The following is a 121,896-nucleotide window of genomic DNA, read 5'->3' as shown; positions in this document are numbered from 1 at the left end:
AGTAAAATCATCAACAATGAGGACATCACACATTATTTAAAGAATACAAATTCAGACACATGGATTTAAAAAAGGGAGTAGAAAGCAACCAGCATATTGAAGTAGTGGGAGGTATCACGTAGTGAGGTGCGGTGAAGTCTATGGCTGGGGAGGCACTGGTTAGCATCAGAGTCAGATTTACACACACATATATGGGGCGGGATGTACTATGTTACATCACCGCCCATCGCAGCCGATCGTTTCGATGCTAGTCGCATATGACAGGTGAGACCCTACCTAATCATTACCTGGGGTCATTTTACCCTCATTATATGAAGGATTCTTAGGGGAAAACTTACTAAACATCAATTTTGCTGTCTAATTGCAATGTAAAAAACTAGCATTTACTGTGCATCAGCTGACCAGTTTGGGGCTGATTGCCAATATGGTGAGGGGTACCCCACACTGTGTGTCAGCCCTCCCAGCTGGTTCAGCCTAGTGTTGGTTAATGGAAAATAGGGGAACCCCGATAAGGGCCTGCCCCCCCATTTTCCAATAACTGTCTACTCAGAGGCCCAGGTGTGGTTATGGATTTGGGAGGAAACTCTATGCATTTTCTTTCCAGTTTTTGACCATTTATTATATAATTTTAAGCTTCATCTAAACTCGCCACAGGCAGGTCTATTGTTTGGTCAGAAGCTTAGTAAATATGCGACTTGTATCACGGGTGGCTTTGACAAGCCGCCCATTAGTAAATATACTCCCATGAATTTGGACAGTGCCATCAAAATCCGGACTGTTGGGAAGTCATGTAATAACATGGACAACTATGGCCACATCAGCCCTGGATAACCCTCTAGAGTTGTCGCCGTATGACCATACTGGCTTTGTGAGTAATGGTGGTACACATAGGGGGAGATTCAAATGTTTGAAAAGTCAGTTGGGAGTCTGTTTTTGCCTGTCTATTGGATAGGAAAAAACAGACTCCCAACTGACTTTTCAAACATTTGAATCTCCCCCATTATTCCTTCACTTGTGCTACATAGGAGATAGAGAATATAAGGATCTATTTGCTAAGACTTGGATGGAGATAAAGTCGCTGGAGATGAAGTACCAGCCAACCGGTTCCTAACTGTCATTTTTCAAACAGAGCCTGTGACATGGCAGTTAGGAGCCGATTGGCTGGTACTATGAGGTACATTTACTAAGCAGTGATAAGAGCGGAGAAGTGAGCCAGTGGAGAAGTTGCCCATGGCAACCAATCAGCACTGAAGTAACATCTATAATTTGCATACTATAAAATGATACAGAGCAGCTGATTGGTTGATGGGGAAATTTCTCCACTGGCTCACTTCCCAGCTCTTATCACTGCTTGGTAAATGGCCCCCTTTATCTCGATCCAAGGCTTATTAAATAGACCCCATATAGTAGCTTAGTAACAATGGTCCTTCTGAGAGTCACAATGTCTTCGTATCAATTAAAGAGAACAACTAAGGGCAAACAAGTAAAATGTCCATGGGGGGTCATTCCGAGTTGATCGCTCGCTAGCAGTTTTTAGCAGCCGTGCAAACGCTAAGCCGCCGCCCACTGGGAGTGTATCTTAGCTTAGCAGAAGTGCGAACGATTGCATCGCAGAGCGGCTACAAAAAAAAAATGTGCAGTTTCTGAGTAGCTTCAGATCTACTCAGCGCTTGCGATCACTTCAGCCCATTCAGTTCCGGATTTGATGTGACAATCACGCCCTGCGTTCGGTCAGCCACGCCTGCGTTTTTCCTGGCACGTCTGCGTTTTTTCGAACACTCCCTGAAAACGGTCAGTTGACACCCAGAAACGCCCACTTCATGTCAATCACTCTGCGGGCAGCAGTGCGACTGAAAAGCTTAGTTAGACCTTGTGTAAAAATGCATCGGTCGTTGTGAAAGTTCGTTGCGCGTGCGCACTGCGCCGCATGCACAGAAGTACCATTTTTTTTATTAATCGCAACGCAGCAAACATTTTCAGCTAGCGATCAACTCGGAATGACCCCCCATATACAGTACTATAGGGTATTTCATGCAAAAATTAAAGTGCCTATTGCGTCCATTTTTCAATTACCACAGCTACGGAATGTGAGCTCCCTGTTCTCGCACTATCGGTTTGAAAGCAACTGGGTGCAAAAACCAGCAGGAATTATTTTTTAAATCAGCTTGTACCCTAAAAAACTCAAACAAGTATTGGGTGACAGTATACAGTAGATGTATATTACTGTCCTAAACAAAAATATTTCGAGCTTCTAAATGTTTAAAATGGTTGATTATTGTATTTAAAAAAAAGTGGAAAAGCTTTTTTTGTTTAAATAGATACCTTGGTTAAATTTGGGGTGCATTCAAATGTATAAGAGTTGCTTTGGGGGTAATTTGAAACCACTTAAAAAAACACCTGTATATCCCACCTGCAAAGTTGAAAACACCTGTCCCACCCATACAGCACCGCCATGTACCTGTCTCACATCTTTTAACCCATTCTGCACTGTGCAGAATTTTACCCCAAAATTTAAATTTCATTATTGTGAAAGGTGTAAGGGAAATTGTGGAGTAAAAAACATGGGCTGTCACCACTCTATGGCAGTGGTTTTCAAACTGTGTGCCGTGGCTCCCTGGGGTGCCGCAGCACACTTGCAGCGGTGCCTGAGGTTGGTGGTCCAGGACCAATTCAAACTATTTATTGTCAATGTAATAGGCAAAACCAGTGCTGGTGGCTGCCAATCATAAAATATGTGGACAAACAGAAGCAAATCTTGTCCCTCACCACACAATTGAACCTACTGATGACATATAAACACAATTTATTTAATTATAAAAAAAAATTCTAAATTTGTCCATAAGAACATTTTGGCCTAGGGGTGCCGTTAAAAAAATTCTTATACTCTAGGGCGCCGTGATTCACAAAAGTTTAGGAACCACTGCTCTATGGGAAAACATGCAGTTTACATCTCATAATGCATTGCTGCTACTTAGCTGACCCAATAATTGCACAATGTTCTGAATTTGCGTTAACACACCATTTCAGGCTTTTCCGGAATCAGTGTATCTGTATCTGACACATTGACATTGAATAACGGGGGTACCGCTAGACCAGCAGTGGCCAACCCGTGGCTCTTGAGCTTAATGCGGCTCTTTCTTTATTCAGATGTGGCTCCTGACACTCAAAGGCACATGACCACAACAGATGACTGCTGCACTACAGCCAGACACGCAGCAGCACTACGGGTACTAGGAACTGAGGGAGTCACTGGCAAACAAAGGACATATAAGGGACTGCTGCTGCAATGGCATGAGTTGGGGGGCAGCTGTAGTTACATATGAGGGTATGCTGGAGTGACACCAGGGAGAGCTGGAATCAAATTCCCATAGAAAGGGAAAAGGAAGGAGAAACCAGGTATATTTGAGGTACACTCAAAAGGGTGAGCTGGCTGGAGTTACACAGGAGGGTCCTGGCAGGAGAGACACAATGGGGAGCTGAATAGAGTGACACAGGAGGGTGCTGGCAGGAGTGACACATTGACACATGGGGGAGCTGGCTGGAGTGACACATGGAGGAGCTAAAGTGTTTTATGTGAATATGGCTTTTTCAATATACTTTATGTGGATCTGGCTTTTTGAATTATTTTATGTGGAAGTGGCTTTTTCAATGTATTTTATGTTGGATCTGGCTTTGAAATGTATTTCATGTGGCTATGGCTCTCTTTCAATGTATTTTATAGCATGGGCGTGGCCTAGTAGGCACATGGCCACACTCTCTTTTTGCACGTGCGCCTTCAGCTCGATTTCGGCTCTTTGACGTACCTAACAGGATTTTTTGGCTGTTTGTTTCTGACTGGTTGGACACCCCTGCACTAGACCCTTCCTTTCTTTGTTGATGAACAGAGGTCTTATAAAAAATAAGCACTGTCCAAACTGAGTGTTCACCTGCCAATAAGAGAAGAATGAATCCCGAACCACAGAGTATTTTTCATTGTTAGATGGGAAGACCCACATTTGGAGGACGTAGTGCCCCTTTTGAAGTCGCCAGTCCCTAGGAGGAGTATCTGAACTGTAGGCATGGTTAATGCGCTCCCATATTATCTTCAGAGGCCAACATGCTTCCTGGTACTCCGGCATCGTTATTATATCCATGTTCCTATGGAGAACTAAACACTGGATCTTCCTTCCACAGGGTCTCTGGAAGTGTAGGCTCAAATGCTGTACTGTCCCCAGCCAAATAAATCTGCAACATAAGATAATTAGGGATTAATAATATCTGTATTTGGATGATAGATTGACAATGTATTGGTCAACAGTCAATAGGTTGACATTATATGGTTGACATGCATTAGGTCAACAGATACAAACGGTTGAAAGATGAAAGTTGATTTACTATCCACGTGGACATCTACTGGGAATAGTAACATTTGTCTGAAGTGCCACGAGGGTACACATTTGTACTGATGGAGGTTAGATAACGCAAAATATCCCACATTTTTTGGGGGAAAAACTTGTGTTGACCATTTGTGTGTGGACCCTTTTCATGTCAACTTTTTGAATTTGTCAGTTGTTCACCAGGGAAGGAGTCTGTAGCGCCATTTGCATAAACTCGCAGATGGGCAACCGCCAATAGACGCAGCTGTGTGCCAATCAGAATCAGCCCCATGTGATCTGTTGGATAAATATGTAATTGGTCACATAGGGACGTGTCTGACTTTCCGTCCCACTCATGGTTATAGCCTCTGGTTGATGAGTTAGCTGAATGTATCCTCATCTGCATAATTGGGCAATGACTAAGCTCACAGAAGTAATACTGTTTAACAGTTGTCATGTGGATACTCTCCGATACACAAGATGTTACCTGCACCATATGTCAGCGTCTTGCACTGATGAGATCTAATTAATGGCTGGTGGCTGTAATACATACTTTAAAAACAATGTAAATTTTGATTGCTCAAACTTATGTGAAGCAGCTTTTAAGAAAAAAGAGACTCTTCACAACTCCCAAGATACACAAGATAAATACCAAAATATTCCTTAAAATAGCGCAAACACATACATGATGAATTATCCGTCCTTAATAAAGTGAGTGTTCAAATAGTGTCCTTTGCTCTTGGAATGAAGCTCCTCCTCCTCTAAATGTATTTTGGATCATTCACCAATACTGAGATGGATCGTCCCAGGGGTATGGGTCATTGGGTAGACACAACTTAGGTCGACAGTCATTAGGTCGACCATGGAAGGTCAACATGCATTAGGTTGACAGGGACAATAGGTCGACATGGTCATTAGGCCGACATGTACTAGGTCAAAAGGTCGCCATGCTTCGAGCAAGGTGCCCCGCTTCGCTCGGCACAGGTTACCGTTGCAATCATAGTCCACGTGGATCATTAAGTAGGAAAAAATCCAAAAAAATAAAAAAGTGAAAAACTCATGTCGATCTTTTGACCATGTCGACCTAATGACCATGTTGACCTATTGAACATGTCGACCTAGTGTGCTTGCTGCACACTAGCCGTCACAGCCTGCGGCTGTTTCAAACCACAGAGGTAAACTGCCATATTCCGATCCTCACAACCAGCGGCAGCCTCAGAGTGAAGTTAGTGACTATTAACTTCACATTCACCAGCAAGGTGATTATACTCACACTTAGTTGATTGATGGTTAAAATACCGGACTGGGAATATTAACGTTGCATCTAAATAATTAATAATACTGGATACGGTTAAATTGAGCCCAGCGCTGGTGGAAATTGCACCCGGGACATTGACACAGGAGCTCCCAGTGTGTGACCCGCCACAGGCGCCCCTCCACCGCCTCAGCCACCCAATTTTCACCTAACAGCGCTCTCATGCTGAGGCGTACCCTGGACCTCGCACGGCCATGCAAGGTCCACCAAACCGGCACTCAGGGGACAGATGGACAGACACAGATAATGCTCACCATTGCCAATCCTGTACTGTGATCTTCCTCTTCTTTACTTACAGGTCCCTGTAAGTAGATAAGAACCACGCTACCGTGCAGGGTTTAACTCTATCCTGATGTAACACCACTACACTAACTACAACAGCAGAGCCCTCAAACTAATTCTGTGTGTGTGTGGTGCAACAAAGCTAAACACAACAATTCTACAACTTGCTCTGCCCTGCACGTAACCAACACACATCTCAATATCACACTACAAGTAACAACAATGTCCTGTCCCTTTTAATCCCTATCTCCTAGTGCTATTGTGTCTATGAGTGTGGAGCTGGAACGCTCCTCCACACAGGGGAAAAACTACTTTAGAATTACTGGGGACTGGGTGCCGAACAGCCTGCCCACCTCCCCACACTCTTACTTGGGCCTACTGCCCCCTAAATGCACACAGGCCGGAGGCATGACTTTACCCACGAGCCATAGCGCCCACCTATCGTGGGGCCGGTGGAGTGACCTGGGCCCAATGCCCAGATCACTCTTATACACTGGAGCTCAGGCTTATAAGCCTGCCTACTGTGGGCTTATTCTTGGTGACCTGGGCCTAGTGCCCAGAGTCACCTTATACCTCCTACTGGGGCACACTTCAACTAGGGCCTAATGCCCTCTACTGTGCGACAGGCCTAATGCCTGGGATTGGCCACGGGCCTATTGCCCACCTACTGCGCCACAGGCCGGTGGCCTGACTATGCCCCTGGGCCTAATGCCCGATCCCTGATGGTCTAGGGAGGAGAGGGAGGGGAGTGACATGCGCCCTCACCGAGGGCCTACCGGTCCTGGTGGCAGAGGCACCAGGGGGGAGCTTCGTTAGCTCTTTTGCTTCCCACCCCTGGTGACCTCTCCGGCACTCCTCTTCACTCTTCTGCCACTGGACAGCGGTGCCGCCGCCTCTTCTGTGCATCCAGCCGCCGCTGGGCATCTTCTTCCTGGATGCAGGCATCTTCTGGCCTCTTCCATGGCCATCGGAGCTCTTCGCCGCTCTTCCATGTAGCCTCCTCCTTTCTCTCAGACGCCCGTGGCAGGGCAGAGGTACGACGCAGTGAGCTCCGTTTGGCTCACCGCGGCCGCTTCCCATTGGCCGCCGCTCCGCGAGCCTATTGGCTGCCAAATCGGCGCCAAATTTGAAACGCCACTGCCGCGCCGCTGTCCATCGCCGCTTCTGGTCTGGTGCAGGGAACCAATACACAGTCCCGGTACCGGACACCCGCTGCCGCTGCTCTGACATCTCTACATTAAGGTTAGGATGCAGGAAGGGTCAGTTAGGGTTAGGCTGCAGGTAGGGTGGTTATGTTTAGGCACCACCCAGGGAGAGGTTAGAGTTAGGCTGCAGGGAGGGAGGGTTAAGGGGCTAGGCGGTTAGAGTTAGCATACGTAGTAGGTGTCGGGCTCCTGCGCATCGGGATGCCACTGATAGTATTCTGTCCTCCGGCATCCCAAAAGCCGGGATCCCGATACCAACCCATCTGTACCTTTTTGAAGAAGGAATACAAACAGCAATAAGATGTGTGCGTGATCCTTTGCATGTGTGTGACCTTGTGCAGCAGAGTGTAACGTGCAATGTATCACTGCCAAATTTCCTCATCCACCGGCTAGCCGAGTGTAGCTGTCCCAATATTTATTTGTACAAATTTATTTTTTACTGTCTTTTTTTTTTGTTTTTACAGATTCTGCATGTCTTAATAATATATGTAATTATAATAAGTGCCTCTCTCTGCAGTTGTCAAGCTTGTAAACTGTCCTGTTATTTTGCAAGCACATAGAGTTAGGTTAAAGTCCCACTAACTCCAGCTACCCTCTCCCCTTATTTTTAAACAAGACTAAATGAATGATAAAGGAGACCTAAAACTAGAACAACTGGCATGTGACACATTTGCTCATACTAGTATAATAGTAGCTATACAACAAATGCAGCATAAGCTGGACAATACTGCAAGATAGGTCACTGGGGGTCATTCCGACCCGATCGCTCACTGCAGTTAATCGCAGCGATCGGGTGTAAACTGCGCATGTGCCGGCGCCGCAGTGCGCCGGTGCATGCCAGACGGCCGAAGGCCATCGTAGCCTAGCGAATGCCTCTGCCTGATTGACAGGCAGAGGCGGTCGCTGGGCGGGAGGGGGCTGGACGGCAGCGTTAAGCCGCCATTTAGGGGGCATGGACCGGCCAACGCAGGCGTAGCCGAACCGTTGGGGGGGGGGCGGACCGCGGTGGCTGAGTGACGTCACACACAGCCGCTGCAACCTGGGCAGCGAAGAGGTTCTCCCACTGTGCGATGCTTTTGCATTTCTGCGGAGGGGAAGGGGAGCGGCACTGACATGCGGTGCGGACTAGCCTTGTGCTGGGCGTCCCCCCGCATGTCTGAGTGCCTGATCGCAGCTGTGCTAAATTTAGCATAGCTATGATCAACTCTGAATGACCCCCACTGACATAATCATGGGTGTACATATCTCCCACCCAGAGACGAGTAAAATAGACCCGGCCAAAGCATTAATTGTGATCTACCGGTAGATCGCATCCAACTTAACAAACTGAAAAACTTTAGAAGCCCGGCTCTCAGTAGTGCAGCATGGGGGTAACATAATTTATTAATGATGAGTTTTCCCGGGTAGCAGTTGATTTACCAACGGACACAATGCCGACGGTCATAATCCCGACAGCCATTAACCGACAGTCAAAATACTGATGCGGTCAAACTACCGACATTCATTATGTCGACATGTTCAAAATGCAGACATAGTCAGAATGCAAACATTTGGAATGCCGACACGTCAAAATGCCGACATGCGTTTTTAAGGAATTTTTGACCAAAAACAGACTTGTTCATTCTTTACCATCCCAGTGGACCTGGAGGGGGAATATAATAGTGTGCCGAGCGCAGCGAGGCACCGTGCCAGAAGCATAGCGAATGCAGCGAGCCATGCAAGGCAATGACGTGCGGTGAGGTCATTGGCTGGGGAGGCACTGAGATTTTTTTAATATATATAACAAGCCTGGGTGCTAGGGCCGGACCACCCATGTGTCACTTCTGCCAGAAGGGCCAATAGACTGGTGGGCCAGTCCATAGAGAGCCGGGAAGGCCGCGTGCAGCGCAGCTCCCTGCTTTGTCCCCTGCTGCCGCCCATAGTGCCCCGTTGCTAAGCAATATGGGGGCTTGCAGCAAGTCCATGCACTCTGACTCGTGGCACGCCCCCATTTGCAGTGTCCGCGCACCCCTTTGTCATCGCGCGCACATGTATGCCAGGGTCGGAAAGAAGCCCCAGTCCGTCCCTGCTGGGTGCCCTCAGAAGTATGCAGATAGCGATGAGGGGGGGGGGCTACTCGCAGGACTTTTAAAACCAATTATCATAGTGATAGCGTGACAATCTAAAGCTGGTCAATAAAATAAAATTTCCTCAGGACATACAAGTGCACATATAAGAATCTTATCTTAAATAGCATTGAGACATAGAGACCCCCACTGAAGCCATCATGACGTGCTGCGCACACGCTGTCGGGGGTCCAGTTAGTCACATCGCGGCAATCGTGACATCACTTGACCCCGATGGCGTGTGCACAGCGTATGCTGATGGTTTTGGTGGGGGTCTCGATCTCTCCATGCTATTTAAGGTAAGATACACACACACACACACACACACACACACATAATATTGCACCCCCTGTCCCTGCAGCCCAAGTGATCTGGGGGTGAGCTGCCCAGTCACTCCCCCCCCCCCCCCTCCCATCTCTAACCTGGGTGGTCCTGGGCCCCAGGTTCGGAGGAGAGTAAGTTCCGGTGATGCTGCTGGTTAGGAGGGCAGATGAGGAGGAAGTCGCGGTAAGAGCACTGACCGCTGCTGCCATACGCTCTCCAGCTCTGTGGCTCCCACTGCCTCCGGAGCTGCCGCTGCTGTAGTGACAGCTCCACAGTAGCGCCGGGTCCCGCCGCCTCTTCCCCCCGCCACGTGTGGGTGATTGGACCAGCGGATCCAGCACTGGATGCGCTGTCCAATCACATCTGCCACGCTAACAGGGGCGTGGTGTCCCTGTCAATGTATAAGTGCCGTTTTCCACACTGTTTTTTAATGGGCTTTTACAGCCCAGTGGTTTGCCCCGCCCCCCGCTTTGTCCTATTTACACTGTAAATGGGAGGCACTGCTCTCGGTGCCTCCCAAACTCATTTTAAGTACTGAAATGGTTAGCATAATATAAATAAATAACTTATGACACAGAATATGTGTTATAAGTAATTTCTTTATATTATTTTAATCATTAATGACAGGGGAGGCACTGCCTCCCCTGACTGCACGTCCCTGATGCAAGAGGACGTGGAACACTTAGACCTATGTCGACATTTACACCAAAAAACAGAAAAACTCATGTTGGTATTTTCACATGTCGGCATTTCAAAGGTCAGTATTCGGACTATGTCAGCATTTTGAACATGGCATAATGAATGTCGGTATTTTGACCGTGTCTGTATTTTGACTGTTGGTCAATGGCTGTCGAGATTATAACTGTCGGTATTGTGTCTGTCGGTAAGTCATACTGAACCCGTTTTCCCACTTTGGCATGGACAGGTCCCCATTGATCTGTGGTCACGCCCCTGTCCCGATCCTCAGCTTCCGAATGCTGGGCTGTTTGCAGTAAGTATTAAACAGGCCCTTTACTCATACAAAAAGGACATTTGGTGGGAATAGCAATTGTTTCGCATCCCCCTTCTCTTTCTGATATCTCTATACCAGGCCTGGCCAACCTGTAGCTCTCCAGCTGTTGTGAAACTACACATCCCAGCATGCCCTGCCACAGCTTTATCACTCCATAGTAGCAAAACTGTGGCAGGGCATGCTGGGACATGTAGTTTCACAACAGCTGGAGAGCCACAGGTTGGCCAGGCCTGCTCTATACACTTTGCACAGACACATAAAACACACTAGGGGGTAAGTAGGTATAGACTGGTTTTCCACGTTCAGCTCCTTGAACCGGAACATGGCCCTCATTCCGAGTTGTTCGCTCGCAAGCTGCTTTTAGCAGCTTTGCACACGCTAAGCCGCCGCCTACTGGGAGTGTATCTTAGCTCAGCAAAATTGCGAACGAAAGATTCGCAATATTGCGAAAAGACTTCTCTGTGCAGTTTCTGAGTAGCTCGAGACTTACTCTTCCACTGCGATCAGTTCAGTCAGTTTCGTTCCTGGTTTGACGTCACAAACACACCCAGCGTTCGCCCAGACACTCCTCCGTTTCTCCAGCCACTCCCGCGTTTTTCCCAGAAACGGTAGCGTTTTTTCGCACACACCCATAAAACGGACAGTTTCCGCCCAGAAACACCCACTTCCTGTCAATCACATTACGATCACCAGAACGAAGAAAAAACCTTGTAATGCCGTGAGTAAAATACCTAACTGCATAGCAAATTTACTTGGCGCAGTCGCAGTGCGAACATTGCGCATGCGCAGTTAGCGGAAAATCGCTGCGATGCGAAGAAAATTACCGAGCGAACAACTCGGAATGACCACCCATGTACCTCTGAATGAGCTGGACTGGAGAACAGATTCATTTGCAGAAATATGCTCTGTACAGTCTCCCAAGGGGTTCAGTATGATTTACCAGCGGGCGGGATGCTGGCTGTGAGTGTCCTGACAGCGGAATCCCGCCCGCCAGAATGCCGGCAGTAAGCCGAGCGCAAAGAGTCCCCGTGCGGGCTCACTGCACTCACCACAGGATCTATTCCCACTCTATGAGTGCCATTGCCACCCATAAGTGGGAATAGTCCTCTTTTGCTGGGATTCTGGCTGACGACATTGTCGGCTGTCGGGATTCCAGCTTCGGTATCCTGGGCGCCGGGATCCCTACAGCTGGCAAAATAAGAGCATGCCATCCTCTGCCAGGGGTGGGCTATGCTGGGGGGCATCTCTTTGGTCTGGCATCCAGCCGGCCGTGTAGTACCTGATCCCAAGAGGGAGATTCGTTGTCGGTATACCGACGATCAGGATTCCGGCGCCGGTATGCTGAGCGCTGGGATCCCGACAGCTGGTACAGATGGGTCCATGTTTATCTTGACCTTTAATAGGCTTAAGTGAGACTGGCCAGTTGGATTTAATTCCCTGTTGTAATTACTTAATCCTCTGCTGTATTGTATTGCAGCTGAGAACAATAGATGAAGGGTTTATGTTAATAAGTCATGTTGTGCCTAGGCGCAGCAAACTAGCCAAGATAACCATGGAACCACCTGTATATGAAATGCCTCCCCATGCAATATATAACTTTCTTAAGTAGTAATTTATGTATACTTTCCCTTCCGGCAATGCAATCCAGTATCCAAAGTTTCCGGCGATCCCATCTTCAGCTGCATTCCCCTCTGCGAAGCGTGGAGTCAGCTGGCAGGTTACTTATATAGCGCACACATATTCCGCAGCGCTCTACAGAGAATATTTGGCCATTCAAATAAGTCCCTGCCCCGTGGAGCTTACAATCTATATTCCCTATCACATGTACACACACACACTAGGGTTCATTTTTGGTGGCAGCCAATTAACCTGCCAGTATATGTTTGGATTATGGGGGGAAACCGGAGCATTCAGAGAAAACTCACGCAAGTACGGGGAGAATATACAAACTCCACACAGTTAGGGCTGTAGTGGGAATTGAACCCATGACCTCAGTGCTGTGAGGCAGTAATGCTAACCATTACACTATCCATGCTGACCATTTTACGCATGCGTCGGCGGCTGAGGTCAGGAGAGGCTGCAGGGGCTGCTGGGAAATCATGGGTGCAGAGCAAGCGCCAGGTGCCGGGCAGAGAGTATTAAAGATGTTCAGATACGCCATCCTGAGATGGTGCATAGGTACTGCCTGGAGAAGCGGAAAGCTGAGCTTTCCATCCTTTCATATTTGTACTCACCATACAATAGTATGGGGATGCAATTCAGCCACGGAGTGGGAGTGCCGGTGGAGATGTCAGGAACTTCTCCACGGTAACCCGCTCTGTACATAACCCAAAGCAGAGAAAATACCTGTTTAACTCTAAACAAGGCTTTTCTGTGCTCTATGAATAGAACCCTCTAATTGGACCTTTGTTTACTACTGTGCTACTGCTGCCATCTAGTGGCCATGTCTCCATTGCATTCACCAGGTTGATCTTGCTGTGTAAATGATTGCCACCTGCAAAACCTTACCAAATCTCTCACTTTCTGAAACTCTCACTCTATTACATTTGGCCCCATAAGTTAACTCCTTTGTCTAAAAATAAATTTCGATATAGTGCTGAAAGACGACCCCTCAGTTCAGAAGGCACTCAACAGGCTACTGGGAAAGAGCTGGACTACTCATGGTAAAGCTGGTATTTATGATGTGGTTATACCATAGCATTCAGGACGTATAACTGCTGATGCCACCATGCATGAAATGAGAGTTAGAAGCTGCAAAGAAACTTTATACATCGGGACATGGAATATACGAAGCATGAACTGAGGACAGCTGGAGATGGTAAAGAATGAAATGGGATGAGAAAAACTTGATGTGTCGGGTGTGAGTGAACTGAAGTGGACTGGATTTGGACACTTTGAATCAGATAAACATATGGTATATTAGGGTTGGGGCTCTAATGCAAGCGGTTAGGATCCCGGAGGTGAGCATACCGACCCTGGGATCCCGACCGCTAGAATGCCGGTGGGGGGTTGCAGGTGCAACAGAGTCCCTTGTGGTCTCGCTGCACCCGCCTATTCTATTCCCACTCTATGGGGTCAGGTGACCGGGGTTTCGGATCCCGCCGGTCACCATACCGACGCTGGGATCCCAAGGTTTAGATTGGCGGTGGGGGAAGGGGGGGGGGGCTGTGCAATGAAGCTCCTTACGGGCTCGCTGTGCCTGCCACTCTGCAGCATCAATGGCTCGCTGCGCCCACCTATTCTATTCCCACTCTAAGGGGGTTAGGTGACCAGCGTTTTTGGGATCCCGCCGGTCACCACACTGACGCCGGAATCCCATGGTATAGATTGGCGGTGCGGTGGGGGGGAAGATGAGTGCAACAAAGCTCCATAAGGGCTCGCTATGCTTGCCACGCTGCAGGCTCGGTGGTTCTCTGTGCTCGCCACAGGTTCTATTCCCACTCTATGGGTGTTGTGGACACCCACGAATGGGAATTGTCTCTGTCAGTCGGCATGCCAACTGTCGGGCTTTCAGGTGCTCAGGATACTGGCGTCAGTTACGTGACCAGCGGTCTCCCGACTGCTGGTCACATTACTACATCCCGATTTTACCTATGGGTTGCAGGACTGCAGCCCTCCCAGGTAAAATCTGCTATCTCAGCACAGAGTCAGTGAAGCCAGATGCAGTCCACGAGACAGTACTGGCTTCACTGAGACCGGCAGTGACTTCGTATTGGAAGTCCTACCTACCAGTCATAGACACTGCAAGCTGTGTTTCCTCTCTCTGGGACTGCCAGACCGGGCTGAGAATAGTAGAGCTGGCTTCCTGAAGAAGCCAATCTCTGCCTTTCAGGCAGCCCTAGGTGGCTTCTATGGGCTGCAGACGATGCAGTCCATAGAAGCTGTGAGTTTGCGCATGCACAGTACCATTTCCGCTACTGTGTGCATGCGCCAGTCCTGTCATTTGTGAATGACATTGTATACTACAGATGCCAGGACCCAGCCGGCGGCAGCGGGTACAAGGCAGCAGGGACAATGGAACCGCCGCTGATAACCTCTGTTATGCTGATGATACCACATTGCTAGAGAAAAATGAAGAAGATCTGAAACAGCTGCTAATTAAGATCAAAGAATGTAGTCTGAAAATGGGTTTGCATCTTAATGTGAATGTGACTTTAACAACTGGAAACCTTAGTTCTTGTCACCTAAATGGTGAAAAAAATTAAATAGTCGATAGTTTTAACCTACTGGGAACACTAATCAACACAAAGGGGGACATTTACTAAGCAGTGATAAGAGCGGAGTAGTGAGCAAGTGGAGAAGTTGCCCCATCAACCAATCAGCAGCTCTGTATCATTTTATAGCATGCAAATTATAGATGTTACTTCAGTGCTGATTGGTTGCCATGGGCACTTCTCCACTGGCTCACTTCTCCGCTCTTATCACTGCTTAGTAAATGTCCCCCTAAAGGGGGGTACACACGGAGAGATCCGTGCTTAAAATCTAAGCAATCTTGCTAGATTGCTTAGATTTTAAGCACGGATCTGCCGTGTGTATGCCCCCCAGCGATAGCGATGCGCGGCCCCGCGCATCGCTATCGCCGATGCTAGATTGAGCTGCATGCAGGCTCAATCTAGCGGGTCGCTCACTTCACCGTTGTGTGAAGTGAGCGGCTCCCCGTCGGCTTTCCCCCTCGCTCAGCACATCGCGCTGTGCTGAGCGGGGAGAGAGATGTGTGCTGAGCGGTCTGTGTTAAGATCGCTCAGCACACATCTCTCCCGTGAGTACCCCCCTTTAAGCAGCAAGCAGTCCAGAAATCCGAAGATGAATAGCACTTGGTAAAACAGCCTTGAGGAATCTTGATAAGATATTCAAGTGTAAAGATATGTCTTTGTATACAAAGATACGACTCGGTCAAGCTATGGTTTTTCCAGTAATATTGTATGGGTGTGAAAGCTGGACAGTCAAGAAGCAAGATATGAAGATTATTGATGCTTTTGAATCATGGGGCTGGAGTCGAAAATGACGTATACCATGGACTGTCCGAAGAACATATCAATCAGTATCAGATGAGATAAAACCTAAACTCTCCCTAGAGCACAAATGATAAGACTGTGCCTTTCCTACTTTAGACACATTGGGGGTGATTCAGATCTGATAGCTGGACTACAAACTTTGCTGTCCTGGGATCAGATAGTCGTCGCCCCCCAAGGGAGTGTAAATTTGTTGCGCAAGTGTGCGATCCCATATGTACGCCGAGCTGCAAAAATCCAGTCTGTGCAGTCTGCGCGCAGCCCAGGTCTTACTCCTACAGTGCGATGAGAAGAGGCTGATCGGGGCCGGAGCTGACATCACACACCCTCCCTTAAAACGCTTGGGAATGGCTGCGTTTTCCCTGACACTCCCAGTAAACGCTCAGTTACCACCCACAAACAGCCTCCTCCTGTCAATCACCTTGCGAACACCCGTGCGCTCGGATTTTTTGCACCATCCCGTCGCTGACCGGCGATGCCCGTTGTTGTTGTTGTCCGACGCGCGTGTGCATTGTGATGCATACGCATGTGCAGTTGGTACCTGATTGCCCGCAAAACGCACAGCAGCAATCAGATCTGAATCACCCCCATTGTGCGAAGAAAAGGATCCTTAGAGACATTATGCTTGGAAAAGTTGAAGGCAAATGAAAAAGGGGAAGACCAACAGGAGATGGCTTGATACCATCACAACAACTATGGATACCACACTACCAACATTGAGCCGCTTGACAGAAGATCGAAATTTGTTCAGGACAGCTATCCATACGGTCACCATAAGTTGGCAGCGACTTGACGGCACTTAACAACAAGTTAATGATATCCTCTTAGTCAGAGGCGGAACTAGCGAGAGGTGGGCCCAGGTGTGACAAAATGCTTTGGGCCCCCCCCCCCTTTCCTCACATCCAAGTCCACCCCCTCACCCCTGGAGAGGATCTGGTGAGGTGGACCTGCTCAGTGCCAGAGAAATGGATACCTAGTAACAGTGCCATAACTAGACATTTTAGCGCTGTGTGCAAGAAACGGCATTGGAGCCCCCCCTCTATGTAAAAAAGGGTCAGTGCACCCAAAATATATAGGGGCGTGGCTTCGTGGGGACAGCCTCCCCTTTTTATACATTACGGCGGACAGCATCCCGTTTTTACGCATTACGGCAGACAGCGTACCCTTTTTACACATTGCGGCAAACAGAGTCCCCTTTTTACACATTACGCAGACAGTGTCCCCCTTTTTACACATTAAGGCAGACAGCGTCCCCTTTTTACACATTATGGCAGACAGTGTCCCCTTTTTTACACATTACGGCAGACAGCATCCCCTTTTTACACATTAAGGCAGACAGATAGATAGATAGATAGATAGATAGATAGAATAAATTATACTTACTGTCTCCGCTGGCAGTCAGGCTCCTCGGTGCAGCAGCTTCTGGCAGATCCTGGGCAGGGGAGAAGGAGGAGGGGATGAGCTGTCCTCTGCCGCGGTGAATGCTGGGATGCGCTTCCCAGCAGTCACAGCGGCAGAGGACAGCCTATGGTGAAGGAGAGGGACAGCTGCAGTAGCGCCTCCACCAATTACACAGCACTGCTACGGCTCCCTCCTCCCCCTCCCTCCTCCCCTTCCCCCCGTGCCCGCTGCGCTCCTCGCCGGGCGGCGGTGGCCCACAGCACACAGCGGCATGTAATGAGTCAGTTTGACTCAGTACATGGCGCTGGCTTTGGGCCCCTTGACTGTATCTGATTTCATTCTACTGTCATTGTATTTTGCGGATTGTGGGAGGTTGTTAGTGCTTTGGCATGACAGTAAATAAACCACAGGGACAGACACTTAATGTGGCTATAGATGACCTAAGTAGATGTTTATCTCATCAACTTTACGCGGACCTTTCCTGTGTCACGTCAAAACTAAATTTTTTCATGCTGATGTCAGGAGTAAAAACAACTGTCATCTACATGGAAATCTTATCAGACCTTGGTTATCAAAGCCTATTGCCGTAAATTCAAAATTGCTCCAATGCAAAACCGGCACATATTTTAGTTCACTTTCTTGAAAATATAACAACAGTAATAATAATAATAATAATAATAATAATAATAAAATCCCACTTATTTGGCCATTTTATTTATTTTTATTTAATGTTGTACATCGAGCAATAAGACTAATGGTATTGCATGAAAAATATAACGTCTTCTGAAAACAAAAAAGATATAATGTGTGTGTGTATTGTGTATCCAGAAAAAAAAAGTGATATTGAGGTTGGAATGTGACGAGCGCTAACATCGGAAAATGGCCTTAGCACAGGGGTGAGAAAAAACTCAGCAGCCAAAGGTTTAAAATAGTTAAGTCACTACAGTGGAGTAATACGGGCGGTGCGAGCAGGGTGCAAGCCCAGCAGAGGGCGGCAAAACTGCCCAAAGCATTGTACTAACACTGCCCGCAACCATGTCCATCACCAATCTACCCCCCAACGTCCGCTGTCGATCACCCCTTCCCCCTCATCACACAGCCCTGCCGTCATACAGCTGGCCACAGAGGGAAGAGGGGTGGTATGGGATTTGTAGTTTAATTTGTACTGCTTAGACCAGTGGTTCCCAAACTTTTTTGAATCATGGCACCCTAGAGTATTAGAATTGTTTTCACGGCACCCCTAGGCCAAAAGAAATATTAAATGAAGTCAATTGTGTTTCTATGTCATCCATAGGTTTAATTGTGTGGTGAAGGACAGGATTTGCTTCTGTTTGTCCACATATTTTATGACCGGCAGCCACCAGCACTGGTTTTGCCTATTACATTAACCATAAAAAATTTGAATTGGTCCTGGATCTCGAACCCAAGGCACCCCTGCAAGTGTCCTGAGCACCCCAGGGTGCCTCGGCACACAATTTGAGAACCACTGGCTTAGGCTGTAAGCAGTAAAAAATAAACTACAAGCCCCATGATGCATTGCGCACTTCAAAGATGACCAGCGCTCCAGAGCAGGACAGCATGGTAACTTAGGTAACACAGCACGTGAATTGTGGAAGGTGTGTGTATTGTGGAGAGAGAGAAGGGAGCTGATGGAGACACCGAGGAACAGTGGGGACTCAGACAAAGGGGTTAGGCAGAGGAGGAAACACTGAGGAGAAAAGAATATTGAGAAAAAGGACTGAGGTAAATATGGACACAAAACAAAAATTGACTCATACAGATGATACAGTGCAAAAAAAATTGGGAATGAGCAGCGACGGACTGGCACTTGCGAACACGCGCGCATCACGGGGGGCACTACATGACATATAGGGGCCGTGTCGCGAGTCATGGGGGTGTGGACTCGCGGCTTGCTTCCCATTTCCATGGAGACCATGGAACCAAAGAACCGGAGGCTGCGCTGCGCGCGGCCTTTCTGTCTCTCTGAGCGACCGATTCGGCCCACCTGCCCATCGGCCCTTCTGGCATATGGCAGATGGCCAGTCCGGCCATGGGAATGAGAGAACACAGCAAAGGGAGAGTTTCAGACACTGGGGAAAAAGAGGGATTCAGACACAGAAGCGGGGGGGGGGGGGGGGGGGGGACTGAGTGAGAGGTGAAGTCAGTATGAAAAAGTAGGACTCAGAAAGTGAGGTGGCTAAGGGAGAGGTGAAGACACTGACACAGAGAGAAGGGATGTAGGAGAGATGGAGACACTGAAGACAAATAGGGAATGAGAGAAAAAGGGCTGAAAGAGGAGGCGAGATGGAGGAAATAAATAGGGACTCAGGATCAAAGAAAGAGAGAGATTGCTGAGAATTTAGAGGCAAGGAGAGTGGGCTAAGGGAAAGATGAAGACACAGAGGAAATTATAGAGACTCCAATAGTGGGGGCTGAGGGACAGGTAGACACTAAGGAAAAATTAGGTAGGAGAAAGTTGGCTGAGAGACATGGTGGGAAAAAAAAGGGACTGAGAGTAAAGGAACTAAAGGAGATTTAGAGACACTGAGGAAAAATAGTGACTTTGGGGCCCATTTAGCAAATAATATTTTCGGCTATGACCCCGAAAACACACGTTATCGGGGGCTAGCTGCACATGTTATGTATCCCCCAAATGTATGAAGGAGGGATCGAAGCAGGTATCTCTGATGCCTGCTGTTACCCGTCCATTGCTGTCCGCAGCCAACTCCCCCACAGGTTTCTATGGGGGATGCAATGCTGCCCGATGCATCAATTTATCAATCAATCTAAAGATGGCCTTTGGTGGAGAAGGACATCATGGTAGGACAGCATGTGAGTTGGAGGCGAGTGTGTGTGTGTGTGTGTGTGTGTGTGTGTGTGATTATGAATGGTGTGCATTGTAGAGTCCCATTGTACTGGGTTGCATTGTGGAGTCAGTCAGTGACTAGAGGATTACAAGAATGCAACCCGCAGGTCCAAGAAGTCTATTTATATTCATGGCTGCAGTTGTTACACGATCACGTGACTCTGCCATTTGTGTCATGTTCCTGTAATGTGTCAGGACACGTGATCCGGAATTGCTCAGAAGTGTGTGTGTGTGTTGCTATATGTGGTAAGTGGTGTCTGTGTGTGTGCATGCACCAGTGTGCTGCTGCTATATGTGGTAAGAGGTGTGTGTGTGCGCCAGTGGTGCAGAGTGAGGGGGGGTACAAATTACCCGGCCCAGGTCTGATGGAGGGGCCCAGTGGGGGCCCCGGGCTCCCTCCCCCTTAACTGGCAGCAGCAGCTACAGCTCTTCTCCTAAGCTCAGCACACGCTGCTGACTGCTGGGCTGGAGTGTGGCCATGGTGGTGCTTAAAATAAATTTTTTGTGGTATTTTTTCAAAAGGTGCATGACTACGCGTCCTGTTAATAGGCCACGGCCCCTGAAAAGTACCTGGGCCCAGACATATTATCTATCTATGGGGGTAATTCCAAGTTGATCGCAGCAGGAATTTTTTTAGCAATTGGGCAAAACCTTGTGCACTGCAGGGGGGGCAGATAATAAGAATTTACTCACCGGTAATTCTATTTCTCGTAGTCCGTAGTGGATGCTGGGGACTCCGTAAGGACCATGGGGAATAGACGGGCTCCGCAGGAGACTGGGCACTTTATAGAAAGATTAGGTACTACCTGGTGTGCACTGGCTCCTCCCTCTATGCCCCTCCTCCAGACCTCAGTTAGGGAAACTGTGCCCGGAAGAGCTGACATTACTAGGAAAGGATTTGGGAATCCAGGGTAAGACTCATACCAGCCACACCAATCACACCGTATAACTTGTGATCAACTTATCCAGTTAACAGTGTGAACCACAACTAGGCATCACTCAAAAGTATGCCACAGAACAATAACCCTTTATAAAGCAATAACTATATACACGTATTGCAGAAAGTCCGCACTTGGGACGGGCACCCAGCATCCACTACGGACTACGAGAAATAGAATTACCGGTGAGTAAATTCTTATTTTCTCTAACGTCCTAGTGGATGCTGGGGACTCCGTAAGGACCATGGGGATTATACCAAAGCTCCCAAACGGGCGGGAGAGTGCGGATGACTCTGCAGCACCGAGTGAGCAAACTCAAGGTCCTCCTTAGCCAGGGTATCAAACTTGTAGAACTTTGCAAAAGTGTTTGACCCTGACCAAGTAGCTGCTCGGCAAAGCTGTAATGCCGAGACCCCTCGGGCAGCCGCCCAAGAAGAGCCCACTTTCCTTGTGGAATGGGCCTTTACTGATTTTGGCTGCGGCAATCCTGCCGCAGAATGAGCCTGCTGAATCGTGTTACAGATCCAGCGAGCAATAGTTTGTTTTGAAGCAGGAGCACCCAGCTTGTTGGGTGCATACAGTATAAACAGCGAGTCAGTTTTCCTAACTCCAGCCGTTCTACTCACATAGATCTTCAAAACCCGGACTACGTCCAGCAACTTGGAGTCCTCCAAGTCACGAGTAGCCGCAGGTTGGTTTAGGTGGAAAGAGGACGAGTCCGCAACTCTGCCCTGTCCATATGGAAAATCAGATAGGGGCTTTTACATGACAAAGCCGCCAATTCTGACACACGCCTAGCTGAAGCTAAGGCCAACTGCATGACCACTTTCCAAGTGAGATATTTCAGCTCCACTGTTTTAAGTGGTTCGAACTAGTGAGATTTTAGGAAATTCGACACCACGTTGAGATCCCAAGGTGCCACTGGTGGCACAAAAGGGGGCTGAATATGCAGCACTCCCTTGACAAACGTCTTAACCTCCGGTAAGGACGCCAGTTCTTTTTGAAAGAAAATGGATAGGGCCGAAATTTGGACCTTTATGGACCCCAATTTTAGGTCCATAGTCACACCTGACTGTAAAAAGTGTAGGAATCTTCCCAGCTGGAATTCCTCTGTAGGGGCCTTTCTGGCCTCACACCAGGCCACATATTTTCGCCATATCCGGTGATAATGTTTTGCCGTCACGTCTTTCCTAGCCTTTATCCGCGTAGGAATCACTTCATCCGGAATGCCTTTTTCTGCTAGGATCCGGCGTTCAACCGCCATGCCATCAAACACAGCCGCGGTAAGTCTTGGAACAGACAAGGCCCCTGCTGCAACAGGTCTTGTCTTAGAGGCAGAGGCCATGGTTCCTCTGTTATCATATCTTGCAGTTCCGGGTACCAAGACCTTCTTGGCCAATCCGGAGCTATGAATATTGTTCTCACTCCTCTTCTTCTTATGATTCTCAATACCTTTGGTATGAGAGGAAGAGGAGGAAACACATAGACTGACTGGAACACCCAAGGTGTTACTAGTGCGTCCACAGCTATCGCCTGAGGGTCCCTTGACCTGGCGCAATATCTTTTCAACTTTTTGTTGAGTCGGGACGCCATCATGTCCACCTGTGGCAGTTCCCAACGATCCACTATCTGCGAGAAGACTTCTTGATGAAGTCCTCACTCTCCCGGGTGTAAGTCGTGTCTGCTGAGGAAGTCCGCTTCCCAGTTGTCCACCCCCGGAATGAATACTGCCGCTAGTGCTTGTACGTGATTCTCCGCCCACCAAAGAATCCTGGCGGCCTCCGCCATTGCAACCCTGCTTCTTGTGCCGCCCTGGCTGTTTACATGGGCGACTGCCATGATGTTGTCTGATTGGATCAGCACCGGCCGGTCTTGAAGCAGAGTAGCCGCTTGACTCAGGGCATTGTATATGGCCCTTAGCTCCAGGATATTGATGTGCAGACAAGCCTCCTGACTTGACCACAGCCCCTGGAAGTTTTTTCCTTGCGTGACTGCCCCCCATCCTCGGAGGCTTGCATCCGTGGTCACCAGGATCCAGTCCTGTATGCCGAACCTTCGGCCCTTGAGTAGGTGAGCACTTTGCAGCCACCACAGAAGAGACACCCTAGCCCTGGGGGACAGGGTGATCATCCGATGCATCAGAAGATGTGATCCAGACCACTTGGCAGCAGGTCCCATTGAAAAATCCTCGCATGGAACCTTCCAAAGGGTATGGCTTCGTATGAGGCCACCATCTTCCCTAGGACTCGCGTGCAATGATGCACCGAAACCTGCGTTGGTTTCAGGAGTCCTTTGACCAGAGTCATGATCTCCTGCACCTTCTCCTCTGGGAGAAACACCCTTTTCTGGTCCGTGTCCAGAATCATGCCCAGGAAGGGCCGACGCGTCGTAGGACTCAGCTGCGGCTTTGGGATATTCAGAATCCAGCCGTGCTGATGCAACACTTCTTGAGAGTGTGCTACGTTGAGCAGCAACTGCTCCTTGGATCTCGCTTTTATCAGGAGATCGTCCAAGTACGGGATAATTGTAACTTCTTGCTGCCGAAGGAGTACCATCATCTCCGCCATTACCTTGGTAAATATTCTCGGTGCCGTAGATAGACCAAACGGCAGCGTCTGGAACTGGTAATGACAGTCCTGTACCACAAACCTGAGGTACTCCTGATGAGGAGGGTAAATGGGGACATGCAAGTACGCGTCCTTGATGTCCAGAGACACCATAAAATCCCCCTCTTCCAGGCTTGCAATGACCGCTCTGAGCGATTCCATTTGAATTTGAATTTCCTCAGGTAAATGTTCGGGGACTTCAAATTCAGAATGGGCCTGACCGAACCGTCCGGTTTCGGAACCACAAACATCGTGGAATAGTAACCCTTTCCTTGTTGAAGGATGGGAACCTTTACAGTCACCTGCTGGAGGTATAGCTTGTGAATTGCTGCCAGCACTACCCCCGCTTTCCGTGGGGGAAGCTGGCAAGGCTGATTTTAGGAAGCGGTGAGGGGGCGTCACCTCGAATTCCAGCTTGTATCCCTGAGACACAATTTGTATAGCCCAAGGATCCACCTGTGAGCGAACCCACTGGTGGCTGAAATGTCTGAGACGCGCCCGTACCGCTCCTGGCTCCGCCTGTGGAGCCCCAGCGTCATGCGGTGGATTTAGTGGAAGCAGGGGAGGACTTTTGTTCCTGGGAACTGGCTGCGTGTTGCAGCTTCTTTCCTCTACCCCTGCCTCTGGCAAGAAAGGAAGCACCTCTGACCCTCTTGCTTTTTGGTGGACGAAAGGACTGCATCTGATAATACGGTGCTTTCTTAGGCTGTGAGGAAACAAACGGCAAGAACTTTGACTTCCCATCAGTTGCTGTGGTGACTAGGTCCGAGAGACCGTCCCCAAATAATTCCTCACCCTTATATGGCGAAACCTCCATATGTCTTTTAGAATCAGCATCTCCTGTCCATTGCCGAGTCCATAAGACTCTCCTAGCCGCAATGGACAATGCGTTTACCCTAGAACTCAGTAGGCAAATATCCCTCTGAGCGTCCCGCATATATAGGACGATGTCCTTGATATGTCCCAGGGTTAATAACACAGATTCCCTATCCATGGTATCTAATTCTTCAGACAGTGTATCTGTCCATGCCGCCACTGCGCTACACATCCAGGCTGACGCAATAGCTGGCCTCAGGAGGGTAGCCGAATGGGCATAGACAGACCTTAAGATACCTTCCTGCTTCCTATCCGCAGGATCTTTAAGGGCGGCCGTATCCTGAGAAGGGAGGGCCACCTTCTTTGATAAGCGCGTTAACGCCTTGTCTACTTTGGGAGACGACTCCCAGCGTAACCTGTCTTTTGGCGGGAAGGGATATGCCATCAGCAATCTCTTGGGAATGATTACTTTCCTTTCAGGAGATTCCCAGGCTTTCTCACACAATTCATTCAATTGTCACCTCTTGCTTTTTCTCCCCGTACATATGAACCCTCTTGTCAGGGACAGGGGTTTCCTCAGAAATGTGCAATACATCCTTCATTGCTAAAATCATATAACGGAAGGCCTTAGTCATTTTAGGCTGTAATTTTGCCTCATCCTCGTCGACACTGGAGTCAGACTCCGTGTCGACGTCTGTGTCAACTAACTGGGATAGTGGACGCTTGACGGCCCCTGAGCTGTGGGATCAGGCACTGGTTGAGACCCCGACTGTCCCAAAGCTTCAGCTTTGTCCAACCTTTTATGCAAGGAGTTTACATTCTCATTTAACACCTTCCACATATCCATCCAGTCAGGTGTCGGCGCCGTCGGCGGGGCCCCCCCTTCCATATGCACTTGCTCCGCCTCCACATACCCTTCCTCATCAAACATGTCGACACTGACGTACCGACACACCGCAGACACACAGGGAATGCTCTGACTGAGGACAGGACCGCACAAAGGCTTTTGGGGAGACAGAGAGAGAGTATGCCAGCACACACCACAGCGCTATATACCCCAGGGATAACACTATCAGATGTGTTCACCTAGTAGCTGCTGATATAAACACAATAATGTTCCTTTTTGCGCCTAAATTTATGTGCCCCCTCTCTCTTTTGCACTTGGTGTACCTGGATACTGCAGGGGAGAGCCTGGGGAGCTGCTTCCAGCGAAGCTGTGAAGATAAAATGGCGCTGGTTAGTGCTGAGGAAGAAGCTCCGCCCCCTCAGCGGCGGGCTTCTGTCCTGCTATTCTGTGTGAAAAAATGGCGGGGTTTTACATATATACAGTCTGGGACTGTATATATGTGTATTTTTTGCCCAAAGGTATTAAAATTGCTGCCCAGGGCGCTCCCCCCCAGCGCCCTGCACCCTACAGTGACCGGAGTGTGTGGTGTACAGAGGGAGCAATGGCGCACAGCTGCGGTGCTGTGCGCTACCTTATGTGAAGACAGGAGTCTTCATGCCACCGATTTCGACGTCTTCTTTCTTCTCCAGGTCTTCAGTACTTCTGGCTCTGCAAGGGGGACAGCGGCGCAGCTCCGGGAACGGACGATCGAGGTATGGTACCTGTGTTCGATCCCTCTGGAGCTAATGGTGTCCAGTAGCCTAAGAAGCGCAACCTAGCTGCAAGCTTCTCTCCCCTCAGTCCCTCGTAGCAGTGAGTCTGTTGCCAGCAGAGGCTCACTGAAAATAAAAAACCTAACAAATACTTTCTTTTCTAGCAGGCTCAGGAGAGCCTCCTAGGAGCACCCAGCTCTGGCCGGGCACAGATTCTAACTGAGGTCTGGAGGAGGGGCATAGAGGGAGGAGCCAGTGCACACCAGGTAGTACCTAATCTTTCTATAGAGTGCCCAGTCTCCTGCGGAGCCCGTCTATTCCCCATGGTCCTTACGGAGTCCCCAGCATCCACTAGGACGTTAGAGAAATAACATTTGCAGAAAGAGTTAGAGTTGGGTGGGTTATTTTGTTTCTGTGCAGGGTAAATACTGGCTGTTTTATTTTTACACTGCAAATTAGATTGCAGATTGAACTCACCACACCCAAATCTAACTCTCTCTGCACATGTTATATCTGCCTCCCCTGCAGTGCACATGGTTTTGCCCAGTTGCCAACAGAATTCCTGCTGCGATCAACTTGGAATTACCACCTATATACAGTATATACGTGTGTGTGTGTGTGTGTGTGTGTGTGTGTGTGTGTGTGTGTGTGTGTGTTTGGCTGGCACTGTCCAAAATACTGCGCAATTTCCTGGGTGCCCTTAGTGGGATGACAGGTAGTTTAAGCAGAAATACTGCGGCACTCTTGGGACTTATTAATGTAACAATATATTCTGGTGATGACCACTAATGTGCAAGTCAACATTTCAGTTTTACACGCTATAGGGCATCTTTTGTCCCAAAATTACAATGGAGGATCCATTTTCACAAACTGATGGTGTTCCAGGGAATGTTCTCTGCAACCAATGCAGATTTTATGTGACTGTCCCACCATCCTAATAGTGAACATTTTTGTCCCAACTGCTGGGAGGTATGTCATGCTCCTGTGAGTGCATACCTCCCAACATGACCTCTCCATGCGGGACAGAATTCTCTGCTTCTGGACTTCCCTCTTACTGTATGATTGCCATCACCTGTGCTGAAACACCTTTCTTATCCATTACCTGTTCAACACAGGTGCCGGCAATCATAAATGAAGAGAAAAATCCAGAAGCAGAGCATTGTGTCCCTCCTGGAGAGGGTCATGTTGGGAGGTATGTGAGTTGGGACATCTCGTGTGCTAGACATGCCCCTAGGGTGGTGCAGCCATGCCGCTAACAGGGTGTGGCCATACCTCCTGCAGGGGGGCCCCAGGGAGGTTACTGTACCGGGGCCCAGGATTTCTCTTGGCAGCCCTGCTTGCACCAATGTGTTGCTGCTATATGTGATAAGAGGTGTGTGTGCGTGCGCCAGTGTGCTGCTGCTATATGTGGTAAGAGGTGTGTGTGCATGTGCCAGAGTGTTGCTGATATATGTGGTAAGAGGTGTGTGTGCATGTGCCAGAGTGTTGCTGATATATGTGATAAGAGGTGTGTGCGTGCGCCAGTGTGCTGCTGCTATATGTGGTAAGAGGTGTGTGTGCGTGCGCCAGTGTGTTGCTGATATATGTGATAAGAGGTGTGTGTGTGTGCGCCAGTGTGTTGCTGCTATATGTGATAAGAGGTGTGTGTGCGTGCGCCAGTGTGTTGCTGCTATATGTGGTAAGAGGTGTGTGTGCGTGCGCCAGTGTGTTGCTGATATATGTGATAAGAGGTGTGTGTGCGTGCGCCAGTGTGTTGCTGCTATATGTGGTAAGAGGTGTGTGTGCGTGCGCCAGTGTGTTGCTGATATATGTGATGAGGTGTGTGTGCGTGCGCCAGTGTGTTGCTGCTATATGTGATAAGAGGTGTGTGTGCGCCATTGTGCTGCTGCTATATGTGGTAAGAGGTGTGTGTGCATGTGCCAGTGTGTTGCTGCTATATGTGATAAGAGGTGTGTGTGTGTGCGTGCGCCAGTGTGCTGCTGCTATATGTTGTAAGAGGTGTGTGTGCGTGCGCCAGTGTGCTGCTGCTATATGTGGTAAGAGGTCTGTGTGCGTGCGCCAGTGTGCTGCTGCTATATGTTGTAAGAGGTGTGTGTGCGCCAGTGTGCTGCTGCTATATGTGGTAAGAGGTCTGTGTGCGTGCGCCAGTGTGCTGCTGCTATATGTGGTAAGAGGTCTGTGTGCGTGCGCCAGTGTGCTGCTGCTATATGTTGTAAGAGGTGTGTGTGCGTGCGCCAGTGTGCTGCTGCTATATGTGGTAAGAGGTGTGTGTGCGCCAGTGTGCTGCTGCTATATGTGGTAAGAGGTCTGTGTGCGTGCGCCAGTGTGCTGCTGCTATATGTGGTAAGAGGCTGTGGGAGCGAAGGGAGATGATGATGTGGGTGAGAGAGGTGCACGGGGAGATGTTGTGCAGAGGGACGACACAGGGGGGAAATGACAGTGTGGCTGAGAGAAGCAGGGAGAGATGGTATGACTGAAAGGCAATGCAAGGGGGAGATGGTGTGGCTGAGAAACACAAGGGGGAGATATTGTGCAGAGAGACGACGCAGGGGGAACTGACGGTGTGGCCGAGAGAAGAAGGGGGAGATGGTATGGCAGAGAGGTAATGCAAGGGGGATATGGTGTGACTGAGAGGCAATGCAAGGGGGAGAAGGTGTGGCTGAGCGACAATGCAAGGGGGAGGTGTGGCTGAGAGACACAAGAGGGAGATGGTGTGGCTGAGAGATGCAAGGGGAGATTGTGTGGCTGAGATACGCAAGGGGGAGATGATGGTGTGCTGAGAGACAATGCAGGGGGCGGGAAGTGACACAGGGACATGAGTCTGCTTGAACCGCTGTTGTATAATAAAGACCTTGAGGGTCATTCAGACCCTGACGCTTATGCGGCTCGCAGCGCAGTTTGCTGATATCACAATGCGACTGTGCCGGCTACGCGATGGATGCGACCGCGATGTGATTTACTACAGCAAGCGTTTTCGGGGAGGCGATGTGGCGTTGGGGGGAGGAGCGGAATGAATGAGGGCGGTTCAGGACCATTTTCGGGTTGGCAGCGTGACACCACACGTAGCCACTCCAATAAAAAAACATGGCCGCTGACCGTCTGGCAGCGCTGCCAGGGGTCAACCCTAGATCCGATGCATTCGCAATTAGAACGCATCCGGAGGCAGCCCTACACATGCTGGGTGGCCTTGCCATATGCTGGGCGGCCCTCAGCATGTGCAGAGATGAACGCAGATCCTACACACACAGACATGTTCCAGATGATGTGATAGCCTACATGAATATTGAATACTGACTGAAGACGCCGTCTTCCCAGACAGGATACATTTCTTCAGAGGTTCCCCATTGTGAGAAACCATCATATAGGTAAGGTGCATATGGAGTATAAAGGAATGATCCTAGAGTGATGAGAGATGAGACACGCCCCATCTTCAGTGACCACGCCCCTTCTGACATGGGGCCATGCCTTAGGCGCATGCACAGTTTTGTCGGTGGAATGTGTGTGGGGGGGCTGGGCATTCACCATCTATGGGCGTTGGACACCCTAGTTATGCCTCTGGTCACTAGTGAGGATAGATAAGTTTAGCTAAAATGAAAGTAGATGAGTGTATTGTTAGGAATTTTTATAATGTCAGATAAGTTTGACAAGTGGTGAAAATCTTTTCAATCTTCTGGTGCCACCAAGATACATCACCACTACTATATTATACCTTTGCTGGGAGAGAGGGGTGAGAGAAGACACCTGTTTTTATTCAATTCTACCTGACTCGCCTCAAAGATATGGTGAAGGCTAAAGCTATCAAGTTCAAAAATAATTGCTTCATATAGTGGAGAAAAAAAAATTACATTTTTTAAAGAAAAACTGATATTTGGCGATACTCCATAGCTTGAAAATGTTGCGATATCTAAAGCGTTAACATGTTAACTACATATTGTGAAATATAACAACACAAAAACCTGCGTATATTTAAAAAGTGTTAGTACAGTAGCAGCTTTTGCAGACTACAGATGTGCCTCATGCCGTGTAGCAGGAGATGCTGGCGTGGGTAAGCTGACAGGTTCCGTACAACTCTGTTAGCATTGGGCATCTTTTTTTGCCAAAAAAAGCTTATTCATATTGGTATGTGAATAGAACACACAAGCAGACTCTGCTGATGAAAATGATATGTGGCATTATTCTGTTCAGCAGAGAGTGGGCAGTGAGTTGGTGCTGCAGAGGCGAGGTGCTCGGGGCAGCAGAGAGTGGGCAGTGAGTTGGTGCTGCAGAGGCGAGGTGCCCAGGGCAGCAGAGAGTGGGCAGTGAGTTGGTGCTGGAGAGGCGAGGTGCACGGGGCAGCAGAGAGTGGGCAGTGAGTTGGTGCTGCAGAGGCGAGATGCACGGGGCAGCAGAGAGTGGGCAGTGAGTTGGTGCTGCAGAGGCGAGGTGCACGGGGCAGCAGAGAGTGGGCAGTGAGTTGGTGCTGCAGAGGCGAGGTGCCCAGGGCAGCAGAGAGTGGGCAGTGAGTTGGTGCTGCAGAGGCGAGGTGCCTGGGGCAGCAGAGAGTGGGTAGTGAGTTGGTGCTGCAAAGGCGAGGTGCCCAGGGCAGCAGAGAGTGGGCAGTGAGTTGGTGCTGCAGAGGCGAGGTGCACGGGGCAGCAGACAGTGGGCAGTGAGTTGGTGCTGCGTAGGTGAGGTGCCTGGGGCAGCAGAAAGTGGACAGTGAGTTGGTGCTGCAGAGGCGAGGTGCCCAGGGCAGCAGAGAGTGGGCAGTGAGTTGGTGCTGCGTAGGCGAGGTGCCGGGGCAGCAGAGAGTGGGCAGTGAGTTGGTGCTGCAGAGGAGAGGTGCCCGGGGCAGCAGAGAGTGGGCAGTGAGTTGGTGCTGCAGAGGCGAGGTGCACGGGGCAGCAGACAGTGGGCAGTGAGTTGGTGCTGCGGAGGCAAGGTACCTGGGGCAGCAGAGAGTGGGCAGTGAGTTGGTGCTGCGGAGGCAAGGTACCTGGGGCAGCAAGAGTGGGCAGTGAGTTGGTGCTGTGGAGGCGAGGTACCTGGGGCAGCAGAGAGTGGGCAGTGAGTTGGTGCTGCGGAGGCGAGGTACCTGGGGCAGCAGAGAGTGGGCAGTGAGTTGGTGCTGCGGAGGCGAGGTGCCCGGGCAGCAGAGAGTGGGCAGTGAGTTGGTGCTGTGGAGGCGAGGTGCCTGGGGCAGCAGAGAGTGGGCAGTGAGTTGGTGCTGCGGAGGCGAGGTGCCCGGGGCAGCAGAGAGTGGGCAGTGAGTTGGTGCTGCGGAGGAGAGGTGCATGGGGCAGCAGAGAGTGGGCAGTGAGTTGGTGCTGCAGAGGCAAGGTGCCTGGGGCAGCAGAGAGTGAGCAGTGAGTTGGTGCTGCAGAGGCGAGGTGCCTGGGGCAGCAGAGTGGGCAGTAAGTTGGTGCTGCGTAGGCGGGGTGCCTGCGGCAGCAGAGAGTGGGCAGTGAGTTGGTGCTGCGTAGGCGAGGTGGGCAGGGGAGAGCGGGCGGTGAGTCAGAGCTGGGGAGGTGAGGTGCCCGGGTAGTAGACCATAGAAGGTCGACATACGAAAAGGTTGACAGGTACAAAAGGTCAACACATGGAAAGGTCAACATGAAAAGAAGTCGACACAATGTTTTTTTATTTATTTTTTTGTATCGTTTTCACCATCAGAGCTCAGGGAACCTCAGTTAGTGTTGCCCTGCAACATGCCCCCGTTTTTCCTCACTGAATAACCCTCTGTGAAATCTGAAATCTTCACGTTTGCTGTACAAGTACTTTGCATTTATTTGTGAATCCCACTGTGGAGGTTTCCATTGTCAACAAATCCTTTTGTTTTAAACTCCAGTTGTACTATCATGATAAAATTCTGTATATGAGATTTTTGCCATCTAAGTGAGTTGGATTTTAAGCCCTCTAGTATATGCAGGTGTTTCCAAGGACATTTATACAGTCATTGCTGATGAGCTGCATCACACTTTTTTTGTGATTAAAAATCCTGATTGGTTATTTAGAAAAAAGACACTTGAAGGTGGCTATATGACCATTGGCTTACACAAACTTCAACTCCACTTTTGAGCCACATTTTGACTTGTTTTATGGATATTACATCAAAGTTGGATCAGCCTGTAGTGTGTTTTTCCACTTTAATTTTGAGGGTGACTCCAAATCCAGACCTCCATGGGTTAATAAATTTGATTTCCATTGATAATTTTTGTGTGATTTTGTTGTTAGCACATTCAACTATGTAAAGAACAAAGTATTTAATAAGAATATTTCATTCATTCAGATCTAGGATGTGTTATTTTAGTGTTCCCTTTACTTTTTGAGCAGTGTACATACTATCAGGCAGGTCGGTACATACGCAGCAGTGAGGCTGTTTGGCGACTGCTAAGCGTTCCATTACATAAACGGCATCTGGCGGTGACTCATTTGGCAGATCACTTAGAGAACGATCAGCGTATTTACTGCAATGCAGGGAATTTGCTGGAGCACATTTACCAATATCAACTTTAATAGCTTTCTTTGCATTTTGCCAGAATTATGATTTTATCCAGACCTTGCTTTACTCAGAAGTGCCCAAATCGTACACATGGAATGCCTCTCAGAAGGTGGAAATGACGTGTCCAAGCCAAGGTGGACCTGTGCAAGGAGCCCCAGATATTAGATTAAGCGAAACTCTGGGACGTGTTTACACTGTACACATTAGTAACTTTGAATGTTACTGCTTAAGATTACTTCTTCACATAATTAGACGACCTACATCTTTTAATAACTTATGAACAGTGGCAGCTCTTACTTACATTTGGCATTGGGGCTGCCAGTACCCCGCGCCCAGAGAGGAGAGAAGACAGTCAGTCCCCTGGTCCCAGCACCTGCGCAATGGATCCAGTAGGTGCCAAGACTGGCTCATGCGCAGATGCCGCGGTGCTACTGCACATACACAAACCACCAGCTTCTATGGACTGCACCGACTGCAGCCTATAAAAGCCAGATTGGGCTACTGGAAGCCAGCTCTCTGCATATTACAGCCCGGTCTGGCAGTCCCAGCGGGAGGAGACACCTCCCAATGGGACTGCCTGTAGTGTCTGTGACCGACAGGTAGGACTACCAATAGGAGGCCACTGCCAGTCACAGTGAAGCCGTAGTAGTCACGGACTGGATCTGCCTACACTGACAGTGTGATGGATGGCGGATTATACCTGGGGGGGGGGGGGGCTGCAGTCCAGCAGCCCATAGGTAAAATGCACCACTCCTTATAAACAATCAACAGTTGTCAATGTGCAACTTACAGTATAGAGACGTGTGTTAAGGTGTGTACACACGGTGCACTATTACCTTTGCAATTTTGATTATATAGTCAAAATCGCAAGGAAAGTTGGTGCAAATAGCAAGGTGTTAGCCACCTTGCGACCCCGCAATCCCGATGCGATTCCCTGCGGACTGTGCAGGCAAGTCAATTTTGACTATCTAGTACTAAAGCAGTGATGGCTAACCGTGACACTCCAGCTGTTGTTGAACTACACATCCCAGCATGCCCTGCATCAGTTTTAGCAAGGCCAAATCTCAAACTGTAGCAGGGCATGCTGGGATGTGTAGTTCAACAACAGCTGGAGTGTCAAGGTTAGCCCTCACTGTACTAAAGTACAGGTTGAGTATCCCATATCCAAATATTCAGAAATACGGAATATTCTGAAATACAGACTTTTTTGAGTGAGACTGAGATAGTGAAACCTTTGTTTTTTGATGGCTCAATGTACACAAACTTTGTTTAATACACAAAGTTATTAAAAATATTGTATTAAATGACCTTCAGGATGTGTGTATAAGGTGTATATGAAACATAAATGAATTGTGTGAATGTAGACACACTTTGTGTAATGCACAAAGTTATAAAAAATATTGGCTAAAATGACCTTCAGGCTGTGTGTATAAGGTGTATATGTAACATAAATGCATTCTGTGCTTAGATGTAGGTCCCATCACCATGATATCTCATTATGGTATGCAATTATTCCAAAATACGGAAAAATCCGATATCCAAAATACCTCTGGTACCAAGCATTTTGGATAAGGGATACTCAACCTGTATAGTCAAAATTGGCACGTCAAAATTGCATATAGCCAATATCGCAAGCACACATTTGACTATATCACATAGTAAAAATCGAAGATAGCCAAAATCTCACCATGTGTATGCACCTTGAGACACTTAATCTGATAGAACATGATAAGTACTGTAAGAACATAATGAAAGAAGCTGTCCTTTGTCAGTCACCATCTAATTAAAGGGGGGTACTCACGGAGCGATATTCTAAGCAATCTGACTAGATTGCTTAGAATTTCAGCCTGATCGCTCCGTGTGTACCCCTTACAGCGATAGCGATGCGCAGCCCAACGCATCGCTATCGCTTCTGCTAGATTGGCCAATCTAGTGGGTCACTCACTTCACTTCCGCTGGGTGAAGTGAGTGGCCCCCCAGTCCCCCCCCCCCCGCACGCTCAGCAGACATCGCGCTGTGCTGTGCGGCGGGAGAGATGTGTGCTGAGCGGTTCGCTCAGCACGCTTCTCTCCCACATCGGCCCGTGGGTACTGGGCTTAAGACAGCTCTTTGCTATTTCAGTACATGCAGCTTATCAAATTCAGTGCAACTGTGGGAACCCTACAAAAATGCTGTGACAGGGGGTATTTTGCAGACTCCAGTGTGCGCATACTGACATTTCACATACAGGGGGGAATTCAATTAATTGGTGGCGGAATTGCCTGATGAATTTGCATGACACTGCTGCACTTTACGGCGGCCGGGATCTCGCAAAAAAGTTCTTGCTGCCCCATAGGGTGCAAGTACTTTTGAGCGAGTTCCAGACAACCGTGTGAAGTGGGTAAATTTGCCTACCATTGCTGGTATTGAAATGCTGCTGCAATGGCCAATCCGCACCTAATTGAATTCCCCCCATAGTGAGCTCATTTATGATGAGGCACTCGCGAAAATTGAGGTTCAAGTAATGTCAATGATTACTAAAGATCTGAGTCAGTTTGGCATGTCTAGACCGCAGTGCACTGGAAGAACATTCAGTGATGTCATAAGAGAGCTTAATTATGACACAAGTGCACCTCAAGAGGAAGTAACAGATATATCGCCACAATTATTCCCTGAACAAAAAAAAAGTATTTGATAAAGTGTTACTTAAAATAATTAGTGGGGAAGGGGCACTGATCTCCCATGCTTCTTGTGCCACCGGCAAAACCTTCCTACTTAATCAGCTTTTAGCGCAGATACGGAAAGATAAAATATAGCCATAGCTATCACCGCTTCTGGCTTAGCTGCTGCATTCCTCACCTGGTGACTTCTTCTGACAAACCTTACCGGTAATACCAAGAGGTACACCGGCAGATGAACTGAATACATGTCTTACGGCATCTCCATTGTGAAATCAGAGATAGTAGACTTCAGACAGACACACAAGGAAAAATGACACAAAGGAAACATTTTTTGCAATATACTGTAGTCACTTAAGTAGCCGATCCCATAGCTAGCATTTTCCCCAACATTCACAACAAATTAACCAATGAGAGGGCTATTCTAGCACCTGAAAAGTGATACGGTCCTTCTGGATACTCATAACCTTTTAAAACACCTTGATGGTAAGGAAACATAAATTTACTCAGTTGACACTGTAACAGGTAAGTACTGTAGATGTGTTGTGCAGGTGGACGTACCTGTATTGTTCACCAGGAATCACCTCTTGGACCGGAACTCACTGTTGGAACCCTAGGCATAGGAACGGGGGAACCCCAACCCCAGAGGACCCAATACAACAGTCACCACACGTTAGGATGGTGACAAATTAAATGTATTATTCAGGAACAGTTGATCACCGCTGGAAGATTAATTGACCAAAGGCAAATAACATGTCAAAAATAAGGAAAGTAACACATATAAAGAGATACGATACTGTTGCGAACAGTATGACCATGCCACATAGTATAATCAAACAAATAAGTATACCTTGTATATAAGCAGTGCTATACTATTAGCTTGCAATATTCTATTATGCTCACATGAGGTGGTATAACTCTAGTGGTAACTATACTCTGCTTTACCTAAGCATACACTAAAGGGCCCCCTACACTAGAGCGATAATGTCCGATTTCGGGCATTTCGGGAAATCTGGCATTTTGGAGGCATTTCCGGTCTGATCCGATGTGCGTTCCCGTGAGCATCGGTTCGGATCCTCCAGATTGAATGTGTTGCACATTCAATCTGGTCCGACCCCGCAGGCGTGGCTGGGATTGCCCAGGATCACCCAAAATACATTGTATGCAAAAGGACAGCAAACGACGTATCGTGGGCGATCCTGCCCCCGGGAAGGATAGGTACCTGCTATCAGCGGCCTCACCCACTCCCCTCTATCACCTACCAGCTTCTCTCAGTACTGGGCAGGCTGGTGTCACTGCAGCGGCTGGCGGCTCTCACAGCGGTCTCCTCAGCGGAAGCTCCGCTCTCCACGGTGTGTCTCCTCAGCAGCGGCTCCGCTCTCCACAGCGTGTCTCCTCACAGTGGTCTCCTCAGCGGCAGCTCCACTCTCCACAGCGTATCTCCTCTCACACACACTGGTGCAAACCCCGCCTCCTCTTTTTCCCGCTCTGCCACAGCCAATCAAAACTCCATCAGCCTTTTCACTCCCTCCTCCATTATAAGTCCAAGGGTCCTAGTTCCTGTCTGCTCAGTGGTCCTGCTGGCGTCTCCCAGGCAACAGCAGAAGGAAGTGTTAACCCCTTCAGCATTAACAGGATGGGTAGTAATCGAAGCTCAGCAAGGAGAAAATTAGGGGACCTTACTCATGTCTTATCCAGTCCAACAGTTGCCTGCAATGCATACCCTTTGTAGTACCAGTTCAGAGTGTCACATAACTATGATGTACAGCAACACTACCATTTTGTATCGGTAGAATTACTCAGCTCTCTAGAGATACCAAGAGTACCTGCTCAAACTCAAAGTTGGTGTTCCAGTGCTGATGAGCAGGCATTCCCTAGTATCCGTAACAACTGGGTTCCAGGACAATTTCTAGAGACCTGCATCACCAAACAAAACTATTCTGTCTTGGGTGGAAATGTTCCGGCAAACAGGGGCCATGGCTAATCATAATAAGGAAAATATATTTATGTAGACCACAGGTTCTCAAACTCGGTCCTCAGGACACCACACAGTGCATATTTTGCAGGTCTCCTCACAGAATCGCAAGTGAAATAATTAGCTCCACCTGTGGGCCTTTTAAAATGTGTCTGTGAGTAATTAATACACCTGTGCACCTGCTGGGTTACCTGCAAAACATGCACTGTGTGGGGTCCTGAGGACCGAGTTTGAGAACCTATAATGTAGACAATAGATATTGATTGATAGATAGATAGATAGATAGATAGATAGATAGATAGATAGATAGATAGATAGATAGATAGATAGATAGATATTGAGAAAATATATTAAGCAGGCATATATATATTTTTGTTTAATATTTAGCTGATGCAATTATAATGAAATATCTACAATCGCAAATCAGCCACTTCCTGTCAATTATTTTGCGAATGCATCTCACTGAGCCTGCAAACACACTGCAATGGCAATTCACCCATTCTCGCACGCGCAATTCGCTCGTAGCGCATGCGCAATCTGCCGATAATCACCCAATTTCCGATTTTGCTGACTTATGCCCTCTGTACAGAAAAGCATTACATGATTGGATTGTGCTCACCAGATCTCCCAAAGCTCTCACATCTAAACTTTGCAATATTGAAATATTCCTGTAGTAATGAAGGGGCCCACTGCCAGTGATATAAGCTGTACTAATGAGTCTGTGACTCATTATAGGTTGCTGCAGTCCCGTACCCAAGGAGACAGCAGGCCTATTGGAAGAGAGAAGGTGACATGTCCCCTCCCCTCATGGAGCAGCTATTGCAGGACTAGACATGCACAGTGTCGGACTGGGGCATGTAGGGCCCACCGGGGAAATACAGTGGTAGAGCCCATGTTTAGGGGTGTGGCCAGTCTCTACAGGAGGTGTGCTCAGCCACCACATTGGTTTGCCTAACCATTTTGCATGGGTTGGTCCCCTAGATAAATATATACAGTAAATACTGTAGTTTATGCATGATAATGTACTAGATTAGTTACCAGCACAGTCTAGAACCTGATCCCGAGAGTAGGGTGTGGGGCCCCAGGCAGTATGGCCCACCGGTGGTTTCCCCTGTACCCCTGTGGGCCAGTCCAACCCTGGACATGCACCAGTCTTCCCCTCTACCCTGCTTCATCGGCTTCCATCGGACCAAGTCCACCCCCTTCATCTTTCAGTCCGCCCCCTTCTTCCTGCTCCCTCGTGTTCCAAAAGCCTGGCCCACCCACCACCAGGGTGGTCTTCAGTATGCCGACTGTCGGGATCCCGGCGCACAGTATACCGGCGCCGGAATCCCGACAGTCGGCATACTGAAACTTTTTCTCCCTTGTGGGGGTCCACGACCCCCCTGGAGGGAGAATAAAATAGCGTGGCACGCAGCGAGCCCGCAAGGGGCTCATTTGCGCTCACCACGCTGTCGGTATGCCGGTGGTCGGGCTCCCGGCACCGGTATGCTGGTCACCGGGAGCCCGGCCGCCGGCATACCATACTGCACCCCACCACCACCCCTTCCCCTCAGATCACCCCTTTATTCCAATCGGCCCACCCTCTGTGAGGATGGGCAGTGATGGGAGGGTCTCCTATGTGCACACAACCAGTACTCACAGGGTAGCAGGCACTGCTGGTCACACACAGGGATGCAGTGCAGGCCGGATACAGCGCTGTTTGCTGCGGATCTTCCTGTACTATGTAGAACCAGCACCAAACGGGATGCGGTTAATATACTGCCTGTCGGGATCCTGGAATCCCAACAGCCTTGGAAATGCTTGTTCTCGAAAATCCCTCCTGCAGCCCGGTATTTCCACTCGGGTGGTGGGTCCACGACACCTCCCGAGTGAGAATATAACTTGGGCCCAAAGCGTGTTGAGCAAGACGAACCCATGAGGGGACTCAATGCCGGGATTCCAGCTGACGGGATGCCGCTGCTTCCCGTATGTATTCCGCACCAAACTGCTGCTTATCTTCTCCGATTCCCATTGTCCCGTGCCCATCATGCTGAATGGGTCACACGGCATTGCGACAGCCATCCCTCCGCGTCCTGGGGCCAACACAACTGTACATAGGACTGAGCCTGCCCCCTTCTTCCCTAATCACTCATGTTCATGCTGCCAGGACCTCCCCTTTCATGAACTCCTACTACTGCCACCAGGCCTCCTGTTTTCAGAACTCAAAAGCTCTGTAAGACTGGCTTGTAAAGGTATTATGTGACTTTGTTCCAAACACAAAGTTACTTGCTTTTTTTTTTTTGCTTTTCTTCCAAATCAGAACCAGGCCCATAGTTTGTACCTTATAATGTCTTGTTGCTGTAAGGCTTCGTTACAAAACTTTTAATGTTTTGCATTCGCTCTATAACACTTGCAGGCGAGGCCGGTATCAATATATCTGTATCTGACACGTTGACATTGAATAATGGGGGTACAGCTAGACCCGTCCTTTCTTTGTTGATGAACAGAGGTCCTATAAAATATAATCCTTGTCCAAACGGAGTGTTCACCTTCCAATAGGAGCAGCCAGAATCCCAACCTACGAAGTATTTTTCATTGTTGGATGGGAAAACCCACATTTGGAAGCCGTAGTTCCCTTTTTGAAGTCCCCAGTCCATAGGGGGAGTGTCTGAACTGTATGCATGGTTAATGCGCTCCCATATGATCTTCAGAGGCCAACATGCTTCCTTGAACATCTGTCTTAAATCCATGTTTCTATGGACAAATAAACACCAGTTCTTCTTTCCACAGGGTCTCTGGAAGTGTAGGCTCAAATGCTGTTCTGTCCTCACCCAAATAAATCTGCAACAGAAGAAAATTAGCGATAAATAATATTACATTGAACACGCTGGGCCTGGTTAAGAGCGGCTCAAACTGATGTACACATCCAAGAGAGAATTGATGGCAGCCTTGCGCTTATTACTGCTGCTGGTTGCTAAGTAAAGGAGAACACCCAAAATCTCCCAAAACAAGTAACCAGAAACCATTGCTAATCTTTGAAATAGTAACATAGTATCTAAGGTTGAAAAAAGACAATTTTCCATCGAGTTCAACCTATTTGTGGTCTACTATGCAGGATTATTTGGTATAAATTTTGACTGATGCTGATGTCTGCCATTACATTTTATCCCTCTTTTTTATAATAACTATAGTGCGTGACTATGCACCATACCCCTGGATATCCTTATCCATTAGGAATTTATCTAATCCATTCTTAAAGGTGTTGACAGATTCCGCCATTACAACTCCCTCGGGCAGGGAATTCCAAACACGTATTGTCCTTACCGTGAAAAAGCCTTTATGCCGTATTGTGCGGAATCTCCTCTCCTCTAACCTGAGCGAGTGTCCATGAGTTCTCTGTGTTGATCTAACCAAAAACAGGTCCTGCGCAAGCTCTGTGTATTGTCCCCTTATATATTTGTAGATGTTGATCATGTCCCCTCTTAGTCTCCTCTTTTCCAGTGTAAACATGCCTAGTCTTTCAAGCCTTTCCTCGTATTCCAGCGTCTCCATGCCCTTAGTTAGTTTGGTCGCCCTCCTCTGTACCTTTTCTAGCTCCAGGATATCCTTTTTGTAGTATGGTGCCCAGAGGAAGAGAGCAGTCTCCTGTAGTTCAAACGTTCCCTGATTTATCTCTCACATAAGAAAAACACTTACAGAACATTTCCGTCCCGCATACCCATAAAGACACCTCCAAACCGTGGACACTTACATTAGCTTTCTGTCTCGCGTTCCCATAAAGGTATCTTTTCCTATTTCTCTCGTATAGCTTTAACGCAAAGGTTTTCATTCCCACAGGGCAGCAGGAGCAAAGAGCAGCCATTGCTGTGTCTGGCAGCAGCATCTGGATGATCGGTGATTCAAGTGCTCGGATACCATACACTTACCTGACCGCAGCCGGTTGTGATGAGTGTGCTATTCCATCAGCCACTGAGATACAGTTTCCTGTGAAGGATATGAAGTTCTCTGTGTTTTTTGTACTACTTTTTATATCTTTTTATATTAAAATATCCTGTTTGTGGACACAAGCCTGCTGAACCTATTGTTTGGGAAAAGCTATGCGGGACAGAAATGTTCTATAAGTGTTTTTCTTATGTGAGAGCTAAAGCAGGGAACGTTTGAAATCAGAGGAAGAGAGCAGTCTCCCGTAGTTCAAAGATTCAATTCTGTTTAGAGTTTGTATATTCTCCCCGTACTTGCGTGGGTTTCCTCCGGGTACTCCAGTTTCCTTCTACAATGCAAAAATATACTGGTACTGTAGGTCAATTGGCTCCCAACAAAATTAACCCTAGTGTGTGTGTGAGTGAGTTAGGGAATATAGAGTGTATGCTCCACTGGGGCAGGGACTGATGTGAATGGCCATGGGGGAATGTGGAGCACTCTGTGGGCTGCTGGGTCCTCAGCCCTCTCCCAGGGAAACGGAATGCCTTCCCATGCAGCCTCCTTCATGCAAGGGGCATGGGAAGGTAGAGGAAAAGCTGGCCAAAACAGCCTGCTAAACAGTTTCAGGGAGCTCCATAGACCTTCCCCTCTGAAGCCTCGAAACCCTGCCAGGGGATCTCTTATGACATCAAGAAGAGCTGTACTGCGGTGAACATCTGCATGATATAACCCCCCCCCCACCACCACCACCCCCCTTCATTCCCCTAGCAATACCTGTAAAGGGGGAGAGTCTTTTTAAAGTCTTTGGGTGTAATTCAGAGTTGATCGCAGCAACAAATTTGTTAGCAGTTGGGCAAAACCATGGTGGTCATTCCGAGTTGTTCGCTCGTTGCAGATTTTCGTTATTTTGCGATTTACCGCTTACTGCGCATGCGCAATGTCCGCAGTGCGACTGCGCCAAGTAAATTTGCTATGCAGTTAGCTATTTTACTCACGGCATTACGAGGTTTTTTCTTCGTTCTGGTGATCGTAATGTGATTGACAGGAAGTGGGAGTTTCTGGGCGGAAACTGGCCGTTTTATGGGTATGTGTGAAAAAACGCTACCGTTTCTGGGAAAAACGCGGGAGTGGCCGGAGAAACGGGGGAGTGCCTGAGCGAACGCTGGGTGTGTTTGTGACGTCAAACCAGGAACGACACTGACTGAATTGATCGCAATGGCAGAGTAAGTCTCGAGCTACTCAGAAACTGCTAAGAGAGGTCTAATCGCAATATTGCGAATCCGTCGTTCGCAATTTTGAGAAGCTAAGATTCACTCCCAGTAGGCGGCGGCTTAGCGTGTGCAAAGCTGCTAAAAGCAGCTTGCGAGCGAACAACTCGGAATGAGGGCCATGTGCACTGCAGGGGAGGCATATATAACATGTGCAGAGGGTAAATACTGGCTGCTTTATTTTTACACTGCAATTTAGATTTCAGTTTGAACACCTCACACCCAAATCTAACTCTCTCTGCACATGTTACATCTGCCCCACCTGCAGTACACATGGTTTTGCCCATTAGAGGAAGATTTTGCTTTTGCGATCAACCTTGAATTAGGCCCTCTGTCTCTTCTATCTGCCACAGCATGGACTCTACCTCAACTGCTTCTTCCTTTCTCTGTAATTACCACCGCATACGCTCTTATGAATCACTCACCATGCTCTCTGTAACAGGATGTAGTGAATTTGCCGGCGGCCAGGATACCGACGCCAGAATCCTGACAATCGACAATACCGACAGCTGGAATCCCGGTGCACAGGGGCTATTCCCACTCGTGGGTGTCCACGACACCCATAGAGCGGGAATAGAACCTGTGGCGAGCGCAGCGAGAACTCTTTGTGCTCGCCCCGCAGTCGGCATTCTGGTGGGGCAGGATGCTGCTGTTGTGATATTGACAGCCGGCAACCCGGTAATACGTATGTATTCCTCCAGGGCCGAAACTAGGATTTCTGTCGCCTGGGGCAGGAGAGCAACTTGGCATCCCCCCACCCCCCTTTTTCTGACATAAATTTTGTAGCCAACTCCTTCCCTACCACAGTTTATAAAAGGGACAGACTGCAAAAAAGGTGTCTTACTCCAGGATGACAGGACCCCAGGCTGCACCTTACCTGACCCCCAGACCTGATGCTGTAGACGCTATCAAGGCCAGGGTCACTCACCAGCTGGTTCTCTTGTCAGCTCGGACAAGCAAAGCTTCTTGGTCCTCCTGGTGCTGAGTTAGCAGCGGACACGGAGACCCATAATACCTCTGGAGCAAGAGCGTAAGCAGACTGTACCATCAACTGCCAAAGGGTGGGGGAAAAACACAGGCCACGCTCAGTACAGAGCGGGTGGGGAGTGACACAAAGTACCTTGGCGGTGTCCAGTGTGCTGCCAGCAGCACCCGGCATATGTGTGAGTGATTAGAACCACCCCCTGGGTATGGTGGTATACTCTGTCTCCATAGCGATGTGTCTTGACACCACCAGGGACATGGCCACCACAGGGAGCTACATCTGCTAGCCCTCTCATCCCTTCCTGCTGGGTGTAGCATGGTATGCCGGCGGCCAGGCTCCCGGCGACCAGCATACTGGCGCCGGGATCCCGACCGCCGGCATACCGACAGCGTGGCGAGTGCAAATGAGCTCCTTGCGGGCTTGCTGCGCTCGCCACGCTGCGGACACGGTGGCACACTACGCACGCCTCGCTATTTATTCTCCCTCCAGGGGGGTCGTGGACCCCTAAGAGGGAGAAAAAGTGTCGGTATGCCGGCAGCTGGGATTCCGGCGCCGGTATACTGTGCGCCGGGATCCCGACAGCCGGCAAACTGAAGACCACCCCTTCCTGCTAGGTACTGGCCAGTTGTCCCAAGTCTGCATACCACACAACTATAGTCCGGCGCCCGGGGCACATGCGCCCCCCCCCCCAGTTGTGCCCATGATTCCTCTGTGACCTACATAGTATGCCCTAGATGGTTGCCTCACCTGGTACTGTCAAGGGCAGGAATTTGTATGCAGTAGTTATCTCACTTTATCCTAGTATGTATTATTTCTATGTATTACCTGTTCGCACACTAAGCAATGTGGTGCGCCCAGCACGGCTGCCTCATCTGGTGCTCTGTGTAAACATACAAAAAAAAAAAAAAAGTATGGTTCTGTTGAACTTGCAATGATCTTGCCGAGCATTTTATCTCTCCGATTAGGGGTCATCAGTCCCAGGTATTACCTGTTCTGCCCAGTGTAATCTTATGTAGTGACTGCCTCACCTGGATCCTTTGTGGGTAGTATGAATTAATCCTGCACGTGATGGACCAAAATGGCTGCCATTCCCTGGTCTCCATAGTTTCTGCACTGTGTTATGTTCTTTTTATCTGTTAAGTGCTTTGAGTCCTAATGTAGAAAGAGAGCTATATAAATATAATAATAATTATTATTATTATTAATTATCATAATGCCATATCTCCTCATCCCCCAGCTAGCCGACTGTTGCTCTTTCAATATTTCTATGCACAGATTTGTGTTGAATTACATTTTTTACTGTCAGGTGACACAGATTCAGAGGCGGATTTAGACCTCATGGGGTCCTAAGCAAGACACCAATTTGGGGCCCCCCTTCCTCAAACAATCCTCTGTCACCCCCCCCCCCCCCCGACCAATTGTAGCAGACAGGACTCTGTTCCAGGGCTGCAACTACATGTGTGCTGACGGTGCCTTGCCCACAGTGCAAATGCACTGAGCGCGCACCATCGGCTCCCCCCCGCACAGCCACTACCTCCAGTCATTAATAAGTTTAACATACTGTGTGTGTCCCGCCGGCGCCTGCCTCCCATGCTGCCTCTGTAAAGGACTCTGGAGCGCAGCCCAGCTGCTGTCTCAGGCAGTCACTCCGAGTCCCACCGGCACCGCCGCCTGTCTCCCGCTGCCTCCTCTGCAAATGGTAGTTGCACTGGTGCACTTAAAATCACACTGTAGGCACTGCGCACAGGCAGGTGCAGGCAAACTGCACCTAGCAGCTATCTAGTCCCTGACAGCCTGGTGGAAGTATTCAGCAAATAATTCTACCCGGAAGATTAAATACAAGCGCTATTGATAAAAAATTAACCACACTAATAATTTGACTTTTTTTTTGCAGCTCTCACTCAGTATTCTGCAATAACTGAAAAAGTAGAAATTGTAAACATGTAGACTTAGCAATATAAGAGAGAGCGCAACCAATAAATTAAAAAATTTATTATCATCATAAAACCAGTTGGTATAGAGAACTTTTATAAAAATGAAACCACATCAATTGATTCTGAACTCTATGGATATCAATGCAATAGTATCAATAACCAGTCCCAATTAAACTAGTGTCCAAAGTTCCAAAATGGATAATAATATATAAATGTCCCGGACAAAATAGAGATCACTGGATTGGACACATTAGGTTGTTTCTATGAACAATGCACCCAATTAGCGGTGCCAGCCTGTTGTTATAAAGAATAATTGCTCCCAAGCAAAAAAATGTGTACACTCCGCTGGAGATTAAATAATCGGGATCCGGATTGAAAGTCAACAGTAACTAGGTCGACATTGTCTAGGTCAACCACTATTGGTTGACAGTAACTAGGTCGACAGTGTCAAAAGGTCGACATGTTCTAGGTCGACATGAGTTTTTCACAATTTTGTTCTTTTTTTGAACCTTTTCATACTTAACGATCCACGTGGACTATGATTGGAACGGTAATCTGTGCCGAGCGAATCGAAGGCACCATGCCCGAAGCTCGCTCGCCATGCCCGAAGCTCGCTCGCCATGCGAGGGGACACGGTGCACTAATTGGGGTTCCCGGTCACTCTACGAAGAAAACGACACCAAAATAACATTAAAAACTCATGTCGACCTTTTGACCTGTCGACCTAGAACATGTCAACCGTTTGACCCTGTCGACCTTTTGACCCTGTCGACCTAATTACTGTCGACCAATAGTGGTCGACCTAGACATTGTCGACCTAGTTACTGTCGACTTTCAATACCACACCCGAAATAATCAATCCTCCTTATCCATCAAGTGCAATTTTTGACCCCCTGTTAATAGTACCGTGTCTCACCGCTATTAAGCTTTCGTTGTTGCTGTCTCCTATATTCCAAATGGTAACACCGTAGCCGTAATACTTGCAAGCAGTTACTGCCAAGCCCTATAGCACAAGGGCTAAGGCAGCATGGAATGCAGCAATGGAGAAGAAGATAAATTCCAAGCTGGAACAGCGCAGCAGCCAGTAATGCAGGCGGTCAACAGACGGTGAAGGCAGCCGGAGCCGGCTGAGATGGCCCACACAGCGGTAGGATCAGTGCGCAACGGAGCGTCTGTAAGCGGCACAGAGATTTACTTAGCGGCTGTATCAGAGTGAATGGAGCTGGCCAAAGGATAGATGATGTGGCTCGACACCCATAGAGTGGGAATAGAACCTGAACCTGTGGCGTGCACAGCCAGCCACAGAGCCCGCTGCGTGGTGAGCGCAGCAAGTGTACCAGGGGCTTGTTGCGCTCACCCGCCCCACCGGCATTTCGCTGCCAGGATACTGGCGTCGGTATGCTGACCGCCGGTCACGCATACCTAACCCGTCCTAAAACGTCAAGCTTACAAACAGTTCTCTTTCTAAAGGCACATAAAGTTGGGTTGCAGTCCCACTCACTCCAGCAACTCTCTTCCCTTGTTTTAACCCTTCACTGCTGATGCTGAGTACGTGAGACCGAGCCATTCTAATTGTTGTTCTATCTGGTCGAATTACAGAGGAGCGAGTACCTTTGTATAGTGCCGTTTACGGGTCTGGGACTGAGGGTCGACAGCAAAAAGGTCGACACACCTTAGGTCGACGCCAATTGGTCGACACACCTTAGGTCGACATGGACATAAGGTCGACATGGACAAAAGGTCGACAGGAACAAGGTCGACATGGAAAAAGGTCGACATGAGTTTTTTATGTTTTTTTGGTGTCGTTTTCTTCGTAGAGTGACTGGGAACCCCAATTAGTGCACCGCGTCCCCTCGCATGGCTCGCTTTGCTCGCCATGCTTCGGGCATGGTGCCTTCGCTCCGCTACCGCTTCGCTCGGCACACTTTACCGTTCCAATCGTAGTCCACGTGGATCGTTAAGTATGAAAAAATTCAAAAAAAGAAAAAAATAGTGAAAAAGTCATGTCGACCTTGTTCCTGTCGACCTTTTGTCCATGTCGGCCTTTTGTCCACGTCGACCTAAGGTGTGTCGACCAATTGGCGTCGACCTAAGGTGTGTCGACCTTTTTGCTGTCGACCTGGAGTCCGGATACCCTGTTTACTATGCGTTGACAGAACAGATAAAGCATAACGATGTGATAGTCTCTATTGCGGCAACAGCCCTTTCCTTGGTCTACCAGGTCTGAGAGACCCAGCGTCAGTACTGAAGTAACTCTTTTGAGGGCCTGTAATCACTGCTGTACAAAAAAATTGTCCCCGCCAGGAAAATGAGGAAGATGCAGCAAATGCATCAGTAAGGATAGAAAAACACAATATTACTGTGAAAAATTTAATAATGTTCTTTGTATGGAACATGCAAAATGTGTGTGTGAGGAATGCTTAAAAATACTGGACAGGAAATGTAATAATAATAAGGGCTCGTACGGCTGATATTCAGCGAGATGCGTTCGCACCTTAGTAGCTAATGCTACTGAATAAGGCCTATAATCATGCACATACTGTACATAAAATGTTACCACACCAGAAGAGGGTGGAGCATCTCGGGTGTGTGCTGGAGTCAGACCACCTACATCACTGCTGCCCCGCCCCCGCGTAGCCAGCACAGACAGAGTGTAGGAGAAAGACAGCATGGTGTAGGAGGAATTGCATGTAGCAATTGCTGATATACAGTATTATGCTTTCTCCCACGTGAAGGTAGCATAATACTATTAGTTAAACACATGCATAAAATGCGTTGGGTATGGGATTCCGGTGTCCGGGTCCGGCTGCCAGCATACCGATGCTGGAATCCTGGCCACCAGAATGCCGACAGGGAGGTGAGCGCAACGAAGCCACTTGCGGGCTCTGTGGCTCGACACAGGTTCTATTCCCAGTAGGAAGTGGGAATAGCCCCTGTTAGCCGGAATTCCGGCTGGCGGCATTGTCAGTGGTCGGGATTCCGACGCTGGTATCTTGACCTACGTAACTACCATAAAACATGGTGCAATGCATTTTTTTTTTACTAACCTTTTAAGACTCTAGTGTACAGTAGCAACAAAAAATGGGGTAGGAATGGCCATCCACCATCGATGGTTAGCAAGCATCGATGGTGGAGGACCAATGTTTCTGATGAGGTCTGATAGGTATCCTGCACTGTTTCCTTTCCGATCTGCAGCACTATATTCTAATTTTCTGAGATTTTGGATTTGGGGTTTTCTTAAGCGGTAAGACACAATCATCAAAATGATAACAAATAAAGGCTTGAAATATCTCACTTTGCATCAGTCTATATAATATATTAGTTTCACCTTTTAAGTTGAATTACTGAAATAAATGAACTTTTGCTCGATATTCTAGTTTTCTGAGTTTCACCTGTATAATAGTCACTAGGTGACATGAACATAAGGTCGGCAGGTTTTAAAGGTTTTCATGGAAAAGATAGACAGTAAAAAAGGTTGGCTGGTATGAAAGGTCAACATAGAAATGGTCAACACAAAAAAAGTTGACACAAGTTTTTTTATGTTTTTTGGGTGTCATTTTGTATGTTTCAAGACCCGTGACCACAATTAGTGCAAACGTGTACCCTCGCACGGACAAGGTGTCTCGCTCTGCTACCACACAGCTCGCCACATGTTACTATTCCCAATCATTGTCCACGTGGATTGTAACTCAAGCGAAAGTTGAAAAACGTGAAAACCGCACGAAAACTTGTGTCAACCATTGCCATGTCGACCTTTGAGCCCTGTCGACCTTAGACAAAGTTGACATTTTACCTGTCGACCTTTTGACCAGGTCGACCCATATGGGGTCAACCTATTGATTGCCCAACTAGGCAGTGTCTATCCAATAACTGTAATGCTGGCCATACACTAGGTCGATATCGTGTATTACATGATTTCGACGCCTCATATGATGCATCGTGTGCACATTGTGCATGTTTTGTATACGATGCGATGTGCGGTCCCCACGGGTTGAATGTTGCATCCTCTAATCATACGTTTCAGCACATATTATCCGTCGTAATGTATGGGCCCGATACATACCTGATCGATGTTGTTTGAACTCGCACAGCAGTATATACCGCAATGCGCAAGTGCGTCGCCAAACAGCAACAGGATGGTGCGAAAATTTTCGATCGCACAGGTGTTTGCAAGCTGATTGACAGGAAGAGGACGTTTGTGGGTGGTAACTGGCTGTTTTCTGGGAGTATCAGGAAAAACACAGGTGTGCGTCGCCAAACAGCAACAGGATGGTGCGAAAATTTTCGATCGCACAGGTGTTTGCAAGCTGATTGACAGGAAGAGGACGTTTGTGGGTGGTAACTGGCTGTTTTCTGGGAGTATCAGGAAAAACACAGGTGTGCCCACGCGTTTTCAGGGCGGGTGTGTGACGTCAGCTCCGAACCCGAGCAGCCTGATTTCCTTGCACTGGAGGAATAAGACTGCAAACACTGCACAGAATGGGAAAAACATTCGATGGTGAGTGCGATGCGAATGGTTTTGCAGCTGTCCGCTGACTGAGGGGAATTTTCTCACAGAGTAGACATGCAATTGCACACTTGCACAGGGCGAATTTTCACTCCCCTTAGGTGGCGACTATTTGATCGCTGGCATAGTGTTATGCACACCAGTGCCTGCAGGAATGTACTGGTGTCTGAACTGTTATGCACACCAGTGCCTGCAGGAATGTACTGGTGTCTGAACTGTTATGCACACCAGTGCCTGCAGGAATGTACTGGTGTCTGAACGGATAGGGATGCAAAACAAATGAACTCACAGACAGACTGGGGAATATGACATTACGTACACAGAAGGTGATGGGGTAACAAAATAAACACAAAGTGAACAGAGAAGCCCAGAGGCTAAGAAACTGGGTGTCTCCCTATTATTAGGAATGCTCAGATGAAAAAAGCAAGATGTTGTGTTTTAATACGTAGAGAACCCGAAATGCTAAGGGCAACAGCAAAACCCTAAAGGGTTACCAACGGGTGTGGCAGTAAACTCCTTGGTCAGAGATGGAATGATAGACACAAGGAGAGTCTCCACAATCCTAATCCTCACTTGCAGTGCACAGGTTCAGCTTACTGCCACTAAACTGAATACCTGAACACCTTGCACAGTGAGACAGGATTTAGGCAGGCAGTCTGAGAATACAGCCGCAAACCAGCTAAGTTCACAGAGTAGCAAAAGAACCCCAGCAGGTTAAACGACTGACTCCAGTCTTACTGCTAGGTCTGGATTGGTGTAGTACCAAATCCCCAGGCCTATTTGCAGTAAGCAACAACAAATACAAAGCTACACAGTACTGGCTAACTTTCAGGAACTGACTAACCAACAAAGATTCAGCAGCATCTGCTTAACCTGAGAAGAGGCCTTATAAAGCAGGTGCTGTCCACGCCCCACTCAGACCTCACAGACTGTGAGCACAAAAACCAGCACCGGATCCCCTGCCGTGCACAGAGCCTGTAACCACTGCACAGCAAAAGACCCAAACCGGAGTATCAGCTGCGCTCAGGTTACTCCGCTAGCACTTGTCTCCCGGTTGCCATGACGACGTGGCAGCACAGGGCAGGAGACCCTAACAGTACCCCCCCTCTGACGAGGGGTCAAAGAACCCCTACCACCGGGTTTATGGGGGAACTGCGAGAAGAAAGAGCGTATCAGTCTGGGGGCATGAAGATCACAACTGCGCACCCACGACCGCTCCTCCGGGCCATACCCCTTCCAGTGCACCAAAAATGACAGTCGACCCCGAACCATCTTGGAGTCAAGAATCCTTTCAACAACAAACTCCTTCTGGCCACGTATCAGAAGAGGAGAAGGTCTTCCACTGGAAGAAGGATTACTAATCGCCCGTTTTAAAAGGGAACAATGAAATGTTTTATTGATACCCAAAGAACGGGGCAGGTCTAACTGAAATGCCACCGGATTGATTACCCTGGTGATCTTATAAGGGCCGATGAACCGGGGGCCTAACTTATGAGATGGCTGTCTCAACTTCAAATTCTTGGTAGACAACCAGACGAAGTCTCCTAATTTGAAGCTGCAGGGTCTTTTCCGCTTATCAAAAACCTTTTTGGTCACTAATGACACAGACACAAGGGCTTTCTTCACTTTCCTCCAAATACCTCTAAGGACAGAAACCACAGAGGAACCACCAGGCGTGGAGTCCAGGGGGTCAAAAGAATTGGCCTTAGGATGATGCCCATACACACAAAGGAAGGGAGAGATCCCTGCAGCAGAGTGAGCCGCGTTGTTATAGGCAAACTCCGCCATGGACAGATGAGCAACCAAGTCAGTCTGACACTTGGAGACATAACACCTGAGGAACTGCTCCAAGGACTGGTTCACCCTTTCAGTCTGCCCATTAGACTGCGGATGGTAGCCTGACGACAAGCTTACAGAAATCTGGAGATCGGAACAAAATGCCCTCCAGAATTTGGCCACAAACTGGGATCCGCGGTCAGAGACCACATCAAGTGGCAACCCGTGGAGACGCACAACATGCAGCATAAATAATTCAGACAGGCGTCTGGCCGATGGCAGCCCAACCAGTGGAACGAAGTGCGCCATCTTCGAAAACCTGTCAACGACAACCCAGATGGCTGTCATCCCCGAGGATTTGGGCAAGTCCACCACAAAATCCATTGAAATGTGGGTCCTTGGCTTAGATGGGATAGAGAGTGGATGTAATGGGCCAACAGGAACCCCTCTAGGAGTATTATTTCGGGCACAGATGTCACATGCCCGAACCCACTGATCCACATCCTTAGCCACCGAGGGCCACCACACCGCCCTAGATAGCAACTCCCGAGTTCTGGCAATACCGGGTGACCTGCCGACTTCTTGGCATGGAATTCCAGGAACACTCGCTGTCTTAACCTAGGAGGCACAAACAGAAGACCTACCGGAAGGTCTGGAGGAGCCTGCTCCTGTGCTCTAAGGACTAATGACAAGAGGTCCTGGGTAATGCCCACTTTAATACATGATGGGGACACAATGGGCAACGGCTCCTCGGTGGTCTCCTGGATTGGAGCAAAACTCTGCGAGAGCGCATCAGCCTTGATGTTTTTTGACCCAGGGCGATATGTTATCAAAAAATTAAAGCGAGCAAAAAACAAAGCCCATCGTGCCTGCCTGGCATTGAGACGCTTCGCTGACTCTAAATATGCCAGATTCTTATGGTCGGTGATAATTGAGACCACAAACTTAGCCCCCTCAAGCCAGTGTCTCCACTCCTCGAGTGCATCCTTAATAGCCAACAATTCCCGGTTACCCACGTCATAATTCATCTCGGCAGGCGAAAATTTACGGGAAAAGTAAGCACAGGGATGAAGGCGATTATCAGACACTCCCATCTGAGAGAGCACTGCCCCAATACCCATCTCAGAGGCATCCACCTCCACCACAAAAGGACGCTCTGGATCTGGGTGTCGCAGCACCTTGGCCGAGACAAATGCCCTTTTGAGACGGGCAAAAGCCGCTTTAGCCTCACAAGACCAGTGAGCAACATCCGCCCCTTTCTTAGTGAGTGCCACCAAGGGCGCCACTATAGACGAAAATCCAGCGATAAATCGTCTATAAAAATTTGCAAAGCCCAGGAAACGCTGAAGCGCCTTCAAACTAGTGGGCTGCACCCAATCCAGGACTGCCTGTACCTTGGAACCCTCCATTTGGAAACCTTCTGGGGAGATAATATATCCTAGAAATGCGATTTGCTGAACTTCAAATTCGCACTTCTCCAGCTTCGCCCCAAGCCGGTGGTCTCTGAGTTTCTGGAGGACTAAGCGTACATGCTTCCGATGTTCCTCCAGGGAATGGGAGAAGATTAGGATGTCATCTAAGTATACAACTAAGAATCTATCCAAATATTCCCTGAGTACATCGTTCATGAAATCCTGGAAGACTGCCGGGGCATTACAGAGCCCAAAAGGCATCACCAAATATTCATAATGCCCTGAGTGGGTATTAAAGGCAGTCTTCCATTCATCCCCCTCTCTTATTCGGATTAGATTGTACGCCCCGCGTAGGTCAATCTTAGAAAAAATGGTGGCAGTACGAAGCTGGTCAAACAAGACCGAAATGAGAGGCAGTGGGTATGAGTTTTTAATCGTGATACGGTTCAATTCCCTGAAGTCGATGCAGGGTCGCAACGAACCGTCCTTTTTACCCACAAAGAAGAACCCTGACCCAACTGGAGACTGTGAAGGTCTGATAAATCCCTTAGCCAAGTTCTCCTGAATGTACTCTGCCATAGCCTGAGTCTCAGGACGTGACAGGGAGTACAACCTGCTCTTGGGAAGCTTAGCATTTGGCAACAAATCAATGGCACAGTCATAGGGGCGATGGGGAGGTAGTACCTCTGCAACTTTTTTGGAGAACACGTCCGCAAAATCTGCATAACACCCTGGCAATCCTGGCAAACTTAGCTGCGAGAGCCTGACTGGAAGGCTCAAGCAACTCCTGAAACAATCAGTACCCCAACTAAGAATCTCCCCAGAGACCCAGTCAAATTGAGGATTGTGGGCCCTTAACCAGGGTAACCCCAACACCAATGGGGCAAAAGTACAGACAGTCACATAAAAGGACAATTTTTCAGAGTGTGTGGCTCCAATAAACAAAGAAATCTGGCTAGTGCAAGAGGTAATTTTACCTTGGGATAATGGTTCCCCGTTTAACCCACAAATCTCAATTTCCGATGCCAAGGGTACTAAGGGAACAGAGTGTTTCAGGGCGAATTGGCGGTCCATAAAAACCCAGTCGGCCCCACTGTCCACAAAGGCCTCAGTCTTGACAGTTTGACCGAGGATCTTCAAGGTCACCGGAATGATAAAAGTCTTCTAGGGAAATTCTGACTTCTGGCCTGACAGGATATTTCCCATCACCCTCAGGCCCTGAAGTTTTCCGGCTTTTCTGGGCATGATACTACCACATGACCTTTATTCCCACAGTACAAACACAACCCCTGCTGTCTCCTCCGCGTCTTCTCACGCGAGGAGAGGCGGATAGCCCCAATCTGCATAGGCTCCTCGGAAAATTCCTCAGAGTCTGAGGTTCCCTTGGGAAAGAAGGAAACCTCGGTCTCCCTTTCAAGCCTACGCTCTCTCAGCCGTCTATCCACCCGGATGGATAACTGCATGAGCTGATCCAAGCTATCAGGCAAGGGATATTGTACCAGTTGGTCTTTTATCTGGTTAGAAAGACCTCTTCGGTACTGGTGTCTCAGGGCTGGGTCATTCCACTGGGTATCATGGGCCAACCTCCGAAACTCCGTACAGTAAACCTCAACTGGCCTTCGCCCTTGCTTAAGGATCGAAATCTGAGCCTCGGCTGAGGCCGTCTTGTCAGGGTCATCATACAACATGCCCAGTGCCGTAAAAAAAGCATCAACACTTTTAAGCGACGGACAGTCAGGCTGCAACCCATATGCCCAGACCTGTGGGTCTCCTTGTAGCAAGGAAATCACTATGCCCACCCGCTGAATCTCCGACCCTGAAGACTGAGGCCTAAGCCGGAAGTACAGCTTGCAGCTCTCCTTGAAACAAAAGAACTGCGAGCGATCTCCAGAAAAACGATCCGGGAGATTTACTTTCGGCTCCTTAACCCCTGAAGGTGCTGCTGCTGCGGGAGTTCCGCCAGCGGCCTGGGAGGTGTGCATTTTAATGGACAAATCATTAAATTGTCGAGTCAGGACCTGCACCTGATCGACCACCTGTTGCAACGTATTTTGAGGGGTATGCTCCATATTCCCACAAAATTTCAACAGGAGTATTTGGCTGCTGAATATGTTATGCACACCAGTGCCTGCAGGAATGTACTGGTGTCTGAACTGTTATGCACACCAGTGCCTGCAGGAATGTACTGGTGTCTGAACTGTTATGCACACCAGTGCCTGCAGGAATGTACTGGTGTCTGAACGGATAGGGATGCAAAACAAATGAACTCACAGACAGACTGGGGAATATGACATTACGTACACAGAAGGTGATGGGGTAACAAAATAAACACAAAGTGAACAGAGAAGCCCAGAGGCTAAGAAACTGGGTGTCTCCCTATTATTAGGAATGCTCAGATGAAAAAAGCAAGATGTTGTGTTTTAATACGTAGAGAACCCGAAATGCTGTTGCTAAGGGCAACAGCAAAACCCTAAAGGGTTACCAACGGGTGTGGCAGTAAACTCCTTGGTCAGAGATGGAATGATAGACACAAGGAGAGTCTCCACAATCCTAATCCTCACTTGCAGTGCACAGGTTCAGCTTACTGCCACTAAACTGAATACCTGAACACCTTGCACAGTGAGACAGGATTTAGGCAGGCAGTCTGAGAATACAGCCGCAAACCAGCTAAGTTCACAGAGTAGCAAAAGAACCCCAGCAGGTTAAACGACTGACTCCAGTCTTACTGCTAGGTCTGGATTGGCAGAGTGTAGTACCAAATCCCCAGGCCTATTTGCAGTAAGCAACAACAAATACAAAGCTACACAGTACTGGCTAACTTTCAGGAACTGACTAACCAACAAAGATTCAGCAGCATCTGCTTAACCTGAGAAGAGGCCTTATAAAGCAGGTGCTGTCCACGCCCCACTCAGACCTCACAGACTGTGAGCACAAAAACCAGCACCGGATCCCCTGCCGTGCACAGAGCCTGTAACCACTGCACAGCAAAAGACCCGAACCGGAGTATCAGCTGCGCTCAGGTTACTCCGCTAGCACTTGTCTCCCGGTTGCCATGACGACGTGGCAGCACAGGGCAGGAGACCCTAACACATAGGCGTGCGCAGCACATTTTATTAGGGGGTGCACCGTCGGAGGGGTGTGTCTAGCACACCCTTTTGGGCGTGTCTAGCACCATCTATTGATGGTCAACGCAATATAAAATATCCACCCTTGTACCAATCCTAATAAAGCAGATGCATTGTCAGATGTTGTGGAGTGCAGCAAACAAACACCCCTGATGGCACTCACTGCAATTACACTGCTCCTCCTCAGCCTGGTCTGGCTCCCCCTCTCTTTCCCCTGCAAGCTGCAGCAGCTTACTCACTGACACTGACAGTCGCAGACTAGTACTGCTGCTGCTGGAAAAACGAGTGACGTGTCAATGCTGCTGCTGCTGGCCGCCTGCCAGTATTGAATTTGTCTCCCTAAGAGGAACGCTGGCTGCATGCTGCTCCTCATCAGTCTCTGGCGTTGGCATAGCATAGAAGGAGAGAGGTGGGCATGTGGCAGGTGTGACGGGTGGGTGGTGGCATCCTTGATTCACCCAGGCGTCCGGTCAGTAATGCAGTCCTGACAGGGTGCAGCGCAGAGGGGACAGTAATCAGCCTGCTCGGTGATCGCTGCATCAGGCATGTGAGATCAGGGTGCCAGACATTAGGGGGTGCCTGTGCGCACCGGGCACCCCCCCTGCGCACACCTATGATCGCTGGACAGTGTAATTTGCAGCACAGCGATCAGGTCTGAATTAGGCCCAATGTTTTATGCACATACGATGCATCGTACGATTTTCAGTTGCATTTCCCTGCATATCTTTTTATTTGTGAGGCACAGGATGGATTGTTTAATGACAGGTCGTTAGCACATTTGTGTCACTCGTGAGGCCGGGACTGCCAGGGAGCTGCTGAACCTTTACTCACATAGCTCCGGTTTCCTACCACATTCCAAATACATTCTTTAGGTTAAATGGTTTCTGACAGAAAAAAACGGTGTTTTGCCAAGAGATGTAACCGTCCTCTACCTCTTCTGTCCTTTGTCCTCTATAGCGGACCCTCACCCCAAGCTGACATCCCGACACAGCTGTTATCTCTAGACACTCCTGCCTGCAGTCACTCTTTTTTAGTTATGTCCGCAACAAGTTACAAACCTGCTTTTGGTTACTGTAAATGCTAATATTCTGCTCTGCATCCATTAGAAACAGGCAGAAACAATGCTGATTATTACACCGGGGGTTACATTATAAGAAGTAGATAAATGAAATATAATGTATTGCTTACCGTTATTCTCTCAGTCCCCTACCAGCGCTGGTTTCCTGCGGGGTGTGAGACAGAGACAGGCAACGTAATGTAAAACAATGAGATGTGAGCAGGAAGTGACAAGTATAATATCTTAACCCTTTCACTGCTGTTGTGTTTGGTTTTATTATCCCCACCCCTGTGCAGAGACTATTTTGTCTCTTTTTAAATTGAACACATTCCAACGTCAATGTTAGTCATTTTTTGTATGCAGTGCCCACGCCATGCTTTGTTTTTCATTTTTACATCTGACATACTGTACACTAATAACTTTTTTTTTCTTTATTACTATTACAAGAATTCAAGTTTGTATCTATCCACCTTTCCCAAACAGCAAATCCACGATTGTGGCAACAGACTGTCCTCAAAATATCAGCCCTTAAAAAGGCAATTTGATTTATTTAGCACTATACCGAATGATGACATCAGAATGTCCACATTGAATGACATCATAGACATTATGTCAACAGTCCAAACACTGGCGTATCTATAATGGGTGCAGTGTGTGCGGGGCACAAGGGCCCCTGGGTCCAGAGGGGGCCCACACCGCACACACTGCACCCATTTCTTCTATACTTACATTTCCGGCGTCCATCGGCGACTGTGTGTGGTCCCCCTCCTCTCCTGTAGCCGTCACCGCCGCTGCTAGCGCACTAGAAACTCTGGCACAGTGCAAGAGTCAACAGCGTATGCGCAGGACTCCGGAAAAATGGCGCTGCTGCCATTTTTTCGGAGTCCTACACATGCGCTGTAGACTCTGGCACTGTGCCAGAGTCTCGGTGCTGAGAGCAGCGGACAGCGGCGGTGACTGCTACAGGAGAGGAGGGGGCCCACACATGGAGTCTGCACACGGGTCCCCTCCTCTATAGAAACGCTTCTGAGTCCAAATGTTATAACATAGTAACATAGTATCTAAGGTTGAAAAAAGACAATTGTCCATCGAGTTCAACCTATTTGTGGTCTCCTATGCATGATTATTTTGTATAAAATTTTTACATTGATATAATGCAAACCTCCCAACTGTCCTGATTTTTGCGGGACAGTCCTGGTTTTTTGGGATTGTCCAACCTGCAGGCCGCAGTGTCCCGCTGTGAGGGGGAAGGGGAGGGCAGTTAGGAGGCTCCTGTCAGTCACTTCTCTACTTAGCAGAGCAGCGGTGAATAGACGCTGTGCGCATGCCATGCCCCTTTTTATTAGAGATGTGCACCGGAAATTTTTCGGGTTTTGTGTTTTGGTTTTGGGTTCGGTTCCGCGGCCGTGTTTTGGGTTCGAACGCGTTTCAAAAAAACCTCACCGAATTTTTTTTGTCGGATTCGGGTGTGTTTTGGATTCGGGTGTTTTTTTCAAAAAACCCTAAAAAACAGCTTAAATCATAGAATTTGGGGGTCATTTTGATCCCAAAGTATTATTAACCTCAATAACCATAATTTCCACTCATTTTCAGTCTATTCTGAACACCTCACACCTCACAATATTATTTTTAGTCCTAAAATTTGCACCGAGGTCGCTGGATGGCTAAGCTTAGCGACCCAAGTGGCCGACACAAACACCTGGCCCATCTAGGAGTGGCACTGCAGTGTCACGCAGGATGGCCCTTCCAAAAAACACTCCCCAAACAGCACATGACGCAAAGAAGAAAAAAAAGAGGCGCAAAGAGGTAGCTGTGTGAGTAAGCTAAGCGACCCTAGTGGCCGACACAAACACCTGGCCCATCTAGGAGTGGCACTGCAGTGTCACGCAGGCTGGCCCTTCAAAAAACTACTCCCCAAACAGCACATGACGCAAAGAAAAAAAGAGGCGCAATGAGGTAGCTGTGTGAGTAAGCTAAGCGACCCTAGTGGCCGACACAAACACCTGGCCCATCTAGGAGTGTCACTGCAGTGTCACGCAGGATGGCCCTTCCAAAAAACACTCCCCAAACAGCACATGACGCAAAGAAGAAAAAAAAGAGGCGCAATGAGGTAGCCGTGTGAGTAAGCTAAGCGACCCTAGTGGCCGACACAAACACCTGGCCCATCTAGGAGTGGCACTGCAGTGTCACGCAGGATGGCCCTTCCAAAAAACACTCCCCAAACAGCACATGACGCAAAGAAGAAAAAAAAGAGGCGCAATGAGGTAGCTGTGTGAGTAAGCTAAGCGACCCTAGTGGCCGACACAAACACCTGGCCCATCTAGGAGTGGCACTGCAGTGTCACGCAGGCTGGCCCTTCAAAAAACTACTCCCCAAACAGCACATGACGCAAAGAAAAAAAGAGGCGCAATGAGGTAGCTGTGTGAGTAAGCTAAGCGACCCTAGTGGCCGACACAAACACCTGGCCCATCTAGGAGTGGCACTGCAGTGTCACGCAGGATGGCCCTTCCAAAAAACACTCCCCAAACAGCACATGACGCAAAGAAGAAAAAAAAGAGGCGCAATGAGGTAGCTGTGTGAGTAAGCTAAGCGACCCTAGTGGCCGACACAAACACCTGGCCCATCTAGGAGTGGCACTGCAGTGTCACGCAGGATGGCCCTTCCAAAAAACACTCCCCAAACAGCACATGACGCAAAGAAGAAAAAAAAGAGGCGCAATGAGGTAGCTGTGTGAGTAAGCTAAGCGACCCTAGTGGCCGACACAAACACCTGGCCCATCTAGGAGTGGCACTGCAGTGTCACGCAGGCTGGCCCTTCAAAAAACTACTCCCCAAACAGCACATGACGCAAAGAAAAAAAGAGGCGCAATGAAGTAGCTGTGTGAGTAAGCTAAGCGACCCTAGTGGCCGACACAAACACCTGGCCCATCTAGGAGTAGCACTGCAGTATCACGCAGGATGGCCCTTCCAAAAAACACTCCCCAAACAGCACATGACGCAAAGAAGAAAAAAAAGAGGCGCAATGAGGTAGCTGTGTGAGTAAGCTAAGCGACCCTAGTGGCCGACACAAACACCTGGCCCATCTAGGAGTGGCACTGCAGTGTCACGCAGGCTGGCCCTTCAAAAAACTACTCCCCAAACAGCACATGACGCAAAGAAGAAAAAAAAGAGGCGCAATGAGGTAGCTGTGTGAGTAAGCTAAGCGACCCTAGTGGCCGACACAAACACCTGGCCCATCTAGGAGTGGCACTGCAGTGTCACGCAGGATGGCCCTTCCAAAAAACACTCCCCAAACAGCACATGACGCAAAGAAGAAAAAAAAGAGGCGCAATGAGGTAGCTGTGTGAGTAAGCTAAGCGACCCTAGTGGCCGACACAAACACCTGGCCCATCTAGGAGTGGCACTGCAGTGTCACGCAGGCTGGCCCTTCAAAAAACTACTCCCCAAACAGCACATGACGCAAAGAAAAAAAGAGGCGCAATGAAGTAGCTGTGTGAGTAAGCTAAGCGACCCTAGTGGCCGACACAAACACCTGGCCCATCTAGGAGTAGCACTGCAGTGTCACGCAGGATGGCCCTTCCAAAAAACACTCCCCAAACAGCACACGACGCAAAGAAGAAAAAAAAGAGGCGCAATGAGGTAGCTGTGTGAGTAAGCTAAGCGACCCTAGTGGCCGACACAAACACCTGGCCCATCTAGGAGTGGCACTGCAGTGTCACGCAGGATGGCCCTTCCAAAAAACACTCCCCAAACAGCACATGACGCAAAGAAGAAAAAAAAGAGGCGCAATGAGGTAGCCGTGTGAGTAAGCTAAGCGACCCTAGTGGCCGACACAAACACCTGGCCCATCTAGGAGTGGCACTGCAGTGTCACGCAGGATGGCCCTTCCAAAAAACTCTCCCCAAACAGCACATGACGCAAAGAAGAAAAAAAAGAGGCGCAATGAGGTAGCTGTGTGAGTAAGCTAAGCGACCCTAGTGGCCGACACAAACACCTGGCCCATCTAGGAGTGGCACTACAGTGTCACGCAGGCTGGCCCTTAAAAAAACTACTCCCCAAACAGCACATGACGCAAAGAAAAAAAGAGGCGCAATGAGGTAGCTGTGTGAGTAAGCTAAGCGACCCTAGTGGCCGACACAAACACCTGGCCCATCTAGGAGTGGCACTGCAGTGTCACGCAGGATGGCCCTTCCAAAAAACACTCCCCAAACAGCACATGACGCAAAGAAGAAAAAAAAGAGGCGCAATGAGGTAGCCGTGTGAGTAAGCTAAGCGACCCTAGTGGCCGACACAAACACCTGGCCCATCTAGGAGTGGCACTGCAGTGTCACGCAGGATGGCCCTTCCAAAAAACTCTCCCCAAACAGCACATGACGCAAAGAAGAAAAAAAAGAGGCGCAATGAGGTAGCTGTGTGAGTAAGCTAAGCGACCCTAGTGGCCGACACAAACACCTGGCCCATCTAGGAGTGGCACTGCAGTGTCACGCAGGCTGGCCCTTCAAAAAAATACTCCCCAAACAGCACATGACGCAAAGAAGAAAAAAAAGAGGCGCAATGAGGTAGCTGTGTGAGTAAGCTAAGCGACCCTAGTGGCCGACACAAACACCTGGCCCATCTAGGAGTGGCACTGCAGTGTCACGCAGGATGGCCCTTCCAAAAAACACTCCCCAAACAGCACATGACGCAAAGAAAAAAAGAGGCGCAATAAAGTAGCTGTGTGAGTAAGCTAAGCGACCCTAGTGGCTGACACAAACACCTGGCCCATCTAGGAGTGGCACTGCAGTGTCACGCAGGATGGCCCTTCCAAAAAACACTCCCCAAACAGCACATGACGCAAAGAAGAAAAAAAAGAGGCGCAATGAGGTAGCTGGCTGTCACGATCCGGGTATCTGGACGCCATTACTTACCCTTCAGATGCCTCCTAAGGCTGGCTCAGCGTTCCAGGACCGGATCCCGCTGTTCCTGAGTTTCCACATGCAGAATGTCAGAGTGGTGATTTCATCAGCCGCGGCCTCCGCTGTGCCCGCGTGGTTAAATGTGCGCTTGTCAGTCTGGCGTCTCCTGTCTCCTGTGGCCGGCGTCGCCATTACTGTTTCAATTCTCACATGGATTACAAACCAAACTTCCCTCCAAGTGTCTGCATGGGCGCAGCCATCTTGGATTTTGTCATCTGATCATTTCCACCAATCTGCTGTCTGTATTGTTGATTTGCATAATTGCCTAGCCAACCCCTTCCTTGCTGCAGGTATAAGTAAGCTGTGCCTGAGCAAGGAAGGCGTCAGTGCTTTGGTTGTCTAACCTAGTTCCAGTTTGTCTCTCTCCTGTGGTTGTCTTCCAGGTTCCAGCTCCTGTCTCCAGACTTCTGCTATAGAGACCCGCACCAGCATTCCATCTGCGGTGTAGCCTGACTCTCCGATCCATTCTGGACTCACCTGTTTCCAGTTACAACAATCACCTGCTTCCAGCCCAGCTTCCAGCAGTGTACAGCTTCTCTTAAAGGGCCGGTGTCCTTTCTGCAGTTTACCACTCTCCACCGGTATTATTATTTCACCGCTCTCAAACTCCAAACTTCATTATCAATCACCTGCTTCCAGCCCAGCTTCCAGCAGTGTACAGCTTCTCTTAAAGGGCCGGTGTCCTTTCTGCAGTTTACCACTCTCCACCGGTATTATTATTTCACCGCTCTCAAACTCCAAACTTCATTATCAATCACCTGCTTCCAGCCCAGCTTCCAGCAGTGTACAGCTTCTCTTAAAGGGCCGGTGTCCTTTCTGCAGTTTACCACTCTCCACCGGTATTATTATTTCACCGCTCTCAAACTCCAAACTTCATTATTATTTCATCGCTCTCAAGTTCGTTTATTATTTAACTGGTTCCAGCCAGTATCCACTCCATACCAACAACAGTCTGGTTCCAGCCAGTATCCACAGCAGCCGTTTTATCTTCAGCAGCCCAGCCTTTCCTGGAACACCAGCTGGTACGATCCTGGGTTCTCTCCATTGCTACAGTCAGGCCTGGTAAGGACTTTCCAACTAGAAGATTATAAGAACTGTCTCACACTACCAGTGCCTGTGGCCCTTGCCACCCTGTAGTACCCAGGAATTGTATTTATCCTCTGTTGACTTTTATGTTTCCTTTACTGCTGCTGTGTTACGGAGTTTGTCATAATAAACATCATTGACTTTTATCCTGGTTGTCGTGGTCACGCCTTCGGGCAGTTATTCTACATGTTACTTACATGTCTAGGGGTCTGATACAACCTCCCAGGTTCCGTTACATCTCAGCCTCTACAACTGAGGCTGCCTCCCGTCAGCTCAGGCCCTCAGTTGTGACAGTGTGTGAGTAAGCTAAGCGACCCTAGTGGCCGACACAAACACCTGGCCCATCTAGGAGTGTCACGCAGGATGGCCCTTCCAAAAAACACTCCCCAAACAGCACATGACGCAAAGAAAAATTAAAGAAAAAAGAGGTGCAAGATGGAATTGTCCTTGGGCCCTCCCACCCACCCTAATGTTGTATAAACAGGACATGCACACTTTAACCAACCCATCATTTCAGTGACAGGGTCTGCAACACGACTGTGACTGAAATGACGGGTTGGTTTGGACCCCCACCAAAAAAGAAGCAATTAATCTCTCCTTGCACAAACTGGCTCTACAGAGGCAAGATGTCCACCTCATCATCATCCTCCGATTCATCACCGTGTACATCCCCCTCCTCACAGATTATCAATTCGTCCCCACTGGAATCCACCATCTCAGCTCCCTGTGTACTTTGTGGAGGCAATTGCTGCTGGTGAATGTCTCCACGGAGGAATTGATTATAATTCATTTTAATGAACATCATCTTCTCCACATTTTCTGGAAGTAAACTCGTACGCCGATTGCTGACAAGGTGAGCGGCGGCACTAAACACTCTTTCGGAGTACACACTTGTGGGAGGGCAACTTAGGTAGAATAAAGCCAGTTTGTGCAAGGGCCTCCAAATTGCCTCTTTTTCCTGCCAGTATACGTACGGACTGTCTGACGTACCTACTTGGATGCGGTCACTCATATAATCCTCCACCATTCTTTCAATGGTGAGAGAATCATATGCAGTGACAGTAGACGACATGTCCGTAATCGTTGGCAGGTCCTTCAGTCCGGACCAGATGTCAGCATCAGCAGTCGCTCCAGAATGCCCTGCATCACCGCCAGCGGGTGGGCTCGGAATTCTGAGCCTTTTCCTCGCACCCCCAATTGCGGGAGAATGTGAAGGAGGAGCTGTTGACCGATCAAGTTCCACTTGACTTGATAATTTTCTCACCAGCAGGTCTTTCAACCCCTGCAGACTTGTGTCTGCCAGAAAGAGAGATACAACGTAGGTTTTAAATCTAGGATCGAGCACGGTGGCCAAAATGTAGTGCTCTGATTTCAACAGATTGACCACCCGTAAATCCTGGTTAAGCGAATGAAGGGCTCCATCCACAAGTCCCACATGCCTAGCGGAATCGCTCTGTCTTAGCTCCTCCTTCAATGTCTCCAGCTTCTTCTGCAAAAGCCTGATGAGGGGAATGACCTGACTCAGGCTGGCAGTGTCTGAACTGACTTCACGTGTGGCAAGTTCAAAAGGTTGCAGAACCTTGCACAACGTTGAAATCATTCTCCACTGCGCTTGAGACAGGTGCATTCCACCTCCTATATCGTGGTCAGATGTATAGGCTTGAATGGCCTTTTGCTGCTCCTCCAACCTCTGAAGCATATAGAGGGTTGAATTCCACCTCGTTACCACTTCTTGCTTCAGATGATGGCAGGGCAGGTTCAGGCGTTTTTGGTGTTGCTCCAGTCTTCTGTACGTGGTGCCTGTACGCCGAAAGTGTCCCGCAATTCTTCTGGCCACCGACAGCATCTCTTGCACGCCCCTGTCGTTTTTTAAATAATTCTGCACCACCAAATTCAAGGTATGTGCAAAACATGGGACGTGCTGGAATTTGCCAAGATATAATGCACGCACAATATTGCTGGCGTTGTCCGATGCCACAAATCCACAGGAGAGTCCAATTGGGGTAAGCCATTCTGCGATGATCTTCCTCAGTTGCCGTAAGAGGTTTTCAGCTGTGTGCGTATTCTGGAAAGCGGTGATACAAAGCGTAGCCTGCCTAGGAAAGAGTTGGCGTTTGCGAGATGCTGCTACTGGTGCCGCCGCTGCTGTTCTTGCGGCGGGAGTCAATACATCTACCCAGTGGGCTGTCACAGTCATATAGTCCTGAGTCTACCCTGCTCCACTTGTCCACATGTCCGTGGTTAAGTGGACATTGGGTACAACTGCATTTTTTAGGACACTGGTGAGTATTTTTCGGAGGTCTGTGTACATTTTCGGTATCGCCTGCCTAGAGAAATGGAACATAGATGGTATTTGGTTCCGGGGACACAGTACCTCAAACAAGTCTATAGTTGGCTCTGCAGTAATGATGGATACCGGAACCACGTTTCTCACCGCCCAGGATGCCAAGGCCTCAGTTATCCGCTTTGCAGCAGGATGACTGCTGTGATATTTCATCTTCCTCGCAAAGGACTGTTGGACAGTCAATTGCTTGGTGGAAGTAGTAAAAGTGGTCTTACGACTTCCCCTCTGGGATGACCATCGACTCCCAGCAACAACAACAGCAGCGCCAGCAGCAGTAGGCGTTACACTCAAGGATGCATCGGAGGAATCCCAGGCAGGAGAGGACTCGTCAGAATTGCCAGTGACATGGCCTGCAGGACTATTGGCATTCCTGGGGAAGGAGGAAATTGACACTGAGGGAGTTGGTGGGGTGGTTTGCGTGAGCTTGGTTACAAGAGGAAGGGATTTACTGGTCAGTGGACTGCTTCCGCTGTCGCCCAAAGTTTTTGAACTTGTCACTGACTTATGATGAATGCGCTGCAGGTGACGTATAAGGGAGGATGTTCCGAGGTGGTTAACGTCCTTACCCCTACTTATTACAGCTTGACAAAGGCAACACACGGCTTGACACCTGTTGTCCGCATTTCTGTTGAAATACTTCCACACCGAAGAGCTGATTTTTTTGGTATTTTCACCAGGCATGTCAATGGCCATATTCCTCCCACGGACAACAGGTGTCTCCCCGGGTGCCTGACTTAAACAAACCACCTCACCATCAGAATCCTCCTTGTCAATTTCCTCCCCAGCGCCAGCAACACCCATATCCTCCTCATCCTGGTGTACTTCAACACTGACATCTTCAATCTGACTATCAGGAACTGGACTGCGGGTGCTCCTTCCAGCACTTGCAGGGGGCGTGCAAATGGTGGAAGGCGCATACTCTTCACGTCCAGTGTTGGGAAGGTCAGGCATCGCAACCGACACAATTGGACTCTCCTTGTGGATTTGTGATTTCGAAGAACGCACAGTTCTTTGCTGTGCTTTTGCCAGCTTAAGTCTTTTCATTTTTCTAGCGAGAGGCTGAGTGCTTCCATCCTCATGTGAAGCTGAACCACTAGCCATGAACATAGGCCAGGGCCTCAGCCGTTCCTTGCCACTAAGTGTGCTAAATGGCATATTGGCAAGTTTACGCTTCTCCTCCGACGATTTTAATTTAGATTTTTGAGTCCTTTTTTTACTGATCTTTTGTGTTTTGGATTTTACATGCTCTGTACTATGACATTGGGCATCGGCCTTGGCAGACGACGTTGATGGAATTTCATCGTCTCGGCCATGACTAGTGGCAGCAGCTTCAGCACGAGGTGGAAGTGGATCTTGATCTTTCCCTATTTTTGGAACCTCAACATTTTTGTTCTCCATATTTTAATAGGCACAACTAAAAGGCACCTCAGGTAAACAATGGAGATGGATGGATACTAGTATACTTATGGATGACGAGTGACTGACGACACAGAGGTAGCTACAGCCGTGGACTACCGTACTGCGTCTGCTAGTATAGAGATGATAATTAATGATATAAAAAAAAATATATATAACTACTGTAGGTATATATAATATAATGACGGACCTGGTGGACACTGTCAGCAGACTGCTAAACTACTAGTATGAAGAAGATAGAAAAAAAAACCCACCACAGGTAGGTATACAATTATGGACGAGCACTGACGACACAGAGGTAGGTACAGCCGTGGACTACCGTACTGTGTCTGCTAGTATAGAGATGATAATGATATAAAAAATATATATATATATATCACTACTGCAGGTATATATAATATATAATGATGGACCTGCTGGACACTGTCAGCAGACTGCTGAACTACTAGTATGAAGAAGATAGAAAAAAAAAAAAACCACCACAGGTAGGTATACAATTATGGACGAGCACTGACGACACAGAGATAGCTACAGCCGTGGACTACCGTACTGTGGGGGTAATTCCAAGTTGATCGCAGCAGGAAATTTTTTAGCAATTGGGCAAAACCATGTGCACTGCAGGGGGGGCAGATATAACATTTGCAGAGAGAGTTAGATTTGGGTGTGGTGTGTTCAATCTGCAATCTAATTTGCAGTCTAAAAATAAAGCAGCCAGTATTTACCCTGCACAGAAATAAAATAACCCACCCAAATCTAACTCTCTCTGCAAATGTTATATCTGCCTCCCCTGCAGTGCATATGGTTTTGCCCAATTGCTAACTTTCTTGCTGCTGCGATCAACTTGGAATTACCCCCTGTGTCTGCTAGTATAGAGATGATAATGATATAAAAAATATATATATATCACTACTGCAGGTATATATAATATAATGACGGACCTGCTGGACACTGTCAGCAGCCTGCTGAACTACTAGTATGAAGAAGATAGAAAAAAAAAAACCCCACCACAGGTAGGTATACAATTATGGACGAGCACTGACGACACAGAGGTAGCTACAGCCGTGGACTACCGTACTGTGTCTGCTAGTATAGAGATGACAATGATATAAAAAATATATATATATCACTACTGCAGGTATATATAATATATAATGACGGACCTGCTGGACACTGTCAGCAGACTGCTGAACTACTAGTATGAAGAAGATAGAAAAAAAAAACCCACCACAGGTAGGTATACAATTATGGACGAGCACTGACGACACAGAGGTAGCTACAGCCGTGGACTACCGTACTGTGTCTGCTAGTATAGAGATGATAATGATATAAAAAATATATATATATCACTACTGCAGGTATATATAATATATAATGACGGACCTGCTGGACACTGTCAGCAGACTGCTGAACTACTAGTATGAAGAAGATAGAAAAAAAAACCCCCCACCACAGGTAGGTATACAATTATGGACGAGCACTGACGACACAGAGGTAGCTACAGCCGTGGACTACCGTACTATGTCTGCTAGTATAGAGATGATAATGATATAAAAATATATATATATATCACTACTGCAGGTATATATAATATATAATGACGGACCTGCTGGACACTGTCAGCAGACTGCTGAACTACTAGTATGAAGAAGATAGAAAAAAAAAACCCCACCACAGGTAGGTATACAATTATGGACGAGCACTGACGACACAGAGGTAGCTACAGCCGTGGACTACCGTACTGTGTCTGCTAGTATAGAGATGATAATGATATAAAAAATATATATATATCACTACTGCAGGTATATATAATATAATGACGGACCCGCTGGACACTGTCAGCAGACTCCTAAACTACTAGTATGAAGAAGATAGAAAAAAAAAACCCACCACAGGTAGGTATACAATTATGGACGAGCACTGACGACACAGAGATAGCCACAGCCGTGGACTACCGTACTGCGTCTGCTAATATAGAGATGATAGAGATGAACAAAAAAAATATAACACTACTGCAGGTAAATATTTATATAATATATTGAATGACGGACCTGCTGGACACTGTCAGCAGAATGCGTTTATAGAATAAAAAAAAAAACACCACAGGAGTGTTTGTTTAACTTTTTCAGGCAGACAATATACTGGTGGTCAGTGGTCACACTGGCAGCAAAAGTGTGCACTGTACTCCTGCTATAACTGCTCCCCAGTCTCCCCCACAATTAAGCTGTGTGAGCACTGGCAGTGAGCACTCAGCACAGTCAGATATACATGCATAGATGATATATCATATTATCATGCAGCACACTGAGGCTGAGCACAGATATGGTATGTGACTGTGTATCGTTTTTTTTTAAGGCAGAGAACGGATTAAAATTAAACTGGTGGTCACACTATCAGCAAAACTCTGCTGCACTGTACTGAGTACTCCTCCTAATGCTCCCCAAAATTAGTAAATCAACTCAAGTGTCTCTAATCTAAACGGAGAGGACGCCAGCCACGTCCTCTCCCTATCAATCTCAATGCACGTGTGAAAATGGCGGCGACGCACGGCTCCTTATATAGAATCCGAGTCTCGCGAGAATCCGACAGCGGGATGATGACGTTCGGGCGCGCTCGGGTTAACCGAGCAAGGCGGGAGGATCCGAGCCTGCTCGGACCCGTGGAAAAAAAGCTGAAGTTCGGGCGGGTTCGGATTCAGAGGAACCGAACCCGCTCATCTCTACTTTTTATATAGGTCACACCCCTTTTTGGATGGACTACGCCATAGTGTTCCTTTTGCTCTTCTGCCAATGTTGGGAGGTATTTATAATGTCATGAATGCATGTTTGCCGACTTTCTTCATCTCTCCAGGAGATATATAAGGGTTTAACTATGACTTTTAACTTTAGGAAAGCTAATTTCATATTGCTGAAACAAGCAATGAAGGACATCAATTGGGAAATTGTACATCATGGTAAGAATACTGCTAAAATGTGGGATGTTTTTACAACTGCGCTCAATAAGTACACTCATTTGTAGATTCCCAATGGCAACAAAAACAGGAGTAGGAAATTCAAACCGATGTGGCTTAATAAGAAGGTCAAGGAACAAATGGATAAAAAAAGTCGTGCTTTCAAAGCATTTAAGTCTGACGGAACAGTGGAATCATTCCAGTTCTACAAGGAATGTAACAAAAAATGTAAAAAATCAATCAGAGCAGCTAAAATAGAAAACAAAAAACAAATCGCAAAGGAGAGCAAAACAAACCCCAAAAAGTTATTTAAGTATATAAATGGTAAAAGGTTAAAAAGGGAGAATATTGGGCCTTTAAAGGAAGAGTTGGATGTCTTGATTAATGATGATAGGGAAAAAGCAGATTTATTTAATAAATTCTTTTCATCAGTATTCACAAAAGAGGACAGGTTGACGAGAGTAGAGCATAGCATAAACTATAATAACAACCCGTTGCTTGGTACTTGGTAAAACGAGGGAGTAGTCCGGTAGAGACTAAGTAAAATTAAGGGTTCTTATGGAACTTAACGTAGAGATATCGAGACCTCTATACTTGATTTTCAGCGAGTCAATTAGATCAGGAATGATACCAAAGGACTGGCGTATAGCAGAGGTAGTCCCAATATTTAACGCACCCGGGAACTATATAACGGTAAGTTTGACAACTATAGTGGGGAAAATACTAGAAGGTATATTAAGGGATAGCATACTAGAGTACTTGGATACCTCCAAGGTTATTACTAGGAATCAGCATGGCTTTGTGAAGGACAGGTCATGTCAAACTAACTTAATAAGGAACTTTGCTAAGGCCTTTGACAAAGATCCACATAGGAGACTAATTCTCAAACTAAGAGAGCTTGGGGTAGGAAACACTATTTGTACTTGGGTGAGCAATTGGCTGTTCAATAGGGAACAGCAACTGGGGGTTAATGGGATGTACTGTGAATGGGCTTCAGTACTCAGTGGACTACCGCAGGGCTCAGTACTCAGGCCATTGCTGTTTAACATTCATTAATGACCTAGGAGAGGGACTGGAAAGCACAGTGTCAATTTTCGTAGATGATACTAAACTATGTAGAGTAATTAATTCAGACAAGGATGTTGAGTCTCTACAGAATGACTTATTTAGACTTGAGGTCTGGGCGGATAAATGGAGAATGAGGTTCAACATAGACAAATGTAAAGTTACGCACTTTGGGACTAAGAACAATCAGGCAGACTATAAACTAAATGGGGAAAATGTAGGGATAACGGTAGTCGAAAAAAATTTGGGAGTGCTCATCGATAATAAACTTAGTAGCAGTACGCAATGTCAAAATGCAGCAACAAAAGCTAATTAGGTGTTAGCATGCATAAAATGGGGTATGGAGACAAGGGATGAGAGTGTAATCCTGACACTGTATAAATCATTGGTACAGCCACACCTGGAATATTGTGTACAGTTCTGGGCACCTCACTATAAAAAAGATATCTTGGAACTCGAAAGGGTTCAGAGGTGAGCCACCAAACTGGTTAAGGGGTTAGAGGCACTGGATTATGAGGAAAGACTTAGAAGGTTAGATATGTTCACACTTGAAAACAGGCAGCTGAGAGGGGACATTATTAATATTTATAAATACATTAAGGGACAATACAAGGATTTATCAAACGATTTGTTTATCAAAAAAACACTACATAGGACACGAGGACACCCCCTGAGGTTAGAAGAAAAAGAATGCCATACTCAACGGAGAAAAGGGTTCTTCACAGTAAGAGCAGTAAGGATTTGGAATTCTCTACCAGGGAAGGTAGTAATGGTGGAAACAATCAATAAGTTTAAAAATGGATTGTATAAATTCCTAGCAGGAAAAAATATCCAGGGATACAGCATTTAATTAATATAAAAATTATAATACAGGTTGAACTCGAAGGAGATTTGTCTTTTTTGACCTCAACAACTATGTAACTCCAGAGAGGAGATGCTGCTAACAACTTTAGGGGTGGGGACGGCTCTCCATGTCAGTAAGCCCCACCCGCTGTCACTGGAAAATATTGCAATTTGCAGATCTGCTGGGAGGGGGCGGGGCAAAAATGCTGCTTCATGTCATTTTTGCCCCGCCCCTCCACATGAACACAAAATTATCTGTGTTATCTCCATGCATTGTGGCTCCTCCCAAATGTTTAGTTCCGTGATATACAGCACTGTGCCCTCTTTTACTTCTTGGCATGATGTGCTGTTTGGGTACTATTTATTTTTTTTAAGTGCCATCCTGTCTGACACTGTAATGCCACTCCTAGATGGGCCAATTGTTTGTGTCGCTTAGCTTAGTCATACATCTTCCTCATTGCACCTCTTTTTCATCTTTGCATGATGTGCTGTTTGGGGGCTTTTTTTTTTATATCTGCCCTCCTGTCTGACACTGCAGTGCCACTCCCAGATGGGCCAATTGTTTGTGTCACTGTTAACAGTATTGATTTCTGACCTACAGCTAACTATTTGTCTTCTATGTATAAAAGTTGTACACATAGCCATCTCCTATATATTTGCCTTGATCTGTGACTCTGTGCCCGTAACGCTGGGCGGAGTCACAGAGCTGGGCGGAGTCAACTGCATCTGCTGCAGGGAGCTACCCCATACCCAGCGCCAGCAGCAGTCAGGTGCAAGACCCTACCTTACAGTATAGGAGGTGAGGATGGCCACTAGCTGCCCGCTGCTGTGCCTGTCCTCCCCCCCCCCCAATCACCTGTGACAGCGGGCTGTGTGCTGTGCAGTGCGGGTCCCGAAAAGGGGGCGGAGCTACGGCGTCACGAAGGGGAGGAGCTACACGGAATAGAGGGGCGGAGCTACACGGGAACAGACAGCTGAACAGTGGTGGAATCAGCATTGCAGTGACGGCCAGCCAGACTTGGTAGTGGAGGGTGAGAGAGAAATGTGTGTGCGTGTGTGTATATAGTGTGTGTGTGTGTGTATATAGTGTGTGTGTGTGTGTGTGTGTGTGTGTGTGTGTGTGTGTGTGTGTATATGGTGGGGTGTGTGTGTTTGTATATATGTGTGAATTGTGTGTGTGTGAGGTATGTCTGTGTGTGCGCACTTTGTGGACGCCACTGCTGGGGGGGCCATTACATGCAAGGACGCTACTAATATAGGGGGGGCATTACGTATAAGGACGCTACTACTATAGGGGGGGCATTACGTATAAGGACGCTACTACTATGGGGGGCATTACGTATAAGGATGCTACTACTATAGGGGGGCATTACGTATAAGGAGGCTACTAATACTGGGGGGCATTACATATAAGGACGCTACTACTGGGAGGGCATTACATGTAAGGATGCTACTACTACTGGGGGGGCATTATGTATAAGGACGGTACTACTACTGGGGGCACATTATGTATAAGGATGCTACTACTACAGGGGTGGCATTACGTATAAGGACGCTACTATTACTGTTGGGATGCATTACATATAACTGCTACTACTACTGGGGGGCATTACGTATAAGGACGCTACTACTACGGGTGGGGCATTACGTATAAGGATGCTACTATTACTGTTGTGGGGCATTACATATAACTGCTACTACTACTGGGGGGGCATTATGTATAAGGACGGTACTACTACTGGGGGCACATTATGTATAAGGATGCTACTACTACAGGGGTGGCATTACGTATAAGGACGCTACTATTACTGTTGGGAGGCATTACATATAACTGCTACTACTACTGGGGGGCATTATGTATAAGGATGCTACTACTACTGGGGGGCATTACGTATAAGGACGCTACTATTACTGTTGGGGGGCATTACATATAACTGCTACTACTACTGGGGGGCATTACGTATAAGGATGCTACTACTACGGGTGGGGCATTACGTATAAGGATGCTACTATTACTGTTGTGGGGCATTACATATAACTGCTACTACTACGGGGGGGGGCATTATGTATAAGGACACTACTACTATTGGGGGGGCATTATGTATAAGGACGCTACTACTACTGGGGGGCATTACGTATAAGGACGCTACTACTACGGGTGGGGCTTAACGTATAAGGATGCTAATATTACTGTTGGGGAGCATTACATATAACTGCTACTACTACTGGGGGGGCATTATGTATAAGGACACTACTACTATTGGGGGGGCATTACGTATATGGACGCTACTACTACGGGTGGGGCATTACGTATAAGGACGCTACTACTACGGGTGGGGCATTACGTATAAGATGAATAAGATTGTGCTACATTGTGGCGTAATTTTAAATGGGGGTACTATTGTGTGGCCATGCCCCTTAGTTGTGAGACCACACCACTTTTCCCGATGCACAACAAAGGAATATGGGAGGGCGCAAAATTCATAGTTTGCAGGGGGGCGCCGAACACCCTAGCACCGGCACAGGCCACCAGTAGCAAAAGTACACCACGGCCACTGACACTATCTGCAGGGAGGGGAACAGCGCTGATATGGAGGGTACTTGCAGGCAGCGAGTCGCCGCCCGCAGCTCCTCTCCCACCTACACACCATACCTGCCGCCTGACACCCACACCCCAGGGAGAGGGCTCTAGCTCAGGCACCGCTAGATCAGCATCTGCAGCATACACACAAGGGCTGCCATGCTCAGCGGCAAGCGGTGCGGAGCATGTGCAGCGGGACAGCGCCAGGACGGGACACGCACTAATCAACATTGCTGCTGGGCCGGAGCTCCCTCCGTCTGCAGCCTAAGGACGCGCGCCGCACCTCTCCAGGGAAACACCATGCCTGCCCGCCCACAGGGCTCCGGACGCTAACCTATGCTCCGCGATCACAGCAGCTGACGCTGCCATGCAGGATGGAGGAATGACGCCCGTCAGACGGGGCGGACAGTGTGCGGCGGAACGGGGCCAGGAAGGAATGCTGACCACGACCCATTGCTGCTGGGTCGGAGTTCCCTCCCTCTGCAGTCACCATCTCACAGCAGCAGCCTGGACGTTAGTGGCCACCACGACCCGCACATCCTTACCTCACACATACCTCACACATACCTCACATATACCTCACATACCTCAAACATGACAGCAAAGGTACACACACTGTGACATCACACCTGTAGCCCGCCCCTATATCTGCTAAGTACTCCCCGTCACTATGCCCTGTCACCCTCATCCTGCTCTCTAACTGCCTGTCTGTGTACTGGCCTTCACCCCTCTTACACCATCACCAACCCTCACTAACTAACACAGAGACTATGTGCACTGATATCTGCCCCTCCACCACCTGCAGCGCCCCTGGACCCCTCCCCATCCCCCGCAAACCCCCGTGCCTGCCCCTCCACCACCCGTGGCACCCCCACCCACTGCGCCTTCGGACCCCCTACCCCACCCGCAGTGTCTTCCAAACCCCTCCCCCATCTGCAGCAGCCCCTCCCCCATCCGCTGCACCCCCGGACCCATCCCCTGCACCACCACCCCTCCAGCAACCGCAACACTTTCGGTCCCATTACCCCACCGGCAGCACTCATCCCACCACCAACCACTCCACCTGCGGACCCCCTACACCACCTGCTCCTCCACCACCTACAGCCCCTCCCGATCCACCGCACCCTCACCCCCCTCCCTCCCTCCCCCACCCGCAGCGCCTCCAGGCAACACCTGCACCCTTCTCCACCAGCAGCGCCTCCGGAACCCCTCCCCCATCCGCAACAGCCCCTCCCCCGCCTCCCCCACCCACAGCACCCCCACCCCTCCCGCATCCCCTGACCCCCTCCCCATCCGCTGAACCCCCGCAATCACCCCTCCCCCATCCGCTGCACCCACTGACCCATCCCCTACACCCCCACCTCTCCAGCAACCGCAACACCCGCAGCGCTTCCAGGCCCCCTACCTCACCCGCAACACCTGCACCCTTCCACCCTGCAGCGCCTCCGGAACCCCTCCCTCATCCGCAACAGCCCCTCACCCGCCTCTCCCCCACCCACAGCACCTCACCTCTCCCACACTCCCGGACCACCTCCACCATCCGCTGCACTCCCGCACCCACCCCCTATCCCACCCGCGCACACACCCCTCCACCACCTGCAGCACCTCCAGATCCCCTCCCCCATCCACCGCAAATCCACACACCTGTCCCTCCACCACCCGTGGCACCCCCACCCACAGCGCCTACGGACCCCACACCTCAACACACACGGACCCTCCCTCCTCCGGACCCCTAACCCCATTCACTGCACCCCCCCCCCTCTCCCACCCGCAACGCCTCCACACCTCCTACCCACCCGCCACACCTTTTCCCACCCGCAGTACCTCTGGAACCCCTCCCCCATCCAGCCCAGCATCTGCCCCTCCCCCACCTGCCCCTCCCCCACACACAACGCCCCCCCGGCCCCCTCCCCCGGTACCCACCCGCGGCGCCTCCAGACCCCCTATGCCACCCGCCCCTCCGCCACCTACATCACCTCCGGACCCCCTCCCCCATCTGCCACACCCCGCATCTGGCTCTCCCCCGCCCGCTGCACCTTTGGATCCCCTACCCCACCCACGCAGCAGGCCCTTCCCAATCCGCATCGTTTACACCATTCGCAATAGCACCGCACCCGCCACTTCCCCACCCACGTTACCCCCGCATCCACCCCTCCCCCACCCACCGCGCCCCCTGGACACCTCCCCCATCCACTGCACACCCGCACCCACCCCTTCCCCATCTGCAGCGCCTTCGGAACCCCTCCTCCATCCGCAACAGCCCTGCAGCTGCCATCCCCCACCTGCGACACCCCTGCTCCTACCCCACCCACAGCGCCTTCATACCCCCTCCCCCATCCGCGGTCCCCACTCCCCAAAACCCTTCCTGTTGCAAGGGACTACGCCCCCTTCACCATCGGAAGGCCTTTCATTGTGCAATATTCAAACACTAACAAAACTAGGAATGCAGGTAATACTCCATATATTGAACCCCAGAAAGGCGTGCAGGGGTTAAAGGGGCGTAGCCCCTTCCGACGGTGTGAAGAGCGCCCGTAGGGCGCGATGAAGCACCTAGTATACTGTATTTGTGTTGTAAGACTTTCATTTTCCATCTTTGTAGGAACAAGCTGTTTGTTCTTTATAGTATGTTAATAAGAAATTGTTCTCCTTTTTAGCTTACATAACAGGCCAGACAATAGGTCTATTTGTGGTCAACAAATAGATGTTTACCTTTGATCAAGTGGCCTAGACATCTAAAATACGCAAAGGTAAAAGGCTATTTGTCCTACATTAGAATTCAATACAACAATAGATTTCACAATATTGAACAAGTGACCAGGGACTCCAATGACATGTGGATGGAGATATGATCCCTAGGACCACCTCTCAGAATTCTGGGTTAAATAGAGGGTCACGTCAGACTGATGGCAGCTTCCATTGAGACCTGAGATTGGCAATAGGGTTCCTTTGACTGACAAGACCTAGGCGCTACCCAGTGACAGGAGGCTCCCTGGGACTACACCTTATGCTAGGACTCTAAATATCCTGTATAACTGCCTTAAGGAACGTGGATACGTATATTTTAATTATTGTCAATGATATTGTAAATAAATGATTTGTTAAACTGTATTAGTGTTACTGACTCTCACTATACTTCCGATATAATAGTCCCACTGGGAACAGTCGCTTAGGGGTGGTCTTCAGTATGCCGACTGACAGGATCCTGGTGCATAGTATACTGGCGCCGGGATCCCGACAGCCGGCATCCCGACACTTATTCTCCCTCCTGGGGGTCCACGACCCCCCTGTAGGGAGAATAAAATAGCGTGTTGCGCGTAGCGCGCCACCATGCCCGTAGCGTGGCAAGCGCAGCGAGCTCGCTAGGGGCTCATTTGCGCTCGCCACACTGTAGGTAAGCCAGCGGTCGGGCTCCCGGCACCGGTATGCTGGTCGCCAGGAGCCCGACCGCCGGCATACCATAGTGAACCCTCGCTTAGCTTAGTCATACAGCAACCTCATTGCACCTCTTTTTCTGCTTTGCATGATGTGCTGTTTGGGGACTAGTTTTTTTAAGTGCCATCCTGTCTGCAACTGCAGTGCCACTCCTAGATGGCCAGGTGTTTGTGTCGCATACTTGTGTCGCTTAGCTTAGTCATACAGCAACCTCGGTGCAACCTTTTGGCCTAAAAACAATAATGGGGGTCATTCTGAGTTGATCGTAGCCATGCTAAATTTAGCACAGCTACGATCAGGCACTCAGACATGTGGGGGGATGCCCAGCATAGTCCGCCCCCATGTCAGTGCCGCCCCCCCCCCGCCCCCCTCTCCCCCAGAAATGCAAAAGCATCGCACAACAGCGATGCTTTTGCATCTCAGGAGTTACTCCCGGCCAGCGCAGCTCCTGCGGCTGGCCGGGTGAACCTCTTCGCTGCCCCGGGTCGCAGTGGCTGCGTGTGACGTCACGCAGCCGCCACGGCCCGCCCCCCCCCCAACGGTGCTGCCACGCCTGTGTTGGCCGGACCATGCCCCCTAAACGGCGGCTTAACACCACCGTCCAGCCCCCTCCCGCCCAGCGACCTCCTCTGCCTCAGAGGCAATCGCTAGGCAACGACGGCTGGCGATAAACTGCAGCGAGCAATCTGGTTGGAATGACCCCCATTGTGAGGTGTTCAGAATAGACTGGAAATGAGTGGAAATGAACGTTATTGAGGTTAATAATACCGTAGGAGCAAAATTACTCCCGAATTCTGTGATTTTAGCTGTTTTTATGTTTTTTCAAAAAATCATCCAGATCCAAAACCAAAACACAAAAGGGTGGTTTTGGCAAAACCAAGCCAAAAACAAAACACGAGCGGGGAATTAGAACCAAAACACAAAACCCGAAAAGTGCCCGCCGCACAACTCTACTTAATAGTTAACTATAATAAGAAAAAGTTTGTGACCACCATATAATACAGAGCAAAAGTGACCACTATATCATGCACGGGGCATCCAGTGACCGTCATATAATACAGAGAGCTGTATCAACATGCAAAGAAGGTAGCAAGGTCTGTCTTACAGACACCATGTACACCACATACATAATACCCTCCAACATTTTACACATAAAAATCGGTACAAATTTGAAAAGGGGGCATGGCCACGGGTAAAGGTATGTGGCCACGCCCCTTTTCCTATACATTCAATGGCAGTTTGGAGAGACAAAAATCTGTACAGACCATAAAAAAAGGTACTCTACCTGCCAAAAAGGTACAGTTGGAGGGTATGCATACACCCCCTACTATCACACATTCCACTTACTGACACAAACACTGATACAGACACACACACACACATTGACACAGACTTACTGACACATTACTGACAAACACTTACTGATATACACATTTATTGACACAGACACCACTTACTAACGGATACTGTACCCATTACGGACACAGGCATCATTTATTAGCACGTAAATACTTAATGACAGACACCCCTTACTGACACAGATACAACTTACTGACACAAACACACAGGCACAAACACTCCTTACTGACAGATACCACTTAGTGACACAGACACCCCTTACTAAAAACAGATTCCACTTACTGACATAAATGCACAGACACACTAATACAGACACACTTACTGGCACATATACACTTACTGACATCCCTTACTGACAAATACACTTACTGACACAACCAAATTTACTGACACAAACAGTCCTTACTGACAGATACAATTTACCGACACAGAGACTCCTTACTGACAGACACCCTTACTTAATTACCCCACTTACTTTATGGAAGTATATTAAAGGTTACGTTTTATACTATTATAATCATATCAAATATATTACATAAACTATCTTAAAAGAGTGCTCCATAAAAGCAATCTACTTTTTTTTGTTGGCTCTTTCCAACAAACACTTTTCTACTATGTTAGACACCATTACTACACAGGTTCCATTTACTGACATACTGACAGTCACACTTACTGACACACTGATGCACACACTTATTGCCACAGATACCCCTTACTGACACACATGACGGACACCACTTACTGACACCAATACTGCAGCAGCGACCAGATCTGAATTAGGCCCATCCGTACAGTGTGTATATAGCAGAAGATGATAAGCCTGGCTTATCTAGCACTCGTCTCTGCAAATAAATGAGTTGCCTAGGGACCTGACAAGCAAAAGAAATCTCCTCAGATGCCTGTGGAAAAGGTTCAGAAAGAACACTAGAGAGGCAGTAGGGACATAAGTATAAATAGAGAGGCAACAGGAACTTAGGGAGATGCAGCAGGGACAAAGAGAGAGGCAGTAGGGACATAGGTACAGATAGAGAGGCAGCAGGGACTTAGGGAGATGCAGCAGGGACGTAGAGACAAAAAGAGGCAGTAGGGACATAGGAACAGATAGAGGCACCAGGGACATAGGAACAGAGAGAGAGGCAGCAGGGATGTAGGAACAGAGAGAGGGAGCAGGGACAGAGAGAGAGAGGCACTAGGGATGTAGGAACAGATAGAGGCACCAGGGATGTAGGGACAGAAAGAGGGGCAGCAGGGACATAGGAAGAGAGAGAGGCAGCAGAGATGTAGGGACAGAGAGAGGTAGCAGGGACAGAGATACCGTAGGGACAGAGAGGCATTGGGTATGTGTGACCGGCGGTCAGGAGACCGCCAGTCACAATACCAATGGCGGTATCCCAGCTGTCAGATAGCCAGCGGAGGGGGAGAGTGGAACGAAGCCCCTAGTGGGCTTGCTTTGCTCGCCACACAGCGGGCTCAGTGGCTCTCTGTGCTCGCCACAGTTTATATTCCCACTCTATGGACACAAGTGGGAATAGTCCCTGTTGGTCGGCATACCGACCACCAGGATTTTTAGATGCAGTGATCCCGGCATCGGTATTGTGATTGGCGGTCTCCTGACCACTGGTCACATAAACGCAACACACAGAGACAGGCAGCAGGATTTTGGAACAGAGAGAGGTAGCAGGGGCATACCATAGGGACAGAGAGAGGCAGCAGGGATGTAGGGACAGAGAAAGGTAGCAGGGATGTAGGGACATAGAAAGGCAGCAGGGATGTAGGGACAGAGAGAGGTAGCAGGGGCATACCGTAGGGACAGAGATGTCACGATCCTCACTGTAGTTCTCTTATTTGGTGACTTACCTCTGCCATCTCTGTCCTGGATCCTGCATCTTTCTGCTCACTGGGATAAACAGCTTGCCAATACCATGAGTTTCCTGAGTTCTGAGTTCTCTGCCTTGGAAGGTAAGAGTTAACGAGCTCCACCTGTGGTGATTAACCTTCTGTGTGAATCTGAATTCAGCAAGTCTCTGTATGCTGTGCCTACACAGCAATCATTGTTGTCATTCTGCTATATGCCTCTCTGTCTCCAGGGGTCACCAGATACATTCTCCACTGTGTTCTGGAGTTTAAGCCTAGAAGCCAGCATCCTTGGTTCATTTGTAGAAGTTCAGGCTTCAGTGTTCTTTTGGCCTGCTAGGCCTCACTCCACATCAGAGCCTAATCTGTAGTACTGACATGACAGTGTCTGATCACCTGACCTGGAGCTATCCTATCCTGTGCCAGCCTGAGACTCACTGAATCACCTGACTCTGCTCACCAATCACCAAGGACCAGGAAGTATAAGTCTGGAGACTTGAGTTGCAGACTCAGCTATGTGTGAGCTTAGAAGCTGAGCTCCCTAAAGTATTCGTCTCGTCTTAAAGTCATAGCTGCAGAATTCCACAGTCTCGTCTTAAAGCCACAGCTGCAGTATTCTACAGTCTCATCTTAAAGCCACAGCTGCAGTATTCTACAGTCTCATCTTAAAGTCACAGCTGCAGTATTTCTCCAGTCTCGTCTTAAAACCACAGCCGCAGTATTCTTCAGTCTCGTCTGTTGATTTATGGAATCTTATATAACATATATTTATTATATCATATATTGATATAATGGTTTATGTATTTTATATCTGCAAATATATTATAATAGGCTTACAAATAGGTGGGCTCATAACAAAAGGGGTGATGTTTAGTACTGGTCCAATCACACAATATGTAATGCGTGGACGTTCCTATTTTCATACCTGTGATTGGCTCAGATTAAAGGAGCTATATCTCTACTGTCCAGGAAATATTTCCAGGCAAAGCCTAAATATACTTTACAGAGATATATAATCCTGGCTCATTGAACATATAAGTACTATACTTTGACTACAAGTCAGTTGTCCCAACTTGCAGAGCCTTATATAATATATGCAGATTTCATGTATAACTTTAGTGATTCCGAAAATGAGTTCAAGACTTGGAATACCAGCTCTATTTTGTCTAGTACATTTATTATAGGTGATACAAATTACAAGATAAGATAACACAATGATAATAAATCTTATAATTTATCTAAACTTCCTTAACCATGGTACATACATAAAACACAAACAGTTTTACAAACTTAAACAATTAATACACATACTATACACTTGCAAGAATATGTGAGGGCATAATTCATAGCTACCGTCTTAGGATCCTGACTCCCTCTGGACTTTGTTCCTTCCTCCTCTCCTTCTAACTCTCTATCTATCAGACTGCCCCTTATATCCTATATTCTACCAATTCAAAACTAGTATATGCCCACAGTTTCCAATGGAGTACATAATTATAGGTTTTGACAGATTCCAAAGTGTAATAAAACGTTCTCTGCTAACTCCGTCCCACGGTGGTGAGCATGTAGAGAATTTTGGGATCATAAAGTTTGGTATTCCTTTATCCATCAGAGATCTACCTTTGTATGGATGTGTAAACGATCTATTTCGCCTAGGCCCTAGGGTGTTAGCATAAATGATTGTGACCTGTTTATAGTGCGTTTGATCCTATATTATCATTGCCTCTGGCCAGCAGTATAACTGGACAATAGGCCAGCTGGTTGATGTACTCTCTAAAGGTATGAAGATCTTTGATTGTGAATTCCAATGTACCCTGTTCATACCAGTAACTGTTTGCATATTATGAGACCTGAGCTAGGTGACCTATTGACTTTATCCACCAAGTTATGATTATTTATTTGCTGTGTGTGAATCAAGTATACAGTATACATATATCTACATATCATGTAAACTTTGATTTAATTGTACTTGGTATAGCGCAGATCAGACGTTAATCCTTTGATTAATACAGATATGAATAATGGCATGGAAGGGATGAATTTGTGTAATGCTCAATGTATTGTGTATTCTGGCTATATGGCTTACACAGAGAAAACCTGTCTCTTACATAATGACCCATAATCTTGCAGTAAAACACACAGAAATACATGCTACTAAATTCTCAAAACATAAGACTAATACATTCAAACCTATTTAAGTTATACCTTACAATAATATATATATACACACACTCTTAACTGGTTAAAATCACATTGGGTAATAAATCATATTATTTAATTTACATAATTTGTTCTAACTTTGGTACCTACTAAATTATATTGTTATGTAATGGTCTATATGGCAACAGTCGCCCCCTTGTGGCCGTGAGAATTGATGATGATGGCCACACATACATTAACATAATAATTGCTTATATCTTGCATCTACCAGTTTTTCTAGCTTACTGCGTTCCTGCCTTATAAGGCGCTTAAGCCACAATATCAGTGAAATTAAAATGATTAGCAAGATTGTTTGACCGATCAGCAAGCCCTTTAAACCAATCTCCAGCCAGGTGTTTGTCATGGTTATTTCAAAATCTCCATCATGCAGTAATTTATTTAGTGTGGCATCTGCCTTCTCAACCATGTTATTAATTTGAACTATGTGTGTGTCTTTCCTATCCAGGAGTTTCTGTAAATCTAAGGTTAAACTATCTATGTGTATGTTGAACACAGGTATATATTCTCCAAGGTTTGAGATTTCTGGTTCACTATCTATATTTATGTCCTCTTCATAAACGGGGATTGGGGTGATAACCGTCTGACCAATGGTGGTATACTCATGTGGGCTAAAGCAGAAATTTGGGTTTGGCACTGGACATGACTTTTCCCCATACAAGAACTCTCCGTGATTTGTGACTATGCAGTACTGTCCATTCATGTTGTATGTAACCTTCACCGCTGGAGTTCTCCATTTTGTTAGCTGCACTGGACAAGCAATGTCTCTGGCTGTATAGCTGGTTGATGTATTTGGCTTTGCACTGTGTTCAGGTCCTCCCATATCCATATCTTTGCTGGGAATGGTGGCAAGTTCATTTATATCTGTGATTAGGGTACTTGGTTTACTTGATTCTAGGCCGCAGATTGGCGTCTCAATTTCGAAAACATTGCAGCGACACAAGTATTGGTTTCCCTTGACTGCACAGCAAGCAGTATGTGGAACTTTCCAGATGTCGTCGACTCGGACCAGTAGTTCTGGTAGGTCCAGCCGCTCTTTGTAAATGTCCTTTTCCAAATATCCAATGGAGTGAACTGTAGACAGTTTGTCAAATAAAGACTTGCTTGGGTCGAACACAGGTAGAGAAATGGTAAAGGAGACATATAGGATATCGCTGACTGCACAAGGTTGCTGCTTGTTGTAACAACGGGGTGAACCTCTATTTGGGTGGGGGGTCACAGTGCCTAAATTCCTAATTGTGGAGATGGGCAGAGGTCTGCAACCATCTCTTGGGGTATTTTCCCCATGCCCAATGTCAGATTGCGAGCAATACCAATTGGTCAGGTCATTATCTCTTAAAATGTCAGGTATTCTACCAGATTGTAGGTCTCTAATTACATGTGTGATTGCGTTGAGGACATAATTACCATATGCAGTGCATATTATTTCTTTCCCCACCTGATTTTGTCTGGCTTCTCTATTGTTCAGTTCAATGATTTCGTTTATCTTGGCTTGGGTCTCTGAAAACAATCTTGCTATATCATGCATGTTATAAACAGTAAATTTTTCTTCACTGGCCAGACCCTCAATGCCCTGCAGGACAGGCTTCAAAACATATTGCCCCTCTTTCTGCTCAAAATTGCCTATGTGTCTGCGGATGACTTCCAAATCCGCCCTATTCCAAATTGACATCCCGGAACCAAACAGTCCAGGGATGGATCCAATGATCCCATCTAAGCTTTGTAATTTCCTGGATCTAAAAATACCTTTTTGGTTAGGGGTTGCCTGTCCTGTGTATGGGTCTTGAGTTCTGCTCTGGTGAGAAGCAACAATATCTACTAGTAATGAAGCATAGAATAAAGAAACATTACTATTTACACAATAACCAAATTCTGCCATATTCCATTTTGATAGATTTAGGACTACTGGTACATGTATATATTGTACATTGTTTATCAAGGAACCAGGAATGGAGGTGGCAGTAAGGCCACTTGTGGGTCCTTCACTTGTTGGTGGGCACTCAGCTGTTTTAGTAGATGGCAGTGATTTAGCCTTTGTTGTGGTACTTGGGGGAGTAGGGTCTCTTTTCTGGGACACATTCAGTGTGATGCTCCCAGGAACATAAGTCCTCTTTACTGTGGGTGGATTCCCATACATGGGAATGGGGATGATAAAACCATATATCCAGGTTCCTGTGTCTGTAGGGTTTGCATGGCTAAGCAATAGTGATCCATTTGGAAAAACATGTATTCTACCCATGTAATGTGGTGAGTTTCCTGCGTTTCCATTATCCCAGGCTTTAATTTCTTTGTCTGCTGGGCCCCACCAGGATACCTGTTTCCCTGTTGTGCCTTGTACTGACACTGGAAGGAGGATGGATTCTCCCTCTTTACAGTGAATCGGATTGGCTTCCACTCTAATTGAAATGTTGACCTCACTGGTACACTGGATCTGGAGGCTCACCACGAAGGACAGGACCAAAGTCGGGATTCTCATTTTTCTGTAAAACCAAAACAAAACAAAATAAAATTATAAGAAAGAAAGAGAGATGCGCTACTCAGTTGACCCTTCTCCTTTGTACAGTTTAATCTGATTGGCATGTACCCATTTGTCCTGCACTTTCTTTGCATCGTTGATTCTTAATTTGTATACTGAGGGACTCAGTCTGTCCACTATTGAAAATGGTCCTCTCCATTTCTTGCCCAGACCATGGTCTGTGGGTCGGAGTTCTAGAAACATGACCCTTTCTCCAACTTCCCAACAATTTTCTCTTACACCTTTGTCAAAATAAGCCTTTGCTTTTCTCTGTGCTTTCCCTAACTGCTGTGCTGCAAACAGATGAACCTCTGTGAGTGCTTTTTGCAGTTTTGTAAGGTACTGATCCATTGATAGTCTATCAATAGTAGGGGTGTGTAAATCTATCCAAAGGTGCTCTGGCAATCTCATTTGCCTGCCTGTCATTAATTCAAAGGGGGTCAATCGGGTCGCTGATGAAGGTGTGGCCCTTATTGCCATTGCCACTAGGGGTAGCAAATTATCCCAGTTCTTACCATTTATGCCAACAAACTTTCTCAACATAGTTTTGATCTGTCTGTTGGCACGTTCCACCTGTCCAGAAGATTCAGGATGAAAAGGGACATGGAAGCTTTGTTTTATTCCCAGCATTTCCAGGCATGTTTGCATCACATTACCTGTGAAATGTGAACCTTGGTCTGATTCAACCGATGTTGGAAGGCCCCACCGTGTGAATATCTGATCAACCAGAATTTTTGCTGTGCTCAGGGCTGTGTTACTTTTAGAGGGAAAAATTTCTACCCATTTTGAAAATAGGTCAGTCACAACCAACACGTATTTGTTATTTTTAGCTGTGGCAGGCAGAGGGCCCATGTAATCAATTTGTAAGGCATTCCAGGGACCTTCCCTTCTCTGGATTCTCAGTGGAGCATTTATCTTTCTAGGTGCTGGGTTAACTTGGGCACATACCACACAGTTGTCACAGTATTGCTGTACATCTTTTACCATATCTGGCCACCAACCTATTGTTTTTAGTCTCTGCTGTGTCTTTTCTACACCCTGGTGTCCACCTGTGGGGAGGTCGTGTACAAGATATATCATTTCATTCCTGTACTCTTTTGGGACTACCCATGTTGTATCTTCCCCATTGTGGATAAGCATTTCCTTGTCCTCTGTTAGTGTTAGATTTGGTGTGTGTTTTGCCAATGTATTTCCCTCTGTTAAGTCCAACTCCTCATTCCTCAACTTTTGTATGATTTCTTTAATTTCAGGGTCCTGCATTTGGATCTCTGAAATGTCTGGTGCATTTATCATCTCTGGCCTTTTTGCCACTGCACATACAAGAGGGCACACTTTTGGCTCTGGGCTTGCTTTCGGTATCTGCCACAGCTCCCCCTCTTGTGCCCCTTGTTTGGCTAAAAGGTCAGACATTTCATTCTGTTCATGGTGTGGTGATGCAGGTGAATGCCCTTTGACTTTACAGACCCAGGGGACATGTGTTAGACTCTGTGCCAGGGAAACTATGTACTGGAGAAGGTCTGCATATTTAAGAGGGCTTCCATCAGATGAGGTATACTGATGAGTTTGCCAAAAGGGCAAAAATTCAGTAAGGGCATTACACACCCATGCTGAGTCCGAGTACAATGCGATTTCATGTTTGTGGTCTTGGAATAATTCAAGGGCATGTGCTACTGCTGCCAGCTCAGCGTACTGTGCAGACTTTACATCACAAGATCGAAAAACAGATTGTGGTGTGGTTTGGGGATGCATTATGTACAGACCAAAACCTGCATGGGGTGACCCATGTACATAAAAACATGAACCATCTGTAAAGATCTGGGTGGTTTGTTCAGGGGCTGTAGCCTCCTGTGGCATTGCTCTAAACAAATGTTTTGAATGGTCAGCTGGGAGTAAGTCACATGTGTGTGTCAGTCCCTGGTATATTAGTCCATATGCACAGGTGGATGGACTGTTAGTTGCCTTCACTGTTATATCTCGATCCTGCAACAAAAGGGCCCAATGTGCTAACCTGGCATTAGAGACATTCCCATCTTTGATTCTGTCTGTGAGGAGGAACCTTGTTGGTGTGTGCGTGGAATGTAAGATGATAGGGTTCAGGCCTATCATGTATGTGAACTGTTTTACTGCCCAAAATGTGGCAAGAAGGTGTTTTTCACACACAGAGTATTTTAATTCCACTGGTGTCAGTAACTTTGATGCATAAGCTATGGGCCTTTGCTGTGCATGTATTTCCTGTGACAGGACTGCAGACATGGCTGTTTCTGTTGCTGCTGTCTCTAAGTGAAAGGGTAACTGTGGGTCTGGATTTGCAAGGGCAGGGGCACTAGCTAGTGCTTCTTTTAATGTTTCTACTGCCTTTGTGTGACTGGGGGTCCATTCCCATTTTATATCCTTTTTGAGGAGAGAATAGAGAGGTGCAGATATTTGTGAAAAATCAGAAATGAAGGACCTAGAGTAATTTACCAACCCCAGGAAGGATCTCAGTGTAGGTATGCTGACAGGAAGGGGTAAACGAAGGATGGTTTTTACCTTATCTGCCGATATTGTTCTCCCATCAGCCGTAACACTGATCCCCAGGAAGGAAACAGATTCCCGTAAAATCTGAGCTTTAGATGGGTTACACTTCAAACCTGCGTCTTTGAGGATGCCAAGGAGTTCTCCCAGTAGCTGAAGATGCTCTTCCTTTGTCTCTGTTGCTAGTAAGAGATCATCTACATACTGCAATAAATTCTTGTGGGAAGAAAAATCAGTTAAAATTTCTCTCATCGTAGTATGGAAAAATGATGGAGAATTATGGAAGCCCTGTGGAAGACATGTAAACGTGTATTGCTTTCCCAGAAATGTGAAGGCAAATTTGTATTGACACTCTTCAGATAGAGGCAGAGACCAAAACCCATTTGAAATATCTAAAACTGTGAACCATTTATGCTCTGGGCTTAACATTTTTAGAATGTCTGGCATTGACGCAACAGTGGGTGCGCAGCTAAGCGTAAGGCCATTAAGTTTGCGGTAGTCAATTGTGAGCCGCCAGGAACCATCCGGTTTCCGTACTGGCCATATTGGCGCATTGTTAGTGGATACACATGGTCTGATTACACGCTGCTCTAACAGAGAGTCAATTGTTTCTTGAATGAAGCTTATGGCCTCCTGTGGGAAATTGTACTGCTTCTGTGGGGGAGGGTCAAGACCACTGACTTCAATCACCTTGTTTACCTTCCCACAGTCATGTTTGTGTTTAGCAAAAGCATCCTGAAACTGTTCAAGTAATGGTAATACCAAATCTTTGTCAGGATGATCAACATTAGCCTTAAGCACATCATATTTCGCATTATTGGGTTTTACAGCAGCAATTACATGGGAATCTGGTATAATTACAACCTCAGGTGTTACATTAGGAGAACTCTGCAGAAGTAAAAGGTTAGTCAGATCCAATATACACCCATTAGGGATCATAAAGTCAGACCCTAATAAATTAGTTTCACTTGGCAGTGAGGCTAATGCAAATGTGTGAATTGCAGATACATCTCCTATTTGTATTTGGAGAGGGTTTGACAGCACTGTATCTACCTTATTCCCTGCAAAGCTTTGGAGATGTATTGTTTTTCCTGCTGACAGAGGAGAGTGATGTGGCTGATCATCATGTAGGATTGATATGGCGGCACCGGTGTCTAGTAACATTGTGTGCTGGTGGCCCCTGACCAGAACCGAGACTTGAGGGCGCCCGCACCTATCTAAAGTGATTGGTGCAACTATCCTTGGGGCCACTGACTGTCAATTTTTCTCCTTTTGTGTGTCAGCTTGCTGCACTTTGTTTGCTTTTTCTAAATTCTCATACTTCTCTTTTATGGCCTGTAGCTGGTGTCTTAGCTCTGTGTAAGTGGGACCCTGGAGTTTAAACTCTGTGTCCTTTCCTCTGTTCCCAAAATGTTGTGAGTAACCCATGTGTCTATTCCAAGCTCCATCATTTGAATGTCCTTGGTATCCTCTACCTCCACCTCTAAAAATGGATCTCTCTTTAAACATTCCCCCTCTCCTTTGTGACCCTGTGTTCCATCGTGGGTTAAATGGTGTGTTTACCTCCCCTGGAATGTGGGGCCCTTCAACCACCATTGGTTTACCTTCTGACTCTAATGCTGCAACCCTCTTTATAACACATTTCTCATTCCTTTCTGCCATCTTACGTTGCTTACTGGCCTGTACTGCTTGAAAGGACCGCTGCATTAATCCCATTATTTTATCATAGCTATGCTTTACGGTATCTATCAAGTGTTCACACTTAGCTTTAATTGTGGGGTGCGAGTTATGCACCAACAAGTTTTTGAAATCTTTGCTGTTTTTCTGACTGTTGTCATTTTTGCTGTTTCCTGCACTATATGCTGCCCACAATCTATTTGCATATATTAATGGGTTCTCCTCACTTTGCTGTTTGATTTCATATGCAACCATTGTGCCTGCTACTGAAGGGTTAATTATCTTTTGTAGCTCCTCTACAGTTTCTTCATATGTACCTTTACCTTCTTTAATCAAATCTGTCAAAGCACTCCAAGCAGCTAATGGAATTGTTAATTGCAGTACCTTAACCTGATCAGTGAGATTTCTAATTCCTAGAAGTTCACACCTCTGCTGAACATTAGCTGCATGGGAGGTGATGTGTTCTCCTGAACTCATTTTTCCAATCATATCTGCCACTCCCATAAGTGTTTTTATGGGTTGTGGGGGATGATTGGCACTAGGGGCCCTTGAGTGAATGGCCTCTCCTTCACTATTGAATCCCAATAGGGTGTTCCTACTCTCAGTGAGGAATGCTGGCTGTTTATGAGCCCTGTGTGCCTCAATTTCTGTCTGTACTTCTTCATCACTACTATCTGTGCCTATTAATATAGAGCACTCCCTATTCGCTGCTGATTCTGCAAACTCTCCCATTGCTATGGGTACCCTGAGGGTAGATTCAGTAGAATTCCCCTCTCCCCAGCAGTCCTCTCTGTCCTCATGATTTGTGTCCCATTGTTCTCTTTCATATGCATAGATAGGATATGGGGCAGTGGCTGCAGTTCCTATCCTAATGTTTGCAGCAATATGTCCTTTCAGAACAGATATCTCTTGCATAAGCTGCATCTCCCTGTCCACACAAGGGGTATGGTCAATTGCTTTCCCTTTCATACATTCTGTGAGCTGTCCCTGCATAACTTTATATGCACTTATTATCTCATCTCTCTCTGTTGTAACCTCTGTTAGAGCTCTCCTACATTCTGTGGATTCCCTCTGAGCATTTTTATGTTTCTGTAACACTTCATCCTGGGAGATTTTACCCATGTCATTAAGTGTTGTTAAAGTTTTAATTTGGATATTTAGCTGATCTATTTTTTCCTTGCTTTCTGTTTCTTTTAAATTAGATTCTTCTCTACATTTTTGTAGGGTTTTAGCTAAACTGCTTAATTTAGCATCCATAGCCAAACAGGCTGCATACAAGCCTGCAATGGCTATTCCTTTCTGTTTCCTTTTCTTTGATGATTTAATTTCATCATCAAACAAACCCTGGACATAGCTCCATGGGTTTTCTTTTAATTTGGCATCACAAGCAAAGTCTGTACACTTTTGCTTTGTGATGTATTTCACTACAATGCTGTCTATATTTGACATTGTAGCCATTTTACAGATTTATTCCCTTTCGTTATATGTATTCTATCACTGAGAATTACAAACTTTTAGTATTTGGGAACAATATTTCCTATATTTTGCACGTGGTATCCTCCCTTATCTGTTCGCTAGCCTGATAAGTTAAACTCTAACACCCGTGTTTTTTAATTTCTTACTTTAGGCCTTTTTTAGAAAATAAAATTCTCTAGTCATTTGCAACTTATTCCACTGTGATCTTGTATTTTGCCCAGCGGGCTTATAGCCCTTGCGCTGCCCCTAAATATTGTATTTAGTCAAAATTGATACTGAATAATTCCAAGTCCCTTCCGTGGTCGCCAATGTTGATTTATGGAATCTTATATAACATATATTTATTATATCATATATTGATATAATGGTTTATGTATTTTATATCTGCAAATATATTATAATAGGCTTACAAATAGGTGGGCTCATAACAAAAGGGGTGATGTTTAGTACTGGTCCAATCACACAATATGTAATGCGTGGACGTTCCTATTTTCATACCTGTGATTGGCTCAGATTAAAGGAGCTATATCTCTACTGTCCAGGAAATATTTCCAGGCAAAGCCTAAATATACTTTACAGAGATATATAATCCTGGCTCATTGAACATATAAGTACTATACTTTGACTACAAGTCAGTTGTCCCAACTTGCAGAGCCTTATATAATATATGCAGATTTCATGTATAACTTTAGTGATTCCGAAAATGAGTTCAAGACTTGGAATACCAGCTCTATTTTGTCTAGTACATTTATTATAGGTGATACAAATTACAAGATAAGATAACACAATGATAATAAATCTTATAATTTATCTAAACTTCCTTAACCATGGTACATACATAAAACACAAACAGTTTTACAAACTTAAACAATTAATACACATACTATACACTTGCAAGAATATGTGAGGGCATAATTCATAGCTACCGTCTTAGGATCCTGACTCCCTCTGGACTTTGTTCCTTCCTCCTCTCCTTCTAACTCTCTATCTATCAGACTGCCCCTTATATCCTATATTCTACCAATTCAAAACTAGTATATGCCCACAGTTTCCAATGGAGTACATAATTATAGGTTTTGACAGATTCCAAAGTGTAATAAAACGTTCTCTGCTAACTCCGTCCCACGGTGGTGAGCATGTAGAGAATTTTGGGATCATAAAGTTTGGTATTCCTTTATCCATCAGAGATCTACCTTTGTATGGATGTGTAAACGATCTATTTCGCCTAGGCCCTAGGGTGTTAGCATAAATGATTGTGACCTGTTTATAGTGCGTTTGATCCTATATTATCATTGCCTCTGGCCAGCAGTATAACTGGACAATAGGCCAGCTGGTTGATGTACTCTCTAAAGGTATGAAGATCTTTGATTGTGAATTCCAATGTACCCTGTTCATACCAGTAACTGTTTGCATATTATGAGACCTGAGCTAGGTGACCTATTGACTTTATCCACCAAGTTATGATTATTTATTTGCTGTGTGTGAATCAAGTATACAGTATACATATATCTACATATCATGTAAACTTTGATTTAATTGTACTTGGTATAGCGCAGATCAGACGTTAATCCTTTGATTAATACAGATATGAATAATGGCATGGAAGGGATGAATTTGTGTAATGCTCAATGTATTGTGTATTCTGGCTATATGGCTTACACAGAGAAAACCTGTCTCTTACATAATGACCCATAATCTTGCAGTAAAACACACAGAAATACATGCTACTAAATTCTCAAAACATAAGACTAATACATTCAAACCTATTTAAGTTATACCTTACAATAATATATATATACACACACTCTTAACTGGTTAAAATCACATTGGGTAATAAATCATATTATTTAATTTACATAATTTGTTCTAACTTTGGTACCTACTAAATTATATTGTTATGTAATGGTCTATATGGCAACACGTCTTAAAGTCACAGCCGCAGTGTTCTTCTGCCTTGTCTTAAAGTCACAGCCACAGTCATCATTCTACTTTCAGTTGCGTTTCCAGTTATATCCGGTACCAGCCCGGATTACAGTTGCGTTCCAGTATACCGGTACAACAGCCCGGTTCACAGTGCAGTTCTCAGTCTCACCGGTAACCAGCCCAGTTCTCAGTCTCACCAGTAACTAGTCCGGTTCTCAATCTCGCAAGTAACCAGACCAGTTCTGCGCAACTCCAGAAAACCTATTACATAGTAACCTTGAGTACACAAGCACCCACTCCAGTGGCAGTATATCCAGTTCAATCTCACAAATACATTCACCATCCTGCTATCAACACCAAGTCCCTGGTGATCCAGTGGTCAGGATACGGCTTCCTCTGCCGAGGCCCGGGTTCGATCCCCGGTCAGGGATTGTTCCTTCTCACTGATTCCTACAGACCAGCCTAATATACACATAGTCCTCCAGTCACCCGCACAGACTTCACTAACACCGGGTTCACAAAAACCACATTCATGACAGTAGGAACTGGTCCCATGGACTCGGCCGAAAGTGTTTGTCTGACGTGAGAACCTCCTAAGCAATATTGCGGGACGCTTGGAGGGTTTGGAGTCGACTCAGCATCAATTGGCACAGTGTCTGCAGTGGAACTCGTTCTCCAGAGATTATCGGACTCTCTGTACTCAGACTCCTGACCAACTGCGGATTCTCTACCAGATGTTAATACAGTTACAAGAACTTTTGACCAGTATTCTTTCTGTGATGCCTGAACTCCTTAGGAATACCACCAACGTTGTTGATCCTGTTTTGTTCTATCCAGTTTCTAAAGTCTCTTCCCCTGTGCAAGGAAAAGTTCTTCATCAGAGCTACCCACGGCCTAAGCTCTCTGAAGCTGACCGTCAGCGGCTTAGGGAGCTACACCTCTGTCTTTACTGTGGAAATTCCGGTCATTTTGTTAAGGATTGCATTCTTCGCAAGCCAGGAAATGGTGACAAATCTCAGTATCATAGCGCTCATGTCTACAAGTCATCTACAGTAGGCGATCCTGCTACTGCTGACGGGGGTGTCAAGAAGGCTACTCTAAAAGAGACTCACATTTATGACTGGGATCCTGTGATTAAAAGACCCTATCCCAAGTTGGGTGTACAGAAAAGAATGTTCAAGCCATTTAAAGTCACAGAGGAGTCCGTGTTTTCAGCCCAAGGAGGGCGTCCATGTCTTCAGCCCAAGGAGGGGCGTCTGTGTCTTCAGCCCAAGGAGGGGCATCCATGTCTTCAGCCCCAGGAGGGGGTTCAGAGCATCCAGCCCCAGGAGGGGGTTCAGAGCGTCCAGCCCCAGGAGGGGGTTCAGAGCTTCCAGCCCCAGGAGGGGGTTCAGAGCGTCCAGCCCCAGGAGGGGGTTCTGGTTGTCCAGCCCCAGGAGGCGGTTCCGGGTGTCCATCCCCAGGAGGGGGTTCCGGTGTTCAGCCCCAGAAGGGGGCTCCGGGTGTCCAGCCCCAGGAGGGGGGTCCAAGTGTCCATCCCCAGGAGGGGGTTCCGAGTATGCAGCCCAAGGAGGGTTATCCAATGTTCAGGCTCTAGTAGGGGCATATGAGTCTTCTACTCAAAAAGGAGTATCTGATCTGTCAATCCCAGGAGGGGTGCTGGAAATAACAACCCTGAGAGAGGTGTCTGATTCGTCAACCCCAGGAGTGGTCACTACAGTTTCAGCCCCAAGGGAGTATCCAGAGTCAAGTTTCCAGATGGGAATCTTTATGCAACAGATGCAGTTATGAACTCCTGTTTGCCGTCTCTTGAGAGCGCCACCATGTTGGCATCCAGCATGGTTCAGGTCTAGGATGGGCCATCTGAACACTTGGATTCTACTCACTCCGGTTCCAGCCTGAAGCCATCTCCTCCGGTTCCAGCTGGTCCAGCAATACTCCAGGCCCAGCCTGGTCAGTCTGTCCCAGTTCCAGCCGGTCCAGCAATACTCCAGGACCAGCCTGAACAGTCTCCTTTGGTTCCAGCCAATTCAAGTATCCTCGAATCCAATCCAGTCCTACTCGTCCAGCCCAAGATTTCTCCAGTTTCAGTCAGTTCAAGCTCATCTGGACTCAAATCGATTCCAAGCATTGGTCCAAGTAAAGAACTTTTGTCAGTTAGCCCCAGTAAAGGACTTCCACCATCAAGACTAGTTCTAAAATTAGACTTCAGTCTGTCTCTGATTCTGTTTCCTCATCTTCCAGCATTGAGTCCACAACTTCTGCAGGGAACTCTAATACCTCTTCTCATCAGTGTCAGAATAATTTTGCTGTAGCCGCTAATGTCAAGAAAAATCCCAAGGCTGTTCACTTAAAGTCAGAATGTGCTACAGAGCTGGATACCAATCTGAGTACAGTTTTCTCAGTTTTGTCCCTAAGCTTGTCTGAGCAACATATTGTTCCATCTGCTGATTTGGATAAAGGACTTCAGACTAATATTGCTGAGAAGGATACTGATGTTGCTTCCTCAGTCCAGTCCCCGGAGTCATTTACCTCAGTCGCAGACGCAAGTGTCGCAGCTTCAGGGAGAAGTACTTGCATCTCCATCCAGGAGGACATTTCAAGTGATTTCCCAATTGAGGACTTAAGCCAGACAACTTCAGAAAAGATATTTCTTCATCAGTCTGATGTCTTTCAAACTGTCTCCAATCCAGCTACTGAGAGTGCAGTTTCAGACTCTAAGCTTTCGTCCACTGCCTTAGCACCTATTTACTTTGATGGAGATTTATTGCAATATGCCGCTCTGGTTGATCGATTTCTCTCTCTGATGGAGTCGGATCCTTCGGGTGCAGTAACTCCTTCCAACATTACTCGATATCTGTTCCTGGCATTTAGAGGAAGAGCTTTGAAGTGGGCTAACACGCTTTTTGAGGGTAATGATCCTGTGTTCCATGATTTACAGACTTTTAGTAATGCTGTGGTTAAAGAATTTAGTCCTAAACCTTTGGAATCTGACTCGGTAAAAAAATCATGCTCAAAAGGGAATGCAGAAGGAAGTTTGTGCTGTCCTTTCAGGGATAATCTAAGTAACTCCTTCTGTAAGAATCCAACTATTAAAATTGGTCATGTAGGAGTCTCTCCTAGCCCAAAGAATTTAAACTCCAGTGCACTTCTTTGTCATCTGCAAACTGTGTATCTAAGGGAGATTCGTATCTTCCATTAGACTCGGACTCAGACTCTGAATTTGATCCAGTTCATGATGCTACTCCTTTCCTTTGAGGTCCTATGTTTTCTAAGGAAGTATTTTCTTTACAGGAGATTCCGCTCACCCTGGTCAAAACCAAATGCTCCCGTAAGAAGAAGAGGCATCGACGAAGGTCCTAAGTTCTTCTGTATGGATTTTTCAAGTTCCTCTTAGAATCAAGATGTGTGTCCGGAGTCCACCCTTGAAAAACGGGGTACTGTCATGATCCTCACTGTAGTTCTCATATTTGGTGACTTACCTCTGCCATCTCTGTCCTGGATCCTGCGTCTTTCTGCTCACTGGGATAAACAGCTTGCCAATACCGTGAGTTTCCTGAGTCCTGAGTTCTCTGCCTGGAAGGTAAGAGTTAACGAGCTCCACCTGTGGTGATTAACCTTCTGTGTGAATCTGAATTCAGCAAGTCTTTGTATGATGTGCCTACACAGCAATCATTGTTGTTATTCTACTATATGCCTCTCTGACTCCAGAGGTCACCAGATACATTCTCCACTGTGTTAAGCAATCTGGAGTTTAAGCCTAGAAGCCAGCATCCTCGGTTCATTTGTAGAAGTTCAGGCTTCAGTGTTCTTTTGGCCTGCTAGCCCTCACTCCACATCAGAGCCTAATCTGTAGTACTGACATGACAGTGTCTGATCATCTGACCTGGAGCTATATATGGGTCCATGTTTATCTTGACCTTTAATAGTATTAACTGAGACTGGGTAGTCGGATTTAATCCCCTGCTGTAATGACTTAATCCCCTGCTGTATTGTTCTCTGTATTGTATTGCAGCTGAGAACAATAGATGAAGGGTTTATGTTAATAAACCATGTTGTGCCTAGGCGCAGCAAACTAGCCAAGATAACCGTGGACCCATCTGTATCCTATCCTTTGCCAGCCTGAGACTCACTGAATCACCTGACTCTGCTCACCAATCACCAAGGACCAGGAAGTATAAGTCTGGAGACTTGAGTTGCCGACTCTGCCACTTCCTTGTGTCACACACTCAGCTATGTATGAGCTTAGAAGCTGAGCTCCCTAAAGTATTCGTCTCATCTTAAAGTCATAGCCGCAGAATTCCACAGTCTCGTCTTAAAGCCACAGCTGCAGTATTCTACAGTCTCATCTTAAAGCCACAGCTGCAGTATTCTACAGTCTCATCTTAAAGCCACAGCTGCAGTATTCTACAGTCTCGTCTTAAAGTCACAGCTGCAGTATTCTTCAGTCTCGTCTTAAAGCCACAGCCGCAGTGTTCTTCAGTCTCGTCTTAAAGCCGCAGTGTTCTTCAGCCTTGTCTTAAAGTCACAGCCACAGTCATCGTTCTACTTTCAGTTGCGTTTCCAGTTATATCCGGTACCAGCCCGGATTACAGTTGCGTTCCAGTATACCGGTACAACAGCCCGGTTCACAGTGCGGTTCCAAGTATCACCGGTAACCATCCCGGTTCTCAGTCTCACCAGTAACCAGTCCGGTTCTCAATCTCGCCAGTAACCAGCCCAGCTCTGCGCAACTCCAGAGAACCTATTACATAGTAACCTTGAGTACACAAGCACCCACTCCTGTGACAGTATATCCAGTTCAATCTCACAAATACATTCACCATCCTGCTATCAACACCAAGTCCCTGGTGATCCAGTGGTCAGGATATGGCTTCCTCTGCCGAGGCCCGGGTTCGATCCCCGGTCAGGGATTGCTCCTTCTCACTGATTCCTACAGACCAGCCTAATATACACATAGTCCTCCAGTCACCTGCACAGACTTCACTAACACCAGGTTCACAAAAACCACATTCATGACAGTAGGAACTGGTCCCATGGACTCGGCCGAAAGTGTTTGTCTGACGTGAGAACCTCCTAAGCAATATTGCGGGACACTTGGAGGGTTTGGAGTCGACTCAGCATCAATTGGCACAGTGTCTGCAGTGGAACTCGTTCTCCAGAGATTATCGGACTCTCTGTACTCAGACTCCTGACCAACTGCGGATTCTCTACCAGATGTTAATACAGTTACAAGAACTTGACAAGAGAGAGGCAGCAGGGATGTAGGGACAGAGAGAGGTAGCAGGGATGTAGGGACAGAGAGAGGCAGCAGGGATGTAGGGACAAAGAGAGGTAGCAGGGGCATACCATAGGGACAGAGAGAGGCAGCAGGGATGTAGGCACAGAGAGAGGTAGCAGGGGCATACCGTAGGGCCAGAGAGAGGTAGCAGGGATGTAGGGACAAAGAGAAGTAGCAGGGGCATACCGTAGGGACAGTGGGAGGCAGCAGGGATGTAGGCACAGAGAGAGGTAGCAGGGATGTAGGGACAAAAGCAGCAGGGAAATACAGTAGTGACAGAGAGATGCAGCAGAGATGTAGAGACAGAGAGCCAGCAAGGTTATACAGTAGGGACAGAGGAAGCAGGGACATACAGTAGGGATGGCCATCGGTGGGTTATACATCGATTGTTTCCATTGATGGTACCATTGATGGCATAAAACTATCTGCTAGGGAGCCATTGATGGTTTCACCTATCAATGGTTATCCCTGCTTTAATATGAAGTGGTCTGTGGGCCAATCAGTGACTGGGGCAGGGCTTTGTGGGTGTCACGGGGCGGACACATTGTAAAAGGAAAAAAAAACATTTAGTTTGTCTCTACCATCGATGGCAGGAAACCATGTGGGTCTCCACCATCTATGGCTACTCAACACCAGCCATAGACCATGGATGATTTTGAATACCGCGCCACCATGCTTACCGGGTCCCACCTTCTCTGCCACCAGAACAGTGCTTATCTTTTATCAGTGTACAGTATGTAGCTGGCTTCACGTATCCAGTCATCTAGTCCTGTCTAACTGGTGAGCTGGGCTATCAGACCTGACCTCGATGGGGAGCAGGAGCTGTGTGTATACACTATACCAGGGGTGGGGAACCTCAGGCCCGCGTGCCGTATAAGGCCCGCAAAGCCACTTGATCAGGCCCAATCAGGCTCACCTAACCGAGGGAGATGCCGGGCACCTGCTGAGATTTTGTTATCAGCGGGCGCCCGGCTCCTTCTCCTCAGCAGCATCCAGAGGCAGTAGCTCACTCCTGATCTCCGGCTTCCAGCAGTGTGCATGTGTGGCACTCCCATAGTTCCGAGGAGCGGGCAGCCAGGCGGAGGGCAGAGGTCCGGAAACAGGAGTGGGGCTGGTGAGTGTTGTGTGTGTGTTTTTTTTTTTTTATGTGTGTGTGTGTGTGTGTGTGTGTGTGTGTGTGTGTGTGTGTGTGTGTGTGTAAGCGGCACTACTAGGGGGCATAACAACTGACTGGGGGCATATCTAATGGGGCATAACAACTGACTGGGGGCATATCTAATGGGGCATAACAACTGACTGGGGGCATATCTAATGGGGCATAACAACTGACTGGGGGCATATCTAATGGGGCATAACAACTGACTAGGGGCATATCTAATGGGGTATAACAAGTGAATGGGGGTATATCTACTGGGGCATAACAACTGACTGGGGGCAGGCTAATTTTTAAGTTGATAATTTTGGTATGGTCCCCGAAGGATTTTATAAATAACCAAATGGCCCTTGGTAGAAAAAAGGTTCCCCACCCCTGCATTATACAGTGGAAGCTGCTGCAGAACTACTGCAGCTCCGGCATTGGGGGGTGGCGGTCGTTGTGGGCTGTGGACACTGCTGGGCGGGGAGTGTTGATCGCACCCACCACATCTTCGGGGAAGAGGTTCTGGGAGGGGTCAGTATGGCACCTGCGGCCATTATTGAGGGTGGGGGTGGGGGTCCTTACAGTTGACTGGGTGCAGGGGGACTGTGGGCCCTGGAAGCATCTCGTGCCCCATAGCAGCTGCACCCTAGGTAGCTACGCCACTTGGTCTAGTGTAGTAACACGCCCAATGCATTTCGTCCTTTTCAACAGTTTCTTTTTGTTCCTTCCATTGGAATCAGATGTGTGAATATTCTTGTTGATTCCCCCTGTTACTGTGGGTGCATATGTACATTCTGTTATAATATATGTATTTTGATACTCACACACCATAATAGATTTAGGTATTATAGGTTTAGACAAGGAATGGATATTGGACGGATATTTGCAGCGGTAAGATGTAGTATTGATGTATCATTTAATGGAATTATCATCCGTAGCAAGATAAAATATAAAACACTGTCTGGAATCAAATATCTGTGCACCAACCCCAATAACAGAGAAGGGTTCTGGGATCGGTATCTGGTCTTTAGGTCGACCACACTTAGGATGACAGTCATTAGGTCGACCACTGTTAGTCGACATGCATTAGGTCGACATGGTCTATAGGTCAATATGGTCACTAGGTCGACATGTACTAGGTTGATATGGAAAATGGTCGACATGAGTTTTATCACATTTTTTTTTTCTTTTTCTTTTTTACTTTTTCATATTTTACGATCCACGTGAATCCAGGCAGATTATGGGGTATATGCAATTAGCGGCGAATCGCGGCAATTTTTTGCCCGTTTTTTAATTCGACACAATTCGTCCCGTTGAATTCCGGCAGGTGGGTGCCGAAATTCAACATATTCAATAAAAAACGGATTCGACAGTCCCGCTGTCGAAAAACGGCCGATTTGACGGATTTTGATTAGACTTGTAAAAATAAAAAATAAAAAATGGGGAAAAAACGGGAAAAACACGGAAAAAAATTGCGTGGGGTCCCCCCTCCAAAGCATAACCAGCCTCGGGCTCTTCGAGCCGGTCCTGGTTCTAAAAATCCGGGGGGAAAACTGGCAGGGGATCCCCCGCATTTTTAAAACCAGCACCGGGCTCCACTAGCTGGACAGATAATGCCACAGCTGGGGGTCACTTTTATACAGCACCCTGCGGCCATGGCATTACAATCAAGGGGTCCCCCCCCCAGCCACCCAAGGGCCAGGCTGGGGGGCTGATAGCCCGAGGCTGTCCCCCCCATCCAAGGGCTGCGGATGGGGGGCTGATAGCCTTGAGAAAAATGAAAGAATATTGTTTTTCCCAGTAGTACTACAAGTCCCAGCAAGCCTCCCCCGCAAGCTGGTACTTGGAGAACCAAAAGTACCAGCATGCGGGGGGAAAACGGGCCCGCTCGTACCTGTAGTTCTACTGGAAAAAAATACCCAAATAAAAACAGGACACAGACACCGTGAAAGTATAAATTTATTTCATACATGCCGACACACACATACTTACCTATGTTGACACGAGGGTCGGTCCTCTTCTCCAAGTAGAATCCAGGGGTACCTGAAAATAAAAGATAATTATACTCACCTAAATCCAGTGTAGAACTGTCCTCTTCAGCTTTGTAATCCACGTACTTGGCAAAAAAACAAACCGCAATTACCCGAACCACACGGACTGAAAGGGGTCCCATGTTTACACATGGGACCCCTTTCCCCGAATGCAGAGACCCCCCCGTGACTCACCTGATTGGCTCTGCGCGTCTAAACTCAGACGCGCATTGCACAGCCCCCTCCATTACTTTCAATGGTGGGAACTTTCCGGGCAGCGGTGAGGTCAGCCGCGGTCAGCGGCTGACCGCGGGTAACCCCACCGCTGACCGCAAAGTTCCCACCATTGAATATAATGGAGGGAGCTGTGCGATGCGCTTCTGACACCTCAGACGCGCACAGGCAATCAGGAGAGTGCCACGGAGTTACGCTTCCTGATTGGCTGAAGGGACACCTCTGTGACAGGAGTCACGGGGGTGTCTCTGCATTCGGGGAAAGGGGTCCCATGTGTAAACATGGGACCCCTTTCAGTCCGCCTGGCCCGGGTGTTCGTTTTTTTTTTTTTGCCAAGTACGTGGATTATATTCTGGACACTGGATCAGGTGAGTATAATTATCTTTTATTTTCAGGTACCCCTGGATTCTACTTGGAGAAGAGGACCGACCCTCGTGTCAACATAGGTAAGTATGTGTGTGTCGGCAGGTGTGAAATAAAGTTTTACTTTCACGGTGTGCGTCTCCTGTTTTTATTTGGGTATTTTTTTTTCAGTAGAACTACAGGTACAGTCCCGCATGCTGGTACTTCTGGTTCTCCAAGTACCAGCTTGCGGGGGAGGCTTGCTGGGACTTGTAGTACTACTGGAAAAAACAATATTCTATAATTTTACTCAAGGCTATCAGCCCCCCATCCGCAGCCCTTGGATGGGGGGGACAGCCTCGGGCTTCACCCCTGGCCCTTGGGTGGCTGGGGGGGAGGACCCCTTGATTGAAGGGGTCCCCACTCCCCCAGGGTACCCCGGCCAGGGGTGACTAGTTGGATATTTAATGCCACGGCCACAGGGCGCTGTATAAAAGTGACCTCCGGCTGTGGCATTATCTGTCCAGCTAGTGGAGCCCGATGCTGGTGTACAAAATACGGGGGACCCCTACTCTTTTTGTCCCCCGTATTTTTTGCACCAGCACCAGGCGCAGAGCCCGGTGCTGGTTTTAAAAATACGGGGGATCCCCTGCCAGTTTTTTCCCCGGATTTTTAGAACCAGGACCGGCTCGAAGAGCCCGAGGCTGGTTATGCTTTGGAGGGGGGACCCCACGTAATTTTTTTTCTGATTTTTACCATTCCATTTAAAAAATATATATATATTTTAAAAAATATATAAATAATACTTGTGCCTCCAAAATAGACAAACCAAGTACCTAATCCCTTCTAATATAAATAGATATGCTATTACCAATAAAAAAACCACCAAAAAAAACATGTTTTTAAATTTTTTTATTAGATTCCGCCAGCAAAGTGTGGCGGATTGAAAAAGACGAATTTACTGTCTAAAAGCACTGTTGTCGAATTTACAGTCTTCAATTGAATATACTTTTATCGAATTGCCGCATTTGTTCCATTGCAGAAATGTCGAATTTGGCAAATGTCGAATTTTAAAAAGTTGACTTTGTAAAGTCCGTTTTTTGGACGAAAAGTACTGAATTGCATTGACGATTTTTTTTTTGGGCGAAAAAGTCCAGTTTTTCGACTTTTTCGGGAATTCAACCGCAATTGCATATACCCCTATAACCAGTGTAGCCGATGCCCGAAGTAAGCGGCACTAATAATTAGTCAGACTGATTCATTACTAGTAAGCCGCGGGCAGCCCCATCAGCAGCAAAGAGGTATGGAAGCGGTACACTGCACCGAAGACCTTCCCCACCCTGCCCAGCCTCTCTCTCTCTCTCCACTTTCGCCTCCTCCTCCTCTCTGCTGGTGCCGCCGGGGACCGCCTCAATGATGATTCCAGCAGGGGGAGCCGCAGCCGCCCAGCAATGTCAAAACCTAATGGGAGATAACCACAGCTGCCCATCGCCCTGCCCCTGCCAGTGCTGAGCCGACTCGGCCACCCAGGTAGGCACCACACGTTCCAACCACCCAAGGGTGGGGAGGTGGGGGGATCGGGTACTCTTTTTGCAAAAATCAGTCCTCTCTTTCCCTGCACATGGATGAACAGTGTGTATATATATATATTCTCTAACAGATTCTCAAAGGGAATTGGTCTCGGCCATCGGCAAGATTGCTTATCGTTTAAGTGTGTACTCGGCCTTAGGCCCATTGTAAGTCATGCAGCGGCATAAGCCAATGTGCAGAACACACACACGCACACACACACAGCAGCTTTGTCAAGGTGATTGGTCAGAGAGATCACATGATTAAAAGGGTGGAACTGATTGGTTCTGTATAATTAATATATAGTCTCCAGCAGGGTCGGTGCAATATTTCTCGGCATTCTAGGCAAAACTTCTGCCTCCTCCCTTACCCCCCAGACCACCAATACCAACTCTCCAGACCCTCAAGTGAAAGTGTAGAGGTGGCATATTAGAAGTTCCATAGTCGGCGCTGTCACGTAAAGAAACCCCCCTCCAAAAAAAATAAAATAGAAATTTAATACCTACCGGTAATTCCTTTTCTCGTAGTCCATAATGGATACTGGGGATCTGTATTTTAGTAACATGGGGTATAGATTGGGTCCACTGGAGCCTGGCCCCCAATTCAGAGACACGTCTTGCAGATGCCAATGCTAAAAACATCACCGTTTTCTAGGTGAAAAATTTCAACTCCACCCTATCTAAGGGTTCAAACCAGTCCGATTGAAGAAAGGAGAGAACCACATTGAGATCCCACTTTGCCGTGGGAGGCACGAAGGGCGGTTGCATATGAAACACTCCTTTCAGGAAAGTTTGTACTTCCGGCAACATGGCAAGTTGTTTCTGGAAGAAAATAGAGAGCGCCAAAATCTGGACCTTGATGAAGCCTAAATGTAGGCCCATATCCACTCCCGCTTGCAGGAAAAGTAGAAAATGACTGAGTCTAAATTCCATGGGAAACACCTTTCTACTTTCACACCAGGAAACATACTTTTTCCAAATACGATGATAATGTTTTGAGGTCACCATCTTCCTGGCTTGGACCATGGTGGAAATAACCCGGGAGGGAAGACCTTTTCTTGCTAGAATCTCCCTCTCAACTTCCAAGCCGTCAAACGTAGCCGCTGTAAGTCTGGATAGACGAATGGACCTTGTTGAAGAAGATCCTTTTGTAGCGGTAGAGGACAGGGATCCTCCAGAGCCATGGTTAGGAGGTCCGAGTACCACGCCCGTCGAGGCCAATCCGGGGCAATTAGAAGTGGTAGAACGCTTTCCCTTCTTTTAGAATCCTTGGGATTAGTGGTAGAGGAGGGAACAGGTACACAAACGGGTACAGCCAAGGCGTTGTCAGTGCATCCACTGCTACAGCCTGCGGGTCCCTCATTCTGGAACAGTAACAGCATAGCTTCTTGTTGAGACGAGAAGCCATTAGGTCTATCTGCGGTCATCCCCACCAGTAAATTAATTGTTGAAACACCTGGGGATGTAGACCCCATTCCCCTGGATGGAGGTCGTGTCTGCTGAGGAAGCCCGCTTCCCAGTTGTCCACTCCTGGAATGAATATGGCTGAGATGGCACTTGCGTTGCAATATTTTTGACACTTCTCGCATCGCTGCTCTGCTTCTTGTTCCCCCTTGTCGGTTTATGTACACCACCGCCGTGGCGTTGTCCGATTGAACCTGGATCGCCCGATCCCTCAGGAGATGGGAAGCTTGCAGGATGTTTATCGGCAGAGTAGATTCCTGAATTGACCTTATCCCCTGGAACTGGGCCCCTTGGGTCACAGCCCCCCAACCCTGGAGGATTGCATCCGTTGTCAGTAGAATCCATGAGTGGATATTGAAATTCCTGCCTTCTACCAGGTGAGGAACTTGTAGCCACCATAATAGAGAATTCCGGGCTTTTGGAGATAAGGTCACTTCCTGATGCATGTGAAGGTGAGACCCCGACCATTTGTCCAGCCAATCCAGCTGAAAAGGCAAGGCAATAAATCTGCCATATTGGATTGCCTCGTAAGCAGCCACCATCTTGCCCAGCAAACGTATGCAAAGATGTATGGACACCTTGCGAGGATGGAGCACTGAGCGGACCAAAGCCTGGATGGCCAAGGCCCTGTCCATCGGGAGAAATATCTTTTGAGACACTTGTCAAAGTCAGAAAAATATCACGCTACACGTTGCCATATATTCACCTCATGCGCTTGCCCGCTGCACATGCACTTTCTCTGGCGTGCGTGCACATATTCGCAATTGCGTGACGGCGCCCCTACGGGCGTGCGCTCGAGCGCATGGTATGTGCATTTACGGTAGAGTTTGTGTGCGTCTAGCGAGCGACTCAATCGCTCCTTAATAAATCCATATAGCAGGTTTTATAGGTAATGTTCCCCTTAGTGATAACTGTAAGTTTGTTTAAAGTGACTTGCTCATGGACATGGGAATCCCTCTTTTCGTGATACAAAGGGTCTGTCTAAGGTTGAACAGTGGTGTCTGGTACCTAACCGAAGAGTATTTTAATAGCAACAATCCGGTGTTGGTTAGGTATAGATTAAACGCTCCTGCGTATAGTTATGGCCATTAGTAATTTCTGGACATATCCTATATTTGCAGTTCATTATCCATGCGGCGGGAATCCGGAGATTCCCTCCCACCTGAGCTGTTTGAAATAGTCACAGCCCACCTGTTCAAACTAACCTATGACCTTTTGATATAGTGCAGAGAGACATTCCTGTGTCCAATGAACAATAAGGTTGTAGGGCCCTTTGAAGTACACTGTATGTTGTGTATATAAGGGTCACTGTCCCCAGACCGGCCAGTACTCTCTCTTCAACATTTATCTCTGATAATTGGAGGACTGGATTCCGGTTGCGCCTGCGAGTGTTCCCCGTATGGTATGTTTCTCTGTGGCCACTCTGTTACCCGTGTAATGTTAGCCATTCATACTTAGTCTAAGTATTTGTATTTGTGATCGTTTACTATTGTGTATATTTCTGTCTAGATATTCTGTTAGAATTATATGTTAGTTTGTAGTGTATGACTTGTTAACTGTTTCCCCTTTTCGATATAACTAAAAGCTTGTTAGTAAAGGTTTTGGAACCTTAGTAAAGTATCGTGTGTTCATTACATTACTGTGGGTAATAGGAGCGTCTCGATCGCTCAAGCAGCTTTAGCATTAACAAGGTTAAGCAGCGTTACATCGCTGCAGTATTTCATAACAAGGTTTACAGTATAAGAGTATCCTTTCTAAGTGTTGCATTCAAGGTTTACTAGAGTGTCATCCTGTGAGCGTCTGCGCCGCTCGTGTTCCTCTCGTGGTCTCGAGCGTCCGCTACGCTGGTAGCGTATCATTACGGTAGTCGGCAGCCTATAGCGTGCTTGACTCTACGCATTAAGCCGTGAGCGAACGTGCCGCTCGTGCGTCTCGAACACGGCTAAGCGTCTGCTACGCTAAGTGCGTACCCTTACGGTACCCCTTACGCCAATTGCGTACTGTGTCTCTTACCCATATATAGTGAACATTATAAGGTAATCAAATCGACATTATCACACTGTATCCAGTATCATACCCAGGAATTGGAGACGGGTCGGTTCCAGGTGAGATTTCTGGAAGTTTAGAATCCACCCATGATCCATAAGCAGGCAAGTCGTAGGATCGATGCTGTGCAATAGACGCTCCCTGGACATAGCCTTCAGCAGGAGATCGTCCACGTAGGGGACTATGTTGACTCCCATCCTGCGCAGTTGCAGCATCATCTCCACCATGACTTTGGTGAAGATCCTCAGAGCTGTGGACAGGCCAAAGGGCAAGGCCTGAAACTGGAAGTGGTCATCCCAGATGGCAAACCTGAGGTAAGCCTGATAAGGGGGCCACATGGGAATGTGTAGGTAAGCATCATTGACATCCAGGGATACCAAGAATTCCCCCTCCTCCAGACCGGACACCACTGCCCGCAAATATTCCATCTTGAATTTGAACACCCGCAGATACGGGTTTAGAGACTTTGGGTTTAAGATGGGTCGCACCGAACCGTCCGGTTTTGGAACGACAAAAAGACTGGAGTAAAACCCCCTTTTGTGTAAAGGAGGAGCTACTGGAACCACCTGTCCGCAAAAGTTTTTGAATTGCCTCTTGCAAGGTAACTTTGAAAACTTTGGGGAGGAGGAAGTGTTTTAAAATCCAGCCGTTATCCATGGGAAATGAGATCCCTCACCCAAGAATCCCGGCAGGACTCCGCCCACATGTTGGCAAAGTGTTGAAGGCAAGAACCTACCTGAAAGTCGCATTGCTGGGGCCAACCGTCACGCGGAAGGCTTAGCTGCAGGGGATCCAGTGGTATGGTCCAGGGATGCAGCAGTTGCAGGTTTACGGGATTTACCACGCGATCCTCTCAGGGTGGTGGAAACTTCCCGGCCCCTGCCTCTGAACCTTGCCACACGAAAGGACTGCAAAGAGGGTCCTGTGCAAGAACGTCTAGCAGGTGGCGCAGCTGACGGCAGATAGGTAGACTTACCCGCCGTTGCTTGGAAAATCCATTTATTCAATTCGTCCCAAAACAAGGAATCACCTGTAAAGGGAAGATTTTCTACACCCTTTTTGGAATCAGCATCTGCTAACCATTGACGCAACTACAGAGCTCTGCGTGCTGAAACTGCCATAGCAGTAGTGCGGCCATTTACACAATTACTTTATAGCCTTGCTCATAAAATTAGCAGCATCCTGTATATATTGCAACAGAGTATTGACCTCATCCTGGGGCAGATTGTCTAATCCATTAATAACATTATTGGACCACTTGACCATTGCCCTGGAGATCCACCCACAAACTATTGTGGGGTGCTGTGCTACAACCGCTGACATATAAATTGCCTTGAGAGTGGTCTCAATTTTATGTTCAGCCGGCTCTTTTAGGGGTATAGCCCCTGGCACCAGCAGTACAACTGGCGGGGGGGGGGGGGGGGGAGGGTTCCCATACCTTCCTGTCCTCAGCTGGGAGGGGAAAGGTAGTTATTAAACTCTGAGGAATTTTACATTTCTTATCAGGGTTTAACCATGCTTCCCTGGCCAAGGAGTTTAACTCTTTAGACACAGGAAAAGTTGCTGAGGTCTCTGGTCTGACATTGAAGTACAACTCCTCATCTGGTTCTGACTCCTGATCCGGTAATGTGAAGAACCTCTCTTACCGCAAAAATGAGGGCCTCCACCCCAGGGGACAGAGAGCTGTCCTCATCCATATCATCATCATTCACATCAGGCTAATCAGAATTCGACTGGAGCACCTGTGGCTGTGAGCGTTTATGTGAAACCAACAGAGGGGTCTGAGAAGCCTTTCTGGTGTCTGCTGCCTTTGCCGTACAATGAATAGACTGTTTTAACACGTCTCTCCTTATATGCTGCAGCTAATTCTGAATTAACATTCTGAATCATGCTTTTAAAATTATCCGCCAGTCAGGTGCCTGTGAACTGTGTCCCTGAGGAGACAAGGAGCACTGTTCACACATGAGAGACCCCGCTGATGAAGGGGTAGAGTTACAAACAGCGCACATAACCACAGACATCCTTAAACACTGTAAAATAGTGCAGCTCACTGTAAAACACCCCCACACAGACCCTAGAAAGCCCCTGGAGTGACACTGAGGAGCGGAGACCAGCACACAAACACAGCAGCACAGTGTGTGAAATAATATGTATGACCTGATAAACGTGCAGCGGCACTATCGCTGTAGTGCTTCCCCCCTGCTATGACCCCCTGGTACCAGTACACAGTCGGTAACAGCATGGGTCCGTGGCGGAGCAGCGTGCATGCAGCCTTGATGATCCGCAGCAGCAGGAAATGGCACCTTCCCGCCTCTGGTCCCGCTGCGGGAAGCCCCACCCCTTGCAATGGTGTGCGGTCCCTCGCAATATTATACTGGCCATGAGTGAAATTCACATATATATCAGTGCAGACAAGCCCTAAGGGGCAGTGAGCACTGCGGGGCATGAGCCCTGAGACAGTTTTGTCCAAGGCAGGCACCGCAGCTCATGGCCCGTGACCGCAGCGCGACCTGCCGCCAAACTGCACCGGGGACCTGCTAACCGGGAACCCAGTGTAACACTCACTGCACTGCGATCTTTAGCATCTGTTAGAGGGTTTCGGCTAGCTGCTGGTGTGGGCACACATACTAACGATGAGTGATCAGCACCTCAGGAGCTCAGTTTCCTGTCAGCTGGGATTACGAACCATTAACCCTCAGGAGGTTGTTTCGGTCCCCCCTCTAAGTCCCACGAAGCAGGTAGCCTGGTTGCCAACCAGGACTACCTGAAAACAATAAACTAAAACAAAATTAAAGGAAACTCTCTGGAGCTCCAGAAAAATGCACCCGGCTTCTTGGGCACATTTTTCTAAACTGAGTCTGGTAGGAGGGGCATAGAGTGGAGGAGCCAGCACACACATACACACACTAAAGGTTTTAAAGTGCCAGGCTCCAGTGGACCCGATCTATACCCCATGGTACTAAAGTACAGAACCCCAGTATCAACTAGGACATTAGAGAAAAGATATATAGAGAAAGGGTGGGAGAGAGAGAGAGCTGGGGTGTCTCAGGCATCACTCACCCTGGAGGAAGCAGATATGGGGACCCCCCCAGGAAGATAGAGGAAAAATGCTGCTCCACAGCACTTCCAGATGGCCAGCAGGTCCTCTGTGCTCACGGGCCAGGAGAGCAAGGCAGGATCCCAGGGTGAGGAGATACAGGTTCCTGGGTCTGCGGGAAATGCAAGGAAGGAGCAAGAATGGCCGCAGGGACCCGGCCGGCATGGCAGTAGGCATGGCTGAGCAGATCCGGTTACGAGACCGGTGGTGCCTGCAGTGCGTCCACCAAGCCAGCAGCTGGTGAAATATATGTGGCTTCGGCAAAGGGAGCCAGATGGGCAGCGGTAACGGGCAACACTGCAGCAGGAGCAGCACCAAAATCAAGTCCGCTGCTTCTACAGCATGTGAGTGCAGAGGTGGCGGCACCAGAGAGGACCTTCTCAGTTCCTGGAGCTGCAGAAGGGTTAACTGGGAGAAGATGGTGCGGTAGAAGCACACTATTAAAACAATTATAAGTAGAGATGAGCGGGTTCGGTTTCTCTGAAACCGAACCCGCACGAACTTCATGTTTTTTTCACGGGTCCGAGCAGACTCGGATCCTCCCGCCTTGCTCGGTTAACCCGAGCGCGCCCGAACGTCATCATGACGCTGTCGGATTCTCGCGAGACTCGGATTCTATATAAGGAGCCGCGCGTCGCCGCCATTTTCACACGTGCATTGAGATTGATAGGGAGAGGACGTGGCTGGCGTCCTCTCCATTAGAAATTAGATTAGAAGAGAGAGAGAGATTGTGCAGAGTCAGACAGAGTTTACCACAGTGACCAGTGCAGTTGTTGTTAGTTAACTTTTATTTATTTTAATATAATATATCCGTTCTCTGCTATATCCGTTCTCTGCCTGAAAAAAAACGATACACAGCAGCAGCCAGTCACACAGTGTGACTCAGTCTGTGTGCACTCAGCTCAGCCCAGTGTGCTGCACATCAATGTATAAAAGGCAAAGCTTATAATAATTGTGGGGGAGACTGGGGAGCACTGCAGGTTGTTATAGCAGGAGCCCCCAGGAGTACATAATATTATATTAATTTAAAATTAAACAGTGCACACTTTTGCTGCAGGAGTGCCACTGCCAGTGTGACTAGTGGTGACCAGTGCCTGACCACCAGTATAGTAGTATATTGTTGTATGTATCGTATACTATCTCTTTATCAACCAGTCTATATTAGCAGCAGACACAGTACAGTGCGGTAGTTCACGGCTGTGGCTACCTCTGTGTCGGCAGTCGGAACTCGGCAGGCAGTCCGTCCATCCATAATTGTATTACAATATATACCACCTAACCGTGGTATTTTTTTTTCTTTCTTTATACCGTCGTCATAGTGTCATACTAGTTGTTACGAGTATACTACTATCTCTTTATCAACCAGTGTACAGTGCGGTAGTTCACGGCTGTGGCTACCTCTGTGTCGGCAGTCGGCAGGCAGTCCGTCCATCCATAATTGTATTATTATTATAATATATACCACCTAACCGTGGTTTTTTTTTCATTCTTTATACCGTCGTCATAGTGTCATACTAGTTGTTACGAGTATACTACTATCTCTTTATCAACCAGTGTACAGTGCGGTAGTTCACGGCTGTGGCTACCTCTGTGTCGGCAGTCGGCAGGCAGTCCGTCCATCCATAATTGTATTATTATTATAATATATACCACCTAACTGTGGTATTTTTTTTTCTTTCTTTATACCGTCGTCATAGTGTCATACTAGTTGTTACGAGTATACTACTATCTCTTTATCAACCAGTGTACAGTGCGGTAGTTCACGGCTGTGGCTACCTCTGTGTCGGCAGTCGGCAGGCAGTCCGTCCATCCATAATTGTATTATTATTATAATATATACCACCTAACCGTGGTTTTTTTTTCATTCTTTATACCGTCGTCATAGTGTCATACTAGTTGTTACGAGTATACTACTATCTCTTTATCAACCAGTGTACAGTGCGGTAGTTCACGGCTGTGGCTACCTCTGTGTCGGCAGTCGGCAGGCAGTCCGTCCATCCATAATTGTATTATTATTATAATATATACCACCTAACCGTGGTTTTTTTTTCATTCTTTATACCGTCGTCATAGTGTCATACTAGTTGTTACGAGTATACTACTATCTCTTTATCAACCAGTGTACAGTGCGGTAGTTCACGGCTGTGGCTACCTCTGTGTCGGCAGTCGGCAGGCAGTCCGTCCATCCATAATTGTATTATTATTATAATATATACCACCTAACCGTGGTTTTTTTTTCATTCTTTATACCGTCGTCATAGTGTCATACTAGTTGTTACGAGTATACTACTATCTCTTTATCAACCAGTGTACAGTGCGGTAGTTCACGGCTGTGGCTACCTCTGTGTCGGCAGTCGGCAGGCAGTCCGTCCATCCATAATTGTATTATTATTATAATATATACCACCTAACCGTGGTTTTTTTTTCATTCTTTATACCGTCGTCATAGTGTCATACTAGTTGTTACGAGTATACTACTATCTCTTTATCAACCAGTGTACAGTGCGGTAGTTCACGGCTGTGGCTACCTCTGTGTCGGCAGTCGGCAGGCAGTCCGTCCATCCATAATTGTATTATTATTATAATATATACCACCTAACCGTGGTTTTTTTTTCATTCTTTATACCGTCGTCATAGTGTCATACTAGTTGTTACGAGTATACTACTATCTCTTTATCAACCAGTGTACAGTGCGGTAGTTCACGGCTGTGGCTACCTCTGTGTCGGCAGTCGGCAGGCAGTCCGTCCATCCATAATTGTATTATTATTATAATATATACCACCTAACCGTGGTTTTTTTTTCATTCTTTATACCGTCGTCATAGTGTCATACTAGTTGTTACGAGTATACTACTATCTCTTTATCAACCAGTGTACAGTGCGGTAGTTCACGGCTGTGGCTACCTCTGTGTCGGAACTCGGCAGGCAGTCCGTCCATCCATAATTGTATTATATACCACCTAACCGTGGTTTTTTTATACCACCTAACCGTGGCAGTCCGTCCATAATTGTATACTAGTATCCAATCCATCCATCTCCATTGTTTACCTGAGGTGCCTTTTAGTTCTGCCTATAAAATATGGAGAACAAAAAAGTTGAGGTTCCAAAATTAGGGAAAGATCAAGATCCACTTCCACCTCGTGCTGAAGCTGCTGCCACTAGTCATGGCCGAGACGATGAAATGCCAGCAACGTCGTCTGCCAAGGCCGATGCCCAATGTCATAGTACAGAGCATGTCAAATCCAAAACACCAAATATCAGAAAAAAAAGGACTCCAAAACCTAAAATAAAATTGTCGGAGGAGAAGCGTAAACTTGCCAATAAGCCATTTACCACACGGAGTGGCAAGGAACGGCTGAGGCCCTGGCCTATGTTCATGGCTAGTGGTTCAGCTTCACATGAGGATGGAAGCACTCAGCCTCTCGCTAGAAAAATGAAAAGACTCAAGCTGGCAAAAGCAGCACAGCAAAGAACTGTGCATTCTTCGAAATCCCAAATCCGAATTCCGAGCCCACCCGCTGGCGGTGATGCAGGGCAGTCTGGAGCGACTGCTGATGCTGACATCTGGTCCGGACTGAAGGACCTGACAACCATTACGGACATGTCGTCTACTGTCACTGCATATGATTCTCTCACCATTGATAGAATGGTGGAGGATTATATGAGTGACCGCATCCAAGTAGGCACGTCACACAGTCCGTACTTATACTGGCAGGAAAAAGAGGCAATTTGGAGGCCCTTGCACAAACTGGCTTTATTCTACCTAAGTTGCCCTCCCACAAGTGTGTACTCCGAAAGAGTGTTTAGTGCCGCCGCTCACCTTGTCAGCAATCGGCGTACGAGGTTACATCCAGAAAATGTGGAGAAGATGATGTTCATTAAAATGAATTATAATCAATTCCTCCGCGGAGACATTGACCAGCAGCAATTGCCTCCACAAAGTACACAGGGAGCTGACATGGTGGATTCCAGTGGGGACGAATTGATAATCTGTGAGGAGGGGGATGTACACGGTGATATATCGGAGGATGATGATGAGGTGGACATCTTGCCTCTGTAGAGCCAGTTTGTGCAAGGAGAGATTAATTGCTTCTTTTTTGGTGGGGGACCAAACCAACCCGTCATTTCAGTCACAGTCGTGTGGCAGACCCTGTCACTGAAATGATGGGTTGGTTAAAGTGTGCATGTCCTGTTTTGTTTATACAACATAAGGGTGGGTGGGAAGGGCCCAAGGACAATTCCATCTTGCACCTCTTTTTTCTTTTATTTTTCTTTGCGTCATGTGCTGTTTGGGGAGGGTTTTTTGGAAGGGACATCCTGCGTGACACTGCAGTGCCACTCCTAGATGGGCCAGGTGTTTGTGTCGGCCACTAGGGTCGCTAATCTTACTCACACAGCTACCTCATTGCGCCTCTTTTTTTCTTTGCGTCATGTGCTGTTTGGGGAGGGTTTTTTGGAAGGGACATCCTGCGTGACACTGCAGTGCCACTCCTAGATGGGCCCGGTGTTTGTGTCGGCCACTAGGGTCGCTTATCTTTCTCACACAGTCAGCTACCTCATTGCGCCTCTTTTTTTCTTTGCGTCATGTGCTGTTTGGGGAGGGTTTTTTGGAAGGGACATCCTGCGTGACACTGCAGTGCCACTCCTAGATGGGCCAGGTGTTTGTGTCGGCCACTAGGGTCGCTAATCTTACTCACACAGCTACCTCATTGCGCCTCTTTTTTTCTTTGCGTCATGTGCTGTTTGGGGAGGGTTTTTTGGAAGGGACATCCTGCGTGACACTGCAGTGCCACTCCTAGATGGGCCCGGTGTTTGTGTCGGCCACTAGGGTCGCTTATCTTTCTCACACAGTCAGCTACCTCATTGCGCCTCTTTTTTTCTTTGCGTCATGTGCTGTTTGGGGAGGGTTTTTTGGAAGGGACATCCTGCGTGACACTGCAGTGCCACTCCTAGATGGGCCCGGTGTTTGTGTCGGCCACTAGGGTCGCTAATCTTACTCACACAGCTACCTCATTGCGCCTCTTTTTTTCTTTGCGTCATGTGCTGTTTGGGGAGGGTTTTTTGGAAGGGACATCCTGCGTGACACTGCAGTGCCACTCCTAGATGGGCCCGGTGTTTGTGTCGGCCACTAGGGTCGCTGAGCTTAGTCATCCAGCGACCTCGGTGCAAATTTTAGGACTAAAAATAATATTGTGAGGTGTAAGGTGTTCAGAATAGACTGAAAATGAGTGTTAATTATGGTTATTGAGGTTAATAATACTATGGGATCAAAATGACCCCCAAATTCAATGTTTTAAGATGTTTTTTAGGGTTTTTTGAAAAAACCACCCGAATCCAAAACACACCCGAATCCGACAAAAAAAATTCGGTGAGGTTTTGCCAAAACGCGGTCGAACCCAAAACACGGCCGCGGAACCGAACCCAAAACCAAAACACAAAACCCGAAAAATTTCAGGCGCTCATCTCTAATTATAAGTGGCCTGCTGCTGGAGCTCAGGGATCACATGTCTGCTCAGTACAGCAGCCAGGCCACACCCTGCCAATCCCTGATCTAGATGGAGACGTCCTTCATTTTCCTCCCTTGCACCCTCAGCAGGACACCACCTCAGGTCCCGGCGTCCACAGACAGATGCCTAAATCTGCCTAATAAAAGTGTTGGCCCTGCTCTCCAGTAGGGTCAGCCTTGACATAGCTGTTGTGTTTTTGTCGCCACTCCCTGCAGTTGCCCTCAAATCGTCCCTGTCAATCACTTAGCGAATAAACCCTCAATTGCCATCACAAGACCAACACATCATATGTGCAGTGTGATATAAACACGTGCACAGTGGGTCAATTACACAGGCCAGTGATGAAAAAGCTTTTGAAAAGAATTTACAGTATATGATACTTATAGATTTTTGGCTTCTGAACGCATCACGTTTTTCTGTAAAAAGTGTATTTATGAAAAAGTCATTTTTTTCGTATTCATTAAAGTAATAAATGTATTCTGCCTACATTTATTATAAAACATGGGGAATAATTCAGACCTGATTGTAGCAGCGACTTTGTTAGCAGATGGGCAAAACCATGGGTGTGATTCAGAGCTGATCGCACGCAGGCGTTTTTTTGCAGTGCTGCGATCAGGTAGTCACCGCCTACAGGGGGAGGGGATAATCGCAGTGCAGGGGTGCAATCGCTTGTGCAGAAAGCTGCACAAACAAAAGTTTGTGCAGTCTCTGCATAGCTCAGGATTTACTCAGCTGCTGCGATGATCCGGCCTGGAGCTGACGTCAGGAACCCTCCCTTGAAATGGCTGGACACGCCTGCGTTCTCCCGGACACTCCTTCAAAACGGTCAGTTGACACCCACAAATGGCCTCTTCCTGTCAATCTTCTTGCGATCGCCGGAGCAATTGATTTTTTCATTAGATCTGTCGCTGTCCGGCGATCCCCGTCGCTGGCGGCCAACGCGCCTGCGCATTGCAGAGCAAATGCATGCGCAATTCAGACCCGATCGCACCGATGCAAAAAAAGATAGCGTGCGATCGGGTCTGAATGACCCCCCATGTGCACTGCAGGGGGTGCAGATATAACATGTGCAGAGAGAGTTAAATTTGGGTGGGTTATTTTGTTTCTGTGCAGGCTAAATACTGGCTGCTTTATTCTTACACTGCAATTTAGATTTCAGTTTGTACACAGCCCACTCAAATCTAATTCTCTCTGCACATGTTACATCTGCCCCCCTTCCCCCCCTGCAGTGCACATGGGGGCTTATTCAGGCTTGATCGCTGCTGGGCATTTTGCATTTTCACACAGAGGGCGATCAGGTCTGAACTGTGCACATGCCAGAGATACGATTGTCATCTCAGCCCAGCGGTCGCCACTGCCTAAATGAAAGGCAGAGACGTTCGCTGGGTGGGAGGGAGCAGTCCGGTGGCGTTGGGCCGCCATTTTGGGGGCGTGGTCTTGTCAACACAGGCGTACCCAGACCGTGTGGGGGACAGGCCACAGTGGCTGCATGACTTCACACGCAAACACTGCGACCCGGGACACGGCAAAAAGTTGCCTACCAGCACAACAATGCTGCGCAGGTAGGGACTTACTCACCGGGTGAGATAGCATCGCCATCGTGCAATGCTATTGCACCCATGCGGCGGAGGGAGGGCCAGACTGTGCTGGGCGTCACCCCGCATGTCAGGGTCGCTGATCGTAGCGCCAGAGGCGGAACTACCGCCAGTGCAACCAGTGCGTTGCACTGGGGCCCGCCTCTGTCCAGGGGCCCAAAGCATGTAATGAGTCAAACTGACTCATTACATGCCGCTGTGTGCTGCTGAAAACTGCTACCCGCAGCGCACAGCCGCCCGGACAGAGAGGAGAGGAGCGCAGCGGTACGGGGGAAGGAGGAGGAGGAAGGTGGAGGAGGGAGCCGCAGCAGCGCTTTGTTACTGGTGGAGGCGCTGCTGCTGCTGTCCCTCTGCTTCACTATAGGCTGTCTTCCGAGAACAGCCTATAGTGAAGCAGAGGGACAGCAGCAGCAGCGCCTCCACCAATAACACAGCACTGCTGCGGCTCCCTCCTCCACCTCCCTCCTCCTCCTTCTCTCCTGCCCGGGAATCGTGACCAGAAGCTGCACCGAGGAGCCTGAACCAGCGGAGAGGGTAAGTAGAATTCTTTCTTTCTTTCTTTCTTTCTTTCTTTCTTTCTTTCTTTCTTTCTTTCTTTCTTTCTTTCTTTCTTTCTTTCTTTCTTTCTTTCGTCTGCCGTAATGTGTAAAAAGGGGAAATCTGCCTGCCGCAATGTGTAAAAATGGGGAATCTGCTTGCCGCAATGTGTAAAAAGGGGGAATCTGCCTGCCGCAATGTGTACAAAGGGGAAATCTGCCTAATGTAATGTGTAAAAAGGGGGAATCTGCCTGATGTAATGTGTAAAAAGGGGGAATCTGCCTAATGTAATGTGTAAAAAGGGGGAATCTGCCTGATGTAATGTGTAAAAAGGGGGAATCTGCCTGCCGTAGCGTAATGTGTAAAAAGGGGGAATCTGCCTGATGTAATGTGTAAAAAGGGGGAATCTGTCTGCTGTAATGTGTAAAAAGGGGGAATCTTTGCCGCAATGTGTAAAAAGGGGGAATCTTTGCCGCAATGTGTAAAAAGGGGGAATCTGCCTGACGTGATGTGTAACAAGGGCACGCTGTCTGCCGTTATGTGTAAAAAGTGCACGCTGTCTGCCGTTATGTGTAGAAAATGCACGCTGTCTGCCGTTATGTGTAAAAGAGGGGACGCTGTCTGCCGTAATGTGTAAAAAGGGGACGCTGTCTGCCGTAATGTGTAAAAAGAGGAATCTGTCCGCCGTAAGGTGTAAAAGGGTCTCTACCTGGTGTAGTGGTGCTACTGTGCGGCGTAATTTAAATAATGGAGACTACTGTGCACCATTATATGAATTGGTATTATTTTGTGGCCACACCCCTTCCCCACGAAGCCACGCCACTATGTATTTTTGCGCGCGCCTACGGCGCGCACTGCCCCTGTTTTACATGCAGGGGTGGGGCTCCGATGCCGTTTCTTGCACACAATGCTAAAATGTCTAGTTACGGCACTGTTGCTAGGTATCCATTTCTCTGGCCCCGAGCAGGTCTCCCTCACCAGATCCTCTCCAGGGGTGAGGGGGTGGGCTTGGATGGGATGGGGGGGGCAAAGCATTTTGTTGCACCTGGGCCCTCCGCTCGCTAGTTCCGCCACTGCGTAGCGCTGCTATGATCAGGTCTGAATTAGGCCCATTGTTTTAAATAAATTCAGTCGGTAGCATAGAACGTTGCAATTCAGTTCTCGTCATAAAACTTCCCCCCGCCCAGTGCCAGATTAAGGTCCACATAGGCCTGGAGCTAAAATTTACAAAAGGCCTAAACCCCATACTGTCTAAAGGAACTTTGCACACACACAACAAGGTGAGCTGGTGAAGGTGGAACCAAATACAACAGATGCAATACAGTTTTGCCGTGTGTCGGCTCATTTTAACCCCTGCCTACCACCACATACACACACACAGCATTTTTACAGGCCCTGACGTTAGAAAGTTAATGATAGAGGAACATTTCGGGCGTGTAATGAATATTGTAGAACTTTCAGGCGTGGACTTCGTTCAGTCAAGTGGTTTCAAAATTTTTAGGCAACGTCAAGGATCTAAACTACGAAGAAATTGTGAGGGAAATGCTTAATAGTTACAGAAACCTTGGCTGCAATATGAGTTTAGAGGTAAAAAAATTTGAAATCCCATATTGAGCATTTCCCGAATAATCTCGGAGACTACAGTGAATTACAGGGTGAACGGTTCCACCAAGAGGTTAAAGATGTAGAAAGAAGATACCAGGGATTTTGGGACGTCAGCACGATGGCTGACTACTGCTGGATAATACACAGAAAAAACTTATAAGTGAAAAGCGACAAAACAAAGGCCCTCATTCCGAGTTGTTCGCTCGTTCTTTTTCATCGCATCGCAGTGAAAATCCGCTTAGTACGCATGCGCAAAGTTCGCACTGCGACTGCGCCAAGTAACTTTACTATGAAGAAAGTAATTTTACTCACGGCTTTTTCTTCGCTCCGGCGATCGTAATGTGATTGACAGGAAATGGGTGTTACTGGGCGGAAACACGGCGTTTCAGGGGCGTGTGGCTGAAAACGCTACCGTTTCCGGAAAAAACGCAGGAGTGGCCGGAGAAACGGTGGGAGTGCCTGGGCGAACGCTGGGTGTGTTTGTGACGTCAACCAGGAACGACAAGCACTGAACTGATCGCACAGGCAGAGTAAGTCTGGAGCTACTCTGAAACTGCTAAGTAGTTAGTAATCGCAATATTGCGAATACATCGGTCGCAATTTTAAGAAGCTAAGATTCACTCCCAGTAGGCGTAGGCTTAGCGTGTGTAACTCTGCTAAATTCGCCTTGCGACCGATCAACTCGGAATGAGGGCCAAAGTTTGGAGACAAAAAAACAAGATATTAACGATTTTTTTCAATAATTATGGTTTTGTTTCTATTACAGTGATCCAGATCTTTAGCCTGAGTGATGTAAGGACAAAGCTTGTCTAATTTGCCCACACAGTCCTGTCTCTTGGCACCTGGGCCGAATAGCCAGATACGTCTGCGTGTGGACAGCTTAATGGCTTATTCACACTGATGTCATCAGCTAAATATGCGTTCTATAGATAACGCACATTAAAGTAAGTATGTTGATGAATTAACTTGAATGATCAAGTTTTGCTGAAAACGCGTCATAGTCGCAATGTGTTGCGGCTTGGACGCACCATTAGTTTAATTTGATATGGCACTTGTATATCTGTGTGTGACTGAGTCTTTGGGGTATATTTACTAAGGTGTTGGTTTTTAGAAATGGAGATGTTGCCCATAGTATCTAATCAGATTCTACTTATTTATCAAGTGCTTTTTAGAAGATAATAGCTAGAATCTGATTGGTTGCTAGAGATGTGCGGTGGGCACTTTTTGTGTTTTGGTTTTGGTTCTAATTCCCTGCTCGTGTTTTGGGTTGGTTTTGACAAAACCACCCTTTCGTGTTTTGGTTTTGGATCTGGATGATTTTTGAAAAAAAACAAAACATAAAAACAGCTAAAATCACATAATTTGGGGGTAATTGTGATCCTACAGTATTATTAACATCAATAACATTCATTTCCAGTCTATTCTGAACACCTCACAATATTATTTTTAGGCCAAAAGATTGCACCGAGGTGGCTGTATGACTAAGCTAAGCGACACAAGTGTGCGACACAAACACCTGGCCCATCTAGGAGTGGCACTGCAGTGTCAGACAGGAGGGCAGATTTAAAAAATAGGCCCCAAACAGCACATGATGCAAAGAAGAAAAAGAGGTGCACCAAGGTCGCTGGATGGCTAGGCACAAACACCTGGCCCATCTAGGAGTGGCACTGCAGTGTCAGACAGGAGGGCAGATATAAAAAAAGGCCCCAAACAGCACATCATGCAGAGATGTAAAAGAAGCGCATATGAGGTAGCTGTATGACTAAGCTAAGTGACACAAACAATTGGCCCATCTAGGAGTGCCACTGCAGTGTAAGACAGGAGGGCAGATATAAAAAAAATTCCCCAAACAGCAAATCATGCAAAGATGTAAAAGAAGCGCAATGAGGTAGCTGTATGACATAGCCAAGAGACACAAGTGTGTGGCACAAACACCTGGCCCATCTAGGGTTGGCACTGCAGTCGTCCCACTGCACTAATGGCGGATACCGGACACACGTCTAACACCAGCATAGTTGTTATGGCTTCAGTAATCCACTTTGCAACAGGGTGTATATATATATATATATATATATATATATATACGCCAGTATCACAGGAATTATACGGCAATATCACTGTATACGCCAGTATCATGGGAATTATATGGCAATATCACTGTAATTATACGCCAGTATCCTGAGAATTATACGGCAATATCACTGTAATTATACGACAATATCACAGGAAATATACGCCAGTATCCCGAAAATTATACGGCAATATCACAGGAATTATACGCCAGCATCACGGGAATTATACGGCAATATCACAGGAATTATACGCCAGTATCC

At 47.5% G+C, this 121,896-nt stretch overlaps 1 long non-coding RNA gene across 1 annotated transcript; it reads right to left on the bottom strand.

Moving 5' to 3' along the window:
- Positions 1-1,368: 1,368 nt before the first annotated feature.
- LOC134944510 (uncharacterized) lies at positions 1,369-57,130 on the bottom strand. Its single transcript, XR_010181885.1, has 3 exons — positions 57,048-57,130; positions 39,273-39,772; positions 1,369-4,224 (listed from the first exon to the last, which is right to left on the bottom strand). It is a non-coding gene; the product is annotated as an uncharacterized LOC134944510 (long non-coding RNA).
- Positions 57,131-121,896: the final 64,766 nt, after the last annotated feature.

This window comes from Pseudophryne corroboree, chromosome 7 (assembly GCF_028390025.1).
Source record: "Pseudophryne corroboree isolate aPseCor3 chromosome 7, aPseCor3.hap2, whole genome shotgun sequence".
Classification (NCBI taxonomy): Eukaryota; Metazoa; Chordata; class Amphibia; order Anura; family Myobatrachidae; genus Pseudophryne; species Pseudophryne corroboree.
The sequence above is the reverse complement of the archived record's forward strand: the minus strand, read 5'-3'. Positions and strand labels throughout refer to the sequence as shown.